The sequence below is a fragment of the Hypomesus transpacificus genome, unplaced genomic scaffold, assembly GCF_021917145.1.
Source record: "Hypomesus transpacificus isolate Combined female unplaced genomic scaffold, fHypTra1 scaffold_166, whole genome shotgun sequence".
Taxonomy (NCBI): domain Eukaryota; kingdom Metazoa; phylum Chordata; class Actinopteri; order Osmeriformes; family Osmeridae; genus Hypomesus; species Hypomesus transpacificus.
In genome coordinates this window covers 154644-296227 of record NW_025813727.1, presented here as the reverse complement: position 1 = coordinate 296227, position 141584 = coordinate 154644, and the positions used below count along the sequence as shown (strand labels likewise).

Here is a 141584-nt window from a genome sequence, read left to right as displayed (position 1 = left end):
GAGAAGCTCGCGTTGGAAGGCGTGTTTCCGGGCCTGGCAGTGAAAGGGAATAGTTCAACAGTAAACCCACTCGGCTCAGAGACTGCCTGGGAGAGTAAAGGTCAGGTGAAGCCGTAGCATCCTCACGCTGACGGTAATCCAGCTAAGGATGCAAGCTGGTGGAGGAGTGGTGCCTCAAGCCTGGGATGAGGAGTGTTCTGGTGGGCGGGTAAACGCAGGCGAGCAGAGTTAAGGTCTGCTCTCCACCCTGGGTGAGGATTCGGCAGCTCTGCCCAACATGACGAGCATTCAGATGACGCCTGGACGCCGGGGCGATTAGGACTTAAGAAATGTTTTCCGTTTGGAGCTGAGCGTCAATAAAGAGGTTTGTCAGGCAACTCCCCAGCACTTCCTTTTAAACAGTAGAAAATACAAATTCAATGAAAGGAATATCGCCTAATTTAACAAATTGTATGATAATCATCATTCATAATGCATCTCCGTCTCCTTCGAGGATGATGTTATGACTATCTACTGTCCATGATGCTATGCTGTTCCTTGCCTTTCAGCCTCACAAAAATAGCTATTTTCATAGAAACAACAAACTGTGTTCCGGCCTGTATTACCTGGTGTGAACTTCTGGAAGGAGCAGGAGTCACAAAGCACCTTACGATGCCATACCACCATAGTCCTTCTTGATTTCCCTCAGCCCCTAGGACTGCCTACTCCATGTCACAGGTCCAGACTTTGGCCTTTCCATGTTCAGCCCTCTGTGGGGGAGAAGCTGGAGTCCATGACTGCCTGTCAGTGGCCCTTCCATGGCCCCTAGCGACTACAGAGCAGTCCGGTTGTGTCTAATGAGGTCCCTGGACGTGGCTGTGGTCACACTGAGGACTGAGAGACTCCAGGACAACAGAGGACGTAACGGTTAACCCCACCCACCTTTCCCCATCCCCCCTCCCCCACTGTAGGAAATAGTGATGGTCTTACTGTATGGACTGTAATATTGTGTGCTGAGTCTTGTTTAATGTACTGTAACCGTCAAGAAAGTAGATGATAAACTATAGATAGTTTAGTTTTGGACTATGAAAGAAAGAGATTAGTCTTATTTCTTTGCAACCAGTGTTTTAGAAGATCAAGCATTTTCTTATTGGGATTTGCAGGATGGCAATATATTTCAAATATGAGAATAACTCTAATGATTCATTCCTTGGAAAAGGATACCCCGATTAAGTATTATTTGATGTTTAATGTATCCCATTTACTCAAACCACCTGGTCTTGTGGAGTCCCGTAGCTTCTTGTCCAGGCGAGCAGCTGGAGCCCAGACGCCCACAGCTCTGGCTGTCACCTCAGACGGGCGTCTGTCGACTCGTCCGTAAAACAATGAAGCCACCCCCATGTCATTAATTCCTGTGAAAATCAGCGGTTGGCAACAAAGAGGGTGCCCCCACAAGGAATTATAGGCCACGCAGGCTAGCCGCCATGCTGCTAATGTCTGGGAAAATTGCTGGCCAGTGCTAACTCACCCAGGAGAGTGGCTTTAATTAAGGCCTGGGGTGACCGCTCCTGGCAATCAGCACAGCCTGGTTCAGCCAGCCTCTAACCTCTCTGGGCCTCTCTCCACCTCCACAGCACAGCCTGGTTCAGCCAGCCTCTAACCTCTCTGGGCCTCACTCCACCTCCACAGCACAGCCTGGTTCAGCCAGCCTCTAACCTCTCTGGGCCTCACTCCACCTCCACAGCACAGCCTGGTTCAGCCAGCCTCTAACCTCTCTGGGCCTCTCTCCACCTCCACAGCACAGCCTGGTTCAGCCAGCCTCTAACCTCCCTGGGCCTCACTCCACCTCCCCCACGCCCCTCCATCCTCATGGGTTTGCTCAGTGTCTTTCTTTCTCTCATTCTGTCTGTCTTTTGTTCTTTCTTTCTAATTGTTTGCCTGCCTGCCTACCTGTCTTTCTGCCTGCCTGCCTGTCAGTCATTCTGTGTCTGTCTGTCTGTCTCTATATATATACTGCCCTCCCTCGCAGCTTGCTCCCTCCACCTCCCATCCTTCCTGCATCTCTCAGGGAGCGCGTCTACAGTGCTGGATTGATCTCTTTTTCGGTTACATATTCTGTCCACATCTCTGCTCTCCTGCCTCTCTTCCATTCGTCTCTCTGGCACAGGCACGGCCACCGTGGGCTATTACTGGCTCATTAAAATAAGAGCAGGGAGAGAAGAGGCTGATAAATCAATCACACCTCCCTCCATGCCAGAGGGAGATGGATCGACACGGATCCTGTCCCAGGGTGAGGAGCTTACCCAGCATGCACTTCTTCAGCATAGTGGCACAGGAAGTGAACTTGGGAACAGGGTGGGTATCAGTTATGCGTGGAGCCCCGAAAATAAATGTTAATGTTAGATGAATGGAAAACACAAGAAATTAAGTGTGTTGAAGTAATCATAAATAATGTAAAATTAAAAAAGCATGTATAAATCATAACATAACTGTATAATAATACAATATTTACAGTGTGGAGTGTATAAAATAAATGTACAAATGATGTTTTAAAATAAATGCTCTGTTGGGGTGAGGCTTTCATTCAGAGGGGTTAGCGTTGAGGTTGAGTTTTAGCAGGAAACTTGTGAGACTGAAATTGGAATTGAAGGACTTCTTAAGACAACAGAAGGGTTAATACCTGCAGCTTCCCTCTTGTGCAGCATTTAACACTTTTTACAAGTTTCAAAAAGACACAAGACTTTTGCACATTTGAGAGGCTCACTTTCTGACTGACTGGTCAGCCTCCAGCTTGTGTCTTTGTAGAACTTTCGACACACATGGCCCCAGTTTACTACTATCTCTTCATTACAGAGTGACTGTAACTGACTTCTGCTGGCTCCTCCATCCATCTCAAGCCAGCCATCATCAGTTTGCTAATAGCAGAGCCTGTGACATAAAACACACCCCTCACAGCAAGGTGACAAGCAGGCCTGTCAACCTGCAAATTAGAAAAATAAATAGGTGAAATATGATAACGACACGTGACAGAGAGCAGAGTGGTACAAGCTTGCTTGATTGTCGCGGCTGAAGAAACGTAGCATCTTAACTAAGGGAGCTTTCGTTTCGTGACTGTCAAACTAAATCAAAATATCCTAAAATGTCCAAATCTGAAATGACTAGGAACCTAGTGGGGTGATGGCCCAACCTCAACCCTCACCTCGTCAGAACAGAAATGTCACCCTCCTCACCTTGTCAGAACAGAAGTGTCACCGGTGTTAGATGAGTCACTGCTCTGTGCTTAACACCACAGTGGAAGCTCTTTGGTGAATGTTGACTTGTGATACTTCACTAACATAATTGGCCCCCTGTGGAGGCCTCAGAACCACCACAGAAACACAAGACTGGAGGTGGAACACAAGACTGGAGGTGGAACACAAGACTGGAGGTGGAACACAAGACTGGAGGTGGAACACAAGACTGGAGGTGAAACAATGGTGGCAGACTGGGTGGAAAACATCAGTTCTGGGCTTGGGTCACTGGCAAACTTTGAAATATTACAGGACAACTATAACAAAACTCAGATTACTCTGGAATGCCGATATTGTTTTGACATTCTAAGATATTCTCATAATTCCCCAAAGGAGAAGTTGATGAGGGGAAATTATCAGGGGAAGTGATCAGTGGAAGTAAACAGTATGTTTGTGACTCTTCTTGTTGATGGTTCTGTATGTTGGTTCTTACAAGAGACACAGAAACACCAGTCACATGTTATGAACCGTATCTTTTCCCACTGATGCTTATCCTTCTTAGCTTCTTACAAACCCCCTGTTGAGTGGTAGGTCACTTTCTACATATAACTTCTAAGTGAATAATAAAGCATAGTTATTATGAGGTGTGGATATTGAATCTAGCTCTATTCTACCAGATCAGGTATTACTGTAATCTCAGTAACAGAATAGTGGAGCAGAAAGTGAAGCATCTATTTGAAATTGTAATGAGCTGTTTGTGCAATTATCTACGATCTTGTAATTAAATATCAGTTGCTGCCTTTGTTTATTAAGTTTATTTATTTTATTATTATCAAGGAATGTGGGGTCTTGCAGCAATGTACAGGTGCTACAGCTACAGTTGAACATGTTCTTATCAAGGGCTGCCTGTGTTGGAGGAGTTCAGGTGTCATTAGGCCTCTGTGAACACTGAGCACAGGGGCTGATAGGAGATAGCCAACCAGCCACGGAGGACTCTATCAGACTGCAAGGCTGCTTCACTTACATATCAACACACCAAATGTCAGATCGATCAACTCACTCCTCCCACAATGCTTTGCAACCCTGAGCCCCTTTGATGGTTGCTGTTGACGATACATAATGTGAGTGGCATTTTTGATGATGAAATGTTGTTGATCAAAATGTACAAAAAAAAGCTGTTTCTGTGGAAAATCTGTTGGGAGTACAATTGTACAAAACACAACTGAGATTTGAGGTATGCTCATTTTCTTGAGCTGTCTCTTTCCTTAAACCCCAATTTGTCTTCTTTTTGTTCTGGTATGTTTGTAAAACAATATGCTGATGAAAAAAATCACCAAGTGTTCACAGATTTTTTTTCAGACCCAAAGGAAATAACTTGTTATCCCCTTGTTGTTCACCTGACTTGACATTTCTGCTGGATCAAACGTCTCGTTCTGCAACCCAACCTAAAAGTAAAAGAGCTTACCCATCACTGCATGCATGGTGCTGTGAAGACCAAACCAAGCAGTTCTTCTTATTATTAATTGTGTAGCATCAAGCATTACCTACTTCTGACCATTTTGGGTTTGGAAAACAACATTTATTTTTCTGCCACACCAGAAGATGGTTATCAATACATGGCACCGAAACAGCGAGCTCAGGAGTTTGTGGAGTCTCTTATGCCCAGTGTTTCATTTCCCACTTTCTTGTATTTTGTAGCTGAAAAACAAGATGTGCCCCACTGCGTTTTGTGAAAAGTTCTTTTTTTGATGGGTTTGTTGCCCTCTAGAATACAATCATTCATCATTTATTAATAATATTTGTATCATACCCTATTTATTTATTGTTCTTTTACCACAATGTCATGAGCTGGTAGTCCGATTCTCATGAACTTCAGCTTTGTTGCGTTCAGACAAAGACCAAAGATCCATGCCAAGATATTGTGACACAAAAAGGCAGCCTGGACACCTTTACAGACGTTATTTCAGGAAAAAGAATCCTATCCTATCCAGAGCCAAGACAAATCCTGCTGCAGAAATGGAGCTGCCAGCATGAGCAACATGCAGACGCTTATCATGACTGCAATTCTCTCTGCATGTCGGGGGTGAGGCCATGTATAAAAGACTGAAGCCTACTCTGCGCTGTGACACACAAAGCACAACAGATTGTGTCCTTCTTGTCCTGTGGTCCTTATTATATTGCTGAGGAAAAGAGTGGACCAGAAGAAGAGGGGGGGCGCAGACACACAACCACTTTTACCTCGAGCACTCGCTTGTTACAGCCAGAGTTCCTTCTAATGGTCTCGCCAAAAAACTTTTGTTGTAATTGGCAGGTAGCTTGCCGAGATTGACAAATGAGTGTCAGCCATCAACGATTCCCAGAGCTACGGGTGCCAGAGATGGAGAGAGGGATTCAAAATAATTAAAATAAATAAGGTGCCGAGCAGAGTGGTGACCATGCTCTCTCCGGAACGGCTCAGGAGATGAGGCATGCTGGCAGCCAGCAGAGAGAGAGAGACAGGGAGATATGGAGAAAGAGGCGAGAGAGAGAGACAGGGAGATATGGAGAGGGAGCGAGAGAGACACAGGAAGATACAAGGAGATATGGAGAGAGAGAGAGACAGGGAGATATGGAGGGAGAGAGAGATAGAGAGAGAGGGAGGAAGAAGACAAAAAGAGAAAACAGAGAGATGCTTAGGGTGTCAGTCTTCACCTCCTCTAGGACCTGTTAGTAGACAGCAATTATTTGTGATAAAATAACTGTCACTTGGCCCTTTCCTTGAGAGGTATTCCTACCAGATTGCAACATTCATGTCATTTTTCAATTGTTTGCGCATTATAGTGTTTTTTTTATATGTGCATGTGAAAGGAATATAGCAGTTTGACACCAAGTCAACAACCCAGGAATCTAGATATTGTGCTAGTATGATTGGGAGAGTGTTTGTGTGTCTGTCTGCACTCTCACATGCAGCTAGCATCCAGGTGCATCTTCTAACTATGACTGAGACCGGGTAATAAGAGAATAAGAGTGAGTTTTGCAGGAAGTGGGAGGTGCTGCTGACAGAAGGCCTGTCTGCCATGTGCTAATCACAGACACAAAGCATCTTCTCCCAGTGACAGAAACACGAGCCCCACACCTTCAGGCGCGCTTCCAGAGAACTCAGACAAGATGTTAGACACCTGACAGAGCTCCTGCTGCTGGCCCTTCCTGCTCTCTAATTCTGTCCCTGTTGGCCTCCTGGTTTAACACCTTGGCTTCTCCTTCTCAGCCGGAGGAGAGGAGTGTGACTGGGCCATGCAGTTTCACTTCTCGACCTATCTGGAGTTGTTGCTGGTCTTATAGACAGATATATTGATGAACAGAAAAGATTTTTGTGCAGTGCATAGGGTTGTATTTAAGGCAAGCATGCAGGCAGGAATTGTATAAATGATGTCTCTCCTTTGTCCGTCCCTCTTCTTTTTCTTTCTAGCTCATTCCTTTTTTTGTTTTTCCATCCCTCTATTTTAATCACAAGCTTTAGTAGCGAATTGACTCATTCCTTCCCTGTCATCTCGACCACAGTGCTGTGGCCCATTGTGGTTTTTTCAAGTACATCCCAGTCTAATCTGGATGTCATTCCTATTAATATTCAAAAGAGGCTGTGTGCCTTGTCAAGGGCCCCAGCCAGCAGTTTGTCCCCTAAGACCATTTCTGTTTCTTCTCCCGTGTCCCGGTAATTAAGTCTCTGATTGTTTCAGACCGTGGCTCAGTTTTCAGTCAAGGCTGAGAACGTGTGTGGGTTTCCTCATGGCAGACGGCCGCGCACACCAGGGCTTCCTCGCCTCACATGGGATTCAGTTATATCAAAGTAACGGACACACGTTGAAATATTGATCGTTATCACATATTTTTGGGGTTGGGTTCAGGTGGGAGGAAGTGGATTTAGAAAAGGTTAAATGTAGAAAATCTGTAAAAAGTTTACCTCAAAATGCGCTTAAATGGCCTTCGATTCATGTTGGTTGGGTTCCCAATCCCGGCTGTGTCATCTGTCTGAAAATGCCAGGTTTTATATCGCACAGACAGATGGATGTTTTTTTGGAACCTAATACAATTGTGAAGGTTTTTCCATCCGATTGTGGCTTTTGTGAGGGCGGCTACATGGAGGAGATGATAAGGTCAGTCAATGAGGAGCTCCTTTAAAGTTGAAGCTCACAGGACGTCACCATCGCTGCTGCTTCTCAAGAGGATTTTTCTAAACAGAAGGAAGATAGGAAATGTCACGTGAGATTTTGAGAGGGCACTCTGATAGTTTGGTCTGTACTGTATCCATTGACATTTATTTGTGTTTTATAGAAATGGATTGCCCTGTTCTTTGTTCAACACTTTCTTTAAGGAAAAACAAAGAAACTTTACTTTAAGGTTGTGTTTTTTGTCAAGGTTGGATCTGACACTTGGTTATTCATCTGTTTGGGGCAGGATTGTTTTTTTCGTGTTCTTTTGTCAGTGACACCATTATACACAACAGCACCTTCGGTCTAAAATTGATGTATAACATACTTAAAGCAGAGTGTATATTACTGGAAATCTCCCTAGCCACACATCCACTCTCCAACACACACCATTTGTCCTTACCCTAGGACACACCCGCCTCCTGGCTCACGTCACGTTTGTGACATGGGCAAATTCATCATGCTTTAATAAGCTCATGTCACCCGGCCTTCTACCTCCCCCTCTTCAAACCCACCCAGCCGATCATCCAGGACCGTCAATACCTTGTAGCTGAGGACAGCCTCTCCAACACAAGGCTGTGCCTCTCCAACACCAGGCTCTGCCTCTCCAACACCAGGCTCAGCCTCTCCAACACCAGGCTGTGCCTCTCCAACACCAGGCTCAGCCTCTCCAACACCAGGCTCTGCCTCTCCAACACCAGGCTCACCCTCTCCAACACCAGGCTCAGCCTCTCCAACACCAGGCTCTGCCTCTCCAACACCAGGCTCTGCCTCTCCAACACCAGGCTCACCCTCTCCAACACCAGGCTCAGCCTCTCCAACACCAGGCTCACCCTCTCCAACACCAGGCTCACCCTCTCCAACACCAGGCTCACCCTCTCCAACACCAGGCTTAGCCTCTCCAACACCAGGCTCAGCCTCTCCAATACCAGGCTCACCCTCTCCAACACCAGGCTCTGCTCTCCAACACCAGGCTCTGCCTCTCCAACACCAGGCTCTGCCTCTCCAACACCAGGCTCTGCCTCTCCAACACCAGGCTCAGCCTCTCCAACACCAGGCTCAGCCTCTCCAACACCAGGCTCTGCCAGGTATTACCAGCCAATTACCTCCATGTACCAGATTAATATGGAACCCCACCACCACCACCACATCCCTATTATTTTACCATACTCTGCAATGTTTGTCTTTCTATTGCAAATGAAAATGTTGCGGAAGCACTTTTAAGATCATGAAAAGAGTAGGTAGGGGGAGAAGAAAACCTGCACCTAATTGCTACATTCCTAAATCCCGTTAAGGCCCCAATCCTCTTTTGAGGATTGTCTTGCTTTTTTTTTCTTTCTTCGTCTTCTTTCTTTTTGTAACATTTTCACCAATGAAAAGAAAATATGGTTGGAGTTGTAAACACGCTCTTCTTTGTAATTAATAGCATCCCCTGTCACTTTTTGGATAATACAAAGCCAATCTCATCTCATGCTTCCCTCTCTCTCCCCTGTGAGGTGAGGTTGTCAGAGTAGAACAGTAGCTTAAGAGATTAGGTGAAGCAGTGAGAGTAGACAAAGCAGCATTCTCATCTGTCTGTTTATCCCTTCACTGAGTTGGAGGTCTTTGACAAGCCCAATGTTCAATCTCCAGTACACACGCACACACTTGTACAGTACACACACAGATGTGCACAAACATCTGTTGTATACACACACATGCACCAGTTATACAGATCAAACCATAAGCAGTTGTTTTCAATCTCTTGCCCTGAGAGAGGCACTCTGAGAGAGTTAGATTTTAATCCATACTCTGTGATGCAGAGCTTCAGTGAACATGTCCTTAGAGGAACTAGCAGATTGGATTAGAGATGCCCAGTTCCTCTGGTGTTGGTTGCATCAGGTGAGGGAGTAACTATTTTGTCCTCATGGGATTACAGTATGACAGAGAGAGCTTCCTGAAATATAACCCAGATTTCTAGATTTTCAAATCTTGAAAATATGTATTTTTCATGAACATTCAATAGTTTCACTTGTGGTTGAAACTTATTCAAAACAATATTTGACAGACTAGGCTGTTGGAATATTTTTTATCAGAAATAAGATAACCACTTTGATCATGGCGTTTGATCTTTCTAGGTATTGAAGAGAAGCAACATGATACAGCATATTCAGTTGGAAAGAAAGTAAAAATCACAAAGGTTCAGACAAGGTCTTTAAACTCAGTACTCTGTGTGTGATGTAGCAGTTTGGCTCTGATGATGTTAGTGCACATATACACATTCAAAGACACGGCACAGCAAATCGGAAGGCAACAAGAAGAACATTATGGATGAGACAGGGGGAGTTAGCGATGTCGACATGACTGAGGATTGAGACATTCCTGGCGAATGCGCTGCATGTCTATATTCTTATTATGTATTAATATTATGGGACGTCCAGTTACCAGCGTGAGACTAAAACAGGTAATGTCTACTTTTGACTACTGACTACTTTTTTGTCAGAGCCCACACTTCTTTACTTTAACTTGTGAAAAAGTGTAGTCAGTACTTCAACTTTAAACATGAGTATCTGTATGTATGTGGATGTGTGGACTTCTCTGCTATCCAGATTATGCAGGACGGCAGCTCTCACTAGAAACTGTAAAGAGCGACTGACATGAATTTAGAATGAGGAAACCGCAAAGTTTACTGAGGTCTCGCTGTCTGTTTGACTGACTGCACCTTTGATGATCCATTCTGTCAGCGGTTGAACTCTCACAGCTACTGTGAAGTGTCTCAGACTGTTTAGCTGGGTTAGCCATAACCCTAACCCAGTCCCTGAAAACAGGATAACATCCAAGTCAAATAATTATCTTTGTATGCACTTAAGGGCTGATAATGCCATGTATTGCTACTGTATTCAGATAGCAGTCCAAACATATGGCGGTACATCTTTAAATGCATCTCTTCTATTGTCAAGAAAACTCAGACTTTTTGAGACATGAGTATCTGTCATTTTGACTTCCTTCAGGTTATTTCTATGGAGTCACTTCTTTCTAGTTTTTCTTAAAAATGCCCCACAATCTCATTTCTCCAACATGACGGTCGCAGCGTGAAGCGTGCTCTGCCGTCACCTGGGAGACCAATCAGGACTCGCCTCAGACGGTCTCGGGAACAATGAGGAAGAAGGAAGCTGTGATGCTCCCCGCTCTCTCACAAGGGCTTTGCTCAACCCCCCTTCAGAAATGACATGAGCATTGTTCCTGCATTTTTATCTTTCCTCTCCTCCTGGGGACATGTTGGCGGGTCTTAACCTTGGAGTGCAGACAGACAAGTCACACACAGATAATATAAATAAAAAGAACAGAACTGAATGCTGGTGGGCGCACCAGACCGGCGGTATAGTGGGGATGCAGAAGCTCATGCCGTCCGGGTATAAAAGCTATCTGCTCGCACCAGGTTCAAACGGTCACATAGTTCTCTGTTTTGTCGTTTTCTTCTTTATTTCCTTTTTTTATCGCATCCCCTTTGGGAGGGACACACAGAGTGCTGAGCTGCTATTATCCAGCTGCCACACCTAACATCTAACCAAACCAAAATTTACTTTTGACGTTTGACTCATCCAGAAGCTGTGTTCAGAATCTTTTGTCCTACTGTGTCACATCTGCAGTTTCTGGAGTGGAGGGAGTACATGTAGGTGGAGGGAGGGAGTACATGTAGAGGGAAGGCGCACATGTAGGGGGGATGGAGAAAGGGAGGGGGAGGGAGGAGGGGGGAGACAGAGACACAGATGGACACAGGCCATAAGGGAAGGGGGTAGATAGTGGGGTTGAACAGCATTGGTGTTCTTCTCAGTTTCTCCAGTCTCTCATCCCCTGGCTCTTATTTGGAGGGATACAGATGCTGCCAGTTAATGAGGGTGTTTCTCATGCTGGCTCTCCGCTCAGCCTCTGGGTGATGCTGTTTCTAATGACCTGACTGCGACAACACTCTCCGCATCCCTCAAACCTGCCAAAAAGCCAAGAGTGGGGTTTCTGTGATCCAGTGAGCTTTGTTCTGTCAGGAAGTTTGAACTTGCTTTATTTTTATCATTCGAACCAGAGCAAAGTACACAGTAAATACTTGGGCACAGAGGTACACATACACATACAACCACCATGGGGAGGAAATGGTCTATGGTTGTCATAGAAACAGTTGAGTCCCACAACATCCATTCCAGACCTTTCAGAGAAAGAGGCGTTTGTCTCCTTTTCAATATCCGTGTGTGGGTGTGAGTGTGTTTGTGTCTCACCAGACTCAAACACAGATACAAAAAAGAGATTGCATGTACCCAAAGGTACACACACACATATTCCCACATCACAGTCTTGGAACACACCCACACACACACCACCGATAACCGACCAGAGCCCACTGCTGGAGTGCATAGTCATGCAAAAACACGCTCTTCTGATTTAAAGTCATAATAAACATGGGGATGAAAGACACTGGACACTGGTACATTAATGTCATGTGCTTTTAACAGGATATTGTCTCTGGAGACACACTTACAAACACTTCAGAAGCTATTTCTGACCAGTCTGGGTATGCATGTTGATACCAGTGTGTGTGGGAGTGTGTGTGTGTGCCAGTGTGGATGTGAGTGAAGATGGGTGGATGGATTACAAGGGTGTGTTGTGCGTAGCTGTGAGGGTCTACCTTTCTATTCTGTTGGCCCCCGTTGGCAAAAATCCGGAATAATGTGGACACTTGACGTGAAGACAAGTAGCCTGGGAAAGATCGGGCTCAGAATTCTGATTAAATCTCAACATCCTTCTCACCATCCCTTCTCTATCTTTCTTTTTTTCCCTCTCCCCCTCTTTCCCTCTCTTTCCCTCTGTCTCTCTCTCTCTCTCTGTTCTACCATCTCTCACTTCCTGACTTGTAAGGTTGAAGTCTACACGTTCCAGACAAGGTGTCAATCTCAGTTTCAGTTCAGCAGTCATGTTTCTATCCTCCCTCTTTACCGTCAGTCAAAAGTCAGACTCGGATTTTCTCCCGTTTTCTCAGTTTTGTTTCTTTTCTAAGGGGTTCCCGCCAGGTGAGATTAAGTGCTTCGAGACACAATTGGAGATCACAGAGCTGTCAGAGGCAAAGACAGGATGCTCTTTTAGTGCGATACTCTCAAGCCCACATCATCTCATTGAGTCCAGGGCACAAACCCAACCTTCAGACCCAAGGTTAAACATCACTTTGCATCACAGTGATCCCCAAAGCCTGTCCACATTTGTCGCCTGCAGATGTTGATTCATGCAGGGTCAAACAGATACAACAGCACAGCTGGTGTTAAAGTCTGATAACCACCTTGAAGTACACTTCACCTTCAGTTTGAAAACCTGCTGAAATGTGACTTCAATAAAAAGGTTTTCTGCGCTGGCAACGGTCTCATCAAAGCCTCTCATCTTTATTCAAGGCCAAAAATTACTTGATTCTTGTATAACCTTTTATATTCCCACTACACCCACTCTGCCTGGCTGGTAGTGAATCTTCCATCGCTAACAGTAGAGAAGCGGTGGGGTATTGGTGCTGTCCGTGGTGCTGAGCTACTAACTGGCTATGGCTTGTTCTCTCCTCATTTCCTATGACAGGCTCTGTGCTGTGGGAAGCCACAACACAATGCTGTCACAGTCCTCTGGAGCCATGTTCCTTCAGCTGTGCAGGTGATACAGTGGGAGGAACCCTCAGCTGTGCAGGTGATACAGTGGGAGGAACCCTCAGCTGTGCAGGTGATACAGTGGGAGGAACCTTCAGCTGTGCAGGTGATACAGTGGGAGGAACCCTCAGCTGTGCAGGTGATACAGTGGGAGGAACCCTCAGCTGTGCAGGTGATACAGTGGGAGGAACCTTCAGCTGTGCAGGTGATACAGTGGGAGGAACCCTCAGCTGTGCAGGTGATACAGTGGGAGGAACCTTCAGCTGTGCAGGTGATACAGTGGGAGGAACCTTCAGCTGTGCAGGTGGTACAGTGGGAGGAACCTTCAGCAGTGCAGGTGGTACAGTGGGAGGAACCCTCAGCTGTGCAGGTGATACAGTGGGAGGAACCCTCAGCTGTGCAGGTGATACAGTGGGAGGAACCAAGCGACATCTAGCGTGTTGTTTGGAGAGAGCATGCTGCGTCTTGAAAGAACATCTAAACCTCCTCAGCAGAGGTGCTTCTGAGACAGAGAACAGAGAAATGTTGTCACACAACAGGAAACTGTACCATGCTAACCTTTAGTAAAATGTCTCTTAAGTGGCTAAGATGATCTCAGAACTGCACACACAGAAAGCTCCTTAATTGCATTAGACTTTTTGGAGACTTTATAAACCTTGATGTTAGTGAGTGGAAGGATACAGTGCTTCAGGAACTGTCTATAACATGACTGAAATAAAGTGAGAACATGAGCAACATTTTCATAAAGCTCATTACTGTAAGTATTATACTGTACTGTCTGCAGGCTGCTTGTCGAGACAGCTGTTTGGATATAAAGTTCTACTACTACAGTGTTTCCAATGACTGTCAGTTTGTGGTTCATTCAATTCCATGAATCCCCAAGATTATTATTTTCAAATGGCTGATTATTGTAGCAGTATGGCATATTAGATGCATACATCTCAATCAAACATATTTGAGTCCAAACAAGTTTTTGAATTTATTAAAAAAAAAGAGCAAACAAGTGGTCCATTTGTGTGTTGTTCTGGCAAGCTCCAGAGCAGGTGATCCTCACATGATATTCTAAGTTCCCTGAAGACACAACCAAGACAGAGCCTCAGTCCTGGCCCAGACATAACCAAGACAGAGCCTCAGTCCTGGCCAAGACACAACCAAGACAGAGCCTCAGTCCTGGCCCAGACACAACCAAGACAGAGCCTCAGTCCTGGCCCAGACACAACCAAGACAGAGCATCAGTCCTGGCCCAGACACAACCAAGACAGAGCCTCAGTCCTGGCCCAGACACAACCAAGACAGAGCATCAGTCCTGGCCCAGACACAACCAAGACAGAGCATCAGTCCTGGCCCAGACACAACCAAGACAGAGCATCAGTCCTGGCCGAGACACAACCAAGACAGAGCCTCAGTCCTGGCCCAGACACAACCAAGACAGAGCCTCAGTCCTGGCCCAGACACAACCAAGACAGAGCCTCAGTCCTGGCCCAGACACAACCAAGAATAGGAATTGTAAAGAAATGTTTGGCACTTGATTGCATAAAGAGGAAAGTGACCAATCATAGTAAGTATACGATTGAAAAGAATGTGCTACGTTCTATGTGCAGTGCCATCTGAATTCTAGCATGGTTCAGTATGGAGCACTAGTGATCTGGCAGTGTTCAAACCAAGAGGCAGTTATCCAAATAATCAGCCGGAGTTGAGTGGTTGAACTTGAACAAAATGACTTGAAGATTACTAGAATACAGTATAAATCAGGACACTTTCAGCTTGAAAGTAAACTGTATAAATTCAGGAGGATATGCAGGAACCTTTAATGCACTGGATGTATTGTATGATAATCCGCTAATAGAATTATTGTTGGAAGTTATCCAAATCTAAACGACCACCTTGTGGTCGTTGTCGACAGTGTAGACTTTGGCATCTGATTCCCTCTGATGGACATCAGAGTTCCTGCTTTCTAGTACAATATAATACAATACAGCATACTACAGGACAATATCGTATATTATAGTACAGTATGGTACAGTCCATTATAGGACAGTACTGTATAGTATTGTATAGTACTGAACAGTATGGAACAGTATAGTACAGTACAGTATGGAACAGTGTAGTGCAGTATAGTACAGTATAGAACAGTGTAGTACAGTATGGAACAGAACAGAATAGTGTAGTACAGTACAGAACAGAACAGTGTAGTACAGTGCAGTACTGCTGCAGGCCAGCAGGCTGTGCAGGCCTTTGCTAAGTGAGCGTAGATGGATAGTGATTGCTGTGCCTTGATCCAGAACATCCCCCAGGGCAGCCTGACCTGCCAGACAGAAATTAAATAACCTCAGTAGGTGATGGATGAGGAGCAAGCACTGACCCACCAGGACTACAGTACACCTCCCTCTCTCCCTCTCTCTGTCCCTCTCCCCTCTCTCTCTCTCTCCCTCCTCTCTCTCTCTCTCTCTCTCTCTCTCTCTCTCTCTCTCTCTCTCTCTCTCTCTCTCTCTCTCTCTCTCTCTCTCTCTCTCTCTCTCTCTCACACACACTCTCTCTATACCTCCACCATCCCCCCTCTCTGTCCCTCTCTCTGTCTCTCTCTTTCTCTTTCTCTCTCCACCATCCCTCATTACCTCCACCATCCCCCTCTCTCTTACTCTCTCTATACCTTCCTCTATCTACCCGCTCCTCCTCTCACTCTCTCTGTCTCTATACCTCCATTATCCCCCTCTCTCTTACTCCCACTATACATCCCTCTATTTAACCTCTCTCTCTCTTCCTCTATATCTCCTTCTATCTACCCCCACCTTCCCTTTGCTCAACATTAAAAAAAAGCAGAGACCAATTGTCAAGCCAGAATCACCAGATGAGCTGGATGTTCAACATGGCGCAGAGCGGATCTGTTTTGTGAGCTTCGGTGCACCACTGAGCTCTTTTCATAGAAACAAACAGGACACCATCTTTAACCAGCTCTGATGCTTGTCTACTTAATAATAGGTCCATGGGCCAGGGTCAGTCAATTTCACTGGAAGTTTGGTCCATTGAATCTTTCTGCTTGGATGGACCAGGGAGATCAATCCTGTTCCATCCGTCACAAGCCATTAATTAGGCAATCAACTGGAACAGAAGCTTTGCCAAGCCATCTTATTGGTGGACTCGTGTGTTCGAGTCATGTTTCTAGACAGCTCACTTCCTGTTTTCCCCCCTTCGTTATTGTTTTTCGTATTGATCAAACTGTTGAGAGGGAACCCCTACTGCTGAGCTATGACTGCCTCGGTGACTAGCTTCCAGCTAACAGACTTCCTGGTTGTTCAGCCCTGTAAACACTGTTGTTTTGAAGTCCATTATTTCACTCAAACCTTTCACCCAAGTGTGGGGGGAGCCTCAAAGGGTGGTCTCACACCACAACGGTTAGCTGAACTGGAAGTCTTCATGTCAACAATGTTGCAAATTAGATTATCATTATCATTGTAACACATTATCATCATCCGTGCTAAAACGTCACAATAACTGTTTAAAACAAGGCTTTGCAATCAATTAATTGCCTCAATTCCACAATGACAAGTCCAACATGGTTTGTGGATTTGGAAAAGGCGTTCGACCGTGTCCCTCGGGGGCTCATGTGGGGGGTGCTCCGAGAGTACGGGGTACCGGATTTCCTGATCGGGGCTGTCCGGTCCCTGTACGACCGGTGCCAGAGTTTGGTCCGCATTGCCGGTAGTAAGTCGAACTTGTTTCCGGTGAGGGTTGGACTCCGCCAGGGCTGCCCTATGTCACCGATTCTGTTCATTACCTATATGGACAGAATTTCTAGGCGCAGCCAGGGTGTTGAGGGGGTCCGGTTTGGTGACCTCAGGATCGGGTCGCTGCTTTTTGCGGATGATGTGGTCCTGTTGGCTTCATCGGGCCGTGACCTTCAGCTCTCACTGGAGCGGTTCGCAACCGAATGTGAAGCGGCTGGGATGCGAATCAGCACCTCCAAATCTGAGGCCATGGTAATCGACCGGAAAAGGGTGGAGTGCCATCTCCGGGTCGGGGAGGAGATCCTGAACCAAGCGGAGGAGTTCAAGTATCTCGGGGTCTTGTTCACGAGTGAGGGAAGAATGGAGCGCGAGGTCGACAGGCGGATCGGTGCGGCGTCCGCAGTGATGCGGGCTCTGCATCGGTCCGTCGTGGTGAAGAAGGAGCTGAGTCGAAAGGCGAAGCTCTCTATTTACCAGTCGATCTACGTTCCTACCCTCACCTATGGTCACGAACTATGGGTAGTGACCGAAAGAACGAGATCGCGAATACAAGCGGCCGAAATGAGCTTTCTCCGTAGGGTGTCCGGGCTCTCCCTTAGAGATAGGGTGAGAAGCTCGGTCATCCGGGAGGGGCTCAGAGTAGAACCGCTGCTCCTCCGCGTCGAGAGGAGCCAGCTGAGGTGGCTTGGGCATCTGATTAGGATGCCTCCTGGACGCCTCCCTGGTGAGGTGTTCCGGGCACGTCCCACTGGGAAGAGGCCCCGGGGAAGACCCAGGACACGCTGGAGGGACTATGTCTCTCGGCTGGCCTGGGAACGCCTTGGGGTCCCCCAGGAAGAGCTGGCGGAAGTGGCCGGGGGGAGGGAAGTCTGGGCCTCCCTGCTTAGGTCGCTGCCCCCGCGACCCGATCCCCGGACAAGCGGCAGATGACGACGACGACAAGTCCAACATGGACTCCATCTCCCACCCTCCTGCCCTGACTAGAGTCAGTTCCAAGATAATGCACCGTGCCCTGACTAGAGTCAGTACCAAGATGCTCGGTGGTTTTGAGATGGGCTGTGGCACACCTGTCTGGTGGGGCTTCCTGTTTTCTTGTGTCTGTGTTGTTTCTCCAGACCTTCCCCATGCAGCGAGGACTCTGGAGCTCCCAGCAACATCTCTCACATGTGAAGAAACAAACTTCTTCTGCTGCTCTGTCACAGGGACAGGAACTGGCAAAGGTTTCCAGCACCACTGTTTGATTCTATCCCCAGTAAAGTGAGTAGTTTTATGGAACCCAGAATCCTCACTCTAACCCCCACTGTAATAACACCAGCCGTCTGCATGCAAGGCTGCCCTCGACATCTTTGACAAGACAAGAATGGAGTTTTATCCTCTGAATTCACAAAACGAACCACGACCTTCATCTCTGATTTAATCTCCTCTAACACATCAAGAGGAAATCAAAGGATTCCGTACATACACATATAATTTGCTTCACATTTCATTCTACCAAATGCACCCATACAGACCAGCCAGCCTCAAGTACATGTGACATACAGACATCCCCTATCTGGTCTGTAGCGTTGGACTGAGACTTACTGAACAACCAAACCAATGTTTCAGTTAAACCACGTAATCACAGTTAAACCTACACCTTTACTGATCTGCCAGTGGACTGCAATCCAGTAGGCACTGACTAACTACATGTTCATCTATTCTCCAAAGATAAAGCCACTGTGATAATGGTGTATACTTTTAGCAGACGCTTTTAAGCAAAGAGACACATGGCGGATTTTAACCTGCAACTCAAATGCTATATCGCTTTCCCTCACAAAAACTAACTGATAGCGAGTCATATTACTTATACAAAAATGGTTCAAGGTACTAGTATTAACGTTGTTTAAGGTTTATTGTACATTTAAAATATTCATTTGGAAATCTTTTTGCCTTCAGGTAGGTAGGTAGGTACTTTATTTATCCCTGTGGGGGAAATTGCAACATTACAGCAGGCAAGATACAAATCAAACCGGTTAAAAAATACCCTGGGCTGTACACCAGGTAACACATAGGTAATACACTTCATGTGGTTTACTGGACAGCTTATTCCTGGTGTTTACAGCTGTCTAAGTGTTGTTCCAAATCAGAAATGCCAAAGACAGTTAATCTGTTTGGAGTCAAGTTAAAGGACAAGTAAAAACACAGAGTCACTTTTCTCCTCAAGTCGACAGGCAGCAATTCCACCTAAACAACTCGGTAAACATCTTCAGTGTCAAGTTGTTTAAGCTGCATGAACAGTCCAGAATATCAAAAACTCAGGGTGAACCCTGAGTGGACAAGGCAAACACAGAATATGGACTGTACCACAACAAATGTTTCTGGATGATTATGGGCTCTGGGTCAAGGCGAGGGAAGGGGAGAGTTTGACAGCGCTGCTACATGAGAAGGGGCTTGTTTTCAAGCCGCCTGTGGAGAACACGCATGAGCAGAGAATGACACGTGTGTGAACACCACAGGGAGGCGCGCTCTTTTATGGTGCCTTTCATCAATTAATAAACAGAGGCCCTTTAATGAAGACATCCTCATCTGATTAGAGCACCCAACGTCCGCTTGAGATGTCTGTTTGTACACATGAAGTTCTTTGCGTTTGTGTGCATCTGTTCTTGTGTGTGCTGTGGGCGTGTGTGTGTGTTTGACAGAACGGATGAGAGGTTGAAAAAGCAGAGGAGAAAAGAGAAAACAGGGAGAGATCCCTCAACGTCCAACCACCCCCCACAAGCCCAACCCCAACCACCCCAACCTAACCCAACCTCCTCCCTCCATGTCCCAGCCTTCTCCAGGGCTGAGGCTGCAGAGCCTCGTGTGTCCAGGGTGCTGACTGCTTCCCGCGCAGCAGCTTCCACAGCGCCCCCTCCAGGCCCCTGAGGAGGACAGGGTGAGGCAGCCACACGGCCAGCCTTCCATCATCAAGACCTTTCAAACACTGTCCACTCTCCCCGTCTCTCTCCTGCTCCCACAGTTTCGCCTGCCCGCATGACTGCTTTACGCTGCTCTGGAAGACCATTTATAAAAAACACCTCACTGTGGTTGCAGTGGTCGATGAACTCCGGTTAGCGGGTTTGTCCATGGGGATCCAGGATTAGACCATCAATCCGTCTCTCTCCTGATGTTTCTCCTTGGCGAGACCTAGACGATCCAGTCAAATGTGATTGATTGAGCATGTCTTGTATTAAAGAAACGTTACCGGGTGTGATCGATTGTGAGGAGCCTCTCAATGATCAGGTATCAGGAGGGCCATCGTCTAAAGAGTCATGACACATCACGCTCAGTGTTCGCCGTACCTTTAACAAAGACAGCTTCCCCCTCTCCTAATCTCCCCTCGTCTCACCTGAGGGGAGAGGGTCTTTCAACCTGCCTGTCAGCCTGCCTCCATGCATGCTCCGAGCCGTTTGTGTTGAACTCTCTGTGCCTGTACTTATTGAATGTGATGTGCTGGAACAATGTGATGATTACTGGGGAGATAGGATGAGGAGCACAGAGGATGGTATGGCTGGTTCACTCTCCCCAGGTCAATATCGACACGGTCGATAATGAAAACAAGCACTGAAAGGACCTGCTGTTCTCACCATGCCTCCCAGGCCCTGCAAGCTCATTGTGTTATTGTGTGTGTGTGTGTGTGTGTGACAGAGAGAGACAGGGGTTGAGAGAGAAAAGGGCTTTTGTGAATCACACCTCAGAAATGTCTCGCATTTTAATTGAACCTCTGTTTCATTCGAACACTCAGACACACCTCCTACATCTCATGTGTTACTCCTCTCTCCCCAGCGCTCCCTCTCTAACATGCCGCTGGCAGCCTCTCTCGAGGCAGCAGACTGCCTCATCAGGCACAGCACATCTTGTGTGTTTGATGGTTGTTTATGGCTATGATTAGAGTCAGTGTCTGAAAGGAGGAGAAATTGGCCTCGCCCGCACTCAGAGAGGGGAGGGGAGAGAGAGAGATAGAAAAAAAAGAGGAAGAGAGAGAGACATAGAGGGAGGGGGAAAGACAGAGGAAGAGAGAGAGGAAGAGAGGGATCATCACCGAGGTAGAGAGATATATAGAAATAAAGAGGACTAAATAGAAGAAAGCGGAGAGAGAGGGATAGAGATAAAGGGAGAGGAAGTGGGAAAAGGCCCCTCTGGGTCAGGAAAGGAGAAAGAAAAAGAGAAGCAGGGATGCGCTTCATTGAGAGGTTAGAGAAAGGGGGATGAAAAAAGGAAAAGATAAAAAGCAGAATAGCGGGGGTGAGCTTCTGTATCGTGACACAACAAGACAGGGGAAAGAAGAGAGAGGGAGAGAGGGAGAGAGAGAGACTACCAGAAGAATAAAGATTCTCAGAGGCTGCCTGTAGACATTGCCACCATAACATCCCTATTGTAAATGAAAGTCAGTACCAAGAGACTGTTGTGCCTTCACATTGTTTAAGGCGCCAATTAGCTAGCAAAGCTATTCCTCTAATTAGCTCCACTGTGTGGTTGTAAGGGCTGAACACAATTGGGGAAGCTGATTTGGGTAGTGTGCTAAACTGTCTGTTCTTGATGTCTGCTTAAAGAAATGGGTCAATTCCTTGGTGTGGTTCAGGGTTTTTTTGTCCTGCCTGTGTGTGTTTTGACCCTTTAGTTAACTTGGTAAAGACACAAGGGATACGAGGATGTTAGCAGCGAGGATGTTAGCGGTTAGGATGTTAGCGGCGGGAATGTTAGCAGCGGGGATGTTAGCGGCGGGGATGTTAGATAGTTCCCTCTATTTCTTCTAATTATAAACTTTCCGTCCTTTTTCTTTTCCGTCTTCCACTCTCCTGCTCCTCCTTCCCTCGCATTCATCTCTTCCTTCCCTCCTTCCTTCCTTCCTTCCCACCCCCCTCTCCTCCTCTCTTTCAAAAAGGGAGAGAGGAAGGTGGAGGTAGGATGACCAGGTGATTACAGTGATAGCAGAAACCATCATCACTGTACAGTATGCCACTTCCTGTCCACAGAGACATAGCTCCCATCCTCCCATTTTCATCTCCTCCCTTCACCATCTACCAAATGCACTCTTTCAATAGATTGCACCAAAAAAACTAAACCATTTTGTTCAGCATAATGGCTCAAAAAATGTTTAAAGACATATTTAATATTCTCTTCTGTGTATCTGATATTTTCTTTCACATTAAATCAGCTATTTGGCCTGTTGAAATTAATTCTGCTTACATTATGCAGAAAACATGTTATACTTTGACCAAGGAAACGATACCTTGGAGGCGTTGGAGAACAGAGAGAGGCGCTGTCTATTAAAAGAGGCACATTGCCCCCTGTTGGTGAGTAGTGGACACTGGACAAGCGATTACATTCGGTCACATTGTTGTTCAAAAGCTGCCATGTTTACTCTAGTGGCTTTTGTTCAAAGGGAAAGACTTCAATGGAAAGACTGCTATAGTCTATTGTCAATGTACTGTGTACTGTATGATTGTCAAAACACAACCAACTCTATGACGTGACCAGATGTCTTTTATGTTTGGTTAAAAAGACTATGTACTTATTCATAGAAAAAAACCTGTAAGCATCCTTTGTTTGCTGTTGCCTTGAGATGTTTGTTCCAGACAGGATTTCAATTGAAACAAACAATCACAAATATTACCTGACTTTCCACAGTTATTTTATGTCAGAATTGTTTTTATGCCAAAATGATATAATCCTTCTAAAGAAAAGGTAATGGACAGATGCTATATCAAGTGTGGTTTTCAGTCGATACATTTGATAAATAAATATTGAATAAAGCACCCAAGGCATGACACATACCTGAAGGATAATTGCACTAATCATACACTTTCCCTATTTCTTTGAAGTCTCATGTTTGGGGATATTGGGTGTTTCGGGAAGTCAAACTTTAGTGTTTAGCTCTTCCAGTGTGAGCCCCTGATGTAGGACCAGCACATTTCAATCAGGAGAGACCTGGGATGAGTAAAGGGATGTTTATTTACAGAATGATAAATGTACTACAGTGTTGAGCTTAGACCCCATGGGGAATTAATGATCAAAGGGCGCCTGCCCAACATCCGAAGAACAATCCCAGACCCTGGCGGCGCTGGAGGCATGCCGACGACCAACGAGTCGAAGAATAGAGACAAGGAACCGGGTGGCGACGGGGAGGTGGAGGGTCGTGCACTTGATAGAATGGACAAACTGCACAGGGAGAGAATCATATTGAAAGGCACGGGATCATGTGACAGCGTTAATTGATAGACGGGAGCGCTAATCGAACTGAACCCAGATGAAAGCCCAACGTAGGAACAGAGGAAGTAGAGCGCTCTTAGCGGGAGGAGTGAGTAGTGGACATTATCCAGTATGCCCGAGTGCAGGGATTGGTCTGCCTGACTGAACTTGCGCTGTGCTTCATGTGTTCTCACACCAGGGCTGATTGGCCAGATGAGCAGAGCATGTTGAGCCATATCGACACCTGTGTTCATTACTTTGAAAGTGGCTGGGTTTTTTTTTCTCCTGCTGTAGCCTTCCCACAGTGTCTCACAACGTGGCACTAAACAGACACCATGTTGCCTACAGATCATTTGCAGCATCTCCGGAGGGCCTCAGGGCTGTGTACTGGGACCAGCAGATATGTTTCACAACATCAGGCTGTGTACTGGGACCAGCAGATCTGTTTCACAACATCAGGCTGTGTACTGGGACCAGCAGATCTGTTTCACAACATCAGTTGGTTAGAGTGTTATTTACACAGTAATTTCCACTTGTATCTTAATCTGCCTATGAGAGCATTGTTACTAGGAGCCCTGCATTGTTACTAGGACCCCTGCAAGGGGAAGGAAGACTGAAACCAGGGAAAGAGGGTGAGAAAAAGTTGCGCAAAGTAATCAAAATCTCAGCGACGACAATCTCCAAGCTGTGCCGGGCACGAAAACTTGGTTTTTGTGCTATCTGGCAAAGACGCCATTCAGAATCTCCTCAAAGCCAGACTGGGGGCCGGGCCAGCCATTCTATTAAAGCTGAAATGGGATAGCAACACAATTATCTCAAGTCCAATTCTCAGAGCCCCATTGTGTCTGTAAACTGAGACCTGAGCAAGGATTAATGTGTGTGTCTGGGGTTGGGGGGGAGGGGTAAAAGGATGAGGGGGGTGCAAGGAGGAGGGGGGTTAAGTGAAGGAATGGATGGAAGGAGGAATGGAGAATGTGGAGGGAGGGGGCGGAGGGATGGATGGAGGGCTGAAGCTCTCTCATGAATGCACTAAGCCTTTTCAGTCAGAGAGGGAGAGAGCAAGCAAGACAAAAAAGAGAGAGAGAGAAAAAGAGAGTGGCAGCAGAAAGAGAGAAGGTGAGAGATACAGAGAAAATAAGTGAGGATTCAAAGGGCTGTCCTTGGGGGTCTGGGGAGCAGGCAGGGCTGGGCGGGGTGTCTGGAGAGCGACTTCCACAACAGGAGGAGAACAAAACCAGCAGACAGAGGAAGAAATACCAAAACAAAAAGCTAATTTACTGTTGCACATAATGGCAACACCCACTCGCAGGAGAGAGGCGTCGGAGTGGCACGAGCCATCGCCGCTGCGACAGGCGGAATGACAAAAGCCCCCCGATCTTCCCATGACGACTCCTCTCCCCGGCCTGGCATTATTTACTCTACAATGATGAAATTATGTGCAATGTCCTCTGTTGCTACAGCGATGCTGTGCAAATGCTCTCAAACTCTCACATCAAAGTCAGGACTTTTTATTAGACACCAGTCTTACGGGGGGAGCTAAAACCCTCTCCCTCGCTGCACAGAGAACTCAAACGTGTGAATCTGATGTGCTACCACATAGAGAAACACTACCCTTCACAGCACAAGCACGTAGAGTTTAACTCAGAAAACACCAACACACACACACACAGAGGAAACGACTGTCTGAATGCCTAAGGACACAATAAAGAACAGAAACGTGCCTGGCGGTAGATACCTGACGCAACTGTCGTCCACCACAAGCAGGCCCATATGAAACCCAGGCTGGGAGATGTGACCAGATCAGTACTGAACTGAACCTCCATCCAGGCTGGGAGATGTGACCAGATCAGTACTGAACTGAACCTCCATCCAGGCTGGGAGATGTGACCAGATCAGTACTGAACTGAACCTCCATCCAGGCTGGGAGATGTGACCAGATCAGTACTGAACTGAACCTCCATCCAGGCTGGGAGATGTGACCAGATCAGTACTGAACTGAACCTCCATCCAGGCTGGGAGATGTGACCAGATCAGTACTGAACTGAACCTCCATCCAGGCTGGGAGATGTGACCAGATCAGTACTGAACTGAACCTCCATCCAGGCTGGGAGATGTGACCAGATCAGTACTGAACTGAACCTCCATCCAGGCTGGGAGATGTGACCAGATCAGTACTGAACTGAACCTCCATCCAGGCTGGGAGATGTGACCAGATCAGTACTGAACTGAACCTCCATCCAGGCTGGGAGATGTGACCAGATCAGTACTCAACCTCCATGATGAGCTCAACAGCAGCACATGAGGACGGACCAGTGGAGGAGGAGGACAAGATAAGGATCCAAGATAGACGTGAAGTTCCAGGAAGTAAGTCCTAATCTAAGCAATTTGATCAGACCTTTGTCTGTAACAGCTTGACTGTTCAAACCTGGGTTGAACTCTGTTCAAGTTTCCAACCCCACAATGGACCTCATTTTGTACCCTTCTGAAAATGAAAGATTTCAAATGATGTTTTATATTTTTTGGGAGAAGATATGAAAATGTTCCTTCAGACATACACATGCTGAATGTGTTTTTCATGTTACGAGGTCAACAACTTCAAACTGTTTCACATAAGAGAACTCAACTAAATGTCACCTTCATTATTCATGCTTTTGTGTAAACCCAATTAATCCTCTGTGGTTATAAATTTGACTAGGTCTTTTGAGAGTCTTTCATTTGAACAGATATGTTGATATTTGAATATAAAAAAGAATCTCAAACTGGACAAATACTGTTCAAACTGGTTCTGATTTTCGAATCACACTCCACCTCTGTCGACTCCACTCAGTTTGGGGAAACCGTGACAAAGGAAGCCCTCCTTTATCCAGCGGAAACAACAAGGTTTTGTGCTGCTAATTATTTCCTGGAAGATGAATATGAGGGGGGAGGGTATGGGAAGTTAAGCCCCACAGGTTATCAACCTTCTTCCAAACACAAACGAACATCAGAATCTTTTCTGAAGGGTTTCAGAAGCTTGTTGAGAGGAAATCTAAAGGTGTACTGAGGGTACAAAGAAGACCAGGCTTCTCCAGATAGCACCTCTTATCCCACACCCTTTAAGCTGACAATATGAATCTCAGAGCAGACTAATTACAATGAGAGCAATGAAAAGGGGAGAGAAGGAAATGCCCTTTTTCTTCATCCCTCCATCACCTGACTAGGCTTGAGGGGTCGGGAGATGCTCTATTTCACTCTCTTTCTCTGGCGCTCTCTGTTTCTAACTCCCTTCTTTCTCTGTCTTTTCTCCTACCGTGTGGTCTCAGCTCCCAGACAGAGCTTGATGTGATTGACAAGGTGAGTGATTAGGGGATAGTCGCTGTCCCTCCTCTGCAAAAATGAAAAAGCCATTTGTGTCTCTCCTGGAGCCACAGTCTTAAATGATGGAAGAGTGCTAGTCTGCCTGGGTTTTCCTCCAACATCAGAACGCTTCCAAAACCAAGGTTGGTATTATTCACACATTTTTGGACCATTTTACTGATGATTGGCATTGTGAAGTTTTAGATTAGCTTCAAAAGCTTTGCCAGATTTATGAAAAGTTTACTGTTTCCCCATTGATTCTGGTTTGTTATACTTTTCAACGTACCAAAAACAATACCATGTAACAGGGCGAAGACTGAAGTACATTTGATCTCCTTCATAATGTTGAGATGTCATGGTAAAAAGTACTCTCAGAGTTTTTTATGATTCCAACTGTAGCACACATACCAACACACACACACCTTACCACACACAGACATATCTCACTACAAACACACACACCAACACACACATACCTCACCACACACACCAACACACCCACAGTTACCTCACCACACACACTAACACACAGACATATCTCACAACAAACAAACACACACACACAAAGTAATTTAACCAAGAAACACCCTAACACAAAAATTGCCTTTTTTACGAATTTCTGGAGGTGTGGGATCAGGTGTGGCCTCCCCAGCCCAGTGAGACCGGGGGAACGGCGTTAGCGCCGCAGCAGCGACATTCATTTCATTAATTAATCCTCACGCTAATTAGCATGAGATATGGATATGAGGAACAGGAGGGAGCACAGAAAACAGCAGTAGTACCCTGGGTTTTTGCGACTTTGCCTGAGTCGCCGGGAGATGAAAATGACAAGTTGTTCCCAGAGGGGCAAAGTATGAACACATAACAGACGCGACGATCAACTGCCAGACCTATGGGAACTCATCTTTGATTTACACTTGTTAACGCTGCTTCCCATTTACCCTGCACACACATACTCTCACTCACATACATTCCTGAACACACACATACTCTCACTCACACACAACCTCACATTCCATCTGTTTAACCCCTGCTGAGAGTCCAAACATGAAAGACATGATTAGCGATCGTTATCGCTGACTCTCTCAGGATGTTTCACATGATTGACAAAATTGATCGAATGCATTTCACCATTTAGTACAAGTCATTACAATTGATTGATGAAGATCAGAAGATGTCATCCGCTGTAGGAGTGATCATTCACACTATGACGCACTGCTTGTAGACGTGTTTACGTGTGTAGCTCTAGCATCACTGCAGGATGACGTCATCTTAGAGCCTTTCTGAGACAACAGCTCCAGGATGAGAGCGTTCCTCTTCACTCATTCAGGACACGTAAATGAATCCCCTGCCTTTCCTCCACAGCTGTAGCTGTGTAACTTGTAGCTGTCACAACTTCGTACACACGTCAGAGTCGGCAGTTGTGGGCCATCTCAGTGTTCACAGCGCTGTGTCTCATGCCTTATCACTGGTATGCTCAGCTGTTTCGTTTCTGCTTGGAAGATTTTGTAAGGTGATGCAGGTAGCCGAGGAGGTAGTGGGAGGGGGAGTGACCTGCTTGCTGCTTCCTGTTTCAGAGCGGTGGTGGTTTCCTCTAATTGGCCAGGGCCAACATGCCCTACTTAACCCAGGCAAGTGTTGGATTCGTGGCTCTCTAATTGGCAGAGACGCGTCGATGAGGCATCCCTTTGGCAGCACCTGGCCAATTAATAATGCTGTCCATGGCAAGAAAAAAAACCTGCTTCTTCAGAAAGTAGAGGCAAAGAAAAAAAACGGCCAGTTTTGTCTTCGACAATTCAAAGGTTTCAAACTTCCTCAGGACTAATTTCTTCTTTCCGGTTTGCTTTGTTTTCTTCACCCATAAAATATTTTTAGAAGAAAAGAAGGAGGAGGGGGAAAAAAACAGATTTTTTTTCATTTAAAGTTGGATGAAAACCCTCCAAAAAAAAAAATAAAAATAACGGAAAAACGGCTCTTTGTTTCTAGTTGTGAGGAGCAACAAAGAGCTGCTCCAGGATGAAGCTCCAGGTAGCTGCTGGGAGACGAGCACCTCAAACACAAACCCTTCTGAGCGTCTCACGGCAGGAGAGGCAGACTGACTTATATCCTGCAAAACAAACAGATAAATAAATAACCGGATTAGACAGAGCGGCAGCCGGCACAGAATAAAGCCAGCTTCACTACCCAACTTCTTGATGTAGCTTGAAATGTAAAAGGCCCCCAGTGACTGCTTGTTAAGGAGATGGGAATATAATGATTTCATCACTGTGTGCCATGCTGCCTTGGAGAAGGTCCCTTCTCTCTCAGGCTGAAATAGGTTTCTAAAGTCTGACACCCAAAGTAAAGAGAAACTGAAGCCACCAACAGCCACCCAACTATCCAACCTCACTTAATGGCTGAATCTAAACGATCCATGATAGTGGGGGTTTTCACTTGGTGATTTCTATGCTTTCTAGAAAGTCACACAATATTGGGTTTTAAAGTCTATTAGGGACATATTAGAGACTTCTCAAGAGTATAATAATACTGGTCATGACCGAAAATCGGTGCAGAATAAATGCATAACTGGTTGTCTTTGCATGTTCTGGCTCTTTGAAATGTGTAAAAAGATGTTTTGACTGCCTTACTGAAATAACTACTGACGTACAAAGTACAGTTGGAAATCACGGATCAGAGGTGAGTAGTTCCAACAGTTTTACCAGGATTCTACAAGTCGTGATTCCTGTTCTCCCACATCCTGTCTCTCACATCATGTCAGCTGCCTCAGCCAGGATAAACAACACCCTGAGACAGAACCCCCCCTGTTCCTCCACCTGGCTCTGCCACTCCACAACGCCGGCGTTTGAACGCTCTGGGACGCGACTTCCAAGCATCAACTTTCTCCGGAGCACGCCCCTCCCCCACCCCTTCTCCTCGCATCACTAGGTGCAAGCGTGCCCTTTCGTTCTCCCAGAGTCATGCATCAAACAAGGACCAATCAGAGAAGCCCTCCCGGGGAGCAGCTGTCAATCACGTCACACAGGATGTGGAAAATTGACTCTTCGCTTTTCACCACCCCCGTGGTTCAACCCATTGACTACAACCCTCACCGTCGCTACCAAGCTCCCCGCCGATCAAAGACCGGCGGCTCCACAGGTGTTTCAGAGCACCGTTTCTCTCTGGGAGCTGGGAGGCGACAGTGGGAGCGAAGCAGCACAACTTTCTACACAGCCTGCTGACTTCGCACTTCACTGCGAGCCGGAGAAGACGGAAATAATGATGATAAAGTAGGCCGCGCCATCCCTGCCTCCCGCCCACGGCCCCTCCTCCTAAATCCCAGCTTGCGGCTGGGTCCTCGTCATGAGAGTAAATGGATGTGGTGCGAGGCCTCTGGCCTGCCAGCTATAAATAAACGCACGGGACGGCGCAAGAACAAGAGCCCATGCAACACCTGCTTCAAGAGGGAGGAGCTCCGAGAGGGGGCAGAGCTCCGAGAAGGCGGAGCTCTGAGAGGGCGGAGCTCCGAGAGGGCGGAGCCAAGCCCTGGGATTTCATCACTGGTACCCGTCCACTCCTTAACCATGACATGGGACCTGGAGGTGCACGGCTTTGGGTTCACCAACAAACTTTGATCTCAGACAGACAGCACGGCCCCGCCTGTGTCCCGACCTTCACACCACTGGTGGATCTCACACCGTATCACGTTTCCCCAACAACAACAGAAGCACACACTGCGAATCAGAGGTCTCCCTGGTTGGACTCTTGTCCAATAACGTGTTCAACATGCTGGCATAATCCATCATGCAAATTAGGCTTTGTGGACATCATTTGCTGAGCAGGCAGAATGGAAAACATGGCGGCCATGATGGAAGTGGTACAGCAACACAATCCTCGGCTGAGCTCCTTCTCAAAGCCACTGTCTCCCTGACAGTTATTAATGATTTGAAGTGGTCTGTGATGTATATTAATGAGAACACCATAATCAGGCCGGAGGAGCTGTCAGCACGACTAATGTCCTATTAATATTGTACAAATGTTCCACAGAGCCATGTCATAATCTAACCACCCAGACTCACCCCAGCCTTCCTCCTGTTCTCTGTGTTTGATGGAGGACGTATGGGAGAGGAGAAGAGAAGAGAAGAGAGGAGGGGAAGGAGAGGAGAGGAGAAGAGAAGAGGGGAAAGGACGGGAGGAGAGGAGAGGAGGAGAGTAGAAGAGAAGAAAGTAGAGGAGGAGAGAAGAGGTGTAGAAAGGAGAGTGAAACAAGGTCTCATTGAGTAGGACGGGAGCCAGTCTGTACTGTACAATGGGACAAAGCATAGAAAGCACCTAGAAAGGATTAGAATCAGACGCTACTTCCAATGAATTGATAAGAGTGGTTGAGTTCACTCTGAAGAACGAGCAAGTTGTAGTCGCTAACAAGGTAAGTGAATAATTCAAGGGTATTGAGGGTGATCTGTAACCTGCTGGAGGTGAACTCACAGATGAAAGGCTTACTGTGTTAGCTGGGTGTAAATATTCCCTCATTGGGGCTTTGATCACACACACAGACATGATGTGACCTTTCCCAGTGTTGATGAATGCCAACGAGCCAGTCTGCTTCCTGTAGCTCCATCCCTGGAGAATGTATTTTTGAAATCAGGCTCGCTGCAGACTCACATTATTGGATAGTTCATTGCAAATTTTAAAGACGAGCATTTTTCAATTTTGCTTTAATTGATTTGAGTACGAGCTCTGAATGACTGTTCATTTCAACTGAAGCCTTCAAAACACACAGCATTTCAACTGAAGTCTGTTACAAAGTCTGAATGGGACAAAAGATTTTCAAAGCACGGGAGCGCCCAATGTTCCCAGGGGATTTATTCTTGCTTTACCTGCCATACCCCGCACACAGCCTCCGACAGAAACACACTGACCTTCAACTGCTGCACAGATCCACATCTGCCAGCCCCTCAGGTCGTACCAAGTAGAGTGTCCAGGGCAGGGTGAGGTAGATGCATGAGACCCAGAGTGGACCAGCAGGATCATCCTGCCTCAGCAGCGCCCCCAGGAGGACGGTCGAGGAGGGAGAAGATCGAGCCCCCGACCGGTCCCTAGTGAAACCCCCCTGCCAGACAGCAGTGATGGGAGGGCTCCGGGCTGGAATGGAGGGCTGAAGGACAACATCATTAAGCTCAATATCAGCACCGGCAAACAACCCAGCCTGTCCACCGTCATCAGGGTGATTCATTGGCACTTGCCACTGAGAAGACGTTTTAATTGTGTCCAAAGCACACACAAACACGCACGCGTTCACACACACCTTCCTAGATTCTCTGGTGGTGGGGGGGGGGGGGGGGGCAGGGGTGGATTGGCCAATTTGTGAAACTGCTTTTCAATTTCATCCTCCTCCTCAGCAGACAGACACACACACACACACACTCTTCACTTCACACTGGCACAGCTCTCTCCTCGACAGTTGGAGCGTGTGGTGCATAGTCAGCCCTCTCTTCAGAAGTGAAGCAGATTGCAGTTGACTAACAGGTGAAGGACATATTCTCTACTCCTCCATGTGCTGCTGTGTATTAGCAGGATGTACAACAGTGTTGGTTTGGCATTCAGAATCACATTCGCAACCGTTTTCATTGGAAAAGAACTGAGTCTTCAAAAAATAGGAATTCCAGTCTTGCTGCTCTCGTTTCTCCTCACATGAAGGATGATTTTCCTGCAGCCTGTTCTCAACACACATACCCCACACAACCCACACACAACATACACAACCCACACACAACATACACAACCCACACTCAACCAATACACACTCAGTACACACAGACCACAACACACATACAACACACAGCACACACTCAACACATGCAAGTACAAACTGCCAGTACTCACCCACCATCCTTCAAACATAAAGAATAAATACGTCCCGTTTGCTCGATGTTGGTCCCATTTCATGCTGCCGTGTCTCTTAACGCACCTTTCATTTCACGCTCTGCCGCCACCTGTTTCAGACCAGGGGAGAAGACAGAACTGGGCTGGAGGGTTTTCCCCCATTTATTGTGTCTTTGAGTGTATAGATTGTGAAATTGTGAAAACATCAACATATGAATTTGAGTGTATCTACAGTGTACGGTGAGTATGTGTATGGTGAGTATGTGTATGGTGAGTGTGTAAGGCGAGTGTGTGCGTGTGTGTGTGTGTGTATGGTGCGTGTGTGTGTATGGTGTGTGTGTGTGTCTATGTACAGAACCCGGTCCAGGCGAATGTCTTCTTTCAGAAAGCCACAGGCTCATGTAGCAGTGGGAGATCATGATGGGTGTTCTTGGGACAGACTTGTCAGAGCTGACTGGCTCGCAGCAGTGCCCAGTGTTGAAGCAGCCTCCTTATTAAACGAGTACTGTACATAGACACACATGGGAGTCAGATGGCTAAACGGTGAGGGAGTCGGGCTAGTAATCAGAAGGTTGCGGGATCAATTCCCCGCCGTGCCACATGATGTTGTGTCCTTGGGCAAGGCACTTCACCCTACTTGCTTCGGGGGGAATGTCCCTGTACTTACTGTAAGTCGCTCTGGATAAGAGCGTCTGCTAAATGACTAAATGTAAAATGTAAATGTAAAATGTAAATGTAAACAACATTAGCAGCGTGGGGATTTCTACTCTCCAAAACGACGAGCCTTACTTCCTATTACACTTACAAATATAAAACTCATGAATAATTTAAACCTAACACCCACACCCAAAATGGTGCAATTTACTTTTTTATGTATATTTTGCAGTACTTCAATAATTAATGTCCATATACTGTATATGAGAGGTGCTGGAAGCGACTGGCTTTCACTTCATTAAGGAAACTGCCAGGCTTAGTGATGCTCTTCATCACTGAGAGCATTAGCAGGGATTAGCAAGTTTCAATGTTTTCGTACCGTCATAATGTATTTCTTTAGAAGAAGAAGAAGGCATGAAGGCAGGGATGATGAGGGACGTGAGGGTTGTCTTGCGGCGGGTGATTTAGAGCATTTGAAGCCTCTTCCTCTGACATCTATGGCAGCAGGACTGGGGGAAGGGAATGACCACAGACCAGGCCCCGTATTGAATTAGGCCGTCATGTCCACTCAGGGCTCTGTAATTGAATCTATTGAGGATGCTCTTTGAAAAGTGATCTGATTCATGCTACATGTGATTTATGGGTGTTGCTGGTTAAACGGCCCAGTTAGAAATATGACTTTTCATAATAAATAACCCGGTTTTACTCGGATCGATTCTGTCCAGGAAGATAAAGAGCGACTCTTCTGATGTTTGTCCTCGTTCTCTGAAAGCGCTGGAACTGTGACCTCAGAAAGTGCTTCAGATTCTCACTTTCATGTCCTCTCGATCTCTCTATCACTCCTTCTCTCTCTCTGTCTCTCCTTGTCTCTCTCTTTTTCTATCTCTGTATAGAATTGAGGGTAGAATATAATAAAGTAGAGCGTCTTAAATCTGAGGGGGGGGGGGGGGGATTGTTAAAGTAGCAAAAGCAACCGCAAAATACACAAAATAATGATTAAAACATAAAATCATTGTTAAAATAGATCAGAACATGGTAATAATCATGGCTGATTCATCATTATGTGCCATTTCTGGCTTATGCAAATGTTTCATTAAAAAAATCCATGCTTGATTTTTTAAAGGCTGTCCAGTTCCATAATTATTTTGTTCTAATTCCTTGATTGTTGACTAACAAGGTTGGATCAGACGAAAAGATTATCACCGTTCCATCAACCCGTCACCTCCTCCAGATATTTAAACGTGACTAAAAGATCTGTTTTCCCATGTGGGTGCGCTATCTGCCTCATGAATAATCCTATTTGATGAATAAATGGTTTTCCTAAGGACCCATAATGCCGTGCCAAAATATGATTTGGAGAGGAAGAGCCGTCTTTTCTCCTGAAGGCTGATTGTGTTCACGCTGCAACATCAAAACCTTATTACTGTGTTTTATACTCCAGACCTCGGATATGAAAGCACTGCTACAGCTGATTTAATTTATGTCAGTTATGTGATATTATCACTTCAGGATACTGGGTTGAATAGGAAATATAACTGATGTCCTTTCTCCATTGAACAAACTAGGATTGTGTCCTGAAGTATCTGGAGACAGTGAGATCAGGCCTTTGCTGGATAAAATTGGTTTTGGAGCACGACTGGTCCTTCTAAAGATAACAACACATTGTGACTCTAGGACATTGTACTCCAATGATTATATTTTCCTTGTTGTATCAGAAACTGTACAATGATCAAAGCATGAATGGGGGCCAAAGTCTAAAGGAATTGGTATTGTGGGAAGGTTTGTAAAAAAGCTAACTGCCATAACGACAGTTTGCCAAAAGATTTTATAACTTTTTCATGTGAGTTTTCATCTGACACAAACTTTGCTCCAGAGATTCACTGCAGAAAATAAAAATATTTTCCTTGAGAATAGAAGAGAAGCTGGAGGATTTTAACTTAAGAGTCTGGAGATTTCTTTTTTCCCTTTCTGTTTTGTATTGCACTCTGTTCAATGACCCGTGAGGTAAATTCACTTTTGGATTATTTCTATCCAATACAGTCCCTGTCTCGACCTCACACAGCGCTCTCAAAACAAGCCCTAATATATCAATTGCACTGATCGAGCACTGCTGAGGTGTGAACCAACAAATTGATTTCTCGGCCCCCCTCCCAATATCTCTCCCTGCGCCCCATTCAGCCGTAACCATGTGTATTGACTGTATGTTTTCACGCAACATCTGATTCACTTCGGATTGCTCCGGCACATAACCGCATTTACAGTGTGTGTTGCGTTCTCCATAACGTTTGCGAAGTCCATATCAATAGTCATCTTGTGATGGGCATGCTCGGGTTAGGGTTGAAGCTGCACTCTGACACAACAGTAGAAAATCTCTCCACAGGAAAAAAGGTACAAACAAAAAATTACAACACAAATCAAAATGTCTTCTACCTCTTCATTTAACACAATGTGAGTCTGGTCTCCAGCACCTCCACCATCACCTGGTTTGACATCTGTCCCTTCTGAAGGAGTTGTCACCACCCACGCTCCACCACACAGACCGGTCCAGCCCTTCATCTAATCGAGGAGGAAGGGGGGGATGCGTAAAGATTCCCATTAGGCAGCTCAATGAGGCTTAGCGTAACAATTCTCTTACAAGCTTCCTGTATCATAACTTACAGGAAACAGCACACTGGCCGGCTCGCTCCAAAGACTCTGATTAAAGCAATTTATCATGGCGAGCCTTTATTAAAAGGCCTCCTCTGACACTGTTCTACGGCGAGGGTCTGAACGCTGGGCTGTCGCCAGGCAGCCGGCTGAGAAATCACCAGAGAGAGAGCGTAACCGTGGCGGCGGCGGCGTGGACGGTGGCAGGGACATCTGTACGGGCCGAGACGGGTCACTGGACAACAAATGCCCCGGTTGAGACAGTTCAGACCTGGTTGCAAACACTTCAACCAAATGAGAGTTTTTTGGAAGAAGTTGGTACTTTTGAGAAATGCAATCACCACACAACAAGAAATCTGGGAGGCACAGCTATCTGCTTGGGTGCCATGAGAGCAAAGCAAATTCTCTTGCCATACACACTTTCTCGTTTGGAAAAAAGATGCACTTCGAAAAACTCAAAGACAAAGGTTAAAAGGAGGGTTGAATCCTTCCAAAACCAGAGACGGCAAGCTGCTCACACCTCACATGACAACACACTCCATTGTTGAGCCAAACGCACCAACAAGCCTTGGATATACAGGACCAGTCCAAAGTTTGGGCAACTTTAGACTGGGGCCAGTTGCATAAAAATAGACCTAGTCTTAGACTTAAATGCAACTTTAAGTCCGACTTGCCATAGACACTTCAATTTACCTGTTGCATAAAGCTTTAAGATCAGTGACTAACGTAAGACTGACTTAGATAGCCTGTTGCGCGCTGCGTTATGGGTAAAAAAAGACACTTCGCGAAAAAAGAAAAGATGGCGGACAAAACAGCGACACTTAACGGCGAAAGATTGATACATTTTAACCTTATGAAAACCTATATCTGTTGGAGGAATACAGTATTGAAAAAGTTGTCTTATTAACAAATAGTGTATGCGTTTTTAAGTTTCTTAATTTAACCCCAACGCTACTTCCATTTATCAACAACAACGCAGATGGCTGGTGCTAGCGTCAATAAAGTGAGTTATGTTGTCATCTACTCACTCGTTTAATTAAAACATTTTATTCTGCGGAAAAGCAGAACCCCGTAAACATTTTCTGCAGTTACAAATAACACTTAATTCCTTTCGTAATACATTATGCTAAGATAATGACGTAGCCTACTAAAACAGATCGTTGGCATAGCAACTCAGCCCTTACGGCAAGGTTTAGCCAGGGGGAGAGGTGGCTAACTTTTTTACCTCAAATTAAGTCAGTCTTACTATTTTTGCAACAGACAGGCTTAATTAGACTAGTCTTACCTGACAATTTAAGACAGTCTAAGGCTAAGACTAGTCTTAAACTAAGTTTATGCAACTGGCCCCTGGTCCTGTAAGTTGTTAATTTCTATAAATTAAATCACAGATGCAACTGCCTCCTTCACCACAACCAAAATAGCAGCGCATCGCAGCCCCGGCGCAGCCCCGGCGCAGCAGCAGCGGCGCGGATGACAGCTAAGCTCAGCAGAGAGATGCTTCTGTAGTACAGCCTGTGGGTAGAGCTCTGACTAGGAGGAAGGCCTTAGTTAATTTATAGAAGGAATCTTTGGAGGCACCCAACCCTCTCTCCCCCTCCCACCCTCCTTGACAGAGTGAGGAGCCTTGAGGCATGTGCCAGGTGAGGCAGGGTCAGTCCTTGTTTTAATTAGCCATATCCCAGTTGTCTGTCTGCAGCTTGAGAGCAGCCTAGGGGGGGGAGTCAGGTAAATAATGACACGGTTAATGATCTGAGCCAAGAAAGTGTCTGTCATCTGGAAACAGGCTATACGTGTGTGTGTGTGATAAGTGTGTGGGTGCATACATGTGTGTATATGAATGTGTGTGTGAGTATATGTGGATATTTATGTGTACGTGTGTGCATTTCCGCATATATGTTTGTGTGTGGGTGTTTGTGTGTGGGGGAAATGAGAGACACAGATGGTGAGACTGAGAAAGGAAAAGTACAGTAGAAAGTACAGTAGAAAGGGCCACAAGCGAGCAAGTTATGCGACCAGCAGCATACAACACAGCTCACAGAATCTGTAGATTGCACAGCAATAAAGAGCTATTTTCTCCCAGCCCAAGACCCCAGCGACAGACACACTCACTTCATGCATTTATGCATAGACATCATCCAGATCCATCGCAACATCACAATGACGGCTGTAATGCAGGGAGCAAAGGTAGGAAATATTTACTGTGGCGAATTGCACAGTTGGTTCATTATCCCCTAATTGCATGGTTTGAACAAATAACCGGAAATACACCAGCGGCCATCACACACAGTCACAGACGTAATGTTCAATCACACACACACATCCCCCCCCACACACACACACACCTGTGGGCTGCAGAGCTGGGGGTCTGGCAGGAAGCAGACAACCTAGTCAGGAACCAGGGTGCTTCTCAAGACACATGCTCTCACCCTGGAGACGGGACACATTGATTTTAAGTCTGTTAAATGAAGTCTGTTGAGGACTGGAGGGCTCACATCTCTCGGGTTCGTTTTATTCTTCCATGTGCAAAATGATAGCTCATGAGCCGAAGGCTACTTTGTCCAATTTCAAACACACAAGTTGTGCATTTAGCTGAGCACTCACAGACAGACACGCACACACTCCAACACCAACACACATTCCCACGCATACTCCCACACACACATGCACTGTACACTTGTTTGTCACACTGTCATGTTCTCTATTTTCCAAACTGTACTGTACATACACCCCCACACACACAACTTACAGCACACCAGAACTAGTAGGTGCACAAACACTTATCTGGTTTATAAAGTGAAATAAGCGGACAATCAATCAGATGACATTGAAGGCAGCCCCCGACACGAGAGCCAGGCCCTCATCTCTGCTTCAGCCCCCTGTGGAGAAGGAACCTGCTCCAAACCAGCTGATTGGCAAAGACAGCACAATCCCAACATATGCTGGGAAAATGGGGTAATCAATAGCTAACTAGGAGCTCTGGACCAGCCCAAACGATCCACATCTGATGAGAAGGCCCAGGGGTCAGACAAGACCTGTGATTGGCTGAAGGCAGATGCTTGAGAGAGAGCAGTCAGCCATCCCTTACTGTGTGTCCTGTCTCAGTACTCTGACACTGGAGGACTTGAACAAGGTTCATTTCACTGTGGAACGTTCCTCTGACGTCCTCAGCGTTGGTTGGAGAGTGACCTCTAGATTCAGAATATCTGGCCGGCTGGTGTCTCCATACAGGCCTGGCTGAAAGTCATTTTTGACGCTGTGTTTTAGTGATAGTAACAGTCGAACATCAGAGGAATGTGCTGTGTTTTAGTGATAGTAACAGTCGAACATCAGAGGAATGTGCTGTGTTTTAGTGATAATAACAGTCGAACATCAGAGGAATGTGCTGTGTTTTAGTGATAGTAACAGTCGAACATCAGAGGAATGTGCTGTGTTTTAGTGATAGTAACAGTCGAACATCAGAGGAATGTGCTGTGTTTTAGTGATAATAACAGTCGAACATCAGAGGAATGTGCTGTGTTTTAGTGATAGTAACAGTCGAACATCAGAGGAATGTGCTGTGTTTTAGTGATAATAACAGTCTAACATCAGAGGAATGTCAGCTTCTTTTGGAAGGTCTCCCTAGTCTTGTTTATACAAATCCTTCAAGACACCTGTTTTCATACATGATTGCAAAGTACTTAATAATTACCCTACAGCAAAAAGGTCACATCAGTTTGGTATGCTAGAGATGATTTTAAAACCTAATTTTCTGGTTCACTACCCTGTCTCTCCTTAGTGGGGTTCTGCTTCAGTCAAACAAATGTAAGAATTTTTATCACAACCAACCAAGATGATCAAATTTCCTAAAAGTTTCATGACAGGATGCATCAAAAAACTGTCAGGTGAAAACCTCTCTTCCGTTTGTTCTCAGGAGAAGAGTTGGAAAAGAGGAAGCAGCATGACAGAATAGTCATGTTTGTTCTAATAACATATATTACCCCTAAATGCACACAAAATTTACTCAAAAAGCAAAGTGCAAATTTAGACCCTCCTTTCAGCACGAAGCGGATCTCCACAGAGTGTCTGAGATTGAAGTCTTTTATCGCTGGGATATCTCTCACATCTGCTTGGACATCATGCCGCAGTTGCTAATTGCGCTAGCGGTCTCCATGGTGAGGTCTTGTGACACTGCCGTGGCGACAGCGGTAGAGGCGGCGGGAGGGACACCTCACCTACTGGCAGAGCGTTAACGGGAACAACTATTTATAAATGCCTGCTTCTCCTGTACATCTGCTAGCTGGCAATTACAGCAGGAACCATGAGGGAGGAGGACTCTAGACGACTATAAACTTAGAGACCAGGGAATGGAACATGGGAGCACTTCTAGTGTGTTTATGTGTTTGTTCGTGTGTGTATGTTCTTGTGTGTTCCTGTGTGTATTTCTGTGTGTGTTCCTGTCAGAGGGATACTGTGTGTGTTTTTGTGTTCCTGTGTGTGTGAGAGAGAGAGTGTTGAGTGTGTGGGCAGTGGGGTTTTGCTTAGCCTCACAAGGCCTCACAGCCCAGATGGCGTTTCTAAGCTGAGAGACCAAGCATCAATGCCAACTGTCAATCACTCCAGCCTGAGGGAGTCTGGCTGACCAGGCTGGCGTTCCACCAGAGACGGAGCGTGGAGCTGGCTGCATTCGCCCAAGTCTTGGTTTGTGGCTTCTACAGTTTGGGGAAATTAAACACCTGTATCAAGACCTCCCAGGTGGTCGCTGCAAAGATGTGAGTCAGTGGTGAGCTTAGCATGGAGCAGATGGTGTGTGGCGTGGAATGCATGGTATAGAGAAGAATGTGTGGGTGTGTCTGCGTGTGTGTGGATGTGTGTGATTGTGTGTGTGAGAGCAAGAACTCTCACGAATTTCAAGGCAATACGGGAAATGAAAACTATTGACTTCTTTCCTCTTTCAGAGGCAGCAGTGTGTCCACTGTGAAAAGAAAAGCAACCTTTGTCTCCTCTTCCTTTGAAAATTGAAAACCGTTCACCTCTTATTATAATACTAACACTGCCATGTTGTGAATCATTACATCTGAATGAATTGAACAAGTTAGAAGTATTTCTCAGTTTTGTCCTGGAACACTTTGCTTTTGTGTTAATATCCACGGGCCACACAAAGTATAAAAATTGCATGAATGAAGTCTTTGTTAGCTTGACAGACTCGCTGATGGTTTTCAGTGGTCGCTAATGCATTAGAGGGTACGGCATCAATATGAAGAGGGCACTGGAGGATCGGACGTGTGGGATCTTAACTTTCCGTTGCTGGCCTGGCAGCGTGATCTTCAGTTTGGGGTATGTTAAACGTGTGCTGGTGAATATGTACTTGAACTTCTGTCATGGACTGCAGCCACCACACAGAATCAGCATCAAAAGGGTATTTTTTCTCAGACAGTTTTCCACTGACACCTCCAGAGTAAGCTTTGGTGTATTTCAGCAAGTGCTGTACACTTTTATGAGCTCAAGGACAAGGTTACACAGGTAACATTTATTTGTATGTTTAGTACATGACTTTCAACTCCCAGCCACACTTTGTTGTAAGGTAGAACACATAGAATTTGAATTTGCACACTTTGAACTCTGAATTTGCTGTGTATAACAGCTTTGACATTAGCAGAAATACCTCTCCATTATACAGTCTCTACTCCAGACATTTTGTAAAGTGTCCCTCTCTCCTCCATGGTGCCCAGCTGCCTTTCACACAGTCTGGCGCCCCACCAAGAGGAAGCAGTTGGGGCGCCAAAAAAACGTCCTTGCTGGTACCTCCAACCCAAGGCCCAGGGTTAGCATGCTAACTTGTCTTCTTAGCCCACTGTGACCCGTCTAAAAGTCATTATCAAGTCCACGCGAGCGGCCACGGTCTATGAAATCACGCCAGTCATCCGAGCTGAGACATTAGCGACATGAAAACCTCATTTTAACGTAGTGTGGAAGATGATTAAAGAGATTACCTTCCTGGCACTGGGTGCTAATATCACTGGCGGCGTGATTGGATGATTGACAGGTGGCATTTAGCCTGGGGGGAGCTGAGGAGTGAGGGGGGGGGGGGCAGGAGAGACGGCACCTCTCAATAATCAGAGCCCTCGTTCAGAGTGAAAGCCCCATCCTTTGTTCTAATTAACCTGTAAAATGAGTTCAGCAAACGCCACGCGGCCCCTACCCATCCAGCCAGGCTACGGCACCAGAATCCTAATCGCCTGTGAATGGCGGGCTGGGGAGATGAATGCCAAGAGGTTGAAGGTCTGCTGGGTGATTTTAAATAGCTTTACTATCCGGCCGTAGCCTCTCTGCCGACAGAGGCTCTGCATGCCGTTAGCATGCCGTTAGCGTTAGCATGCTGTTAGCAGTAGCATGATGTTAGCATTAGCATGATTTTAGTGTTAGCATGCTGTAGACGTTAGCATGCTGTTAACATTTGCATGTGGCGCTGGCGAGGCTGAGGTGAATCACCCTCCGACAGTAGCCCTGCACACACAGAGATTACGCTGTAGTGACGGCGAGGAGACAACTGTGGTCTAATTCAGTCGAGGCATCCCAGCTCTATTATAATATGATCATATATTATATTGCATGAGCCCTGTGCAGACAGCAAATTATCTTTAACGTTGTACTTGTAACTTTTCTGTGTGGAATAATTTTCAGGGTCTGGGATGGGTTAGGTTGTGTAACAGCAACACACACACAAACACGCCTGGCAATCTGAGTAGTTTATATACTTTGATCAACCTTCCCTTCCCCCACATACGCACACGCGTACACACATGCTCACACACGCACACTCACACCTACACACGCACACACATACTCACACACACGTACAGGCACACACAAGCGCATACACACACGAGCACGCACACACACACACCTGGCAGGAACTTTGATTTGCATAGAGCTGAGTATGACAGCATAGCCTTCAGCCATTACAGAGACCTTCCTTCTCCTCTCCTTCATCTTCAACTTTCTATTTTCCAAGCGGTAGCCGGGCTGAATGCCCTCTGCGTTTGAAAGCCTGTTTGTGCTCTTTGTCTGTGAACCTGCAGCTCAGTTCAGGAGCGAGAACAAGAGAAGACACACACAGCTCACAGCAGAGCCTGAGGCGCCACAGTCGAGATGTTTGGGGGATTTTATTTTCCACTTCTCTCTGTTGTTGTTTCCCGTTGTTGCTCGTATTGTTACACAAATAGAAGTGGGCCATGCAAGGTCTGAGGGGAGAACTCCTCAGGAAGAACACCAACATATCAAGCCGTAAGGACGAGTTGTTAGGTGTTTTGTTCTCTTCTGTTCCAACACAAGCACTCTCCATACTCTCACCAACTCACACGCTCAAGTTCAGTCGCACACACTTTTAAAGTCACACACACACAGACACTCACTCAAAGTCACACACGCACACATTCAAAGTCACACACTCACACAAACGTATTATCATATTTCTTCATGAGTAAAATGTCTCTGTCGAGTGTTGTTGACAAATAGTTGTGTACATAACAACGGCATGCCGGCCATTTCAGGAGCAGAGCTCTGTGCAGGCTGCGGTATTTACAGACACGGCCGCCGGTGAGCGGAGCGCTCTGGCAATCTAACGCCGGCCGAGTCTCGTCAGATTGAAAAGATGTATGGATTTAACCTGGCTCACCTCACTTTAACATTTCCACTTACATGCGTATTACCCAGGGCTATTATTGCAGTGCTGAACCTCCACAGAATGAGTCACTGAATTCTGTTCAATAGCCAGGGGCTCTCAGTGTTGAGTGATATTACACAGGCCAGACCTCAGTTGAATGTAATCAATGTACTTAAACCACTGCAGGGGGCTCAGACTGTTACTCTGACACTTGGATAGAGAAACAATGTGTTCTTGTGTACAGATATCAAATGTTGTTTGTGGGCAGTGGCTATATCAAATACTGTTGACAACTGTGTTGTCTATGCACATGAAAGAGAGAGGTGGGGAGGGGCCAGCAGACTGGGCCAGCTGCAGCAGGCGCTGATGTGAACCTTGCACTGTCTTTTGTAATGTATTGGCACAAATATATGTGCTTTCGACTTCTTACTTTTTCAAGCGAGGCTTGTTACTTGATCAATATTATTTAATGATGTCATATTATGTCATTGCGTGCCTTTAATCATTTCCTGGCTATCTTGCACAACAAATGTAAGATAGTTTACAAAGCTACCATGGAGAAAGGCAGAAGGCAACAATAAAAAACAGGTGTTGTGTGAAAGAAGAAGAAATTGTCGACTCATTCTCATATTCACTTACTTACAACTTTACTAAATGTATGTTTTGTACATATACTTTGTGAGTACACTTAAGTAACTATAACACTTTTGATGAGGGTATATTATTAATACTTCTGTAAAATGTATAATTATTCATACTTGATACATATATAATATGTGCTCATGAAAAATATTTGCATTTAGATTGGAAAGATGCAGATCCCTGTCATACAATCTGGAAAGAAAACGGTTTTAGAAAATCTCCATGCGTGAATGCACATAAATAGAACTATACACAACAGCTGAAAACATGAGCAGTCCCCTCTGTCTGGACAGCACCATGTAAGCGTCCAGTCTGGTGAGCAGTGAGCTGACCTGGAGGAGTCCTCCATGAGCAGGGATTCAGGGATGATTGTGGAGAAGAGACATGTCGCTCGCCCAGGCTTTTTACATTAGTGATATTAAAGTGGCTTCTAATGCTGCCCGAGAGCGGACGAATGAGGGGGAAGAGAGTGGAGAGGAGGAGAGGAGAGGGGAGGAGAGGGGAGGGGGGGAGGAGAGTGGAGTGGAGGAGAGGGGAGGGGGGAGGAGAGTGGAGTGGAGGAGAGAGGAGGGGAGGAGAGGGGAGGGGGGGAGGAGAGTGGAGGAGAGAGGAGGAGAGGGGAGAGGGGACGGGGGGAGGAGAGTGGAGTGGAGGAGAGAGGAGGGGAGGAGAGGGGAGAGGGGATGGGGGAGGAGAGTGGAGTGGAGGAGAGAGGAGGGGAGGAGAGGGGAGAGGGGGATGGGGGAGGAGAGTGGAGTGGAGGAGAGAGGAGGGGAGGAGAGGGGAGGGGGGAGGAGAGTGGAGTGGAGGAGAGGAGATGGGAGGAGAGGGGAGGGGGGGAGGAGAGTGGAGTGGAGGACAGGGGGGGGGAGGAGAGGGAAGAGGGGAGGGGGGGAGGAGAGTGGAGTGGAGGAGAGGGGGGGGGGGAGTGGAGGAGAAGGGAGGAGAGGGGAAGGAATGGAAGTAGAGGGGATGGGATGAGAGGAAAGGATTGTCTAAGCCCATAGTCATCATGTGACTTCTTCACCGCCAGCCTTTCACATGCCCCTCCCCACGCTTCCTCCCCCCTAACGCTCTGTTGCTAACCCCTCCTCATCCTTCCACTCTGGAGGACCTACAGGACAGAGAATAACTCCCCAACCCACACACACACACCTGCCCCCTGTTGCGGAGTGTGTTGTTGGTGTGTTCTGGCTCAGTGTTCATCATTCATCCTCAACACTCCTCTCTCTCCGTCAATCATCTTCTTATCCTCCATCCTTATGTTCCTCTCTCCTCTCTCTCTTTTCTCTGTCTCTCTCTGTCTCTCTCTTTCTCTCTCTCTCTCTCTCTCTCTCTCTCTCTCTCTCTCTCTCTCTCTCTCGCTCTCTCTCTCTCTCTCTCTCCTCTCTCTCTCCTTTCTCTTTCCTCTCTCTTTCCTCTCTGTCTTTCCTCTCCCGCTCCTCTCTTCCTCCCTCTCTCCCTTCCCCGCTTGCTCCCTCTCTGCTGACATCCCTCCATCTCTCTCCCTGATGGAGAGCTGAGTGTTCAGAGAGAGAGAGTCCATCTGACGAGCTGAAGCTTAATGTGTAATGATGACTTCTAGGAGGTCAGGATGGGACAGCCAATGCAGGTACACACACACCCACACACACACACACTCACACACACACCCACACATTCTCTCACTCACACACAACACAACACACTCAAACACACACACATCATTGAATGCACTCATCAACATACATTCACTTTCCACACAGTCATGAAATGGTGTTCCGAGAACTCAAGTACCACATATCTGTATTATAATCACTTTACGATACGATCTGAAGCGCTTGAGACATTGATTTATCCCTTTCTACCTAACCCTAACCCTACTGCACTTCTGTGGGACCCTTCTCTTCCGCTGGCATCATAGAAACCATCCAGGATGCACCCTTCCTTCACTCCTCCCATCACACAATCCTCCCTCCCTCACCCCTAACTCCCTCACCCATCCCTCCTTCCCTCACCTCCCTCACCCCTCCCTCACCCCTCCTTCCCTCACCCCTACCTCCCTCACCCCTACCTCCCTCCTTCCTCACCCCTCCCTCCCTCCTTCACCCCTCCCTCCCTCACCCCTCCCTCCACCATGTGCTGTGAGAGAGGGTTCACCCCCGGTCTCCCCTAAGAGTTCTCTTCCTCTACACCCCACCCCTGTCCTGATCCCCATCTGCCTCTCTCTTTCTCTCACATGTCTCCCCCTCACTCCCTTTCCCTCTCTTACCCTCTATCTTTCCCTCTTTCTCTCTCTCCCTTCTCTCTCTGCTCTTTCTCTACTCTCCCTTTCACTCTCTCTCTCTCTCTTTCCTCTTTCTCTCTCTGAGCCTTATAGAGGCGGTAGAGGCGGGGGCAGAGGTGGAGGCGAGGCAATACCTGATTAGGCGGGCACATTCAATGGCGGGGTCCCGATGGCAAATCCATCTTGTAATAAAACGGGGAGATGGATTATTGCTTTCCCAGCCTGGGTCCAGGTGCCAGATCGCCTCTTTCTCTCTCTCTCTTTCACTCTCTCTTTCGCTCTCTCTCTCTCGCTCTCTCCCTCTCTCTCTTCCACCCTGTCTCTTCCTCTCTCTATTCCACCCTGTTACTTCCTCTCTCTCTTCCTCTCTCTCTTTTCCCCACTCTCTTTCCTCCTCTCTCTCTTCCACTCTCTCTCTCCTCCTCTCTCTCTTCCTCTATCTCTGTTCCTCTCTCTCTCTTCCTCTCTCTCTCCTGCTTTTTCTTGCTCTTCCGGCTCCTTATTGTGGTGCATAAATCCATTAGAGAGGACCAGCCCTCACTTTGCTACTTATCTCCCATCTGTCTCAGCACACTGCAACATCACTCACCGCTCTCCCCACCAGGTGAGGAAGCCAGACAGGAGAGCAGCTTTTTACAGATAACATCTATTGACAACTGTCTATTGGGGAGTTTTAGTTGCGTGTGTTTTGAGTAACCTTGCCATCTCCTTATTCTACTATCTTGTGCATCGCTCTCTCTCTCCCCCCCTCACAGCTCCTTCCTGCCCTCTCTCTCCCCACCTCACAGCTCCTTCCTGCCCTCTCTCTCCTCCCACCTCACAGCTCCTTTCTGCCCTCTCTCTCCTCCCACCTCAAAGCTCATTCCTGCCCTCTCTCTCTCCCTCACGCTGGAGGGACAGTACAGAGTCCTGCTCAGTGACTTGGACTCACTGTCACACATGCGGATAAAAACATGCACACTGGGTGTAACTTTCCCACCTGTTTTTGTGTGTTGGGCCACAAGTGAGCGACCTGCATTGTGCAGCTGTTAGGGTTATTCCGAGAGGCTCCCAAAAGAGGGGAGGAGAGGGACACTGCAGACACCCTTGTAGCCCCCTCTCATCCTCCTCCCTCTCCCCCTCCCTCCCTCCCTCTCCTCCCCCTCTCCTCCTCTCCTCCCCCTCCCTCTCCCCCTCCCTCCCTCCCCCTCTCCTCCCCCCCTCCCTCTCCTCCCCCTCCCTCCCTCTCCTCCCCCTCCCTCCCTCCCCCCCTCCCTCTCCTCCCCCTCTCCTACTCTCCTACCCCTCTCCTCCCCCTCCCTCTCCTCCCCCCCCTCCCTCCCTCAGGACGCGAGGCCTTGAGAGGATTCCAGCTGAGATCTGCCCAGTACTACAGTCTGGCTGAGGGAGGTTTTCAAAGAAAGACTTCTACTTTTAGTACCGTTAAGAAAATACACGTTTGCTTTTTAACATTTGCTCGGCATCGGACCTTGGATCACTTTGGTTTAAAGGTAGGGTCTCAGTCACAGTTTGAAAGTCAAGGTGGAGGTGAGACTCGCACACATACACACACACATACACACTAACACACACATGCACGCTGAGAACGAAATATGGATTAGCCCCCTACACACACACACACACATAGTAGGACAAAACACACACACCTAGCTAAGTGTGGTAATGGAACTACGTGGAGTCTAGGCACGCCCTGAGAGCCAGCTTTCCTCGCTACGCTAATGAGAGACTCTGAAGGAGAGGGAGGCTGCCTGGAGACCTGGAGATAGTCAGAAGAGGAGAAAAGAGGAGAGGAGGAGAGAAAAGAAGAGGAGAAGAGAGGAGAGAGGGAGAAGAGGTCAGAGGGAGAAGAGAGAAGAGAAGAGGAGAGGAGAGAAGAGGAGAGAGGAGAGGAGAAAGCAGCAGTGCTACAGGAGGCAGAGAGGGAATGGTTTAGGGAATAACACTTCTCAGAACCAATTAATCATCCATGAAAAAGTATGATATTGTTTTATACTCTGTTAAGGGAAGAGAATTAAATAGAGGAGAAAACTGCCAGCCTCAGTTACTTTTAAGTCCACTATCAGTGGTTCTGTTTTCGAGGATTTGGAACTGTTCTGTTTAAAAAGCAGCTTTATAAACGACCGCCAGCCCACACACGGACCACTGCATCTTAGCCAACACACAAAGTCCCCAGTCTTTTCTCTCGCTTCCCTCCCTCTCTTTATCTCTCTCACTTTCTCTCTCCCTCTCTATCTATCTCTCCCTTTCTCTCTCTGTCTTCTCTCTCTCTCTCTCTCTCTCTCTCTCTCTCTCTCTCTCTCTCTCTCTCTCTCTCTCTCTTCCTCCCAGAATGCTCTCTGCTGTAGAGGCTTCCTGAGGAGATAAACAGCATCATCTACGGCCTGAAAACACACAACACACACTCAGTCTCAAACACTCCCACAAACTTCCTCTCAATCACACCATACACTCACACACCTGGCAATGAAGAACCGGACGGCACAGAGGAAGGTAATAAATGTTTGGGGTCGGAGCAAATTGCACGGTTGATGGTTCCGACAAAACATTTTACACTGTCACTAAGGTTTATCGTCTTGGAGTTTAAATCAAGTCTCTGAAGACTCGAACCTACATTTGATGTTCATTTCTTTTCGGCCAACCTTCTCTAAAATTGGTTTTGGAGGAATGATCATTTATTTGTTTGTTTGATGGAGCTAAATCAGTAAGCTGCTCCTTTAACAGGCTCGTTTGCACTCGATAAACATAATAGCAAGGCCATCCTGGCCTCCCGCCCCTCGAACGGTCCTGGTCCCTCCAGGCTCCCTCTCCCCATCCCTCCGTCCCTCTCTGCTCACTCTTCCCTGGGCTCGCTTGACCCTCCTTTCTCTATGCACCTTCTCATCTCTCACTCGCTGTCTGTCTCTCTCTGCCTGTCTCTCTCTCTCTGCCTGTCTGTCTCTCTCTGCCTGTCTGTCTCTCTCTCTGCCTGTCTGTCTCTCTCTCTGCCTGTGTGTCTCTGTCTCTGCCTCTCTCTCTCTGCTTGTCTCTCTCTGCCTCTTTCTCTCTCTACCTGTCTGTCTCTCTCTCTGCCTGTCTGTCTCTCTCTCTGCCTCTCTCTCTCTGCCTGTCTCCCTCTCTGCCTCTCTCTCTCTGCCTGTCTCTCTCTCTGCTTGTCTCTCTCTGCCTGTCTCTCTCTCTGCTTGTCTCTCTCTGCCTCTCTCTCTCTCTCTGCCTGTCTGTCTGTCTCTCTCTGCCTGTCTGTCTCTCTCTGTTTCTCTCTCTCTGCCTGTCTCTCTCTAACTGTTTCTCTCTCTTTACCTGTCTCTCTCTCTCTCTGCCTCTCTTTCTCGGCTGACTGATTATAAACACGATTTCATAAGAAATGACGTGCAACCTGCACTTGTCACATCCTTACGCACACAAAAGATGAGGTGTACATGTTGCTGTGTTTCTTCTGTTCACTCTGATACGCTGTACTCTGCTGCCCTCCGGTGTTAGGCTGTCATACTACACACACCACTCAGCAGCACAACGGAAAACACAACAGCAGAGGCCAACAGCAATGAAACATTGTTTATTAAGCTGACACTGGGTCAAAGGTCATCAGAAGTACTTGGTGGGGTCAGACTTGTTGCACATCTGGACGTGGATGTGTGAGGTGATGCCCGGGTAGACGGACTGCATGGGCAGCATGACGCCCAGCCTCTGGCCCTTCCTCACCTCTCCAGACACTCTGTCTGGGTTCACGTAGAACAGCTTGAAGCACAGGCCTGTGGAACAAAATACCTTTCAAATATCTTCCTGTCTATGTTTTGGAGTACAGATTTAATCTTTTATGTCATGTTGATTTGCCAGGTTCTCGTTCAGACAAGCTGCATCGTGACAAACTGACCTTCCCCACTGAGGTTGATGCCGTTGTTGATGGCTGTCTTCTTGGAGTCGGTGTAAACGATGACTTTGCCGTTCAGCTTGACGTCGAAGGGTGCGTAGACAACAGCCCCGTCCGCACACGCCACGTCCAGTCCGTTATGGACTCTGTCTCCTCTGCACAGGATACGTCATGTTATCACACACTGTTGGAGAACACTGCCACAGCTTGTGGGGCTGGGTGAGGGTTAGGGTGAGGGTGAGGGTTACTTGTGGGGCTGCAGTTGCCTGTGTTTGGTCACGTTGGATTTGTAGCTGTGTTAGTTGAATCCGTTTTCAATCCATCAAAAGCACACACAATAAACACATACTTGCACACACACACTCTCAACGACACACACACATACACACACCCTCAACGACACACACACATACACACACTCTCAACAACACACACACACAGTCTGTCATCCTACCGCCGGGCCCCGTAGTGTCCTTGTCCCCATGTATCAGAGGTCCTCTTCCTGTTCTTGGCGTTTCCACTGCAGAGCTGGCCAAACATTACGGCCTCTCCTCCCCACTGCAGCTCTGAGAGACAGGAAGCAGGCTGTCACGTTTACATGGTACTGAAAGGGTTACATGTTGCTTTCACTGTCAATGTTTTTAAAACAACTTTCCAAAAAATTAATTAAAATAGGGTCTAAAAAATTGCTTTGAAAGGTTGAGACAATTTATTTAAAAAAGTTTTGATTTTTTTTCGAAAGGTTGGAAAATATATAAAAAAGAAACATTCAAAAAAAGAATTTGCATTATTGTTACAGCCACAAGTAACAGACTGTCATGACTGCTCTACCAGTCCCCCTCCCCTATGGGTGTCTGTCTTTCACGTTCCACTGGAGGATTACAGATCGTTGTCTCGTCTTCAGTCATTACCCCCACCTGTTTTGTGTCACCCAGCTGATTACCCTGTCTATATAATGCTGATTACCCTGTCTATATAATGCTGATTACCCCGTCTATATAATGCTGATTACCCTGTCCATATAATGCCCTTTCTGACCCTGTCTATATAATGCTGATTACCCTGTCTATATAATGCTGATTACCCTGTCTATATAATGCCCTTTCTGACCCTGTCTATATAATGCTGATTACCCTGTCTACATAATGCTGATTACCCTGTCTATATAATGCTGATTACCCTGTCTACATAATGCTGATTACCCTGTCTATATAATGCCCTTTCTGACCCTGTCTATATAATGCTGATTACCCTGTCTATATAATGCTGATTACCCTGTCTATATAATGCTGATTACCCTGTCTATATAATGCTGATTAGCCTGTCTATATAATGCTGATTACCCTGTCTATATAATGCCCTTTCTGACCCATGTCTATATAATGCTGATTACCCTGTCTATATAATGCTGATTACCCTGTCTATATAATGCTGATTACTCTGTCTATATAATGCTGATTACACTGTCTATATAATGCTGATTACCCTGTCTATATTATGCCTTTTCTGACCCTTTCTCTATAATGCTGATTACCCTGTCTAGATAATGCTGATTACCCTGTCTATATAATGCTGATTACCCTCTCTATATAATGCTGATTACCCTCTCTATATAATGCCCTTTCTGACCCTGTCTATATAATGCTGATTACCCTGTCTATATAATGCCCTTTCTGACCCTGTCTATATAATGCTGATTACCCTGTCTATATAATGCTGATTACCCTGTCTATATAATGCTGATTACCCTGTCTATATAATGCTGATTACCCTGTCTATATAATGCTGATTACCCTGTCTATATAATGCTGATTACCCTGTCCATATAATGCCCTTTATGACCCTGTCTATATAATGCTGATTACCCTGTCTATATAATGCTGATTACCCTGTCTACATAATGCTGATTACCCTGTCTATATAATGCCCTTTCTGACCCTGTCTATATAATGCTGATTACCCTGTCTATATAATGCTGATTACCCTGTCTATATAATGCTGATTAGCCTGTCTATATAATGCTGATTACCCTGTCTATATAATGCTGATTACCCTGTCTACATAATGCTGATTACCCTGTCTATATAATGCCCTTTCTGACCCTGTCTATATAATGCTGATTACCCTGTCTATATAATGCTGATTACCCTGTCTATATAATGCTGATTAGCCTGTCTATATAATGCTGATTACCCTGTCTGTATAATGCCCTTTCTGACCCTGTCTATATAATGCTGATTACCCTGTCTATATAATGCTGATTACCCTGTCTATATAATGCTGATTACCCTGTCTATATAATGCCCTTTCTGACCCTGTCTATATAATGCTGATTACCCTGTCTATATAATGCTGATTACCCTGTCTATATAATGCTGATTACCCTCTCTATATAATGCTGATTACCCTGTCTAAATAATGCCCTTTCTGACCCTGTCTATATAATGCTGATTACCCTGTCTATATAATGCCCTTTCTGACCCTGTCTATATAATGCTGATTACCCTGTCTATATAATGCTGATTACCCTGTCTATATAATGCTGATTACCCTGTCTATATAATGCTGATTACCCTGTCTATATAATGCTGATTACCCTGTCTATATAATGCTGATTACCCTGTCTATATAATGCCCTTTCTGTGTGCAGGTCCCTGTCAGATTGTCTCGTGTTGCCTCCCGTCTAGTCCTGGGTTTTGGAAGCTAACGCGTCTGGCCACCCCTGCTCTTCAGACTACGGTCTACGTATCCTCTCTTCCTGAATGTTGTGCTAACAGGGCCGGTCCTAGCTGTAGTCTGGGCTGTGTTGCTAACAGGGCCAGTCCTAGGCATAAGCCACATAGGCAGCCGCCTAGGGCCGCATCAAGAGGGGGGCGGCAAATTCCAAGTTCATCCATTAATGAACCGTCCCGCACCACCAGCAGAGGGCGCAAAGTCACATATCCCTTTTGCGGTTGGGGGGCACCCCCCCGGGGGGGGGGGGGGGGGGGGGGGGGGCGCTGTTCATACAACTCGCCTAGGGCGCTGAATGTGCTAGGACCGGCACTGCCCGTCTGTTACGGCGTTTTGGTTTTCTCGGTTTAGGAACCAAGGTGTTTTCTGTTTCGGTTTGTCCAGATTGTTTTCAATAAAAGCCTAAATTCGCCTTCAACTGCCTCTGACACCGTGGACGCAACCTGATACAGTCAGAAGACCCAATGTTTTTTGAAAACCAACTAACACAAGTGTTCGCAAGTTTGCTCAATCTTAGCTTTACAAAAAAATTATAATCTGCAAACACAAACTCTGCAGTATACTACAGGAGCAAGTACACACACGTCTCACCTGCAAGGGTTATGCTGAAGAGGAAGATGGCTGTTTTCATGGTGAAGCAGAGGCAGCGCTACAGATGATCAACAGCGTAGATGTCTGTGCCTCAAGCTGGAAGTTGAGCGAGTTATACTCTCAGCCCTGTCAACAAACATGTACACACAGCTTGTGTTTTTTCCCCTCTTACCACAGAGTGAAAAGCCCAAGGTTTCGAAAGTAGAGTTACACATGGGTTACTGCCAAGAGACCAAACACTGACCTGAACCCAACCAGTTAGCATGGGCTTTTTTTGCTCAGACCGGCCCACCACAATAGGTCGGAGTCTGAGCCACTGCATCTGACATTAGAAACAGAGGGGGAGGTGTGGAGCCTGTTCAGAGATGTGATTGGGCCAGCCCAGTGTCAGTATGTAAAATGAACCAATGGGCCGCTGTCCCTGCTTTATGGGCCGGTTGTTGGTCAATTTTACGTTTATTAAAAAGTATATATCATATCGGCCCCAAGTGCGTCGGCCCGGTATGCCAGAGTTTCAGAAAGCATTTGTGGAACACATTTCCTAGATAAAAAACAAAGTCCTTGTTTTTGTTGTTCAAAGGCCAGAACTCGGTTAAACTCTTTATAATAATAGAATACTCAAAGATGTTTAAATATTGCATCTGAAACTCTTTAATGAAGGTGCTATAATACAACAGAAAGTATTATAAAAAAATGAATGGAGGTACAAAGGCAGGCATAACAAAGCAAAATATTTTCATCGGTCACCAACATTATACAACTGATCCCACATATACTTTATTTATCTCTTAAAACCCTCTAACTACTCTAATTAACAACTTCCAGGTCAGTATATTCCTCTTCTACCTCTCCTCCTTGCCCTCCCTCCTCTCTTTCACCATCCTCGTCTTCCTCCTCCATGTCTCCCTCTGTTACGGTCTGGAAGAAACAGATGATCCATCAGACAATGAAGCTTCATTTACTGGTTAACTCATTTCCGCAGCTGACGTATATGGTTGTACTTACTGTAGAATACTACACAGTGTTCCACAGTGTGTATGTGCTGTGTATAGTAAACTATATGCTGCACACTATAGTACACAGGAAGTATTAGCTGAATGGTCCACAGAGAATATTTTATACAACTAACACCACAGCACACAGATAGCATCGCGTCATCGCGTCACCACGTCATCACGTCAAGGGTTGTCAGCTTACTGGGCATGAGGTTTTTTGGGGGGAGGGTGGAAGGGGCTTCTTGAACACGGATTCTTCTTCCTGGTTAATGGGCATCAGAGGCTCCTCCCCCCTCCTCTGTGTGTAAACCCACCATGTTGTGGCTGTGACCACGACCAGCAGGGAGACCAGCAGGGACAGCAGGCCCACAGCGGACAGCTCTGGAGCAGAGGCAGGATAGGTTACACACAGCATCAAATCATAATGTATTTGCATTGCCCTTTTTACAAGCAATGTCACAGAGGGCTTTACATATGCCCATAGAACTGCCCCTCAACCAACCTAAACCCTCAAGGAAGACAAGGAAACACTCCCAGAAAAACTCACTACAGGATAAAAATTTGGGAGGAGTTTTTTTAGTTAGTAAAATTTTAGTCTTTGGGAGGAGTAATTCAGTGAGGGATTCCCTCCTCCAGAGACGGTTAGACGCAGCTTCATTATGTCATGTCCTCACCCACGGCTGGGACATCTTTCCTTGAACATTAATGCTGATTTAGGTGCAGTTCTGTGAGTGTCTGTGACATAGCTTGTAAAAAGGGCTATACAAATACATTTGATTTGATGTATTTGCCTTGAAAAGGCAAATCATTGTTTGGGCTGTCAGTCACGTTATAGCCGTAACTTTTAGTGATCATGATTGCATGAAACATTCTGTCAGTGTGAACTGAGTGACTAGGAAGGTTGGCTAGTTAATTTTAAGTTAATGTTAAGTTAAGTAAAGCTAATTTTCAACACAACAAGTTTAAAGTTTTTTTATACGGCACAAGGGCGATCTTCCTGTTGTAAAGCTGTACTCAACAAATATTTGGGAAACTCATTAATCAATGCAACTAGAGAAAGATAAAGTAAACAGCTGTTTGATTTCTCTCACCTTCGCTCTGAGTCACTGTGTTGAGATCCATAACGCTGTCAGAGAGAGTAGCAGACTGTGTAGTTACCTGAAACAGTTCAATAAGTAAACAGATAAGCAATGGACCACGGGTTTCTTACAACACACCAGTTGATATGTATCTGGCAGTGGTTCGACGGACAAGTTGGCAATTGTCAAATACTCCACAAGATGTCAGTGTGTGACTGTTTTACTTCTGAGACCTCTGCATGTTGAACAAAAACAAAAACATGACCTGGATTTGCGTACATACTTGTTTTTATGTCAGTTGTGTGTCCACCTGTGCTGAATTGTTATGTACATTCCCTGTATTTTACCCTGTGTTCAACCCTGTGTATTTTTTACCTGTTTTATTTGACTTGCATTTCATCTTGCCTGCTTTAACGCTTACATAAATAAAGTACCTACCTACCTACCTACCTACCTACCTACCTACCTACCTACTTACATACCCATTAAATCACAGATGGCTATGCTGCAACAGACATAACCTACAAGCTGTCTTGGGACAAATGATAAAGACCACAGTTTGAATCTCCTGTTCCTGTTTCGATGCTGGTGAGTGGATGTGAGATGGACGGAGCTGAAAGAAAGTGCTTCTGTTTACCAGAAATCCCTTCCTTCATTAGAGTATGGGGTTTTTAATGGTGTGTTGTTGTCATTATTATTAAAAAAACTTAAGTTTGAATTAGCTGTGCACTGTCGCTGTGGTTGGAAAATGTTTGTTTCAGTTCTATTAAAGTTGTAATGCACTTCTAGGCCATATGACTCACTGTCAAGAGCCTTTTAAAAACAGTGAGTGGGTGTCTGACTGGACTAACGCTCCGTGTAGGCTGAGACCTCGCTGAGAACCCGGCCCAGGCCCCTTCCTGTACGTCATCCCCTCTCTCAAAACATTTCCTGTCCTCTCAGAAATCATTATCGCTATCAGAAATCAATGTCAAAGGCAAAAATACCCCACAAAATGTTTCTGTATATTAAAATGCTGAAAGGAGAATGTGATTGAGATGTTGTGGGATGATGCTGAGCTGGTCTTGTGAGGAGACATGTTCCTGTCTGTGATAGTCACTGCCATCACAGTCCACTCGCTCTGCAAACACACTTGAAAGACTCCTGTCTCACTTTAAGACTTGTTAGCTTAACTGTACAAGCATAAAATTACATTTAAAATGTATACTAAAATACAATGGATTTTATGATTTGCCATACATTAAAAAAAGAACTGCTCATTTCACGGTTGTTCAGAGGAATCAATGGAAATAATAATTCATTTTCTCAAAACTGCTCAAATGTTTTCTACTTCTACCACACATTACTTTGTATGTTTCTGACATGCCCAAATGCCAAAGGTGAAAAAGAAAACATGTAATTTCAAGCGGTAAAATGTTAGAAAATAACACAACAACTAACCCCCAAAAAGTAATAATTGTAACTATTCACCAACAAAAAAGATGTACCATACCCAGTTAGATGTTTCGAATCCAAACTGAAGTGACAGCAGATATTCCCATGTAGATCCACCCAGCACACGTCAGCCAGGGTATCATTCACCCGGCTGGCAGACCCTGTGGTGCCATGATAGCCCTTATCAACACTCACATTTGTCCTGAAGAAGACGTTTCAGTTGCAGCTTCGGCTCTCTCTGTATAAAGAATGAGCGTGTGGAGTCGAGGAAATACATTTATTAAAAAATTATTGGCCAAGTGTTTTGACCTGTTGTAAATGTACAGTTGAAAGATTAAGTTCTGAGCCACCATTGCATCCAACAACTTTTTCCAGTCTAAAATGTCTTTGTTTGGTTAGTTATAGAAGTTTTTATCCTATTCTGTTTATGTGAGTATGTATGTAAATATTTAGCGGCTACACTCAACCAGAGCTATTGGAACTGTTGGAATGTTCCATCTGTTAGTTCTGTTCTGTCTCTTCCTCTGGTATACCAGTTCCACTGCTGGGGATACTACTTTAAACAATCGTAGTCATGATAAGCAAGCACATGTCTTCACTTGGCAGGTACTGGGTGATGTCAGACTTTCTTTATTTGCACATTGAAAGAGCACATTCAAACCAATAACACGGTTTACATGGTTTTATACACAAACACTTAAAGAGAAATCAAGAATGAGCAAACCAAATTTGCCCTGAAACAACTTCCATTTGTTTACTCACAAGTGCATATGGTGAAACATTTTATTTGTGCAGTTCACACGCTACATTCTATTCTAGATGGCAGATGGCAATTTTTAACCCATGTCCATGCTTTTATTAGGCAAACATGCCCAGTTGTGGAGTAATGATGAATGGAGGAGTTCAAAACACACAATTACAGTACAACAACACAACAAAAAAACACCACTTCAAACAGGTCTTTTAATGTTCTGTGATCACCTGACCTCACCCTGGGACAGACCAGTGGTTACCTGGAACCGACTCACAGTTTCATATGAGCCGTTTCTGTCAGTATAGGAACAGTGTCATGATTCAGAAAAGACCACAATAAGACGATACGTTGTGGATAGAAGTTAATAACGTTTTTGATTTGAATAGTGTATTATAACACATCTTTGAGTATTTTCATTTCTAACTAAACCTGCATCTTTAATGAAAATCCACAAACCTTGGCAGAGGTTGTCCTTCCTCCTTACATTAAAAGCGTGTCAACAGGAACGCTGTCCATTCCATATACTGACTGCAAACAATACACCATCATACATCACAGCGACATAAACAGTAGACAGATCATGTGTATCAGAATCTCAAATAAACATGAACAAAAATAGAGATGACAAAGATGCACAAGATTCTGAATCAAGAGCTTGGTCCATGTCTGAGGATGCAGATCATCTCTCACGCCTTCCCGGCCTCCGACGACAGCGTCCCTTCTCCACTTGATTTCGACAGCAGCGTGACCTTTGACCTTGACTTTGCAGAGGACGACGAATAGGTCACGTGGTTCCCCGAGGAGGAGGAGTCTCTGTCCGCGTCCCAACAACAGCCGACCTTCCTGACCTTCTCCCGGAAGTCCTCCGACACGTAGTAGAAGATGAAGGGGTCGATGCAGCTGTTGAAGGTGCTGACCGCCAGGCTGACCATGTACGGTACGTACAGATCCTCCTCGTCTTCAATCAGGTAGGAGTCAGAGTAGTGCAGCAGGAGGAGGATGTTGCTGGGCAGCAGACACACCACGAACACCACCAGCACCAGCACGGTCACTCTCACGGCGTGGGTGTAGCGCTGGCCTCCAGCCAGCAGGGTGCGTATCACTGCCCCGTAGCAGAACAGGATGAGCAGGAGAGGGAGCAGGAAACAAACAGAGAAGAGGGTGGCGAAGTAAGGTAAGAAATAATTATCCTGCTCGTATTCAGGCAAGGCGTCGTGGCAGGTAGTGATGTCAGGGTCGTCCAGTTTGTAGGACTGCTTCGACATCAGCAGCGGTAGCATCGCGGCTAACGCGACGACCCACACCGCAACACTCATGCAGGCAGACGTACGACGGCTTCGTAGCGTCTTGGCTCCAAACGGGTGCACCAGCGCCACGTAGCGGTCAAAGGCCACCAGCGCCAGGCACAGCACTGAGCCGTACATGTTCCCGTAGAAGAGAGCCGTGACCACGCGACAGAAAGGCTCGCCGAAGGCCCAGTCGTTGCCCTGGAAGTGGTAGACTACGCGGAAGGGAAGCACCAGCAGCAGCAGGAGGTCGGAGAGCGTCAGGTTGATGAGGAGTGTGGTGGACGGCAGCTTCTTGGTGTGGAACAGGAGGACCCACAGAGCCAGCAGGTTAGCAGGCAGCCCGATGGTGAAGGCTATCAGGTACAGGATTGGGACGTACAGCACCAGAGTGGGAGCCTTAATCTCCTCCTTCTGCTTGTCCTTCAAGGTGGTGAAGTTACACTGGATCACCAGCCTGAACGATCTTGGACCTGCAGACGTAGGAATGATGTTACACTCGTCGTGGAAGGTATAATACTAAGATCTAGGATGTTCAAACCTGTTCCTGGAGAACTACTGACCTAAAAGGTTTCATTACGACCCAAACAAACGTGTTCATTTAGAAGTGTTTTTCCCAAGCAACAAACAGCACATTTGGAATTTGAACCTGCAACATCTTGATCTACAGTCAATCGCTCTGTCACTGAGCTACAACCACCCCTGAATCTATGGTATCTGTTTTGATGATCAAGTCATTAATCTGGTGAATAAAAAGTTAATACTGGAACAAGGACCCATAGGATCATAGCTCTCAACGTGTTTGGGACAGTTTTGTCTTAATGAGAAAGACACAGAGACAGAGCCGCCGGCACATGTGTGGTGAGCATGCATTTGCCCCACTACTTCTCAAAGTGGTAGGCCCCGCCCCCACGTTGATAAAATAATTCTCAAAATGTCAGCCCGTTTTGTTGACTATAACGCACAACTTCAAACGCCTACTGTAACGCGTGAATGCACCTGTCAGTCACAGTGATCTCCTAGCTACAGCCAACCCTGGCCCAGGGGCGGAGCATCGACCACCCCTCTCAACAACTCATTGCTGCTAACGCCATCGAGCAAAACAAGTCAGTTGCAGATGGTTACCAAAAACGTCGATTGTATTGGAAAGAAACAAGTTAGCTATGTCTGACTATGACTTCCTCAACGTGTCCCTATCACAATAAAATGATCATGCAGAGTAGTATGCTACCAGGCTACATGTTAAAAGCTAGCTAGGTAAGTGGTATTATTTTAAGCTCACTGATTACATGTGTTTGCCACAGGAAATAAATGAAGCGATGACCCAAACGACGACACATGACCCAAAGAGAAAAAAATCAAATCATAAATTTAACATGTAGCCTACTGTACAATCATGTACTGTAAATATAATTTTTACATGCCTTGTGTGTAAGTGTCTACTAAGTTACTCAAATGTATGTGAATGTTTACAATTATCCATTGTCAATTAACAAAGAATACAAATAGAACACAGAAGTTGACTTGTTCATTAAAATATAAACTGGTCCCGAAGAAAGGTCCCCGATATGTCCCAAATGTTGCCCCACCACTTTTGGACATGTGGTGCCACCTCTGCACAGAGAGTAGAAAACATCAAACATCATGTAGTATCAAGACCCCTTAACACAAACACTGGGTCACTGAACTCTCAAGTTCCAGTTTTAAAGCAGTTCTAAAGGTCCTCCTCCCGTCATCACTATTTAACTGATCCGTCAGAGAAAGGTTCAGGAACGACCTTTTAAATGTCCAAATGGAATTTAACAGCGGAAGGGAAAGGAGTTTACTGTGAGAAGAGGGTGGGTTTTTTCAACATTGGTCTGTGATAATCAGATTAGGAGCTGTACGAAACAGAATGACAAAGAGGCATAACTCAATCATGTTTTACAAATCACAATGAGCTGTGGATAGAAACTTAAGTTTTCAGGTTTTCATGTCCTTATTCTTCGATTCCTTAAATATTGTAAATAATGATTTGACATGTCGAGGGCAGATAAAGGAACAAGGAGACTCACAGGAACTAAGCTCTGTGTCTCGTCAGGGCTTCAACATCAGATATGCACATTCTTTCAATCGACCATGGTATGTGGTTTGTAGTTTTGCTTGCCAGTGTTTTGCAGTGGCTCAACCACAGTCAAGCTCCTTCAAAGCATAGGGCTGAGAGCCATTCTCACTCAGGACAGGAAATAGCTTGCACATACCATAGCAGTCATTTTATATTTGTCAAAGCATAGAGAGTGAAACCACATATAGACTGTCAGGCACACGATTAACTTACACAGAAACACATCTAGAAACTCACAGGCAAAACAAAAAAAGGAGTCTAACCCCCAACCCTAACCCTAGCCCTAACCCTAACCCTAACCTTTGTGCAATCGAAGATATAATGAGTATTAATTCAATTGAATCATAATAATGTAGAACAAACATTAAAAAAGTTAAAAAACATAACACACAACCCAACTATTCACCGGGTAGAAAAACAGAAGACTGGTAAACAGTGCATAACTAAATAGCCTGAGCAGAGAAACTCGGAGAGGAGAAGGAACTCACGGATTACTGGACAGTCGTCTGGCTGGGTGAAGGAGCTCAGGGGGAGGAGGGAAGAGAGGAAAGCCAGCAGTAAGAACATCCTGGGTGCGTCAGGTAGATGCATGGTGCTGAAGGAGCTGCTGCCTTCTCATCTGGAAGAACTCTCAACTGAGATCCTGGAGAGACTCCTCAAGCTGCACGGGTTTCCTCTACTCTCTCTCTCTCTCTCTCTCTGTCTCTCTCTCTCTGTCTCTCTCTCTCTCTCTCTCTCTCTCTCTCTGTGTCTCTCTCTCTGTCTCCCCGCTTAATGTAAATCACTCTACTGCCCGGTGCTGGAGTGGCTCTTCTGGTAATGTGATAACCAGAAGCCATAGAAAGCACCAGTACGAATCCACCCAGTTCCAGTCTGCTCCAGAGGAATCCTGAGGGAGCTATGTTGCCGTGTTGAGTGTTCAGTGCTCTTCTGATGTCCTAGACATGCTCAGCAGCTTGGTAGGATCAGCGTGAGGGAGGCCGCCTCCTCCATGGCTCGCTGGTAATGGTTTCCAGATGTGTGTGAGTGTGTGTGTGTGTGAGTGTGTGTATGTGTGTGTGACGCTGTTGCTCTATGATTCATATGCTTATCCTCATACTCTGAGGTATAGGAAGTACCACCAGTGTGACCTCTGGGGTCACAGCACACACAATGATCCCATCCATGCCCAGACACACCCCTCGCACCCTCTAACCCCTCCTAATGGAGGAAAGTTTGTTTCTCGCCTTCTCTCTCTCTCTCTCTCTGACACATTCCTGTTAATTATTTGTTCCATTTAAATACTCAGATAACAGAAGCACTGTCACACATCTGAGAAGCTCAAAGGGAAGTCAGACTGTGTGCTTGATCTGCCACCTCTGTGGTCTGGAAGGACTCCTGTTTCTCTGCTAACAACACAAACCAACCACAAGCCACTCTCCAGCCCTAGGGTCCCCTGAAAACTGTGTCTGACAGTACTGTGAGTTCTTAAAATGCTGACACCATACAGGAAAAGATAAGATTCTAGCTGACGAGGGGTCACGGATGCAGAGGAAGTGGGTGTTTATGTTGCCACAGTCACTCAATTCATTATTTTTCAGTAGGCGATATTCAGATGATGGGTCCATGAGCAGTAATATGAACAGATTCAATTTTTACCTATTTTTGTTTGCAATGTTCCGTTTTTTTGGTGTATGATGTGATTTGTTAAAAATAAAGCGTGAGATATGATGTCACATGTTCTGCTAAGTATTCAAAATGTTTAAAGATGTTGCTATAGTGCTTTTGTGCCTATGTTATTCTGTGACAAAGACTTTAAATTCTGAAATCTCTTTTTCAGCACATATGTGCTGTTGCTCTTTTACACACACTAGAGGTCAGTCTTGACACATTGAAGGGTATAAATTCGCTCGGAAAATATTGCCGAATTAGGAACTTTAGTTGCATGTCCTCATACATAAACTGGTGTCTGAGAATCAAAAAGAATAGTATTTACAACGTACGGTAGTTCTGACACATTTTGCTAAGAGCGATACGGGAAGCAGTATAGGTTCCACACTGCAATCATCAAATCAAATGTTTTTTGTTCAGATCTTGTCTAATGTCATCATGTCCCTTCTCATGTCACAGAGGGTTTGCTGGAGGCCCACAGATCAGCGCCTAGCCCTCAACTCACTGTCGTTGCTGGTCTCTTTTCAGATCTTACGCCAGAGTAAGATTCCACTGCAGCCAGTCTGCTGTGCTTCGGGATTTAGCGACAAACAGCAGCCCCAACCAACATAAATCAGTTAAGCAGTGGCCACGGCCCAGGGCCTGGCCGGCGGACCTGCCAACGGTCAAATAAGCACAATAATATGGGATATGAGGTGATATAACGTCTTGTGTCTAGTCTATTCTTTGGCCAAACTACCCTTGAGAAGACCATTCCATCCCCGACCGGGGGGGTTAGGGATGGAATGGTCTTAGCGTTAAATGGGGGGGGGGGGGGGGGGGGGGGGGGGGGGGGGGGGCATTTAAAAAATAAATGATGGCATCACTGCTTTCTGTAAGGGTGTGTAAATATGATAGAGACAACTTCATACGAATAATGCACAGTGTGGATAAAGATCACTTGACATGAGCACGTATTTTGACGGTGAGTGTTTAGCGGGTCATGAAACGCAGGATGCTGTGTTTAGTAACGCTGGCCTCACATTCGTTGTGAGCGCGCTTTGCTCATTCTCGCATCGCGCTTGCGCCGTGTGTTGACTGTTGTCGGAGAGACGCGACTGATTCATATGAGCCCTGCTCTGTCAAACAGGAAGCGACACGGAACAGGTAGCCTACCGATAGGCATATCGATACAGTTTAATTTCGACGATATGGAAAAGGTAGGTTGCGGGTTAGGCTTTGGGAGAAGCAAGGCGAAAAACAATCCGTTAATGTGTTTTGCACAGTTGCTGAAGAGCTGGCTGTTGTTGGTAGGCTAGCGTAGTTTACACTGTTAAAATCACAAAGAGGCAATGACAGCTCTTCATAATGCACATCTGTGCCAGATCTAGACACGTTATCATTTAGGCAGTACGTTAAGGTCGGCTGCATTGAACAGCGTATAAGCGTTGACAAATGGCAGCTCCTGCAGGCTAATTTTAAATTAGGCTATGCATACTACACTTAATATATTTGGATAGCATGTTTCAGACGCTTGCAACACCAGTCTCCTAAATGCGCATCAGTCTAGTTGGCAGTAGGCCTATCCTGATTTTTGATATTATTTTCAAGAAAAAGGAAAAAAAGAAAACACGAATGCGCAGAGCTAGGCAAAACGAATAGTCTTCACCCTGACAGCTTTCATGAATATCTTATGTTGGATGGTGTTTATGCCTGCTCTAATATGTGGGATTTTATTCATTTAAAGGCATTGTAGACGACACGGGGGAGACTACAATGTGACGAGGACAGCATGATTTTATGACGGGACGCCGCACGGAGGGCTTGTTATTCTGCGCCGAGAGCCGCTGGTTTTGGGGGGAATCGTTGTGTGATCTAGTTCCCTAAGAAGCTGCTTGGATGTGAAGTGGAAATTGCATTAAAGACATTCCAAAGATGCCCAAGAGGTGGACCGCAGTCACGCGATGCAGCTGCCTCCCCGCCGTCTTGTGGCTTCTCGTGCTACCCAGGTGTATATTGTCGATCCGCGCCGACAACACCTTCAGCAAGGACGACGTTGTTAGCGCCACTGTGAATGCCACTGTTCTTGACTCCAAAGGCAATCCCAAGCTCATTCTAACCAAGGACGATGGCAAGTACGGGCAGAATTCACCGAAAGTGGATGCAAAGGGAATCGTGATTGCTCCTGCACCTTATAATGGAGGTAGGTTGGTTATGACACGCTATGCCCTTGTGTATCAACTTGTTGCAGTAGAATGGTTGTTGCAGAGAAGCACAGGAAACATGTAGGCTACAGCAATATCACAAATGAGTGAGGGACATAAATAGAGCAAGGAATCGCTTTTTATTCCAGCAATGTCTACATTCAGCCAACAAGGCACATAACTGTGTGTGTGGGACATAGAGGGAAGGGTGGTGGTGGTGGAACATGTGTCACTGCCATTTTCTTTGCCATAAGCCATAACTGCAGTCCCTATCATAGTTTCATAGAATACCCAGTTCTCCTACAAACGCCTGATCCTGAATCTCCAGACTGCTTGTCCCAGCCCCCAGTCCCCTCCGCTGGCTGTCACCAGCCCAGTGAACGACAGCTGCTCCCCTTGTGCCTCTGTAAGCCATCTCTTGCTTTCCACAGCATCACAGGAAAATCCCTGTCCGATTATATCCTCTAAACTTCCATTTGTATTATTTAATCACACGTCCCTTATTCAAACTAAATCTGAACCTAGTTCTTCCTTCCTGTTGGTTTGTGGACCTTAGCCCTTCGTCTGTTCCTCTGATCCCCTGTGTGGGAGCCTCAGCTGGGTGTGGACAGCTACAGCTCACCTCCCGCATGGCCTGTGTCTGCTCTCAGACCAGGTCAACCTGAAACACGTTCACTAAACATCGTTCCCCTCAGCTCATGTCAGCGTTCAGAGGAGACAGAACCCAGAGGGAGAGCTGTGTCTGGCTCATGTCAGTGTTCAGAGGAGACAGAACCCAGAGGGAGAGCTGTGTCTGGAGGTAAACCAGACCACCCAGTAGGGGGTGGTTGCTGATTTTACATTTCTTGATATTTGCAAAGTGTCCTTCCCTCTCGGCATGTTCAGATGGTGTGGATGCACACACGCCCTGGAGGATATCTATGTGAATGCATGTGTATAAAAGGATATAATAATCTTAAATCCGTGCTGGGGTAGACTTGGTATTTCACCTGGATGGAAAACCATGTCCCTCGTCCAGTCGTTTTACCGTGATCGAAGTGAAATCTATAAGGTACGGGTGTACTTGACATAGTTCTGAATGAAGCTGATTCCTTCCTGCCCTTGTCCCTATGACAATGCATGTGGAATGCACAGTAGGCAAGTCCAATGGGTTTAGTCAATAACACCGTCGAGGGCCGTATCGCCTTCCCTTTAGCAGAGGCCTGAACCCTGCTCTCTCTGAACCTCCGGTCAGTAGCACTCTTCAGGTTACAGGATGCAGCATGAAAAGCATGAAACTGAGAATCTTGAGTGAAAACGAGGTCAAACATGTTCACCCTGTCCTCTTATGACTGTCGCCTGAAGAAAGAGAAGAGGAAGCATCACTTCCCATATCTGTATGATGGAAAGACATGAGCCTGGCTTCTTTGTTCAGGCACAGTCTTTCTCTCAAGGACACCTTTCATAAAGGACCTAGTCTCAGTGTTAGGCTGCAAAGCACAAGTGTGTGTTGTTATTTCAAATCAATGTTTTTCGGAGAATCTCTGAAAATGACAGGTAGGCTACCGTAAAAATAGTTGCTATGGAAACCCACGGACGAGAAAAGCACAGAACACTCCCCATCCGTGGGAAACAGCTGTGGTATTGCCTACCTTGGCTTTTGGCGTGGCTTGTGTTGACCACCATTGGCCTACTTTCCTGTGTGTGTCTTGTGTCTGTGTGATGGTCCAGCCTGAAGCGAGTACAGTCACAGAGTCCGACTCTCAGGCCGTCACGTACAGCCCAGCCAGGCTAACTAGAGCAGCAGTACTCATGTTGAAAGCCTTCACATGGTGCCGTATCACATGGTGCCGTATCACATGGTGCCGTATCACATGGTGCCGTATCACATGGTGCCGTATCACATGGTGCCGTATCACATGGTGCCGTATCACATGGTGCAGTATCACATGGTGCCGTATCACATGGTGCAGTATCACATGGTGCCGTATCACATGGTGCAGTATCTGGCCTCCATACACAGGGAATGAGCACGCTGACCTGACATGAGTCCGTTCTCAGTGTACGGGCCTGATGTGTGCTTTAGATATCGGAAAACAAAACTATTAATGTCCTTTGAATTAAGCAAATCAAGCGATTCCTAAATGGGTTCTCTGTTGCTGTCGAGCCAATGCATTTCATGCATTTTCAAAATGCAAGTTGTGTGTGAGTAATGAAAAGCCTTCTCTTGCTTGGCTGAAGGTTACTCAAGGTCTAACAGAACACTGGAAGGGGTGGTGAAAGGATGTTTCATCACCCTGTGCAGCCAGATACCGGTTAGCCCTCAGCCCAAAACTCAGGAGAAATGTTCATGTATTGTTTCCAAGCAGGCAGTATTCCTAAGCAAATATTCATAGGATTACTATGCGTAGACCGCTCAGATTTGCCAACACTTGTGTGACAATGTCAAACAAACATAGCGTGGCACTTCACAGGCACATTCCTACGTTCGTCACAACCACACCACCAAGAGTTGTAGCTCTTGCTAACGAGGGGAAACAAACTGTTGGTTCTGCAGTCCGGGTGTCAAAGACTCATCTGATTCTCCTGGCGGTCCAAGGCCCTCCTCCTCAATCTTTCTGAAATTAACTGGGATGAATTCATTTTCCTGAGGTGTGGTCTCAGGTTGGGTTTTAAACTGTAGCCTGTGTTGCTAATGATATGAGTGGAGAGTCAGTTCCTCCCACACTCTTCAAAATTGAAACATTAGCCACTTGATTTGGCACTTCCTGTTTGCAGTTTTGCAGTGAGCACTTCCTGTTTGGAGTGTTGCAGCGGGTACTTCCTGCTCGTGACTGTTCCATCTCCGTGTGTGGGGGGCCCAGGGCAGAGGAGGCCGTAGAGTGTGGGGCCCAGGGCAGAGGAGGCCGTAGAGTGTGGGGCCCAGGGCAGAGAAGGGTGTAGGGTGTGGGGCCCAGGGCAGAGAAGGGTGTAGGGTGTGGGGCCCAGGGCAGAGGAGGCCATAGGGTGTGGGGCCCAGGGCAGAGGAGGGTGTAGGGTGTGCCCTGGGCCAGTTGGAGAGATGAGCGGTAGCCATGGAAGAACCTCTCCACTTCTCCTGCTCTCTTCTTGCACTCTCTCCTCTCCTCCCCTCTCCCTCCCCTCCCCCATCCTCTCTATTTCATCCTCCCATCCTCTCGTCCTATCTTACTCAATCTCCTGTGGTTAGCAGATGTCCGCTTCACACGTCCTGAGTCTGCAGCCAATGGGGAACACGCAAAACGCATGCTGCCTGCCAATCAGGGCCCCTGCGCGCCAGCCCCCGTTGCCCCGTTCATAAATACCCTGTAAAACAACCTGTGAGACAGTCAGTGACCAACCAAGCCTGCAAGATAGAGGCCTGTCACATGACCCGGTCTTCAGGTCAGGTCAGGTGAAACCTTGTTGTGTTGCGTATGAGCTGTGATTAGCTCTGCTCTAGTGGGTCCACATGGTGTTAAACGACCCTGGTAGTGCTGGGTAGGAACATAGGCTAATTAGCCTCCTCCTGCCCATCCTCCAGGCCTTCCTCCTGGCTGACCATCCCCGGGGGGACAGAGGGTGTGGTAGATGGGGCGTGGATGATGGTAGATGGTGTTTTCTGTATACGCAGTCTATGACTCTGTAACTAGCATGGTGGTGTAATTGGTGGTGGTGGTGGCATGGTGACATCACTCCAGAACAGGCCTTTTATGGTGGGGCTGCAGGCCGGCTCTCAGCTGACAGAGCAGGCTGAGTCACAGGGCATGTGATGCAGACATCAGCCCAGCCTCCATGATACACAGCCAGACTGAGCAGGAAGGGAGGAGGATTCTGGGAAATAGTAGGCAGGGTCTTGTATGGAACCACACAGAGATTAGTCAGTGACTTGCCACTCGTCGACTCTTGGAAAATGTCCAATACCTTGAAATTAAAAGTTTGTGAGACACTGGAGGTTTAGATGTTTGTTATATTTTTAGAAATTCCTGCAACAACACGCACATTTGAACATACAGTCACTCCTGAGGGGGGCTGAGATGTGTTTGGGTTATATGTTGGTGAAGGTGACTGTGGATGACAGGGACCCTGCCAATGGTCCACACTGGTTCCCCCTGCTCCCTGCTCCCCCTGCCCCCCTGCTGCCTGCTCCCCCTGCCCCCCTGCTCCCTGCTCCCCCTGCCCCCCTGCCCCCCTGCTCCCTGCTCCCCCTGCCCCCCTGCTGCCTGCTCCCCCTGCCCCCCTGCTCCCTGCTCCCCCTGCTGCCTGCTCCCCCTGCCCCCCTGCTGCCTGCTCCCCCTGCCCCCCTGCTCCCTGCTCCCCCTGCCCCCCTGCCCCCCTGCCCCCCTGCTCCCCCTGCCCCCCTGCTCCCCCTGCCCCCCTGCCCCCCTGCTGCCTGCTCCCCAGGTTCTGAGGGTAGTGTTGTGATGGGGTGTGCATGCAGCACACAGATGTCCTCACACCTGTCTCCAACGACAATCCCTATCAGTGAAATCTTCCCAACATCAGTGCGATCACAACAGTTGCGGTCGTTGCCTGAACCCCTCAGAGAGCAGGGGGAACACACTGAGTTCCAACCCCAACATGACTGACTCTGAGCTGCCAAAGTCAGTCTGAACCCTGAGTCCAATCACCCCTGAGTAAAGCTTGTGCACAAGGATATAAAAAACCCTCATCAATGGAACACAGATAACACTTCATCATGGGAACAGGAGGAATAGAAGAATCTACCTATTTCTCCCCAAAGAAATGTTAATGACTGCTTTGTGCTGAACATAATGTTTTACATACCAGTATTTAAGACATGTAAGCTATACCATAGCAATACCAATACCATAGCAGTACCAATACAGTGTTTTACCAGCAGCAAAATAAAGTGAGTTGGTGTGGCAAAGTTTCTATCCTGAGTTTTTTTACAATGTGCTTCACACAAGATTGAGAGATCGACAACAAACAATGTCCCTTTCTCGTTGCAGCAGTGGGTTTCCTGTGCTTTTGAGCACTTCCTGCTTAATCATGGTTTCAACACGACAGGCACTGTTAACTAACAGAGAAACCAGGTCATACTTGCTTTTTGTTCAACAAGACAATCCTTCAAAACATAGAGCCTGTCTTGAAATAACACTTGCTTACTCCCCCCCCCGCAATAGGCTTGATGTCGAGCTGTTTCCTTGGAAGAGCTTTCATGATTGGGCTGGTCTCTCTGTGCAGTGTGATTGGGCCTGACAGGTCATTTAGTTTTGTTCCCTTCACATCTACAGACAAAAAATAATTGGCTAAATAGGCAAATCTCGGGTTTTGCATTGTGGAATGTTTTTTGTTTTTTTGGAGATGGTAAACCGTGAACGTTTTTGATCGATCGGTATCGATCACATACAGTAGTGCTGTGTTTCTCAACTGGTGGGTCTAGTAGAGCTGGTGTGGAGAGGGTCCAGTAGAGCTTAAATTTTGGGGCGTGACAAAGGGACAGACCAGAGCCAAAAAAGGTGGCCACCGAACTGATGTCAGTTCGACAGTACCTACTGTCAGTACCTACTGTCAGTACCTACTGTCAGTACCTACTGTTTAACAGCAAGTATGAGATTTGAATAGGAAAGACGTGTCAATGGACTTTAAGGTTCACTGTATGTCCATTTTACCCACGAACTGTCGTTATTCAACTATGACAAGGTAAAATCGGTTTAGCAATTAATGACCCCTTTAAAGGACTCAAGTATTACGCATTCACCATGAGACACGGAGTTGATATCCGTCTCGAGCTATACAGAGTTCCGTGCCACCTACCAGCCAATCAAACACCAAAATCAGGAAAGAAAACCAAAACTCACACATCACGTTTCACCAAAGACGTCTTCAATCTCCATCAAGTGGTGATTAAATCTCAGTCTCACCTTGGTTACCTTTACCTATTTAATGACTATTGATAGCAGCACAGGCTTCTGGGATATAATTTACCCTGGGGCACTCTGGGTAATCAGACACGCTTTCTGCTTCTCCAGCATCCAGCTTGTACTGCTGGGGCTGGAGTATTGTGTGTGGGTGTGTGTGTGTGTGTGTGTGGGTGTGTTAGGGATGAGGATAGAGATGACTTGTTCTTTTCTGGGTCACATCACAAGCCAAGGCTTTGATTTGATCCCATCCTCTATATGAGATTTGATATTTGGCTCTGTTTCTTGCTCTCTGAGATTTGATATTGCCTGTTTCTCTTTTCTCTCCCTCACACACCCCATCGACAGGAGTCAGAGCTCTAAGCAAGGCTTCAAAACAAGCACAAATTCTATTCGAATAATTTCAAGCACAAAGAAATTGGTTTGATGATGGTTTAATTGTCGGTTTCTTGAAAGAGCGCGATACTACGACACTAGAATCCTGAATAGTGCTGAGTCTCACTCTCCAGTCATCGCAGCAGAATGTAATCCTCCTCCTCCATCCTCAGAATTCGCCTGCAAGGCGGCTTATTAAGATTACACTCCCATTTGTGCGTGTTTGCTCGTCGCTCCCCAGACAGGGTTGGGCTCCCCATCACCAGGAACACGAGGGAAGAGACGGCTGGGGAAGAGAACTTCCTGTAAGAGACGGCTGGGGAAGAGAACTTCCTGTAAGAGATGACTGGGCCTTTTCTTTTCTTCTGTATTTTCAATCTTCAATTTCTTGGACAGAATAAACGCAATTATGATAGAGAGTTTTATCTTTGGTGTATATGTGGGAAAAGGGCTTTTTGGGGCGCTAATTTGATTTAGGAGTGAAATGTTGGTGGGGGGAAGGATTTTAATCTGGCTGGGTGTAGTTGGTCAGGATCACTAACCAGTTACTACAGAGGATAGGGTCTGAGCTCCTTTGAGGGGATTAGTGTTTGTGGCTGTATGCTCACACAGTGCGTCCCAACACTCCACACACAGGCTCACATGTTCTCTTCTGAGGTTTTGTTAGTTGATTGCATAATTAGTTCAGCATTTACCCTTTCACATCGTAATGCCTGTCCCAAGCCTGGGGGGTTGGGCTGTGGATGGACGTGAGAAAATAGTCCTGGGTATTGAGACCCCTCACTCTCCCACACACACACTCACTCCCACACACACACACTCACACACACTCACTCACACACACACAGTCTTCCTGCTTGCGTCCTTGTTCATTAGCGAAAGCGAACGGACAGATGGCAGTTATGACTATCTCAGCATTGACTTAAGAACTTCTGCTAATGGACACATCAGATCCTCAGTAAAAACATTAGTGTTCAGTCAGGTACCACACAGAACAGAGACTCTCGAGAGCTAATGGTCTCGGTTGTTCCTGTTTGGAGCCCCTCTCAACAGTCAGGCAACTTTCTGTCCATCTGAATTGTGTAGGAAATGTTCTAACAGTATAGAACCTTTAATGGCGATTTTTACTGTAACTGAAAATTGTCAGGAGTATTTATTTACCTTGTGTATACAATGGCTGTCTCTCTCTATCTCTCTACAATGGCTGTCTCTCTCTCTCTCTTTCTCACACACACACACACACACACACTTGTTCTGAGCCCTCAGGACAGGGATGATTCTGTACAGTTAAATATTCCTGTGCTCTGGTGTTGTGCTGCTGCATTAGTCACACAAACTGTGATTTCATCTCACACACACACAACCACACACACACACCCACACACACACACATTATCATCAGCCAGTCTGTTGCCTGAAAAAAGGAAGCTCAAAAGAGCAGGACTCTCTCCCCACCTCCCTCCCTCTCCTTCCCTCCCTCTCCCCTCCTCCCTCCCTCATTCCTGATCTGAATCACTGTGACCTTGCCTGTTGTGTTGTGGTTGTGTGAGTTGCTGTGTTGTCAGCCAGGGATGGTGTCTCCATGGTGGGACGAGCAGCCTGCTGCTGGCTGGCCTCACCCACAGGGACCAGGCTCATGTTTGTGTGCCTGAGTCTCTCACTCTCCCCCTGGAACCTTCCAGCCCCTTCGCTTCTGTAGAGCACCACCACCACTCACAGGGTTTAGCTTCTCTAGAGCACCACCACCACTCACAGGGTTTAGCTTCTCTAGAGCACCACCACCACTCACAGGGTTTAGCTTCTGTAGAGCACCACCACCACTCACAGGGTTCAGCTTCTGTAGAGCACCACCACACACAGGATTCAGCTTCTCTAGAGCACCACCACTCACAGGGTTTAGCTTCTGTAGAGCACCACCACCACACACAGGGTTCAGCTTCTCTAGAGCACCACCACACACAGGGTTCAGCTTCTCTAGAGCACCACCACCACACACAGGGTTCAGCTTCTGTAGAGCACCACCACCACACACAGGGTTCAGCTTCTCTAGAGCACCACCACTCACAGGGTTCAGCTTCTGTAGAGCACCACCACTCACAGGGTTCAGCTTCTGTTGAGCACCACCACACACAGGGTTCAGCTTCTCTAGAGCACCACCACTCACAGGGTTCAGCTTCTGTAGAGCACCACCACCACACACAGGGTTCAGCTTCGGTAGAGCACCACCACTCACAGGGTTCAGCTTCTCTAGAGCACCACCACCACACACAGGGTTCAGCTTCACAACACAGGACAGCTTTTCTTTTCTTTTTCAGTGATTTGTATTTACTTATCAGTTTTGATGCTTCTGCTTTGTCTTTTGATTTGATGTGGATTGGTTAATGGAAGAGTTATGCTGTAATAACTCCTGGGTTGAACACATAAACTGAACTTTTAACCTCCCATTTTGTGTTTGTTCATGTCCGTGCACAACTGTGGCGGCTGTTTGTGGACAGCATTGTGTTGTCTGATTGATGAAAAGATAAATCTTTGAACTGGTTCCTTCAGTGAGCTGCCGTCACAACAAGCCAGCAGTACATCAGCACTGTCTCTCCACACACCTTCAGTGGTGCAGATGCCATGTTGTGTAACGGGCAATGAGCCTGGTTTGTAAATGTGAAAAATAATTTCAAGTTTTTTCAGCAAATGTTTTTTAAACTTTTCAAAAATGTATTTGGGGAAAATTTATCTTTTATTTTTAAAATCTTTTATTTTCCCCAAATAAAATTAGAACCTTTCGAAAAAAAAAATACGAAAAAAAAAACCCATCTAAAATATTTTTAGAAAATGAAATAAGGAGCGCAATGACAATAGATAATATTGATCATGCCACCAAATACAGATTAAAACTAAAGTAACGAGCCTGGCTTTAAAATGTAATACAATTACATTAGCATTAGCTAGCTAAATTAGCTAGCTGCTGTTTTGGAAAAATAACTTGCGCTGCGGGAAGTGTGGCGTATCAAGGCCTGGATTTAGACAGACAGGTGAGCTGCTGCAACAGCTCAGTCCCACACAGGTGCACAACCAGGTCACAGCTGGGGCTCGGTGGTTAGAGCGTTAGACTACAGATCAAGAGAGTGCAGGTTCAAATCCCCAATACCTCACTTTGAATATAACAACACAGTGGATATTTTGCCTGGTTGCCGTGGTGCCTAACCCCAGTCCCCCCCTACCCCCCAGTGGTGGACCGCCAGGGCTGCGACCCCCGAACCCGCTTCCTGGTGCCCCCCCGGACCCTCCACTGGGTGGCGCTGCTGCAACGGGGGAACTGCACCTTCAAGGAGAAGATCCTGAAGGCCTCTGCCTTCAACGCCTCAGCCGTGCTCATCTACAACAACAACTCTAAAGAGGACACTGTCAAGATGGGTCATGAAGGTCAGCTGTCTGTGTCTGTGTCTGTGTCTGTCTCTGTCTCTGTCTCTGTCTCTGTCTCTGTCTCTGTCTCTGTCTCTGTCTCTGTCTCTCTCTCTCTCTCTCTCTCTCTCTCTCTCTCTCTCTCTCTCTCTCTGTCTGTCTGTCTGTCTGTCTGTCTGTCTGTCTGTCTGTCTGTCTGTCTGTCTGTCTGTCTGTCTGTCTGTCTGTCTGTCTGTCTGTCTCTTTGTCTCTGCCTGTCTCTTTGTCTCTCTGTCTGTCTCTGTGTGGTGGTTGGGGTCTGTTCGTACCCGATGTGCCCCTCGGTTATGTATTTGATGGTGATGCAAGTGGTCCAAGGTCTAGTTAGTTAGGGTTGAGTGGATGTTGTTTGTGAAGTAGTGGTCGCGTGTGTGAAGTAGTGTAGAGCGTGTGTGAGACCTGCAGGGTAGAGAGAGAGAGAGAGAGAGAGAGAGGGAGGGGGAAGGGGAGGGGGAGAGAGAACATTGTGGTCTGTCTGAAGGACATGGGGACAAACTGGATCTCAGCCACAACCAAACACCAACACAGCATACTGTAGTGAACAACACACATACTTTCCTCTCTCTATTTCCCTCTCTGCTCAGTTCAGTTGTTTCCACCCTCTCTCATCCTCTGCCCCTCTCCTGTCCTCCTCCTCTCCTCTCCCCCTGTCCTCTTCTCACAGTCTGTTTTAGCCACAGTGTGTTTAGTTGCTTGAGAACTCTCCCTTAGCTTGACCTGTTTGCTTTTGTAGAACAGGTTGTTGATTCAGAAGCGTCAACGTCATCTCACAGCCCTGCCCAGCCCTGCCCAGCCCTGCCCAGCCCTGCCCAGCCCAGCCCAGCCCAGCCCAGCCCTGTCCTGCCCCCTGCCCTGTCCTGCCCAGCCCTCTGTCCTGCCCTCTGCCCAGCCCTGCCCAGCCCTGCCCCCTGCCCAGCCCTGTCCTGCCCCCTGCCCTGCCTTGCCCTGCCCCCTGCCCTGCCCCCTGCCCCCTGCCCCCTGCCCCTTGCCCCTTGCCCCTTGCCCCCTGCCCCCTGCCCCCTGCCCCCTGCCCCCTGCCCCCTGCCCCCTGCCCCCTGCCCCCAGCCCTGTCCTGTCCTGCCCAGCCCTGTCCTGCCCAGCCCTGCCCTGCCCTCTGCCCTGCCCTGCCCTGCCCTGCCCTGCCCTGCTCTGCTCTGCTCTGCCCTGCCCAGCCCTGTCCTGCCCAGCCCTGCCCTGCCCTCTGCCCTGCTCTGCCCAGCCCAGCCCTGTCCTCGGACTCTCATTGAAAGGCTGGGTGCATCCGCCAGCTAGCATGGTGTGGCTATTGACTGCAATAGAGGTCAGTCAGAGAATTGCTTGCAAGCCGCAGTAAAAGTATGAACGCCTTCAAACACTGTGCTGCCGTTCCCCATTCGTTTCATAAGATAGAGCCAAATACTTGTCATAGTTTGACATTAGTTGAATGGTTACAGCCTTTAATGGTGCTAGACACACTAAACGCTAGCTAACCTTAAGCTGCTACCCCAGATGTCAGAGTCAGCAACCACAGGATGAGAACGGGCACGAACAGGCTGGGGAGGGAAGGACGGAGGGAGGGAGGGAGGGAGTGGGGGAAGGAGGGAGGGAGGGGGGGGGGGAGGGAGGGAGGGAGGAAGGGAGGGGGGAGGGAGGGAAGGAGGGAGGGAGGGGGGGGGGGAGGGGGGGGAGGGAGGGAGGCTCAGACAGCATGAGGGTTAATAATAATGTCAGCAGACAGTAGCTAGCCTTTATCTGAAGCCACAGAAGCTTACAGGTCTTGTTGTAGGGGGGAGGAGGGGGGGGGGGGGGGGGGGGGGGGAGGGAGGAGAGGCGAGGGAGGGAGGGTGGAGTGGGGGAAAAAGTGGGAGAGGGAGGAGGGAGCGAGAAAATGAGTCACTGGGTGTGACAGAGCCATCAGGGGGGATCGATGATTTTTATAAATATAGAAAGCAGCCTATGACTAATTGATAAGGTGGTTCTCTTCCATGAACGCTGGCTTGTAGATGCTGGCTTGTCAATGGCTCCCCCAAGCGCAGGCCTTTCTGCATCAATCACGTTTCAATCATGTTTGCCTGAAAAGCATGTCGTTTATCATGCGCTGCGTTGGACCGAATATCTTGTTTTTGACGTTTGACTTTGAGGGGAGGATGTGGTGGGTGTTTGTGAGAGGCCCTCTCATGCGCTGTAGACAGATACAGATGTAGACAAAGGTGAGGGATAAGATCAGCTGCACAGAGGAAGGCATACTAAGACAGGGGAGACAAGAGAGATCGGTAATTAAATGTTTCTATCATGCAGCTGTCTTCCTTCCTCTGCAGTCTTCCTGTGTGAAATGTGTTTATCAAGTTTGTGATAACGAACTGTGGATAAGTCGTCATGAGGCAATCACACGTCTATCAGCCTCATACCTCCTTTGTGTGATTGCGTGCTTGCATTTGTGCGACGTAAGTGCATGCGTGCGTGGGTATGGTCAGCAGCACGTCAGCATCCACAGGGACTGTGCAGTCCTGCTTCAGTCCTGCTTCAGTCCTGCTTCAGTCCTGCTTCAGTCCTGCTTCTCTGACAGGATGTTTGTCTGGGCAGGCTGGTGATGTCACTGACAGGTGAAGGTCGCCCCCACCTGCAGGTACACTAAACGACTGCATGAGTCATCAGGGATGTGACTGTTTGTTTACGTCCCTGCCTGCAGTCCCTGCAGTCACAGCACCTTCCCTCCACCCAGCCTCTCCCCCCCTCTCTTCCCTCCCTGTGTGTGTGTGTGTGTGTGCGTGTGCGTGGTGCGTGCGTGTGGAGGCCTTCATCAGTGTGTTACTGGGGTGTTGTGGGTGGCTTTGACAGCTGCAGGAGATGAGAGGCCTGGGTTATGTGTCTGGATGTGAGGCTGCCGTTATGTGATGGTTATAATATGACTACAGGAGAGGGAGGCCTGCACAGTGAGAGGAGAGGGGGAGAGGTGGAGGAGAGGGAGGGGGGGGAGGAAAGGAGAGGAGAGGGGGGAGGAGGAGAGGTGGAGGAGAGGGAGGGAGAGGGAGAGGGGGGTGGAGAGGAGAGGGGGGAGGTGGAGAGGTGGAGGAGGAGAGGGAAGAGGGGGAGGAGGAGAGGGAGAGGGGGAGGAGGAGAGGGAAGAGGGGGAGGAGGAGAGGGAGAGGGGGAGGAGGAGAGGGAAGAGGGGGAGGAGGAGAGGGAGAGGGGGAGGTGGAGAGGTGGAGGAGGAGAGGGAAGAGGGGGAGGAGGAGAGGGAGAGGGAGAGGGGGAGGAGGAGAGGGAAGAGGGGGAGGAGGAGAGGGAGAGAGGGGGAGGAGGAGAGGTGGAGGAGGAGGAGGGAAGTGAGGGGGATGGTAAACAGAGCTGACTGGTGATCATGCTGCTGTAGAGACTAGACAGAGTTTGGCTGATTTACAATAACATGAATTCTTTTTTCTCCCTGCTTCAACATTTCCTGTCCAAAACAGACCCCTTGTTAAGCTAATTGAACAGGTGCCTGTGTGTGTTCAGTATGGCTGAGACTGACTGAAAATGATATGTACGTGGTGTGTGATCATGGGCACTTTGTAAGCATGTGTGTGGTCTGGTTTAACCATCCTTGTATGTCCCTCTGGGCCTGTTCTCCCTGGCTCTCATGCTGGGCCTGGTCTCCCTGGCTCTCATGCTGGGCCTGGTCTCCCTGGCTCTCATGCTGGGCCTGGTCTCCCTGGCTCTCATGCTGGGCCTGGTCTCCCTGGCTCTCATGCTGGGCCTGGTCTCCCTGGCTCTCATGCTGGTTTGGCTGGTCCCCAGTCTGTCTACCTCCAGCTCCAAGCTGGTCGAACACGGATAGATAGTTCCCCTCTCTCTCTTGTCCCTGATTGTCCTTGTGGTCCTGGTGTCTCCAGGGGCGGGGGAGACGGTGGCGGTGATGATCACCGAGTCGTACGGCCGGGAGATCCTGGGTCTGCTGGAGAAGAACCTGACGGTGCTGGTGAGCGTGATGGTGGGCCAGCGCGGCCAGGCCAAGAACATCAATCGGGGTTCTCTGGTGTTCGTCTCCATCTCCTTCATCGTGCTGATGATCATCTCCTCCGCCTGGCTCATCTTCTACTTCATCCAGAAGATCCGCTACACCAGCGCGCGCGACCGCAGCCAGGTGAGATCTTGCTAGTGGGGCTGTCAGGCCAAATAGTGTCCTAGGGCCAAATAGTGTCCTACCTGACGTCACAATGCCGTTCCGAAGCAAGGACGCGTCCGTCGCTATGCCGACCTTAAATTCCTGAGATTTCTACGCGTGCTAGCAGGAAACTGTCATGGTTGCTATACTGGTTACTAGGTAGGAAGTTTTGTATTTAAGCTTATTTAAACCAGTTTATTCTACTATACTATTTAAAGTTTTGACTCGTTTGATAGCTGGTGCTAGCTGGCTAGTTGTTTTTGTCAAAATAATTCACTTAGTTAGCATAAATTTTAACAGACCGGGAAGGCAACACGTATAGTATTCTACCTGCGCGTGTTGCTGTCTTGGGAATGTCGAACGAGTCAAAACTTTAAATAGTAGAGTAGAATAAACTGGTTTAAATAAGCCTAAATACAAAACTTCCTACCTAGTAACCAGTATAGCAACCATGACAGTTTCCTGCTAGCACGCGTAGATATCTCAGGAATTTAAGGTCGGCATAGCGACGGACACGTCCTTGCTTCGGAACGGCATTGTGACGTCAGGTGGGACACTATTTGGCCCTAGGACACTATTTGGCCTGACAACGCCAGTAAGAATCGGTTAAATTCACTCTTCAGGCGGAAAATACTATCCACCCACGCCAGCGAAAAGCTAGCTCCATTTGGAGTCTGAATAGACTAGCTGTTTAGACTAGTTGGCTAAACAATAGGTAGTTGTCGTTGGCGTAGCTGGTAAGGAGTCGTGCTTGTAAGTCAGAGGTCCCGAGTTCAAGAACCAGAGAGGGAACGTAAGGACTGACATGCAGCGCGACTAAGACATGTTCCACTTCTGCCTCCCCAATGACCTGTTCACTGTAGGAGGGTTGACGTTTCCAGCTGAGCTGAGCTAACCCTAATCCTGACCCCTAACCCTGACCTTGATGAGATCAGAGGTGACCTAGAGGGATGCTAATGTTTCAAACTCAGTTACAGAAGACGAGCTGTCGCCCGTTGGAACCTCTGTAACTCCAGTGTAAGATACCGGAGAAGAGAGTGTTATTTCTGAAACTCCTCAACAAGATTTGTAACGTGACTAAGGCCAGTATGTGGTGTCCCTCTGGGCCTGGGCTCCCTGGCTCTCACGCCCGTCTGGTTGGTCAGGGCAACGAGCGGAAACAGACATCAAATGCTGATGTGGTCATCACTCATGAAACATTTAATAAGGAGCTGGATGATACAACCTCCCTTCCTCACTGTCTGGCCTCCCCTTCAACAAGCCCCAGGGTGTCCACATACACACACTGTACAAACACACACACACACATACACTAGGTGTAGGATGTGCGTGTGTGTACCCTCTCGGTCTAAACCGTGCCAGGTTAGTGGATCATGCAGGTGCCCCAGTTCTGCTACACGATCCCCTCCTTCTCACCTTCTGACCTCAAAGGTTTAGTCAAATGGTGTAAATAACCGTGAATAAGTATGTTATCGTCACAACCAATTACACAGCAGAGGTCAGACTATGATGTCTGTCAGACTGTGATGTCACTGTCAGACTGGCACAACGTCACTACGTTATATCCGTAGCTCAAATAACAAATAAAATCAGTGTGTGAATATGAAACACAGTACATGTGAAGATTAAAGCTGCCGGCTTTGAAGGGATTCGAACCCACGACCTCCCTCTCTCTCTGTGCTGGTGGGCTTGTCTTGCCCCTCACGCCCAGAGAGACCAGAGGAGAGTGTTTGAGACCGCCCCCGGCCCTCAGGGAACATCCAGTCAGGGATCTGCTCATGTGTGAAGTGAGTCTGTCTGCTCTGAGAAAGCTGCCTTCCTACTGAAGGCTGAGAACTAGACCTAAATGATGACCTCTAATCACTCTGCTGGGAACAAAGGGGATCTCTACTGGTCTTGCTGTCTCCCTCTCTCTTACACTCTCTCTCTCTCTCTCTCTCTCTCTCTCTCTCTCTCTCTCTCTCACACACACACTCTCTCAGTGCACATTGCTGGTGCTAAATCCCCTCCTGTTTAATCAGGGGGAGACAGTGAAGGAGGCTGTGTGGTTGTGTTGTAAAGGAGGTGTATCATCCTGCTGTCTGGCCCCCATCCTGGAGTAGCTCAGCGCTCCACCTGATGCCCTGAAACATCCCCGGCCTCCAGACTCTGTTGCTGTTCACATTCATTTGTAAAAACAACACATCCTTTTGTTGAACTTCTTTTTAAAAAGAGGTTTTATTCCATCCTAATGATTGAACTCGCTCTGACCATTGCAGCGTCTAGTACTGAACTGCAGATAGCATTTCACTGGACCAGCAGTGTGGGAGTTCTTCTGTGTTTCTCCTATCACACACCGCTTGATGCAAGGAATACTGTAGCATAATAATCTACTCTTTTTTTGTGCAAAAATGTGATGGAAAAAAGTTGCTTCTGCTGAATAAGGATTTTATTTCTCTTGTTAATTCAGCCCTCAGGCAACGTTTGTTCTCCATATTCACCCTCTGTTTATGACTCCTTTATCTCCTCTCTCTGTCTCTCTCCCTCCCTTCCTCCTGTCTCCCCCTCTCTCTCTCTCCCTCACTTACTCTCCCCCCTCTCCCTCTCTCTCTCTTCCTCTCTCCCTCCCCTTCTCTCTCCCTCGCCCCTCTCTGTCCCTCCCCTCTCTCTCTCCTTAGCGGCGGCTGGGAGATGCGGCTAAGAAGGCCATTGGGAAGCTTACTACGAGGACTGTGAAGAAAGGTGACAAGGTGAATAACTCCAGCAGCTCTCCTCATCCCCTTCTCCTCTCCTCATCCCCTTCTCCTCTCCTCATCCCCTCCTCCTCTCCTCATCCCCTTCTCCTCTCCTCATCCCCTTCTCCTCTCCTCCTCCTTCCCTTCTCCCCTCACATAGTGCTGGAGGCTCTCTGCTCCAAACAGGGTGATCTGTTGACGTCAAGACCGATAAACTCTCCACCATGTTCTTTTGTAGTTTGTAGCTGTGGCTGGGTGGAGAGCTAGCTGTGGCTGGTGGAGAGCTAGCTGTGGCTGGTGCAGAGCTAGCTGTGGCTGGTGGAGAGCTAGCTGTGGCTGGTGCAGAGCTAGCTGTGGCTGGTGCAGAGCTAGCTGTGGCTGCTGGAGAGCTAGCTGTGGCTGCTGGAGAGCTAGCTGGAGTCTGTGATCAAGGCCTCGGGGAAGAGACACCATCACTCCTCTGGCCTCTCCATCACCGCTCCGGCCTCTCCATCTTATTAATGTGTCCCGACCGCCAGCGTACGGCCGCTGGTCTGGAGCTGTGGATGAGGTCGTCATGGTGATGGACGTGACTGCGGAGGATGGGGGTGGGCGGTGGTTTGAGGGACGGTGTAAATGCTAAATGCTGCCCTCTGTCACTGAGACAGCAGGCGTTTAGGGATGATGGTTATAGGAGGACTGGCCTTGTTGGATCTGGTCGTACTGCAGGAGTTAGAGATGTTTGAGGTTGTTCTCAGTTGAGCGTTGAGGGAAAAAAGGTCTCAAATACATTATTACACTATATATTTATCCTTGAGTAAATTAGTCAATTCTTTGTCGGCTTATTTGTAAGATGCAGATCCAGGCTGATGTTCTCCAGGAGGGGGTGAGTGTACCTGACCCACCCCCTCACCCCAGTGCCCCTGAGGTCAGGGAGGTCTCAGCATGAATCAAACATCGGCCTTGGAGTGGGCCTCAGAAATTGAAACCTTCCATCTGGAGGAAGTCTGCAGGGAGTGATTGACCGCATGCAGCCGGATGCAGGGCTCGATGTCAGGGGGGAGGGCGGAGGGGGAGGGGGAGGGGGAGGTGAGGAGGGGGAGGGGAAGGTGAGGAGGGGGAGGTGGAGGGGAGGAGGGGGAGGTGAGGAGGCGGAGGGGGAGGGGGAGGGGAGGAGGGGGAGGTGAGGAGGGGGAGGGGGAGGGGAGGAGGGGGAGGGGAGGAGGGGGAGGGGGAGGGGAGGAGGGGGAGGGGCGGAAGTGACCCTGAGGCTGTGTTCATAAATACGCCCTGCTACAAACACACAGGGCGACAGGAGTCACAAATAACAGAGTTATCAGTCTGGTCCCCGTCGGACTAGGAGTCGTGTTAACCTTGACGGCGTTTGATAGCTCTGGACGAAAGAGCTCTTACAGCCAACAGGTTTAAGAGCAAACACCAGCAGTCCTGATAGCCCTGTCTCCACTACTTAATGGAGGAAGGCCCTGCCACTTGTCTGAACGCCAGCAGCACAGCTTGAATAAGAAAGTGCTTTCTAAAGATGATTGGGTTTTACTTGATGCTAGCCAGCCAAACTGTGAGCTGTTGTAGCCAATCCGTCTGCCCCCTTGGTTATCAAACCAGCATTTATGTTATCATTTGGGAGTGTTTACATTACAGTACATTTAGTCATTTAGCAGACGCTCTTATCCAGAGCACTTACAGTAAGTACAGGGACATTCCCCCCGAGGCAAGTAGGGTGAAGTGCCTTGCCCAAGGACACAACATCATTTGGCACGGCCGGGAATCGAACTGGCAACCTTCTGATTACTAGCCCAGTTTCCTAACCGCTCAGCCACCTGACCCTTTACTTTGTGGATGATGTCTGTCTTTTTCATACATGCGGGATTCAAACGTCCTCTAGCAGACTTGCTGTAATATCTAGCCCATATTCCCTGACTAGTCTACTAGCCCTGCCCGCTGCCTCTAATGTCGATCCTAATGCGAAGGGCTGTTTCCACCACAGCGAAGGTCATTTAGAGTAATTAATGAATCATTGTGATCAAGCTAGAGGGGTATTTCCTTCATGGACACTTCGGCCTACTTTTGTGCAGGAACAACAACTGCATAGCCGTCCAACTCAATCAGAGCCTCGAGCGATAGAGCAGCACACCAACCCAGCAGGAAGGTCAGAGCCACGAGCGATAGAGCAGCACACCAGCCGAGCAGGAAGGTCAGAGCCTCGAGCGATAGAGCAGAACACCAACCCAGCAGGAAGGTCAGAGCCACGAGCGATAGAGCAGCACACCAACCCAGCAGGAAGGTCAGAGCCACGCCCCCTTTCCTTCTCAGACGCACGGACGCTGGCTAGCTCTCTGCCAACTCCAACACCGTCAGTGCCAGATACCGCCTGTCATTCCCCTCAAAGTCGATCCATAACGTGCTCGGTGACCAGTGTAAACAGACTAGTTGTGCACCCAGATACAGGGGTGTCACACAGGACTGAAAACACATGAGCTCTGTGGTGTCGTCGTCAGTCTCAACCTGACGACCCAACAGTTTACAGCTCCAGTCCTGCCCCTCAGTGACACAGGCTGGCTTTCTTTCAGACTAGTACACACTGGCTAGTGCAGAGGACGGCATTCATATTTAATCAGTGGGGCCGTTTACAGCTGCCCAGCGCTAACAGGAAGCTAGGGGCGTCTAGGAAGGGGGGCGGGCTCCCCAGGGTCCCAGAGAGAGGTTCTGCCAGGCATAAAGGTCCATCTATAGGACAGATTAGAACTATCAGACGCTGTCTGTTGACTGAGCCTGTTATTGATCTAGTAGCATTTGTGCTGTCGGTGCTCTCTAGCAGGCAGCCCGGCCCCCCAGTCTCTACAACCTTCCCTGTGGTCTAGATGAAGACGTTGAGGAAAGAGACTGGGAATGTTACTGACTTCATCTGAAGGTTTCTCTACGTAAGAGGGGTGTTGGTTACCTGGCAGTTTCCCTAGAGGCACACACAGGGAGAGAGAAATCCCTGTTAGGAACGTGTTTCACTGCAGACGCCAAACTAGACGTGACTGGAAAAGCGTGTTGTCTAAAACTGAGAAGGGGTTGTGTGTGTGTGTGTGTGTTAGTGTGTCCTCTCCCCGCCCGCTCCTGGCGTATCGATCATCCTGCTCCCGGCCAGGCGCTGTGGGGGCGGAGCTAGCAGGCGCCATGGGGGTGGAGCTAACTAGCAGCAGCATGTCCTTGTTGCTCTGGCAGCTTCTTCTCTGTCAGCAGAGACAGATCACCCCAGCCATAAATAACACAGCATTGATTCCTCATCTCCCTCTCTCCCTCCCTCTTTCCCTCCCTCTCTCTCTGTCCCTCCCTCTCCCTCCTATCTCTCTCCCTGCCTCCTCCCTCCCTCCTCCTCCTCTCTCTCTCGTGTGCTGAGTCTTGACACCAAGGTGATACATGCTGGCACCTGCACTGGTTGTCTCTTTGGTGTGTGTGTGTGTGTGATGGGTGTGTGTATCTGGGATGCAGGCAGGGAGTTCTGACATGCAGACAGGAAGTCAAGCTGTGCCTGTGTAGCTGTAGCTGCATATGCTCCACCAGGTGGAACTGCACCCGATCAGGAGGGTGTGATGTGTACCGCTGGAGGCCTGCTCTGAGGACATCATGCTGTGTCTAGTAGGACGACGTCAGGGGGCACAGACGCTCTCCTGAGGCTGTCAGAGGGTTAGGGTTAGGGTTAGAGAGGCTCTGACAACCAACCACCTCTTGTATCTAATGGGATTTGTTTATTCGCTTTCTTTTATGGCCTCCTGTCTTATTTTGTCATCCTGACACAGTGATGTCTGCTCCCTTTTTGTGTGTGTGTGTGTGTGTGTAGGAGACAGACCCAGACTTCAACCACTGTGCTGTCTGCATCGAGGGATACCAGCTAAATGACGTGGTTCGCATCCTGCCCTGCAAGTAAGTGTCTGTGTCCATGTGTGTGTGTACTGTGTGTACTGTGTGTGTGTGTGTGTGTGTGTGTGTACTGTGTGTGTGTGAGTATGTCCTTCCATAACCTCTACAGCCTTTTACAGTTCCTGCTGGATGAAACCACACTTTCAATATTTTAAAGTGTTTAAGTTTCAGCCTTTATACACAAGAGCATCACGTTATCCTGCACTCGGCTACATCACAAAGGCACAGACCTCTCTGCTTCATGTTTTCTGTCCCTCCGTCCATCCCCCTCCCTCCCCTTTGTCTCTCTTTAATGAAATGTTATACTTTCTTCCCATCCTCTGCCTCCCTCCCCCATCGCCCCACCCCACCCTCCCCCCTCCCCTCGTCGGAGGACATCTCCACACTCATCCATCATAGAGATTCCCCCCCCCCTCTATCCCTCCTTCTCACGATTCAAGCTGGGAGAGCAGATCTGTCTCCCAGCCTTCCCAGCCCTGCCCAGCGGGGGGCTGACAGACAGACCTGCCTGCCTGCAGCCACCACACCCTGCCTCTCTGGGCTGCCTAGCTGGAGGACAGCACCACAACAACACTCAGCCAAGCCACAGAGTGGCTTTAAACAGACCTGTTTAACACTGAGAGAGAGGGAGAGGCAGTTTGTGAGAGTTCTCACCGATCTTCCGGACAGAGAGCCAGTCAGGACACGCTGGTCGCTCTGACGCTCTGATGTGAGGGATTAGAGGGAAGACTCTTGTTGTCAAGGGTTACTGAGTCATAAGCTGTGCAGAGGAAGTGGAAAATTTCGGTCAACCATGTTTGACATTCCCTCTCACATGCCAGGAGAAAGGGAAGGAGGGAGGGAGAGGGAGGTAGGTGATGAACGAGGAGGAGGAGGGAGAGAGTGATGGAGAGGGAGAGGGAGAGGGAGGAGGGGAGAGGGAGAGGGAGGAGGGGAGAGGAAGAGGGAGGAGGGGAGAGGGAGAGCCAGGAGGGGAGAGGGAGAGTGATGGAGAGGAGGAGGGGAGGTTTGATAGAGTAACCGAGAGCACCAGACTGTGCAGGGAAAGAAAGCGTGAAGAAAAGAGAAATGGAAGCAAAGGAAGAGGAGAATGATGGAGGGATGTCAGAGGAGAGGAAGGTTCTATAGTAATGAGCAGGATGTCGTTCTGTGTGGAGGGTCTGGCGAGTTCTCCAGGCTGTTCCTCCTAGCGTGCTGGGAGCCGTGACCCCTGTGAGGTCGCTCAGGCTAAATATAGACCCAGCGCTGCCAACGACCTACAGGAGAATCCAGAACCATCAGCTCACTTCCTCCGTCACACACGCGCGCGCACACACACACACACACGCACACACACACAAACTTATTGGACACACTCTCTTCCTTTTCACACACAACTTACTGAAGCACAAACACTCTCCATCCCTCCACACACGCACACACACACACACACACACACTTCCCCGTCCTTGTGGAACAGCGTCACACACCATCTGCTGTGTCCTGGGTCTTGCAGATGAAAGTCGCGGGTCTGAGGTCAGGCCTCTGCTGTGGTCATCACATCAGTCACTCCCTAGTCTACCTCTCCAAGGACACCTTCATAGAGGTTAAGATACTGGGGGAACGACAGGAGAGTGAAGATAGGGAGGGAGGGCTCCAGGAAAACCTAGGATGATCCTGGTGGAGTTCAGAGTTACATACCCTGAGAAGCCCAAAAGCAATTCTCTCTGCCCAGTCTGACTCCCAACGACACGATCAGGGAGGAGGAAGTTTATAGAGCATCGATTTGCGTCACGTGTTGTTAAAGGACATACAGGTGTGTTTGACGTGCTACCCAGGCCCTCCCTGAAGCACTCTTCAACCACAGTCAATAGACACTACAGATGCTATCGGCTCGGCACTTCATCTGTTACAAACCGTTCAATTTGTGTCTCTTTGCACTCTACAATGTGTTGGTCTGTAAAACGTAACACAGACACACACACACACATAGACACACACACACACAGCACCCAACATATAAGCTACAAGCTCTTGCTACAATATCACAAGGGCTTACTGAAATAATCTATCCTTACTCACTCCCACACACACCACACACCACACACCACACACACACACACCCACACACGGGTGTCGTAATACCAACATCTTACCCCCCTCCCTCCCACACCTCATCTACTCTTGACTGTTTCTCGCTTCAGTCTCTGTATTGTAAACAGACTCATCATTAATTCATCAAGCTCTTGTCTCTGGTCCAGCCTTGAAAGCAGATAACAGCAGTTCACGTCCTCGTGCCCTCACTCCAGTGGACCCACACTCCTCTCCTCACTCCAGTGGACCCACACTCCTCTCCTCACTCAAGTGGACCCTCACTCCAGTGGACCCACACTCCCCTCCTCACTCCAGTGGACCCACACTCCCCTCCTCACTCCAGTGGACCCACACTCCTCTCCTCACTCCAGTAGACCCACACTCCCCTCCTCACTCAAGTGGACCCTCACTCCAGTGGACCCACACTCCCCTCCTCACTCCAGTGGACCCACACTCCCCTCCTCACTCCAGTGGACCCACACTCCTCTCCTCACTCCAGTGGACCCACACTCCCCTCCTCACTCCAGTGGACCCACACTCCTCTCCTCACTCCAGTGGACCCACACTCCTCTCCTCACTCCAGTGGACCCACACTCCCCTCCTCACTCAAGTGGACCCTCACTCCAGTGGACCCACACTCCCCTCCTCACTCCAGTGGACCCACACTCCCCTCCTCACTCCAGTGGACCCACACTCCCCTCCTCACTCCAGTGGACCCACACTCCCCTCCTCTCTCCAGTGGACCCACACTCCCCTCCTTACTCCAGTGGACCCACACTCCCCTCCTCACTCCAGTGGACCCACACTCCCCTCCTCACTCCAGTGGACCCACACTCCTCTCCTCACTCCAGTAGACCCACACTCCCCTCCTCACCCAGCAGACCAGAGGGAAAGTTAGGATGGGCACTTAACACAACCAACTATCTTTTATCTTGTCCTCTGGTATCTTCAGCTACGTATCTCCATGATGAGTATACTGAACAGTTCTTTAAAGTAAAGACCTTCGTATGGTTTTACGGGAGTCCATCCCTTTGATGGAGAGATTTTCATCTGGAGAGGCTGAAACTGTGGTGAGGGATGCAGGGTCTTTAAGGGCTTTCAAGTACCTGGTGAATCTCAATTCCTAACCAACCAGCAGAAGGAGTTTCTCTCAGATCCACAATGGCGTCCTTGTGTCGAACTCTGAGCCACAATGGCCTCCTTGTCCCTCCCAGCTCGACTGGTTTCCTGTCTTGCTAGCTCCCCGCTGGCGTTGATGACACGCGAGCACTCTGCAGCCATCGACAGAGCAGCCATTGTGCTCAGGATGCTAGCGTAGGTGGAGGACCCGGCCTGGATGTTGAAGAGCCCTCAAGGACTTTTTAGGGCTCGTTTGTGGAGGTGGCTTCCTGATTTATAACCATGTCTGTCTGTCTTTCCTTCTCTCCCTCCCCCTCTCTCTCTCCCTCTCTGTCTCCCTCCTTCCTCGCTCGCTCGCTCCCTCCCTCCCTCCCTCCCTCTCTCTATCTTTCTGTGTCCCTCCTTTCCCTCTCTCTCTCTCTCTCTCTCTCTCTCTCTCTCTCTCTCTCCCTCTTTCTCCCCCTCTCTCTCTCTGTCTCTCTCTCTCTGTCTCTGTCTCTCTCTCTCTCTGTACAGACATGTCTTCCACAAGGTGTGTGTGGACCCCTGGCTGAACGAGCACTGTACCTGCCCCATGTGTAAACTCAACATCCTCAAAGCCCTGGGCATCATGGTTAGTGTCTCTCTGCTGCTACTGCAGGAGTCCTGGATTGCTACTGTGTGGGTGTGTGCATATGCGTGTGTATATGACATGTTTTCAGATTTCAGTCGGATTGTTATTAACATTGCAAACATTGCTTCCCTTAATCTGTCTTTTTAAACACCGATTACAGTAACTGTACCGTATAAAACAATCTCGATTTTACATGTATTAATTAACGACTAGCAGTACACCTTGAGGCGTGAAGGTCCTGTGTTCGTCTGGTTAGACTGCAGGAGACATCGGTTTTCAGTGTTGTCCTTCACATGTAAGGTGCTGTTTGTCATAGTGACAAAGCTCCATATTAATACTGGGGATTGCATAACCCAGACAGGCTGTGTGTGCGTGTGTGCGCCAGTTTTTGCATTACCTCATCCATAACCCTAGTCTGCCCCCTGCTGGACATGTCAAGTGCGACAGAGATATTGCAGGGATCTGCAGCAAGAACAGCTACAGCAGTTGGCATGCTTGTCCTTAACATCTGTGTGTGTGTGTGTCCCTCCAGCCCAACCTGCCGTGCGTGGACAACGTAGCGTTCGACATGGAGCGTCTGAGTCGCAGCCAGACGTCCAGCAGCCAGCGCACGGCTCTGGTGGACCTGTCCAGCGACACTTCTATCAGCCTGGAGCCCCTCAGCCACCAGGGGGCGCTTCAGGGCCCCGCAGATCGAGAGCTCACCCCCCACACCGGGGAGATCAACATCGCCGTCACCAGTAAGGAGCTCACACACTCCGTCTGCCTGTCTGTCTGTCTGTCTGTCTACCTGTCTGTCTGTCTGCCTGTCTGTTTGTTTGTCTGCCTGTCTGTCTTTGTGTCTGTCTGTCTGTCTGTGTGTCTGCCTGTGTGCATCAGTCTGTTTGTCTGTCTGTCTGCCTGTCTGTGTGTCTGCCTGTCTGTCTTGTGTGTTTGTTTGTCTGTCTGTGTGTCAGTCTGTCTGTGTCTTCCTGTCTGTCTACCTAACTATCTAAATACATACAAAACATATCTCTCTCTAATATATCTATCTAAAGTATCTATATATATATTTCTGTTTATCTATCTATCTTTGCATCAATTTTTTATAAATTTATCGTAACTTTTTTTTTTCTCGTTTTGGTGTTCTCTTTCATATCATACTATTGTTTTCTCTCTAATCTTTTCATCCAACTCGTTTTGGGCCATCTCTTATTGTTGATCTGGTTTCTGCTTTCACCCTCCTTGCTCTTGTCCTGGACAGTTTGCCAGGTGCTTTTGTTGGATTTTTTCCTCTACAAAAGGGACTTTTGAAAATCAAAACTTGATGACTGATTGTCATGAAAATATGTATCAAAAATTACTTGAAACGTATAAAAAAAAAAAACATTGGTTAAAACATGTTCTGTGAGAATCATGCGCACTAGTATTAAACTCAAGCACTTGGCTAAAGAGACCATGCTATATAAACTCCCACACATATCTTACATTTCTCCAGTCACGCTCTATCAACCTCTGTGTAGTGACAACATGACCAGTCAGTAGCTCTGCCAGTAGCTCTGTCAGTAGCTCTGTCAGTAGCTCTGTCAGTAGCTCTGTCAGTGTAGCTCTGTCAGTAGCTCTGTCAGTAGTTCTGTCAGTAGCTCTGCCAGTAGCTCTGTCAGTAGCTCTGTCAGTGTAGCTCTGTCAGTAGCTCTGTCAGTAGCTCTGTCAGTAGCTCTGCCAGTAGCTCTGTCAGTAGCTCTGTCAGTGTAGCTCTGTCAGTAGCTCTGTCAGTAGCTAGCCTCCACTGAGCAGACTGTGACCAAGCAGCATCTTTCTCTGGTGCTTGCTCAGCTCTGCCTAGCGTACTCATCCCATCCAGCATGGAAACATACTCGCACCAAAACCACACACACTCACACACACGCACACACTCCCTGAAGAGTGCTCCTTCATAGGTCAATCTCCTGCTGTTGAAATCCCTGACATCGCTGCTGTGTCTCTAATGCTGGAATCGGAACTCTCAGAGTGGGTGGTGAAACCATGACGACGTGCCTCTCCGGATAATCACCATGACGAAGCAAAAGTCACAACCAACTGTTAGCGGCGCGTGAGACCCGCTGTTAGCGAAGCGTGAGGCCCACTGTTAGCGGAGCGTGAGGCCCACTGTTAGCGGAGCGTGAGGCTCACTGTTAGCGGAGCGTGAGGCCCACTGTTAGCGGAGCGTGAGGCTCACTGTTAGCGGAGCGTGAGGCCCACTGTTAACGGAGCGTGAGGTCCACTGTTAGCGGAGCGTGAGGTCCACTTTTCGTGTGACCTCAAACCAGACGGGGGTCAGGTAGTCAGAAAAGCCGGATCAATCCAGTGTCCGAGAGCTGGAACCACACACTTGCGTCTACTCTTCCTGTGTGTCGAACCTTCTCACAGACCAACACTCGCTTGCAGACCCCTCTGCTTCCATAACCTTTGTAGTGGACTGTGTGTGTGTGTGTTACTTCCACCGTCAAGCTTGTCTAGGAGACGTCCTCGGCCTGTCTACTCTGATCAAGTCATTTCTGGATCTTCTCATTTCCTGGATGTCAGCGACGCTCTCTCCTCCTCTGCCCATCAGCCTCTCCTCCTCTCTGACTCGACAATTCTCAGCTCCTCTGCAGCTCTCTTCCAGCTTTGATTCTCCTCCTTCTCCTCCTCTCCTCCTCCGACTCCTCCACCTCCTTACTTCTCTTGGCGGGGTCTTCCTTGGGTTAGGAGTCTTCCTTTGGGACGGCATGCAGTGACCCTCCCCCCCTCCTCTCCTTTATTTAACAGAAGAGTGGTTTCTTATCGGCAGTTTCGCTCTTCTCAGCGCTCTCACTCTGTGCTACATGATCATCAAAGCTACCGCCAGCTACCGCAGCTTACAGTGAGTACAAACAGAACTTCAAAGCTTGATTTCACACATACACAGGGAAATTACTGTCCTAACCACAGATGGAGATTTTAAGGATAAAAGTTGTATTTTTTTTAAGTCAAAATCCAATCAATGTGATGATGCTCATTGATTTGGATGATTATATTGCGTTGTTATTTTGTAATTCCGTCCTTGTTCAGGTTTAAATTAACAGGCCAATGAAAAGTTACATATATTTGTAGTATTTTCCTTAGTGGGACAAAAATGGCCTAACTTTGTTATTCTGGGTTAAGGACCTTTGCTCCATTACACAGTATTGACCCGCTGTCAGGTGACTATAGTTTCCAAGCTCAGCAAACATTCCAGACTGATGCAAAACAACTCCAGTGGCAGAGTTCCTCCTCACAACTCTGAATGACCACCATGGTGTTTTAGTTTCTTACTTCTTGGTATAACATTTAAGAAAGAGAAACAGGTCTCTTCCTCCTAAACATCTTTCTCTCTCTCCTTCAGGATGGACTTTGAAGAGTGAAGGTGATCTCCGTATCTGTCACTTGTACTGCTGGGGTTCCTAACCCCACGCCGCCATCTTGTGCCATGCTTGCCTGAGATCTGCCTGAATTCTTCTATTACTGTGACAAATGTTCAATTTGTTCTTTTTATTATTAGACTTAAAGAGTGAAACATGAAATAAATTTTTTTTTTAACACTTGTCTCCTTTATTTCTGACTACTAAACACTAATACCAACTATTTTAACTAATACTTAGTTACTAATTAATAGTAACTAACTATCAGAGCTGATGATTTCTCGTGTAGACAGATCTGTGAAACTGAGACAGCAGCTGTGTGGACAGACAAGTCACATTGTGCTGTTCACATTTCTAATGACCGTCACACACTCCTGAAATACAGGTGTCAACATATGCATCATTACATCACACAGACATACACACAGACATACACACTCTACACACAGACATACACACTCTACACACAGTAAAGTGAATGCGTAGGTAGACAGTGATCTCTTGATATCTATCAAAAAAAATTCTACAACCACAAAATATACATTTTAACATACACCTCTTTGTGACCATCACAAATGGACTTTTTCACCAGTCGGTTGGTCTTGCTCCTGCGCTAGCACGATGTGTCTGACTCACGCGTCTCCCTGTGTTGCAGGTGGTCACTTCTTCAACAGGAGCTCCATGTCACCGCGGAGCCTTGTCTGTGAGGCGGAGCTGCCTGACATCCAGGCCTCGCTTGACCTCTACGACGACAACAAGTCATGAGGGTCAGCGCCATGGTTACCACTCCCTAACCAAGGGGATGGATTATTTCTTGGATTGCACACTGGTGACCCTGTGTGTGTGTGTGTGTGTGTGTGTGCGTGTGTATATGTGTGTGTGTGTCAGAGGAGTGTGGGTGATGGCACATGCAGTATATGACAAACCTTTGGAACATCTACGATGACATCAAATACTTTCTTCCCATGCAGAATATACTCCTACTTGTCCAAAAGAAGAGAAGAATATCTGGCTCTATTCTTCCTTGTTATATTAAGTCTTTCCTGAGAGTTATTTTGTCAGCCTTTTTTCTTGTTAGAAAATCTTTAGAGAAGGAAGTGAAAACGAATCCTTCAGTCTTATTTTGCAGTATGCTGGTGTAGTGTCTGTTTTAAACATGATCTAGAAATAACCACAGGTTTTTAATGTACACTTATTGTACCTTCAGCATCCTACATGTATATATGAATAGATAATCGTCGTTTAATTTGAGCTTCATTCGCCTCCGCTGTTGTCAGAATATGGCTCTTTGTCTGTGAAGGCAGGACCTGCCACTCGGACTGCTCCAGTACTTCCTGGTGGACCAGTCCGGTATGGTATTAATGCTGCCTGAAGAATGGAGAGGAGGGCAGTGACGCAGGACTTGTTCACGTTTGCCCTCTCTCTCTCTCTCTCTCTCTCTCTCTCTCTCTCTCTCTCTCTGTGTGTCTCTCTCTCTCTCCCTCCTCCTGGTCCCTTCTTCCAGTGACACTGAACGAGAGACTGGAGAACCAGTGGAGCAACGTACAATGTCTGGAACTTTGTGAAACAGTGTTCCTCTCCTGTAGCGAAACCATGTTTCTCTGTAGTACAAAAAGGCATTTTAATGTGTATTCAAAACAAATATAATTGACCCTCAGCGTGTAATAATCAGACCCTGATGAGGGGAATCTAGTATATGTATATATATATACGGTATATACAATCTATACATGATATATCTCTAAAGTGGCCTATTAAAGCACTGTTCTTGTTTCTTTACTAAATCTTGTATGAATCGGGTGGAAGGGAGTAGTTCTTTTGTGCGTGTTGTTCCTTTGTGTTCTTGTCTTTGTATCTGATATTTGGGACTATGATGATGAGGACCAGGTGTCATGTGGCCGGGGGCTGAGTCCAACACTGTTTTTGGGTCACTGTGTTTCATACAGTACTGCCTCAGAATTAAAAGTAATTATTGCCTATTTTGTTGTGATTGGAGTGCCACAGTTATCCCCAGATTCATGTTTTTAGTTAGGTTGTCTGTTTCCAGAACAAGGATACATTTTGTCCAATCAAAGGACGATGTGGAACGTAGCAAAGGTTAATGTAGTGTCCAGGCTTTCAGTCCTTTCACCAAATATATCTAAAATACTAGTCTCTACAAACTGACGATACCATCAGGTGAGTTTATTACTCGGTGCATCTCATTACCAATACTACAATACTATTTAGTACATACAATCAAGTATACTGGTATGAGTATTGAGACACACCCATTTTTCTGAAAATCTGCTACAATTAAATGTGTGACGGCAGAGGTCGCCGTTGGTCTGTGGGCCATGAACTTGTAGAGTGAGTAAACAACCTGACGATTACTAAAAAACATTGTATCGCCATCGCTCACTGTCCAAGGAATTAAACGATAGTTATCGCTTGTGGATGAAGAAGCAACGGTAGCGGATAGCTACCAAACACCCCGGCCATATTATGCGTCTGTAAAATGCAAATAAAATCAAATGTATCCATAAAGCACATTTAATAACAAGGCAATGGGGGATCTTGTTACGAGCCTCTGTTTGATAGCTCGAAGTGGTTATGATAACACAGTCATTTTGATTGTAGGCTACTGGTCTGCAGCGATCGGGGACGCACCGCGCGGTGGGCGGGATTTCATCCAGCAGGAAGGAGTGCTTCACAAACACACAGCTGCTGAAACCACGGACGGACCGATGGCCCGCGGACATGAACTGTAACCCGTGGCAGTGCCCTGGTCTGCAGAACGGGCGTCTGGAAACTACCTTCTAGCTTTTGATACTCAAAACAAGCATCTTGTTCGTCGATTTGTTAGTCGGTGTCTGGGAGAAGGTTTTTCAACGCCTCCAAAAATGTGGATATCTCCGGAGGAGGTGTTGCTTGCCAACGCTCTCTGGGTGAGCGAAAGAGCAAACCCGTTTTTTATTCTCCAGCGGCGAAAGGGCCATGGAAAAGGCGGTGGCATCACTGGTGAGTAATAGTACATTATATCGTGTCCATGATTGCATCAAATATACTGTTGCGTTTGTGAACTGGACACCTTAAAAGGGCAAGCTAGCGAGCTAGTTACCTTCTGGCTGCGGACATCCTACTGCTGGCTGCCTGCGTTGCCTTCTATGTTGTGTTGACGTGTAGCTAGCTTACCTTAGGCAGTTGACTAGTTAAAAATACTGCTGCAGGTGTTTGTGAATATTAGCTAGCTAGTTACTAAGTTTGTGCACATACATATAGCCTACTTGTTGTTTATGTTGGCCTGCCTATGTTTGTTACACGTTTGCCAATATTACCAATGTAGCATTAAAGAAAACCCCATTGGACGATTTCTAGTCACGAGATCAATCAGATGATGTTTGTTTGCATAGACTACCCTTTTCCTGAAATCATTTTGCAACAAGCATATTGACGGTGAACTGCGGTGTGACATGCTACCCCTCAGTGTACTTATTTAATCCTTTTGGCAAATGCCAACAGTCTATAGAGTAAATGCCGTTGGGACAAATGTCTTTCTTAAAATAGATCCCAGAACAATTAGGCTAACTCATGTCTACTGTCTATGTGTAGGCCTAACTAGATTTCCCCCCCCCCCCCCCCCCCCCCCAGGTCATTTATTCTCGGTGACACAAGTGTCCTGTTCATCCCCCCGACAGTTTGACGTTTTCAATTGAACCCAATCACTATCAATTGAACCCATTAACTAGTCGTTAATTTATTAACCCAAACCACATCCTGGATTTTCTCTTTGATAACCCATACAAAGCTTTGCCAAATAACCTATTTATCCTAATTGAATCACAGGGGATTTTGATGTGTGAATGCGGATCCAACTTCTCCCCCCCCCCCCTAGTAGAGTTGTTACAGGTTCTTCCGAGCCAGCACGAATGTCACCATTCAGGCTTACCTACACATTACCAGGTCATGTGAAGACGGTCAAATGTGCGGAAGGTGCAGCGTGCCTGACAGAGTAGTGTGATGATTGAGAATTACGTTTTATAGGCCTATAGCCTATATACCTGTAGAATACAGTTGATTTCCTATGTGCTAATCTGAGATGGGAAGTAACAAAGGACAAATACTTTGTTGCTGTACTTAGATTTTTTCTGGGATCAGTAATTGACTTCACTATTTATTTTTCAACAACATTTTACTTCACTCCTTACATTTTCTTTCTACTTCTTAGATTTGTGAGGATTTTTTTTTTTTAGATGTTTCCCTGCTCCAACACACTTGATTCAAATGAATGGTCATAAAGAGGCTTCTGCAGAGCTAGATAACGACCCATTTATTTGAATGGTGTTCTCTGAGGACTAGGGTGGGGAAACACTGTAAAAAGCTACCACGGACCCAGAAGGCCAGAACAACACATGTTTTTTGGAAAGGTTGAAAACACTTTTTCAAAGTTTCAAAGTGCAAGTTTGGTCGTTGATGAGGACTGTACTGTATTTTGCTCTGCTTTATTCTGGTTTAGGCTTCTCGGTTGTCCCCTCCTCCTCTCTCCTGTCCTCTCATTTCATTGTGTAAAAACAAAAAAAGTTTAGAAAGATTGAAAAAAAGGTTGAAACATTTTTTTTTAAATAAAATATGTTTGCAAAAGTTTAGAATGGTTGAAAAAATCTGACTTAGGACCAGCCTGTTAGATCAGACCTGAGACCAGTTCTAAAAGGTTCCAAAACATTTAACAAAATAATTTTGAAAGGTTGAAAAGATCTAACTTGATATCACTGTTAGATATGACCTGAGACCAGCCTGTTAGATCTGATTTGGGACCAGCCTTTCAGATCTGACCTGAGACCAGCCTTTTAGATCTGACCTGAGACCAGCCTTTTAGATATGACTTGATACCAGCCTTTTAGATTTGACTTGAGATCAGCCTTTTAGATCTGACTTGAGACCAGCCTTTTAGATCTGACCTGAGACCAGCCTTTTAGATCTGACCTGAGACCAGCCTTTTAGATCTGACTTGAGACCAGCCTTTTAGATTTGACTTGAGATCAGCCTTTTAGATCTGACCTGAGACCAGCCTTTTAGATCTGACCTGAGACCAGCCTTTTAGATCTGACTTGAGACCAGCCTTTTAGATCTGACCTGAGAGCAGCCTTTTAGATCTGACCTGAGAGCAGCCTTTTAGATCTGACCTGAGACCAGCCTTTTAGATCTGACTTGTTGTGACCAGCCTTAAAAAACAAAAATAAACAAATTATTTCACTTAATTGTTGTATGTTATCTTTGTTGTTCTTTATTTACTATAAACACCATCCTTTGACCTTCATGCTTCAGAGAGACTCTGCTCGTCCAACTGTGTGTCTTAACTGGTCATTTTTATGTTGAGGTGTATGTTAAACCATTTTTCCTATCTGCAGATTACGAATACTTGTGCGGAAACCCAGAACTCAACTGAACTCAGTCACTCCGTTGAATGAACAGACAGACTAAACACTTCATCAGCGCATTAATCATCACGTGTTCACTCTTCATCACACCTCACTGAGTCCTTTCCTTCTCTGATTTGTGTGCAGGCTTGTTGGTGGGCACCCTGGACGTGGTCCTGGACTCTAGCGCCAGGGTGGCTCCCTACAGGATCCTCCACCAGACTGGAGAGTCTCAGCTGTTCTGGAGCATTGCTTGCGGTGGGTGCTGCGACTCACTTCAGGACAGGGACAGGCCTATGATGCTGGGTCCGTTAGGTCTCTGTGCTGGCTAGGGAGGGATGCCGACAGCTCTGTTTCATATGCGCTGTGTCTGGGAAATACAGACCGTTCCTTGACTCTGACAGCTGAAACGCTGTTAGAACTCTGCTCTTCAGATCACATCTGGGCTTTCTGCAGTGTGTCCCACAGATTAGAAATCAATGTATTTAATTAATAATTCGCTACACAGAACTTAAAAAAAAATTAAATATATGTATTATGCTGGATGCTGTTCTTCTCTCCTGCTCTTTTTTCAAAGTGCGTATGCTGACGTTGTGACTGTGTATGTTAGAGAGACTTGTGAGTGACAGAGAGATGGAGGGAGAGCAGGGAAAGGTTACTGTGAGGGTAAAGGACTGTGTGTGTTACTGTGAGGGTACAGGACTGTGTGTGTTACTGTGAGGGTACAGGACTGTGTGTGTTACTGTGAGGGTAAAGGACTCCTTGTGTTTCTAGGCTCCTCTAGAAAGGAGATAACTGAACACTGGGAGTGGCTGGAGGCTAACCTGCTCCAGACTCTCTCCATCTTCGACAACGATGAGGACATCACTACGTTTGTCAAGGGGAAGATCCAGGTAAGAAAGACTTCAGAACATAATTTCCACTCCAGCTGGGATGTTTCTTCAGTGGTTGTTTTGACATGTGAAGGTGCATCATTGTCACATGAAGCTTAAATTCCTGAAATCTGGAAGGTTTGAATGTAAAGCAGTGAGACCTCCCCAAGGTTTCAGTAAGGCTGTGGATCTCAGACTGGTGGCGTCTCTGCATCTAAACACTAGTGTGAGAGGAACTGCAGACATAATGCACTAAAAATCTCCAAACCCACAACTCCCCCCTCCCCCCCCCCCCCCCCCCCCCCACACACACACAGGGCATCATCGCTGAGGAAAACAAGAGCAAGCTGGCCCAGGAGGATGAGGACTCTGGGAAGTTCCGCGAGGCTGAGGTGAAGATGCGGAGGCTGTTTGGGATGCCGGACGAGGAGAAGCTGGTGAACTACTACTCCTGCAGCTACTGGAAGGGCCGCGTGCCGCGCCAGGGCTGGGCCTACCTCAGCGTCAACCATCTCTGCTTCTACTCCTTCCTGCTGGGGAAAGAAGGTGGGGGGGGGGGTCTGTGAGAGAGAGAGAGAGTGTGTGTGGGAGAGAGAGAGAATGTGTGTGTGAGAGAGTGTGTGTGGTCTTTTCTACCTACCCTTATGGGGACCAAATGTTTAGTGAAACACAAAGAACTAACCAAAAGGCCCGACAGCTTCAAATGCTTTTTTTCCGTTGTTGTTAAGGTTTCTTCCCCTATATGAGCTACTATACTTGTACACAATATCATATGTGTCTGACTGAACGAGAGGAAGTGAGATGATCAGGCGAGAGGAGCAGTGAGTGTGTGTGAGGGATTAAGACTGTGTTAAATAGGGAACGTGGTGAACAGAGCTGTGTGTTAACCAACCCCCAACAGAATACTTCTGCTAATTAAGTTTAGCCAGACAGAACCCATGGTTATCTTAAATGGCATGCTTGGAATGATTCTCTTTCTGTTCCTCCTCCTCCCTTCTGCCCCTGCTGTTTGCTGTCCTACCCTCTCCACCTCCTCCCTCCCTTCTGCCCCTGCTGTTTGCTGTCCTACCCTCTCCACCTCCTCCCTCCTCTTCCCTTCTGCCCCTGCTGTTTGCTGTCCTACCCTCTCCACCTCCTCCCTCCCTCCTCTCCCTCTGTCCCTCCCTAACTGCCCCATTTTCTTCTCCCCCTCTGTTCCTCCCTTCTCCTATTTCCCCCCCTCCAGTCACCCTGGTGGTCCAGTGGACCGATGTGACCCAGCTGGAGAAGAACGCCACCCTGCTGTTCCCGGAGAGCGTGCGTGTGAGCACTCGCACCACAGAGCATTACTTCTCCATGTTCCTCAACATCAACGACACCTTCAAACTCATGGAGCAGCTGGCCAACATCGCCATGCGGCAGCTCCTCGACAACGAGGGCTTTGCCGCTGATCACTCACTGCCCAAACCCTGCAAGACACTGAAGAACGTGTCAGCGCTCAAGAGGTTTGCAGCCCCAGGGAGGGTCTTTATTATGGGATGGTTAGGGTTAGGGGGGAGGGAGGGTTATGGGATGGTTAGGGTTAGGGGGGAGGGAGGATTACTATGGGATGGTTAGGGGGGAGGGAGGGTTACTATGGGATGGTTAGGGTTAGGGGGGAGGGAGGGTTACTATGGGATGGTTGGGGTTAGGGGGGAGGGAGGGTTACTATGGGATGGTTAGGGTTAGGGGGGAGGGAGGGTTACTATGGGATGGTTGGGGTTAGGGGGGAGGGAGGGTTACTATGGGATGGTTGGGGTTAGGGGGGAGGGAGGGTTACTATGGGATGGTTGGGGTTAGGGGGGAGGGAGGGTTACTATGGGATGGTTGGGGTTAGGGGGGAGGGAGGGTTACTATGGGATGGTTGGGGTTAGGGGGGAGGGAGGGTTACTATGGGATGGTTGGGGTTAGGGGGGAGGGAGGGTTACTATGGGATGGTTGGGGTTAGGGGGGAGGGAGGGTTACTATGGGATGGTTGGGGTTAGGGGGGAGGGAGGGTTACTATGGGATGGTTGGGGTTGGGTGTTGAAGGTGTGTGTTCCTCTGGGGGAGGGGGCCAGGTGTTGACGTTGTGTGCCCCCCCAGGGACCTGGACGCCAGGGCTAAGAACGAGAGGTACCGGGCTCTGTTCCGGCTCACCCCAGAGGAGCGTCTGGACGGGCACACAGACTGCACCCTGTGGACTCCCTTCGCTAAGATGCACATCGTGGGCCAGCTGTTTGTCTCCAACAACTACATCTGTTTCACTAGCCGAGAGGAAGACCTCTGTCAGCTCATCATACCGCTACGAGAGGTACACACACTTATACACATATATACACTCACATACAGTGCCCTCCAAAAGTATTGGAACAGTGAGGCGAATTCCTTTATTTTTGCTGTAGACTGAAAACATTTGGGCTTGACATCAAATAATGAACGTGAGACCAGAGATCAACGTTTCAGCTTTTATTTCCAAGTATTTACATCAGGATCTGATGCACAACTAAGAAAATATCACATTTTGTTTGAATCCACCCATTTGTCATGTGAGCAAAAGTATTGGAACAGATATACTTAAAACATATTTAAGTGAATAAGACTTAATATTTAGTTGCAAATCCTTTGCTTTCAATAACTGCAGCAAGTCTGTGACCCATTGACGTCACCAAACTTTTGCATTCTTCCTTTTTGATGCTTTCCCAGGCTTTCACTGCAGCCTCTTTCAGTTGTTGTTTGTTTTGTGGGGTTCCTCCCTTCAGTCTCCTCTTAAGCAGGTAAAATGCATGCTCTATAGGGTTTAAGTCTGGAGATTGACTTGGCCAGTCTAATACCTTCCATTTCTTGCCCCTGATGAACTCCTTTGTTGTTTTGGCAGTGTGTTTTGGGTCGTTATCTTGCTGCATGATGAAGGCTCTGCCAATCAGTTTGGTTGCATCTTTCCTTAAATTGGCAGACAAAATGTTTCTGTAGACTTCCGAGTTCATTTTGCTGCTGCCATCATGTGTTACATCCTCAATGAAGATTAATGAGCCCGTCCTAGAAGAAGCCATGCAAGCCCAAGCCATGACATTACCTCCACCGTGTTTCACAGATGAGCTTGTGTGTTGGGGATCATGAGCAGTTCCTTTCTTTCTCCAAACTTTAGCCTTTCCATCACTTTGGTAAAAGTTAATCTTTGTCTCATCAGTCCATAAAACTTTGTCCCAGAATTTTTGAGGTTCATCTCTGTACTTTTTGGCAAATTCCAGCCTGGCCTTCCTATTCTTCTTGCTAATGAGTGGTTTGCATCTTCTGGTGTAGCCCTTGTACTTTTGTTCATGAAGTCTTCTGCGAACAGTAGATAGTGATACCTTCACTCCTGCCATCTGGAGGTTGTTGCTGATCTCACTAACAGTTGTTTTAGGGTCTTTCTTTACAGCTCTCACAATGTTTCTGTCATCAACTGCTGATGTTTTCCTTGGTCTACCTGTTCGACGTCTGTTACTTAGTACACCAGTAGTTTTCTTCTTCTTCAGGACATTCCAAATGGTTGTACTGGCTATGGCCAATGTTTCTGCAATGGCTCTGATTGATTTTCCATCTTCTCTAAGACTCACAATTGCTTGTTTTTCACCCAAAGACAGCGCTCCGGTTTTCATGTTGTTTTCACCTCTGAATACAGTCTGCATAGACAAAACCTATCTTACCCAATCTGAACCTGAGTGTAGAGATTCAGTGGTATTTATTGATTGAATAATGTATGTAATAGGACACACCTGGGCAACAAAACACACCTGTCAGTCACATGTTCCAATACTTTTGCTCACGTGACAAATGGGTGGGTTCGAACAAAAAGGTGATATTTTCTAATTTGTGCATCAGATCCTGATGTAAATACCTGGAAATAAAAGCTGAAACGTTGATCTCTGGTTTCACGTTCATCGTTTGATGTCAAGCCCAAATGTTTTCAGTCTACAGCAAAAATAAAGGAATTGGCCTCACTGTTCCAATACTTTTGGAGGGCACTGTATACACATACACACACTCATACCCACTTCCACTCGCCCTTCTCTCCCCCCCTCTCTCTCCCCCCAGGTGTCCATAGTGGAGAAGGCTGATAGCAGCAGTGTGCTGCCATGTCCTGTCTCCATCAGCACTAAGAGCAAGATGACCTTCCTGTTTGCTAACCTCAGAGACCGGGACTTCCTGGTCCAGCGCATCTCTGACTTCCTGCAGCGCACCCCCGACAACCTTTGGAGCGATGCCAGGGATCTGACTGGTCACTCGGTGAGTCAATCAGACAGTCAGCCAATTAGGGTCACATTCTTTTCCCTGTAATCTCTCAGGTGATCAGACACCATCTCCTCTGTGTTCAAGCTGCTCTTCCTCCCTGACCTCCAGGCGTCCTCCAGCCCCGGCACCTCGCTCCCCTCCAGCCCCCCCTCGTCTGGGGCGGGGGGGCCCCAGGGGCGCCACTACTCCGCCAGCCTGCCCACGGCCTCCCAGGGCCTCCTGCGAATCTACCAGAAAGACGCTCCTGAAGACCTGGGGCCCAAAGCTGTGAGTCAGCAGGTCATCGGTGAGGAGGGGGGGGGGGGGAGCTTCTGGATTGTCTTTTTGTTAACAACCTTTCTTTTCTTCCTCCATCCCTCCCTTCCTCCTCACTCCTCCCTCCCAGACCAAGGAGAAGATGAAGGAGGAGTCATGGAACATCCACTTCTTTGAATTTGGCCGTGGCGTGTGTATGTACCGTACGTCCAAGACCAGAGAGCTGGTGCTCAACGGCATCCCAGAAACCCTGCGAGGAGAGCTCTGGATGCTCTTCTCAGGTACCCTCCTCCATCCCTCCCTCCTCCATCCCTCCATCTGCAGCCCTCCATCCCTCCATCTGCAGCCCTCCCTCCTCCGTCCCTCCATCATTCACTCCAGCCATACTACTGGGTAGTCTCTCCTAGTGTAGTCCAGTCAGTGCTGGGCAGAGCAGGCCTCACCACAGTGCTGGGCAGAGCAGGCCTCACCACAGTGCTGGGCAGAGCAGGCTTCACCACAGTGCTGGGCAGAGCAGGCCTCACCACAGTGCTGGGTAGAGCAGGCCTCACCACAGTGCTGGGCAGAGCAGGCTTCACCACAGTGCTGGGCAGAGCAGGCCTCACCACAGTGCTGGGCAGAGCAGGCCTCACCACAGTGCTGGGTAGAGCAGGCCTCACCACAGTGCTGGGTAGAGCAGGCCTCACCACAGTGCTGGGCAGGGCAGGCCTCACCACAGTGCTGGGCAGAGCAGGCTTCACCACAGTGCTGGGCAGAGCAGGCCTCACCACAGTGCTGGGCAGAGCAGGCTTCACCACAGTGCTGGGCAGAGCAGGCTTCACCACAGTGCTGGGCAGAGCAGGCCTCACCACAGTGCTGGGCAGAGCAGGCCTCACCACAGTGCTGGGCAGAGCAGGCCTCACCACAGTGCTGGGCAGAGCAGGCTTCACCACAGTGCTGGGCAGAGCAGGCCTCACCACAGTGCTGGGCAGAGCAGGCCTCACCACAGTGCTGGGCAGAGCAGGCCTCACCACAGTGCTGGGCAGAGCAGGCCTCACCACAGTGCTCGGCAGAGCAGGCCTCACCACAGTGCTGGGCAGAGCAGGCCTCACCACAGTGCTCGGCAGAGCAGGCCTCACCACAGTGCTGGGCAGAGCAGGCCTCACCACAGTGCTCGGCAGAGCAGGCCTCACCACAGTGCTGGGCAGAGCAGGCCTCACCACAGTGCTGGGCAGAGCAGGCCTCTGATGCTGGTCTACTTCCAGCGCTGCAGTCACCACCTCAGCAACATGCCTCCTCTTCAGAAGCTGCTCTTGCTGTCCAATATGAAAGGTAGTAATAATAACATGTGCCTCTCTCTTTCTCTCTCCATCTCTCCCCCTGTATCTCTCTCTCCCCCCCCCCCCAGGAGCCCAGAATGAGATGGCGACCCACCCAGGTTACTATGGTGAGCTGGTGGAGCAGGCGATGGGTCTGTGCACCCTGGCCACAGAGGAGATAGAGAGGGACCTGCACCGCTCCATGCCTGAGCACCACGCCTTCCAGAACGAGACGGGCATCGCTGCGCTGCGTCGCGTCCTCACCGCCTACGCCTGCCGCAACCCCGGCATCGGCTACTGCCAGGTACTGTGGTGTGTGGCCCCTGTGCAGAGCAGGTACTGTGGTGTGTGGCCCCTGTGCAGAGCAGGTACTGTGGTGTGTGGCCCCTGTGCAGAGCAGGTACTGTGGTGTGTGGCCCCTGTGCAGAGCAGGTACTGTGGTGTGGCTCCTGTGCAGAGCAGGTACTGTGGTGTGTGGCTCCTGTGCAGAGCAGGTACTGTGGTGTGGCTCCTGTGCAGAGCAGGTACTGTGGTGTGTGGCCCCTGTGCAGAGCAGGTACTGTGGTGTGTGGCTCCTGAGCAGAGCAGGTACTGTGGTGTGTGGCTCCTGTGCAGAGCAGGTACTGTGGTGTGTGGCTCCTGTGCAGAGCAGGTGTCCTGAGGGAGGAAGAAGCTGAAGGGAGCTGCTGGGATCATCACAGCAGGAAGGATGAGGATGTGTTTGTCTGGCAGATGCTTGTATCCTGACCTGGGGCCTCTGGTTCTGCAGTCAGCTGCTCTAACTGCTGAGCTGGATCTGTCTGGAGGGTGGAGGGTGTTTGTGGTTTTACACAAATGAAACAAGCTCTCCTCTCTCTCTCCCCCCCCCCCCCCCTCTCTCTCTCCCCCCCTCTCTCTTCCCTCCAGGCCATGAACATCGTGACCTCGGTTCTGCTGCTCTACTGTACGGAGGAGGAGGCCTTCTGGCTGCTGGTGGCTCTGTGTGAGAGGATGCTGCCTGACTACTACAACACCAGGGTCGTAGGTCAGCCACCCACCTGTCTGCCTGTCTGCCTGCCTGTCTGCCTGCCTGTCTGCCAGCCTGTCTGCCTGTCTTTATAGCTCACCCTCTTCTCTGTGCTGTGCAGGAGCGCTGGTGGACCAGGGTGTGTTTGAGGAGCTGACTAAAGAGTGCCTCCCCCTGCTGTACGAGCACATGCAGGACCTGGGGGTGATCTCTACCATCTCCCTGTCCTGGTTCCTCACCCTCTTCCTGTCCGTCATGCCCTTCGACAGCGCCGCCGTGGTGGTGGACTGCTTCTTCTATGAGGGCATCAAGGTGATCTTTCAGGTGGCCCTGGCTGTGCTGCACGCCAACATGGACCATCTGCTGAGCTGCTCTGACGAGGGCGAAGCCATGACCATACTGGGCAGGTGAGGAGGGAGGGAGGGAGGGTGCAGTAGGGGTGTGTAGGATGATGGTGGATGGTGACAGCCCCCCCTCCCCTCAGGTACCTGGATAACGTGGTGAACAAACAGACTGTGTCTCCCCCCATCCCTCACCTCCACGCCCTACTGACCAGCGGGGACCAGCCCCCCCCGGAGATCGACGTGTTTGAGCTCGTCAAGGCCTCTTACGAGGTCAGTTTACCCCCTCCTCCCCTGGCCTGGTCTACCCACAGTCCTGCAACAAGACCTGGTTCAGTTCCTACGTGGAACGAGGTGATGAATGTTCTCAAGGTGACCCCGCCCCTTTCCTGACCCCGCCCCTCTCCTGTGTCTCTGAGCAGAAGTTTGGGAGCCTGCGTGCTGATGTAATCGAGCAGATGAGGTTCAAGCAGAGGCTGAAGGTCATCCACTCTCTGGAGGACACAGCCAAGAGGAGCGTGGTGAGGACAGGGACCCCTAGGGGGGAGGGAGGGGGGGAGGGTGGAGATGACCCTGCCTTGACCTCTGTTGACCTCCGTTCCATGTGTGTCTCCACAGGTGAGGGCCATTATGACAGAGTCAGCCTTCAGCATCGAGGAGCTGGAGGATCTCTACGTACTCTTCAAGGTGAGGGATGTTCTCTAAGTGACTGGCTGGCTGGTTGACTGACTGGCTGGTTGACTGACTGGCTGGTTGACTGACTGGCTGGTTGACTGGCTGGTTGACTGACTGACTGACTGACTGGCTGGTGTCCATGCAGGCCAAGCACATCACCAGCTGCTACTGGGGCGGCAGCAGCGAGGCGACAGATCGCCACGACCCCAGCCTGCCCTACCTGGAGCAGTACCGTATCGACCTGGGCCAGTTCTCCCAGCTGTTTGGCTCGCTGGCCACATGGCCGTGTGGTGTCCACACCCCCACCCTTGCTGCACGCCTCTTCCGCCTGCTCGACCACAACAAGGACGGCCTCATCAACTTCAAGGAGTTTGTCACCGGCCTCAGTGAGTGGGGGACCTTGGACGACAGCTGAATGGATTCATGAGTATTAGTTTTCTCTCTAGGTGGAGGTTCATTCAGGAATTAAGAATGTTTGTCCTGTGTTGTCCTCCTCAGGTGGCATGTACCATGGAGACATGACAGAGAAGCTGAAGCTACTGTACAAGCTGCACCTGCCCCCAGGTATGCAGGGGGGGGGGGGGGACTCAAGGGAGAAATGGCACAACCCTGATTTGTGTGTAGTGTGTAGTATACAGTGTTGTTGATCATGTCTTGTTTACTTTGCAGCGTTGTGTCCAGAGGAGGCGGAGTCTGCCTTGGAAGCCACACAGTTCTTCACTGATGACACACAGGGTACACACACACACACCCCACAGGGTACACACACACACACACACACCCCCACACAGGGTACACACCCCACAGGGTACACACACACACACCCCACAGGGTACTCACAAATGCTACACACGCTACACACACACCCAAGCTAGCAGCATTCTATACTCGGCGATTGGTGTTTCCTAGGATCCTGTCCCTGCTTGTCTGTATGTTCTTACTCAAACTGTATGTTCTTACTACTGAACATGTCTCCTCATATCCCCCACCCTTTCCTTGCCCTCTCCTCCCCTCACCCTCCATCACCCTCTCCTCACCCTCCATCACCCACTCCTCACCCTCCATCACCCTCTCCTCACCCTCCATCACCCTCTCCTCACCCTCCATCACCCTCCCCTCACCCTCCATCACCCTCTCCTCACCCTCCATCACCCTCCCCTCACCCTCCATCACCCTCTCCTCACCCTCCATCACCCTCCCCTCACCCTCCATCACCCTCCCCTCACCCTCCATCACCCTCTCCTCACCCTCCATCACCCTCCCCTCACCCTCCATCACCCTCCCCTCACCCTCCATCACCCTCTCCTCACCATCACCCTCTCCTCACCCTCCATCACCCTCCCCTCACCCTCCATCACCCTCCCCTCACCCTCCATCACCCTCTCCTCACCCTCCATCACCCTCCCCTCACCCTCCATCACCCTCTCCTCACCCTCCATCACCCTCTCCTCACCCTCCATCACCCTCCCCTCACCCTCCATCACCCTCTCCTCACCCTCCATCACCCTCCCCTCACCCTCCATCACCCTCCCCTCACCCTCCATCACCCTCTCCTCACCATCACCCTCTCCTCACCCTCCATCACCCTCCCCTCACCCTCCATCACCCTCTCCTCACCATCACCCTCCATCACCCTCCATCACCCTCTCCTCACCCTCCATCACCCTCTCCTCACCCTCCATCACCCTCCCCTCACCCTCCATCACCCTCTCCTCACCCTCCATCACCCTCCCCTCACCCTCCATCACCCGCCCCTCACCCTCCATCACCCTCTCCTCACCCTCCATCACCCTCCCCTCACCCTCCCCTCACCCTCCATCACCCTCTCCTCACCCTCCATCACCCTCTCCTCACCATCACCCTCCATCACCCTCCATCACCCTCTCCTCACCCTCCATCACCCTCTCCTCACCCTCCATCACCCTCCCCTCACCCTCCATCACCCTCTCCTCACCCTCCATCACCCTCTCCTCACCCTCCATCACCCTCTCCTCACCCTCCATCACCCTCTCCTCACCCTCCATCACCCTCTCCTCACCCTCCATCACCCTCCCCTCACCCTCCATCACCCTCTCCTCACCCTCCATCACCCTCTCCTCACCCTCCATCACCCTCTCCTCACCCTCCATCACCCTCTCCTCACCCTCCATCACCCTCTCCTCACCCTCCATCACCCTCTCCTCACCTTTTACCCTCCCCTCCTCTTCACTTACTTTTTACCATTTTGATGTCTCTTATTCTCTCTTTTTCTCTTTCAATTCTCTCTTGCTCCGTTTGGTTTCTCACTTCTCCAGAACCTACCTTCCTGTCTGATGTGGACTTCCTGCCGCAGGAAGTGACCCCAGGTTTGTCTCTGTGACTCAGTGGGTCATGAAGCTTTTGATAAGCAGAGTAGTGACCTCATTCTGTCAACAAGCACTCTGTTTAAGGCCTCGCTACAAGCCCCATAAACTCCCAGCACAAGCGACACATTGTGGTTAAGAAACACTAGTCCTCTCTGACAAGACACAAGAGTGGAGGCACTTGAATTCTCTTCGCCGACCCCTCCCATCCTCTCTCTCCTATCTCCTCTCTCCCCTCTCCTTCCTGCTTCCTCGTGGTCGCACTGGGACCTGGAGGAAATGCCTCACTGTCCTTATCTGAGCACTGAATCGTGACCTCTGCCCTTGTGCTTGCTGTCCACCTGTCTCTCCCTAGAATCTATGTTCAGGTGTTGGGTTAGTTCACTCACTTAATCCTTTGTGATGTTGTCTGACCTTCTAGCATGACCTGTCCACTTACACCCCTCCTGTCCCCCCACCTACTCCACGGTCACAGCTTCTGTGGTGCACAGGGGTTTAGTTCAGTTGTTTCTGCCTGGTGTGTTGAGACTGTGTCTGCTGTGCTTGGTGGTGCTGATGATTTGCCTGCTTGTGTTCAGGGGACGAAGTGAAGGAAGGGGGAGATGCGAAGGGGGAGGCAGACGAGAAGAAGGGTGAGTCTGTTCATCACACACACACACTCACTCTAGATCTTAATTATGTATGATGTAGTTCTTCATCTCTCACTGTCAGCCTCTCACAGCACAGGTGCACTTGTTTATATCGCCCTCTGCTGGGTAGAGGGCGATATAAATAAATGACGGTTGTAGTTCCGTGCTGTTGTTTGAAACCTGAGCTGTGTGTTTTCAGAGGACAAGGTGAAGGACTACAAGTATTACCTGAGGATGTGGGCCAAGGAGAAGGAGCCCAAGAAGGAGACCATTAAAGACCTACCCAGGATGAACCAGGTACATCATCTTCTTTAAGAAACTAACCACTGTAAAACTGTCACAACCCTGCCCTTCGAGGTCCTGGATGGTCTGTGATGTGTAGCTCCTTGGATGAAAGCATCAGCTGAGTGTTTTTAAAGAGGAGCTGCCAGATCAACTGGGCCCTGGACTGTTCCCTGCTGACTCTCCTCCATCCCCCCTCTCCTCCTCCTTAATCCTCCTCCTTCCTTCTGTCCCCTCCTCCTCCTCTGACCCCTCTCCTTCTTCTTCCCACATCCATCTCCTCCCTCCCTCCTCCTTCCCCTCCTGCAGGAGCAGTTCATAGAGCTGTGTAAGACTCTCTACAACATGTTCAGTGAGGATCCTCTGGAGCAGGAGCTTTACCACGCCATCGCCACCGTCGCCAGCCTGCTGCTGCGCATCGGAGAGGTGGGCAAGAAGTTCACCAACAATGGTGCCAAGAAGCTCGACGCCACCAGCGCCCTGGCGGTCGTCCCTCCAGGCCCCCTGGCCACCGACCCGCTCCTGCCCGCCCAGGAGGACTCCAACGGGGAGGGTGGATCAGGACAGTCCCAGGTCTGCAGGGCCCTGGCGGAGGCCCAGCTGGAGACTCCTCCGCAGCAGACATCAGACGAGGACGTGAAGGATGACACCTCGGTGTCGTCCTACTCCATGGTGAGTGGTGGCTCGCTGCAGTGCGAGGACATCGCCGACGACACCGTCCTGATTGGCTGCGGGGACCAGCGACGGGGAAGCTCTCTGGATGGCGATTGGTCCATCACCTTCGAGCAGGTGCTGGCCTCCATGCTAACCGAGCCTCCGCTCGTGAACTACTTTGAGAAGAAAGGTGACATCAGAGCCAACATGGTGTCCTGTAGGGCTCAGAGGGGCGTGGAGAGGCAGATGAGCTCCTCCAGCGACCATGAGCTGGCTCATCACTCCGTCTGAGAAACACAGAAGGTTCTGGAAACATTGTCGCCCTCCATCCCCCCGGACCCCCTGACTGTCATCAGGCACTCTGTCACTTGTTGCTTCTGGGGCTTTCATCCCTCACGTCATAACGAGCTCTGGGCCTGGATCTCCCCTTGCTGTCCTTTTTATTTTCCAAAACCAGATGTATCTATCTATAGGACCTATATTACTACTTTACTACCAGATGTATCTATCTATAGGACCTATATTACTACTTTGAACCCACATAGGAACAAGTGTCAGATTACTTTTCAGAAAAGCCACTCTTAATTATTATAATAATACTACACAGGCTTTGTTTTGGTTAGGACTTCAACTACGAGGTTTGTGCAGGATATCAGGATGAAAGGGATGGTCACCCCAAAATACAAAAATATATATATACTTTTATGTATAAATGTAATTTTGATTTTGGGGTAAACTGTCCCTTTTAAAATGTCTATTTTCAGGGTGCCCTTTCAGATTACTTCTCAACCTTCATTTGAACCCAAATCTCAACTGTGGAAGATGGCCTTTATTGTGAGTCAAACCTTTAAGGGGAAAATTCACAACAGTCTCAACTAAAGAAATAAACGGAAGAATTGCCTTAAAATAGAAGCATTATGTTACCTTGGATGTTAGATGTAGATTGAAAATGTCAGTTTGGTTTTCTGAGGGACAAAGCCAAGGGTTATCTGGCCAGTACTTTTAATATCACATTTAAGCAGTTGGTTATCAAAACTACCTCTTAGTGTGCATGTAGGCCTGCTGTTGTTGTAGTACAGTAACACTGGTGTGGTTTAGGAGACTGTCTCATCACCCTACCCTTACGCTCACTAAAACGCCCACCCTTTATTGAACACCACAATTCTCTCTTCGCCCAGATCTAAGTGGATTATTTCAAGTTTATTAAATAATATTTCAAAGTTAAAGAGAGAGAGGTGTTTTTTACGCTCTGTGAACTTGGCTTGATGTTTAACAACTTATAGGCCATCAGGGTATCCATCAGTGTTTTAAATGTCTCATTTGACCCATCATCCTTCATACAGATATTATGTTTAAGTCAGTTAGGACGCCCTTGCTGGCGTTTGTGTACATATTATATTTTCTAAAACATTTAGGTGTTTAACACCGATATGTGGAGTCATTTAAAAGCTTTTTGTATTCTGCGTACATATCATGAGCTTTACAGTGCCGCTTGATATCATAGTCCTGATGCTGTTGGTGAAGAACTAAATATGGTAGCCTGAAACTGAATGATTGCGGGTCTTGAGTAAACAGTGTTACTGTCTTGTACATTTATAACCTTGTTTTATCAAAAAAGTACTTTAGATCACCACATGCGACCATACACATCAGCTTTGAGCATGATATTTTGAAACTGTGATATTCTGCACAGGCACTAGAAAATAACGCCTAGCCTTGCCCCCTCCTTAGTTGTATTATTTCTAGCCTAGGCATCCCCAACTGCCAGTGGAACATTGGCGGGTTAGGGCTATAAATTAAGAACGGCGGGTAAGAATTGAATGAGCTGGACTTGTTTACAGACCGGGCCATGCACAGTTAACCATCTCGGCAGGTCCGAGATCGGTGGAAAATGTGCTGGCTCTCCCCAGTATTGATCTCAGATACTCATTTCCAAGACAACTGCTGTCAGAATTGCGTTAATTAGCCAGGGCTTCAACTGTAATACAATAGGATGGTTTACACAGCCACGCATTATATGGAAACGTCAATGTTTGCCCAAGAAATAAGCTGGAACCATAGAAATATAGGCTACCATACCAAGTATATAAGCACTTTTTAAGAATAGTTTTATACCCAAGTAAAATTTGGCATGGTGTTATTTTTTGTTACAACACCAAAGTCCCAGGTCATTAACCGTTTATTAATTGTTTGCTTATCAAAACAGGCACGGAACTATCACATTTCCCGCTTTGCAACTGGCTATATTTCTGATAGGCCTATTTAATGACGACCCTAATGAACCTGACTAATGTATGTGTTTACTTATTTAGCTCTACTTGCTAAATGTGAACAGGATATTGGACTGATTATGCACATAAGGGTTCTTGTTAAGATCCTGGATATGTGGCAGTCTTTAAATCCTAATTGCAAACGTCTTTGCTTACTGTATCAACCTAACACTTTATTTATTCACCCGTTTGCTTTTTTAATTGTCGTTGATCTGTACTGTACTATACTGTGTAATAAATATACAAATATTGAATGAATCTATCTGGTTGGTGTTGTCTGTTTATGCACTCATAGCAGACCAGTGAACTTCTCGCTGTAGCTCAGCCACAGAGTTATTTGGGCTCAGCTGTGCTGTGTATCTCCTATGCACAGGGGGCGCTCAACCACACATGAACGTCAACTTTGACTTATACACCACGTGACGATTTCAAAACCACCGGGAAAAATCACAACGGAGTTCATCGTAGCGTGAAGTTGTTGCTGTTTTGTAAAATGGTGCAGGAATTCCATGTACTGAAGTGCTATTCTTGTGAGGCATTCCAAGTGCAACAGGTAAGACTGTGGTATGTTAGCAAGCTAACTGAGCTATAATGAAACTGCTATAATAATGAGTCTACTCAGTCTAATCCAGATTAGTGTGCAAGCTAACAGCGATGGCTAAGTAGCTAACACGTATGACTGTTTGCAGGTCAAAAAGAGCAAACAATGGAATTGTAAGATGTGTGGAGAGAAGCAGTCTATTATCAAGGTAATATCATTACAAACAGATAAAGAGCCATAACCACATTTTCTTTTTTAACTAACATAAACACACGGTTCTCAAATGTCACGCATTCGCAAGCATTTCGATTATTTCTCACGCTGAGAAGTAAGGTAAGCAATAACTTGTCCCACTATAAATATTTACAGTTGATGGTAGTCTCGAGTTATACATAGTTAAAAGTAAACCAATCAGAAACATCACCTGTACCCTACCACCAACACAGAACAAACGTTGATGTACTTGGTAATCTCACGCCAAACCTTTGAAAAGTCGTCTAAATCACATGTATATTTGGACTGAACTGTAGGTGTTCGGCCGTGGCTCAGGTGTTGACTGTCGACGTCATGTGCAGAAACTAAACACCAGGCGCGGGGAGATTCTGGAGGATCAAAACCAGAATGCTTGGTTACGATGGTAAGACCTTTAATTTCAATGATGTTGAGCTTTTTATGACTTGGCACCAAAGCAAATCTGACAATTATTTCGCGGTAGGCTACATCTGATTATGACTTAGCTGTTGGCTGTAATAACTTGTTGTGTGTGTGTGTGTGTGTGTGTGTGTGTGTGTGTGTGTGAGCGTGAGCTAGGGAGAACACAGGAGAGGAAGTTGAAGGGAATGAGCTGGGAGACAAGGCCCAGGAACATGACAACCACACCGTGAGTTCTGTGGCCATAAACATGAATCACTTTGCTTAATATAAGTAGTTTGATATTCAGATATCCCACAATATACTACAGTACCATGATCAGGTACTACTGACAGGTTTGTTTTTAATTGTGGGTGGGACAGCTTTTTTCACGACTGAAGATGTCTGTTATACCACTAAGTTTTCTTTATAAAAAAGTGGGGGTCAGATTTGCCTTTCTCACAAAGAGGACAATGTTGGAAATAGCTTTGCCCTTGACCAAGAGTTAGGGTTTGGATGACATCAGATGTAATGAGATTTCCTTGTTCTTCAGGTGGTGGACATTCAGAGGAGTCGCTGGAGTAAATACCTGCTGAACCCTTCAGGTGTTCCCAGTCCTGAGGAGGAGGGAGAGGAGGAGAATGTTTCCATGGACAGGAACCACAGTCCTGCCAGCAGAAACATCCGGTACGTCAAGTCCATCTAGTGATGGGTTCCTGCGAGGGTTCCACTGGGGATTATCTGTTTCAGTCATGGATCCACTGCATGTGTCGTAGCAGTCCACAACTGGCTTTGAAGAACTTTATCAGGTCTTGGTGATAATGAGCGATAGATTTTTTTAAATTACTTTGTTTTCAAAATATTTTTTCACAAACGTTCCACACGCAGTGAGAACAAAAGAGATGGAATAACTTTTTAGATGTAAACTTTAAAGAAAAATGTTTTGGAACCTTTGGAAATGTTATTTTGGAACATATCTCGCTGTGATATATAGTTTTTATTGTTGCTTGTTTTTCTACAGGTACACTTGTACTTATAGCGCTTCATGTTGTTTAATTGTAACTTTTTTAACTACATGCTCTTATGGTTCTTCCCTTTGGCACTTATTTTGGTTGTTCACAATATGTGCTTTATGTTTTGGCTACTCGCAATGTTTTTGGGGCTAACTTGTTGTTATTATTAGTGACCTATGCACTTTGTAAAGCTCTCCCTTGGAAGTTGGTGTGGATAAAAGTGTCTGCTAAATGAATAAATTTAAATATATTTTAACCTTTCAAAACTTTAATCAAAAATATTTTTTCAACCTACCAAAACGTAAAAGGGGAGGAGAGAAGCCTAAAACAGAGTAAAGCAGAGCTGAGTACAGTAGTAAAGTCCTCAAGTAGGCCTACTCATTGATTATGCAAACTTTTGTTTAGAAACCTTTTTTGGGGGGGGGGAACATTCAACCTTTAGAAACTTTGTTTTAGAAACTTCTGTCCAAAATATAAATATGATTTTTGTAAAGAAACTTTTTCAGACTCAAAATTATTATTTCTACCTTCCAACTGTCATGAACGTGTCTCTATGGGTTTTATTGAATTGTTTACCTTTTCTTCTGTTTTACCTCCATGGTGGGACAGGAAGAGGAAGAGAGGTCGAGGAGGAAGTACTTATCAAACTAGAGAAGAACACAGAGAAACTTCCCATGGCGATTGGAGGACTGCTGGGAAAAAGGTAATCCCTGCTCACATCTTCTAAGACACATCCACCAACACGCACACCCACCAAGCATCATTCACACAGCTACACAAACACACTGCACTCACTATCTGTCAGAACACGCACACCCACCAAGCATCATTCACACAGCTACACAAACACACTGCACTCACTATCTGTCAGAACACGCACACCCACCAAGCATCATTCACACAGCTACACAAACACACTGCACTCACTATTTGTCAGAACACGCACACCCACCAAGCATCATTCACATAGCTACACAAACACACTGCACTCACTATCTGTCAGAACACGCACACCCACCAAGCATCATTCACACAGCTACACAAACACACTGCACTCACTATCGGTCAGAACACACACACCCACCAAGCATCATTCACACAGCTACACAAACACACTGCACTCACTATCTGTCAGATGTGGATATGGGCCCGCTCTTCCTTTCAGTTAGATCATTTAGAAGTTTCTATCCCTTCTTTTGCTCCTCTGTTCATAGACTGTAGCACACCCCAGAACATTCCCCAGCTCATCTGCTACAGCCGAGGGGTCTGCTTCCTGCAGGTCTGCCCCAGCCCGTACTAACCCTAACCCTGGGCGGGCCACCAGCCAACCGCCACCTTCAACCCCAACCACCAGCCAACTCCCTTTGAAACCTGCTGTCCCCAACACACTCAATACCAGTTCTTGCCGGCCTGTATCTTCTGCTGACGCTGCAGTGTCCAAGACGTCTAGGTGGGCCCAGTTCCTGACCAGTCCCTCACCAGAGGAGCAGGAGGAAGAATTCCTCAGCCAGCATGTGGACAGAGATGGAGATCCAGTCCAGGACTATACCAAGGCTCCTGCTACACTGCCAGGCTGTGCTAGCTCCTCCCTGGGTCATAACTCCTCCTCCCTGGGTCATAACTCCTCCCAGCTTGCTAGCTCCTCCCTGGGTCATAGCTCCTCCTCCCTGGGCCATAGCTCCTCCTCCCAGAATGCTAGCTCCTCCTCCCTGGGTCTCCTCCCAGAGGATGGGTTCTTGGGGAGGAAGTTAGGGAGCAGTTTCAGCAGACTGCGGTCCACTTTCAGCCTCTGTGGGTTTGGGGATGTCACTCACGGCAACCGAGGCCCTGCCCCCGTAGCGTTACATCAGAGGGAGGAGACTGTCTGTCATCAGCCGCCGCCCACCAAGAGGCCATGCCCCTCCCTCCCTGCCGCGTCTCTTTTCAACACGGACGAGGACTTCGATGATGCGTTTGAACTGTGACTCACTCACCAGTCTTGGTCTGAACTGTGACTCACTCACCAGTCTTGGTCTGAACTGTGACTAACTCACCAGTCTTGGTCTGAACTGTGACTCACTCACCAGTCTTGGTCTGAACTGTGACTCACTCACCAGTCTTGGTCTGAACTGTGACTCACTCACCAGTCTTGGTCTGAACTGTGACTCACTCACCAGTCTTGGTTGTTCATGTGGGTGATGTTTGAGACTTAACTGATTTCCATGAAAACAGACATGACACAACAGAAGTTTCTTTTGCTGAAGTGTTTTATTGTGTCGAAACAGCAGAAATAACTTCAGTGTTAGACAGTCATAGTTATCATCCCTTCACCCGGTTCCTCTGAATGGACAGAACATCACATCTGGCAAGAAATACTCTGGATAAATGTTGTAAGGTTACAATAATAACTAATATTAACTTGCATTGAGGACGCTTTAACAGATTCACCATTAGTAATGAGTAGCATATAGTTTGTTTTCTCTTTCAAATCCAATTCATAATAATCTAAATATGTTGTTAAATAAAACCTCTTCTACCATTACATATCAGAAAGTAGATGCAGAAACATGGTAATAATGGTTAATAGTAATAATGGTTGTCAGTATGAATAGCAGATCAAATACTGTGCTAAGCAATGTTAATACAACCATATAGCAAACAACTGATTCAAAGTTATGTCAATATAACAAACTACGATTATTAGAGTAATAGACATGGCCAGTGTGGAGGCTGGGAGGGGCTTGGGGAGGCAGGGTGATGATGGGAGGGGCTTGGGAAGGCAGGGTGATGATGGGAGGGGCTTGGGAAGGCAGGGTGATGATGGGAGGGGCTTGGGAAGGCAGGGTGATGATGGGAGGGGCTTGGGAAGGCAGGGTGATGATGGGAGGGGCTTGGGAAGGCAGGGTGATGATGGGAGGGGCTTGGGGAGGCAGGGTGATGATGGGAGGGGCTTGGGGAGGCAGGGTGATGATGGGAGGGGCTTGGGAAGGCAGGGTGATGATGGGAGGGGCTTGGGGAGGCAGGGTGATGATGGGAGGGGCTTGGGGAGGCAGGGTGATGATGGGAGGGGCTTGGGGAGGCAGGGTGATGATGCTGGAGCCTGCTGGTGCCCTACTTGGGCTGGGCGGGGGGGGGTTTGGAGTAGTGGATGGTGTCCAGGGCGGAGCCGATGTCAAAGTTCTTGGTGTGGAGCAGCCGGGTGAGCCAGCCTCCCTCGTCTGTGAAGCCCATGGACAGCATCTGGGACAGGGACTCCACCAGGCGGGGGTCTGCATCTACACACACACACACCAGGAGGTCAGAACTACTGACTGTGGCCTCACACTAAACTGTTACATTTGTATTCATCTAACATGCGCCTTCATCCGAAGCAGAACATTATCAAGGACACGTTAACGGATTAAAAATAAACAATGTATTTAAGTAGTTAGTGCCAAGGAACTGTCTGTATTTTACAGTGCAGACAGCAGTGAAACAGTAACCAAATCTCTAGACTTCAGCTTTACAGGTTTCAGTTCACAAGCCGTGCAGTCGGTACCTTGAGGGAGGTGGGGGTAGACCGCGGCCTCGCGCAGGCCTGTGGGGCCCTGGGTCGGGGAGGGGGAGAGGGGCCCCGGGGCCTCCAGGGGGCCCTCCAGGGGGCCCTCCTCTCCCAGCCTGAGGGACTGCAGTTCCCCTGTGGAGGGGTCCACCTCCTTGGAGCTGAGGTGAGTCCACTCCTCGTCCATGGTCGTGTCCCTGCCGCCCTGCGCATGCACAGAGACCCGCGTTACCACGGCGACCTTCCAAAACACGCATGTTGTTGGTGGTGATTGGTCGTTATGACTGGTGTGGTGATGGGTGGTACTGTACCTTAGCCCCGTTGCTTGGACCCGCGTCAGTGCATAGATGGTCCACCTCCATGTCACCATCTGTGCCCCCGGTGCTCCCAGGTCCCCCTGCCCCTGCATCGCTCCTGGCACTAGGGGGCCCTCCGGACGCTGGAGGGGTCACCTTGGTCCTGCGGCCCTCGTGCTCCACGTCGATGTCCACGTCGATGCCTGGAGAAAGAGCAGGGAGGATCATGAACAAGGTAAACATCACAGCATCGTCAGCAGTCCTGGACGGCATGGCGGCCATCTTAGCCAGCAGAGGTGGGCTTACCCAGGGGACTGAGCATGGCAGCCACGCCCTCGCCTATGTTCTTCAGGAAGTCAACGTTGGCCTGGACCAGGGAGGCTGCAGACAGGCCTGGGGGGAGGAAACAAACCCCAACAGGAACGGTGAGATCTAATGTTGAACCATGATGGAGTGATTCATCAGTGTTGGGCCAGAGACATCCATCCAGACCTCGTGCTCAGGCCTCTCTGGTGGGGGAGTGTCGGGGCGAGGCTGGGGTGAGGCTGGGGCTTACCAGAGGGAGCCTGGCCGTCCTCAGCAGCAGTCTGGTCTGTCTGAGAAGGGGCCTGGGTTTCACTCGGTCCAGGCTGGGTTCCAGAGGGTCCAGGCTGGGTTCCAGAGGGTCCAGGCTGGGTTCCAGAGGGTCCAGGCTGGGCCTGGTTCTGCTGGGCAGCGGCCCACATGCCACAGTGCCTCATTTTCCTCATCCACTTCCCCCGAGGGAACCACTGACACCCAAACACAGAGCGCCCATTAGGAGCACTGCCACACACTCTGAACTGAGCTTTCCACAGTTCCAACACACGTTTCTACCCATCACACCCTACGATAGCTTGTTTCTGAGCAATTCTTTTAACCTTTTTTAGCCTCACCTCAAACATGTTGAAGGGGTGCCAGATGGGCAGCAGAGCGTGCTCCTTGTGCAGGCCCTTGGCCTGGCAGGGGGAACACAGGTCGTAGTCGGGGCACACCGTACACTTGAAGCGGGTCCCGGACACCTGGCCCTCACAGCCGTCACACGTCACGTTGGGGTGCACCACGGGGGGCCCGTGAGGGGGCGGGGGGCCATGTGGGTGGCCGTGGGGACCCCCGGGAGGAGGGGGGAAGGGGAAAGGGGGGACACCCCCGGGGAAGGCGTGGAGGGGGAAGTCACGTCGATGCTCCTTCCTCTCTGTGGTAGAGCGGGAAACGCAGGGTCACATGACACGAGCGGAGAGATATTGTGAATGCAAATACATCACGCTGCAATACTGTAGACAGGTCAGAGTTCACGGCTGTTCTTAGTAATGCTCTTCTCTGTTACTGTTATGTGACCTACTAGGCTCCTGTTTTTCCAAGAAATTTATTAGAATCTGATCCCACAGGAAACTGATATGTGTGTATGTGTGTGTGTGTGTACAGGCAGGCGTTAACGCTACCTTTAATGAAGAGGCGAAAGGTGTCGTCCTTGATGCAGGTGAGCCCCATCATGAGCTCGTCATCTGTGGAGAAGGCTATCATGTCCCCGTCCTCATCTGGAGAGGTAAACACACGCCGTCACGTTCTGCTCACCTGCCACTCCGCCACCCCACCGCTTATCTGACAACATCACCGTAACTGTGCAGGGAAGGACTCGGCATAAACAGATGATGGTGACTGCTTTTGTTTTTAATCCACAGATGAGCCCATTATCTCCATGGTCATGGAACAGTGTTGCCCCATAAAGCCTGGTCAGCTTATTCTGAAGTTAGTTGATGATAAATTCATTCTGGAATAGCTCTATGTTCAACTGAGAAAGATTAGGTTAACTGATCCTCATTCTGTCACTGAACTGTGGGTTACTCTTGAGTAACACATGATGTATATTGCTCATGAAATCCCTTTCATCATGTCTGACCAGGTCACAGGTCAGCTTGTGCAAATGTGTACTAAACTGATTAGGCATAGTAAAACATTTTTTCGTAACTCTGTTTATTTAAAACACTACAGTAAGTCTGGAACCTTATGTGACTATATCTCTCTACAATCTCTTTACTTTGAAAGTGTAAACAGGCTTCTTATTTTTCAGGACCACTGTTGCCAACAACTTTCAGGTCAGTCCAGTGAGTTTGTTCTCAACGGTCCTCTCACGAGGTCTGGGAATGTTCTCATTCTCCTGTTTGTTTTTCCATGCCTGTTTGCTTTACTAAATACACAGAGTTTGTTTTAAGTTTCCAAGCGTTCTTATATAGAAGAGGGACAAGACTCATTGATTTATGTCACTGAGCAGGTCGAACGGTCGAATCTTTTCAGGAAAACAACAAACCCAACAGGCTAGTAGGCCGCACCATATAATTTACCGACTGACACAATGACACACGCATAGCTGACAAATGTTATTTGAAGAAACTCATTGGCAAATTACCGATTGGTACACCTCCCTGAAATGTCATGGGTTTTCAGTGGTTAGAGCACTTTACTAAAGATCAAGAAATTGCATGTTCAAATCTCGTATGTAGCGTACTAAACTAAATGAATCACCTAAATTGTCATAATCCAGTAATAAAACTGTTGGACACGATTCTTTGAGTTTAGTGTTGCATTGCAAACTCCTTTACATTTTGTGTTGTGTTTTTTTCTCTCTAAATTTTAACAACTTTTGTTATTGCCCATCATGGACAGCTGTTGCTAACAACGTTAGTATTCTTTAGTTAGGTATTGGTGCACAGTGCGCACTGCGCTCGCCTTTCAACAAAAACACGGCAGCGTCGGAGCGCAATTACAGATAGGCCTCAATTTGCATAGTTTAAATCTCTCCCCTAGTTTCCGGCACAACCTTTTCTATTTCTGTCATTACAAATTCATCGACACTGAAAACAATATAGACCTTACCTTTGTAGAACATTTGGAACGCAATATTGCGCAGGTTGGAAAATACTTCAACCACCTTTCTGTTAAGATACTCAAAACTCGTTGACACATCCTGGTCGACAGCAAAACGCCGGATTTCTTTCGGTGAATCTTCTTTCCCAAGAAGATAGGCTTTGACGGTCATAGACATGGTCGCTTTTTTCCACCTCTTCGGTTTGTTGCGCAGTTAAAATGTTAAAGGTCTGCCTGATCAGCTGTGAACTCCCTTTCGGTGTCTTGTTGTCTGTGAAAGCAGTTCCGTGTATAAGGCTTATATCGTCATGTGCGATAGTTATGGCGCAGCTTGGCCAATCAGAAGACGCACAGGGACTTGGGGAGACTTTAGGGGAAGTCCAAACGAAAACAGGCACTGCTCTGCTCTGCTCCTTGTATTGGACGCAATAGCGATGCAACCAGGCTAATATAAACACACGCGTGGTAAACGCCACGAACGTGCCAGTGGAAGGTCGAGGAATGACAAGGCACTTTCCACGGGGAAGTCCCTATGAGATCACTGTCACAAGAAAATAATTATTTGAGGGACTCTTAAGTGACTCGATTTTAACCCAAGTAGTTTGTCTAATAGATCATGTAGCTTAGTAGCCTATACCACTTTCTAACCAAGTCTACAAATTCATCATCAGTTTTAGGCTATAGCCCAACAGCAACGGGCACACATACACAGACCATTTAGTCAACAGAACAGCGATCAACTTCTTTACATGATACTGACAGTACAGGAGGAACATAGAAAGTAGACTGCGTAGAAAGTTTCCAATGATATTAAATATTCTAAAATAACACTTAACAGGTTACACTCTTTCAGCCATTATGTCACCACATAACACGTCATTCTGCACGTGAGTAGGCCTACCTGCACTTTATTCCGGTGCCCTAAATGCAGGAGGCTAAGGTGTGGTATGGATACGGTTGGGGTTATGCTGTGTGGGTGTCGGTTTGTCATACATCTGCGAGCACACTACAATAGAAGTAGGTCTGTTGCTGAGTCACCATGAGTGAGGATATTTTACTTAAAATTATAAATATAAAAAAAAACATATTTTCCCAACGATAGCAACAACAAACATTTTTATTTTTAGAATTTATTATTAGACATAGCTACATCATATAAAACAACTGTCCAGGTTTTTGTCTGCGCTGTAAAATAAATGTTGTCCTCAACGGGAAAGGCCTATTACAGATGACGTTTAGGACAGAGCAGTAGGCTATAGAAAACAATAAACACGCAGTTGTTGGCAGGGATCGCTCTTCCTGTCTGATGACCGTGCTCTGTCACCTGATTATGACTCACAGGTCCTGTGATCGAGCATTTCGTTTTCCTTATCTTATTTTTTTTTTTTCGTTTGTTAATCTCTGGAGCGCGCGCGAAGCCTCTAGAAACATGAGTTTGCAGAATCTATGTTTTTAATTTGACCACATTGTTTGTTTGAAATGAAAAAACCCTTCGTAGGCCCAGCTGCGTTGTCCATAATATTCATCGGGCAGGAAACTGACTTTAGATACTTTGGGCAAATATTCTCGGATTAAAATACCCTAGTTAGTTTATGTTACTATATGTAAAAATATGTTAAATACAGTAACTAAATATATATAGGCACGTTTCTATTGCAGAACAATAACAATGGGGCTACATTACAAATAGCTTATAGGCTACCTACATGTATATGATATCAATGTATATTCCTTATATAAAAAGCAACTAAAGCATCATTAGAAACGTTGGTCCGTTTTACCACCAGTAGATGGCAGTGATTCTCCAACAACCACTTCGGGATTTTCACCAAGAGACGATCAACGAAGTCTAAATACAATCTGATTGAATGTGAAACATATCGTAGATAGGCTATGTAGACTATCTGTTTAATAGCTCTTTGAGTAAATATGGGGTTCATTACAAGTACAGATTTGAAATACGAACGCCCTGCATCAAAGCCAGCAGGTGTAAATTTACTGCAGAAATCGAAAAAAAAGAAATGTTTTAAACATATGATATTGCTGCAAATGTCTAACTGTAGGCTATTCGCTTATAGGCTACTTTTGCCAAACTGGCTACGCCTTCAACTATGGAAGCGAAATATGAAAATTAACCCGAAGTGCCTGTCTCGTTCTATTAATCAGATGACCCATCGTAACATATCACACTTCTCTCTCTCTCTCTCTCTCTCTCTCTCTCTCTCTCTCTCTCTCTCTCTCTCTCTCTCTCTCTCTCTCTCTCTCTCTCTCTCTCTCTCTCTCTCTCTCTCTCTCTCACTCACCCTCTCTCTCACTCTCACACACCCTCTCTCTCAAACCAACTCGGTAAAGACATGAGAATCCGTTCCCCCGTTTTCGTCAACCCCTCCCCGTGTGTTCAGTGAACGAATGCCTCGCCAAGGCTACACTGCCCGCCAGAGCGCCGCTCAATAACAACACACAGTTCCCAGCTTCTACAGCAAGGCGCAACCAGGCGTCTCTGTATCGGAAGCGCTGCAAACGAGCAACAGAGAGTCCAGCTACCCTGCACGCCTTTCGGACATGAGCCCGGGGATCCGGAGATGAGGCTCCGAAATGGCACCTTCCTAACGGTCTTATTGTTCGGTCTATGCGGACTCATTTCACTCTCCTGGTACACCGCATTCAGCAATTCCAAAGGTAAGGCTGTAAACGGCGCCACGGGGCGGGGGCGTGTAGAGAATTGATGGATTAGCTCTGTTATGGTACAATTGGAGTCTCCGAGACTATATCAGACTGAAGCAATACGGATGGTGGAGGGGCTTTGTGTTTTGAAAACGGCAGGTGGTGGCCTGTTTTGGGTACATGTCTTGTTTTCCATGAACCATTTCGACTGCGAGGAGCATTCACCGGTGGCACCTTTGTCATGAAATTCCTTGCCTTCTTCGCCTACGCTGCCCAGGTGGTGTTTAGCTTTCCCGTGACATGATCCATGATTTTACACTATTTATATGCAAATAATATCAGCTAAAGAAGATTAATCAAATCCTGAATCTTATGTGAGACAGTAGCCCATTGAGCGGCTGTTGTGCCGTACTGGATGCCTGGGTGATGACGCTGTTACACTTGCTTTTCGAGGCTCGCCTTCCGTCAGACGTGCGGGGTTAAGACATATATCTTGAACGGTTAAACTTGGTAAAAGCCCATGTCACCGCATAAACACTTTATTAACTTCGAAGTTGTTCCGCAATCAAAGATATGCCCTTTTCCTTTCAATTGTTGCTTCAGTCATGCAGACACTGTTCTTTCTGCTGTGGGGTACTAGATCCCCCAGGTCTTTGATTCGTGTTCCCAGGGGTTTGGTTTCTGCTAAAGTGCTGCATCCACTAGGTCTAGACAATTAAAATATCCTTAGAAATTCTTCGGATTAATCTAATTACACATTCGAAACACAACATTGTCTCAATAATTTGACCAATTTAACAATGCACGCAAACCTCCATTCATATAAATATATAACCATAGAAATAAACTGCTTCTGATACTGGATTGGGTGGTTGTGGTATTCTGTCAAGACTTTGCACAAGTCCTCATTCTCAAGTCTTACCCATGCTTCAATACTGTATGTTAGACACAGTCACCTCTGTACACTGGAGGCAGTGATGGTTAGACAGCAGACAGCAGTACACTGGAGGCAGTGATGGTGTAGCCAGCAGTGCACTGGAGGCAGTGATGGTGTAGACAGCAGTGCACTGGAGGCAGTGATGGTGTAGCCAGCAGTACACTGGAGGCAGTGATGGTGTAGACAGCAGTGCACTGGAGGCAGTGATGGTGTAGACAGCAGTACACTGGAGGCAGTGATGGTGTAGCCAGCAGTACACTGGAGGCAGTGATGGTGTAGACAGCAGTGCACTGGAGGCAGTGATGGTGTAGACAGCAGCCAGCAGTGCCACTGTTGGACTGAGAACGTGCTTGCACTTGTTCGTGCACCATCAAAAAGCTGAAGTTGTCATTTCCATCTCCTCTGCACTCCTCCTAACTGTTTCCTCTCTTCATTTCCTGTCAAGACATCATCCTCCTCCTACTTCCATGTCCAGTGTCATCGTCATTGTTACCATGGTTTCCTGTGGAAGCGTCCTGTTCCTTGCACTGTGCTTCCTGCCGGCTGTCATGAGCAGCGGAGTGGATGTGAGCCTCAGTTATTGACTCTCTGACTGATGGTAATTAACTGGGGAGGTATGCATGTGTGTGTCTGCCTGCGTGTGTGTCTGTGTGCGTGACTGTGTGTGTGTGTGTGTGTGTGCTTTCTTTGCCTTAACGTGTCCCTCAGAGCCAGCCAGCACTCTGCCAAATTAACTCAGTCTGGCAAACAGCTAAACATGATTGCAGAACCTGTTTGATACATTTATTCCAACAAGGCCGAGAGCTGTTTGAGCTGGTTGGGTGCACCACACCAGATGTAAACCTGATATCTACAGGGGTCACTGGCAAATGATGCATTTGGGAAATTAACGTATCGATATACCGAATTGAAAGCAAGGTTTTGAAAAGGCTATCAAGTGAGAGCTTGTCGGGTTTCAGGTGAACAAACACTGCAGAGTAAACTGAGTAAAGGAAGTGATAAAGGCGGTCAATGACTGACCACCAGCTTTGTTTTCTCTGTTCAACTGTTTTACTGCAGCTATCCTGACTGCATGTAAAGTACATTCAAAGTCAAGTCATTTCTTGGAAGGGTCTGATTTCACTTCTTGCTCCTATCATATGAAGTCTAGTGAGGTAACTTCCCTACTTTCTGTTTTGTCACACTGACATCCATTCATGTGGAAACATCCACGTTTAGCTCAACACTGTGCTGAGATAAAAGAAGTTGTGCCTCAGCCTTCCCCTCAGACTGAGGGCCCCAGCCTTCCCCTCAGACTGAGGGCCCCAGCCTTCCCCTCAGACTGAGGGCCCCAGCCTTCCCCTCAGACTGAGGGCCCCAGCCTTCCCCTCAGTCTGAGGCCCCGAGGTGAAGGTCTCCAGGGCTCTGCAGAGAGATGACACCTTCCTGTCGTTCAGGTCTGTCCAATGACCATCTAGCTACATGTCAGAGTGTACTTGGCTAATCTGTGTAAGGCCCATACCAGACTGATCTACGCTAAATATTTCTAACCTATACAGACTCTATTGCTCTATCATAACACGATTAACCTGACTGTTGGAAATTACAGGGAATCTTTCCCTCCTTTCAGTTGAAAGTCTAATTCCTGTTTTACTTCCTGAAATCGTTTTTCTGTCTGATCCTGGTTGGCTCATGGATGTCCCCTGAAGCAGGGTGAGGCCTGGTTGAAAAGTGTGTTTGTCACTTAAGGGGCTACCCGTGCGCTTAACACACACACAGTGATACATTCACGCAGCACACACACACAGCAGCACACACACACACACAGGGAGATTTACGTCATGATGCTCGTCAGCTCACACACAGCGAGAGAACAACTGCTTGCCCTCACATGCTTGGTCATGTCTCCCTGCACACACACACACACACACACACACGCTCTGTCTGGTCCTGCCTCCCCTTGTTCTTTGTTTAACTGTCTTGGTGTCCTGGGTGAAAAAGCCCGGAGGAAAGGAGATCCTCTAGGACATGTAGAGTGCCTGCCTGCACGTCTCTGTCCCCGCAGAGCAGAGAGGGCTTTTCTCCTGCAGCTGACAAAGATGAAGATCTGCTCTAACCCTTGGTACCCTCTCCTCTTCCCCCCTTCTCTCCTCTTTCTCTCCTCTTTCTCTCCCTCGCTCCAGTGGGATGTGTAGAGCTAGGTATCATGTTGCCCTACTCGCCTTAGAAGATAGGGATATTCCCTCTATGCCTGGACCTGTGGAAAACTATAGGAGATATAAGAGTGGAAACAAGAAACTGTGTGAGTGTGTGTGTGTGTGTGTGTGAATGTGTGTGAGTGTGTGTGTGAATGTGTGTGTGAGTGAAAGGGATTGTGTGGGTGTAATAGGGGGTGGATGTCATCTTTTGGGAAACCGCCTTTGTAACATGAGGATGCTTTTGTCAGTTTGTCAATATTGGGGAAATCAATAGTGCTAGTGGTCTTTGAAAGTGTGTGTGTAGGCTAGTGTTTGTGTACAGATTGTGTGCGTGTTAATTTGAGCATTTAACACGTTACGCATGAATAAGCCTCGCTACAAATAGCGCTTCATAGATGAAGCAACGTGAAAGATTCTCTATGAAACATAAAGGTGGAGTGACAGCTAAAAAGAGCACGTTGGTTTATCTGATGCTTCCGCACGCTCTTCATGTTGAGCGGAGTCCTGTTGCTCCTGACTCTTGATGAGACAGAGAGCAGGCCACAGGAACTCACCTGCTGTGTGCAGGTGTGCAGGTGTGTGAAGCTGTAATCCCAACACACCCCAGGAGAGAAGAGGGAGGAGTGGACCAAGGGCTTATCACCAGAGAACAGGGAGGGGTAAGGGAGAGGACCAAGGGCTTATCACCAGAGAACAGGGAGGGGTAAGGGAGAGGACCAAGGGCTTATCACCAGGCAAACAGGGTCACAACATTTCCTGTAGAGGAAGTCAGGTTTAGTGGTACATTTAGTCATTTAGCAGACGCTCTTGTCCAGAGCGACTTACAGTAAGTACAGGGTGAAGTGCCTTACCCAAGGACACAACGTCATTTTCCACGGCCGGGAATCGAACTGGCAACCTTCAGATTACTAGTCCGATTCCCTAACCGCTTAGCCATCTGAATCCCTGTTTAAGTTTAGTTAGTTGGACTGTGTTATCACAGTATATCACAGTATTGTCAGTATAACACAGTATAACAGTATAGTCAGTATAACAGTACTGTCCTTCTATCATGACTTCAGTGACCCAGCCCCCTTCAGCCCCACATGAGGCCGCAGGGCACAGCAGACAGCATCAGATCAACTCCTGACATTTCTAACAGCAACGTTCCTAAACATGGGGAGTGGGGGGGACTGCAGTTTCTAGCTGTGGTCAGTCTGTACCTGGGAACGGTGAGTGTTGTAGACTGCAGAACTGTAGTGTCTGGATGAAGCTGCTTACTGCTCTGGGTTAGGATGTGATGTGACTGACTCAGACACGCACTGGTTTTCACACACACACACACACACACACACATAAACAAACACACACCATCACCTCAACCCCCCCCCCCCCCCCTGCTGTTCTGCCATGCTCGCGTATTTGCTCTTCCTACTGTCAAGTAGCCAAAAGGGTGTGTGTGTGTGTGTGTGTGTGCATCCCAGCCTTCCTGCATCCGACTTACGGCCATGTGTGCAAACACCACATGCCAGCTCCAGTGGTAACCTTGACGATAACCCTGGCTTTAGGGGGTGGGAAGGCTTCCATAGTCCAGGGCTGGGGGCCATTGTCATAGAAGCAGACTGACAATTATACATTTCCCTTTTAGACCAGCGGGTGGTTTGATAGCAGTCCATTGAAGGAGGTGGCTGTAGTGAGTATGTGTAATGAAAGATTCGAACCCCGATCTCCCACACGCACACAGTCAGCTAATGGCGCCATTATTTCAGTCCGTCAGTGGTGGTCGTTCCGTCCCCGGGAGGTCCGTGTTTCCCGCTGGTCCTTTAACAACCAACCCTCGCTAGACTAGCCAGACTATGCTACGCTACATGAGTGAGCCACTGTCCGAGAGAGGAAGTGCTTAATGTTCTCTTTCTGCGTTTATCTGATGGCGAGGCCCGCTTCAGGCATTTCCTTCTGCTATATTAAATAGTGTCTGGTCTCCTGCCATAGCTCTTCGAGCGCTACACAATGTCCATTACCCTCCGAATGAACGCTTTATTATATGGTTTAACTGTTTAACAACGCGCAGGCGAAGGTCTTAAAACCAGCTGTGAGATGGTTCGCTGGATCCGATTCTTACCCAACAGGAAATAGGGGCTATTTAACCATATCAACAGCTTTGTAGACCCGTTTAATGACATTCTTTATTACCTGCTTTTCATAAAACGAAATTCCAATTTAGGCCTTATATTAGCTGTGAAAATGAATGAACCGCCATGCCGTTGTTCGCTCAAAGAACATGTGGCTCAGGGTCGGCTCTGGTGTGGCTAGCTGCACTGGACGGGAATGTTAGTGGACCAGTGATTTCGTCTGTTTGACTCCTGTCAAACAGAAGAACCAGGCTGTTCTGATGTTCAGCACCGCTTGCTCCTGATTGAAACGTATTGTATTTTCTCATGAATTATGCATGCACCGGCCACTGGAATATGAGCTCCGCTAAGATAGTGTCCTCCCTTTCATTGCCGTTATCAGATTGTTGTTAAACATTGATACAATCACACTGATATTCAGCGGTTCATTACAGTGGCGATTTTAGACCCTTTTTAGGGGTGCTCAAGCACCCCAAAATTTCATCTCAGCACCCCTAAAAATTATAATAAAAAAATATTAAGATATATTGTTTAAAATCATTTAATGCTGGTAGTTCATGAAGAAAGGGACATCCTTAGTGTTTTTCATTCATTCAATATTTTGCATAATAATACATAAATGTATTAATTGTTATCCAGTGATTTATATTAGCAAGGGGGTTTTGCACTTTTGCAAGGCACTCCTAAAGGTCTGATCCTAGAATCGCCCCTGGTTCATTACAGAGGTGGTTAACCATGGTTAAACATTGATTGTGGTAGCCTACTAGCAAGAGTGTCCGTGCCCAGGGGCCCTGTGGAGTGCTAATCTGGCCTCGCCTAGTCTGGACTGTGGACACATTTCAATGGTCATCCCCCGCGCGCCTAGCCTGGTCCTAACCAGACCCTCGTACATTTCATTTGTACAGAGGGTCTGGGATCTCTCCATTGACAAAAGTTAACTTCCTTGAAGGCGGGTCCTCTGTTGAAGTTTAAAACTATTGGATCCGCCCAGAACCACTCTGATTTGCCATAACCAGTCGCAAGCGTTCGCCTTAGCCAACTCCTTCACCACTACTGTAACGGAGCTAGCTGCCGCAGCTGGAAAATCAAACTTTTCCCGAACCCTGTGGGGAGGAGGGCCACAATATCATGGCCACCAACAAAACTCAGCAAGGAATGTTCTTGCTCCGGCTTTAACCTATATTTGGCAGCGTTGCCACAACCGCAGAATAGTTTCGCTCGCATCTTTCTCCGCCGCCATTACTGAACTACTCAAACAAGTGCACGACACTAACGTCATCGTTCTCAACCACTCCCTCTGTTCGCTGATTGGACCTACAAAAAATGTGTTTCTGGAAACCGACTTCAGAGCCGAGCTCCCAGACCAAGTACAGAAGCAAAATCCAAATTGAGTGGAAGTACGTAGGAGGGCAGAGCCAGGCTACCGCGCGCCTGGATTGCTTTTCGAATTGGATGTTTAAACCTTGGCGGAATCAAACCTAAAACTTTAGATTTTGTTCGTTGGCAACTTCTCTCCTTCTGTGTAGGCTATGTGTGCGCGCTAGGTGTGTGAGCGCCCCTTTGGCGGTACCGACTCCTAATAGAAAACCGCTGAGTCTTAGCCCATGGCGGGAAAGGACACAGTTAATTATTCATTGCTCAAGTGCCCTGCGTGGCGTCCTCCAAACAGCCGAGGAACGCCTGAAACCGAGTGGACAACCGAGCCGGCGACCAACTAGGCCTATGTTTTATTTATGGTCTCTCTCCCCCCCCCCCCCCCCCCCCCCCCCCATCCCCGAACACCTGCTGTTTTCCGGGTTCTGATGAATACTAAATGTTTGTTTGTTTGTTGTTGTGTTTGTTTGGAAGGAAACTCTAGAGATGAATCGTTTTGTTTCCAAGAGAGACGCAAGCATAGGACTACAAGGCAGTAGCCTAATTATTCTGAACAAAATATGAGGACATAGGCTGCCGCAGTCGATATAAAGAGGCATAGCGTAAGAATGTCACATGAAAGTTTCCATTCATTTCTTGTTTATTTTTTACGGGCCAGATGATCTTTATTAACCCTCAAACTCTTATTAGCAGTCAGAATCAGTTAATGTCACACTGAAGATAACCAGGCAGGTTAACTTTAAGCGTGACATTTTAACCTCTGTCGTGAAGAAAGCATGCAGCGTAAGCAACAAAAGATAACACCATTCAGGTTTCGGTCGAAAGCAAGACTGGGTTAGCATTTTCCAGCACTTTGAGTAAGAGGAGGGGTGAGTGTGATGGATGGTGCAGGTTGTTTGAGCTGCCGTCGAACTGAGTCTCTGATGGAAAGCTCTGGTGCAAGGTGCGTTACAGCAACTTCTTCAATCTGGGAGAACTGAAAAAAAACAGGTGTGGTAGGCCGACTAAAATCAAACTTTTGCCGGAGACACAAACAAAAATATATGCTTGGGGGAGCCCTTTAAGGCATGAAATACTAGGAACTTGATGGAGCTGTAAAAACAACATGACGGAACTGTAAACTGAAAGGCGTAATCTCCCCATCGCTGTGGTAGGTTTGGTCCTGCTCTATGATTTATTCACGGTCAGAACCAGTGTTATATTTGCAAACTGCGTCTGACGGGAGATCTGGTGAAGAAAATAACAGTGAGAGAACCTACGTGTCCGGCTTCTCTCTAAGAAGGCCGTTTTATAGCACTTGAAGCCTGTAGGCTATGCATTAGTCCTAGATCAAACATTGTAGCGCCCTGCGATTGTCTCGACAATGAAGGGCGCACTATTAATAATAAATGTCGTTATTATCGTTATTAATAAGAGGGAGTCGTTATTTCCCTGGCTCGCTATCAGGCCTGAAATGCAGCTTGTGGCGGTGGCCATGACAGCGGAAAGCTGTTGCGTGTTGGCTGGTCGAGCAGGGCCCGAGCGCAGGCGGTGGCAGCATCGCTCCTAATTTAGACACATCATCTGGCCCGCGCGGTTTGTCGCTCATTATACAAGCTGGCTTTGAGCCAAAGACTACATTATGCAAGCGTGCAGACGCGCGCATGCTTAGCTTACATAGACACGGGCCGCTACAACACTGACAGACACACACACACCATAAAATCGTGAAATATACATTCCTTCAAAACGGATTGGGCTCTTACAGGTAGCCAGGTGGCGTTCATTGCTAAATAAAGAGTCTGCTGTCTAACACTCGATAACCATATGGGAACATCCAGCAAACATCAGCAGCTTCCAGTGCGCATTGTCTTGAGGAATCAGGCCTGAACATGTCGTGTCTGTGCTGGACAGGGTGTGATAGGTCCTGTGTCCAGAGCTGGGGGAGGGCCGAGGGAGATGGAAAGGGAGAGGAAGATGGTTGAGAGTGAGAGGAACTCTGATATTGAGGGAGAGACAGTGGGGGAGGAAGGGAGAGTGGAGAAGAGAAGGAGAGAGAGGGAAATGGAGAGTGTAGAGTGGGAGAAGGAGGGAGGGAGAGACAGGGGAGTGTGTTCCAGTAGCTTCCTGCTGGAGGCATCAGGAGGGCAGCATGTGCCCAGGAGATCATGTGACTGCTGGAGCCCAGGAGATCATGTGACTGCTGGAGCCCAGGAGATCATGTGACTGCTGGAGCCCAGGAGATCATGTGACTGCTGGAGCCCAGGAGATCATGTGACTGCTGGAGCCCAGGAGATCATGTGACTGCTGGAGCCCAGGAGATCATGTGACTGCTGGAGCCCAGGAGATCATGTGACTGCTGGAGCCCAGGAGATCATGTGACTGCTGGAGCCCAGGAGATCATGTGACTGCTGGAGCCCAGGAGATCATGTGACTGCTGGAGCCCAGGAGATCATGTGACTGCTGGAGCCCAGGAGATCATGTGACTGCTGGAGCCCAGGAGATCATGTGACTGCTGGAGCCCAGGAGATCATGTGACTGCTGGAGCCCAGGAGATCATGTGACTGCTGGAGCCCAGGAGATCATGTGACTGCTGGAGCCCAGGAGATCATGTGACTGCTGGAGCCCAGGAGATCATGTGACTGCTGGAGCCCAGGAGATCATGTGACTGCTGGAGCCCAGGAGATCATGTGACTCCTCACTGTGTCTCTCACAACAAAGAACAAACGAATAAATCCCTCCAGAAAAGGAAGGACACGCACACACACACTGTTTCCTGTCCCAAAGCTCTAGCAGGAAGTTGTGTTTTTTTTCCCAGGATGCAACACTCCCGTGTAGGGCTGTCTTGTCCAGTAGCCTGCTGGATGTCTTTGTTGTGTGTGTGTGTCTCTGTAACATTAGGTACAGAGACACATTATTGCTGTTGTGAAGCATGTCTCCTGCCAGTTTGGTCAATGAGATACAAAATATGTCTCAACACTTGTCAAAAAGATGGACCTGCCTACTCAGTGTGATGGTGTTCCGCTAGTGGTGAGTTTCTCAGTGAGGCCTGGAGTGTGACTGCTAGTCTGGGTGTGTGTGTGTGTGTCACTCTGGTGGGTAAGTGTCTGCGAGTGTGTACCTTAGATGGATGTGAAGTCTGTTCTCTGAGACTGGGATAAAGAGACAGTGCTAAGATTACTTGGGTGTTGTTCAGGCCATGCCTGTGATGCACACACACACTGTAACACACTCTGTCATTGATCTCATTCTGTCCACTGGTCCACAATCAGCTTTGGTCTTCTGTTGTTTCAGTCAAAACCATACCAGGATGCAGAGCAGTTTCCTAGTTCATCCCCATCTGAAGAATAATGCAACAGTACAGTAATTGTTGCAAAAACACAAGACATGCCCCTACCTCGTGCCACCCACCCCCTCTCCGCACCTCTGGATCCCCCTCAGCATAGCAGATGCCAGCCAGGATAACCAGGGTGAGCTGGCTGAAAGCGTTTAGTGATGCTGAACATTCCCCTAATGTGCGGTGACAGAGGCAGGAGGAGCAGGGAGACTGTCAGGGTGGACCAGGGAGAGGAGAGAGGAGCAGGGAGACTGTCAGGGTGGACCAGGGAGAGGAGAGAGGAGCAGGGAGACTGTCAGGGTGGACCAGGGAGAGGAGAGAGGAGCCACATTGCTGCTGCTGTCTCCTCACTGGGCTGGCCATCTGCTGCTGCTAGATCTGTCTTCCACTGTGGCACTCTGCGGACACACCAAGGGTGGGCATGAAGCAGAGCGAAGGAGGGAAGGGGGGGAGAGAGAGCGAGGGAAGGAGAGAAAGGGAGGGAGGGAGAGACGGAGGGAGAAGGAGAGAGAGGGAGGGAGGGATAAGGAGAGAGAGAAAAAAGGGAGTGACAAAGAGGGGGGGAGTGAGATAGACAGACGGAGAGAAAATGGGTGTTTGTGTGACTGGTATTTGTAGAGATGTAGAGATGTAGAGTGTGTGTGTGTGTCTAGAGCCTGTCAGCCTCTACTCTAGTCTGTCTCTGTCACCATATAGAAGAGATGAGTGTTTTGTGTAAGACCTCTGAGGCTATATGTGCATTGATCCATAACTATCCTGGGTTTTATGTAATGGAAGGGGTGAACATGGCTTCTCTCTCGTCTCTATCCATTCTGCTGGGATAGTGAGCTGCAATTACCGCTGCTTCTCCACACACAGCCAACCATCTGCTATGAGAGGAATCTCTCATACTAACACTCAGCTTGTGTGTGTCCGTGCGTGCGTGCAAATGAGAGAGACAATAAATGTGTGTATGAGGGAGACATTGTGTGTGTGTGTGAGAGAGAGGAGTGTGTGTGGTCAGTGTGGAGGGCATCACCAGTAAGGAGGATCTGCCATGTTCAGTCATGTGATCTCTACACCATGTAACGGATTCTGGGCTACTTGCCCAACCGTCCACTGTTTACCGTTATACTACCACTGACTCTCTCAGACACACACACAGACACACTGTTTAACAGTTAAACACAGACAGTACCCACACACACAAATGCTGTAGACTGGGAACCAAAGAACATATCCACATACTCACACAAACATAATCAAGAGAGAAAGAGACACACACACAGACACACACACCACCTCAGCTGTGAGGACCCCAGCAGGGTTGGTAATGTTATCTGTGGTGTGTGTTTGCGAGGCTGTGAGGTGTCATCCTAGTAAGAAGATCCGCCTAGCCAATCGTCTGTAGCGAGGGATTCATCGCTCCTGTCCCAGGAATGTAATCAACCTGGACCACCTCGGTTTGCCATCCCCATCAGGGTCGACACACGGTAGTCAGAGCCAAGATGGATGCCATAGTCGTCCTCCTCTTCTCATAAACACATTGTCTCAGGACCTGGCTGCAGAGCCAACATGGAGACCTGCTCATCCTTGGTCTCTCATGAGCCCATTGACATCAAGCCAATTCAGATGAAATGCAACAGGAGCCAACATGGATGCCATTGTTGCCCTCATGCTCCTGTAGCCCCATTAACTCTGAGCTAAGCTGTGGTGCAACAGAGCCAACATGGACGCTTTGTCATCATCCTCCCCCTGTCCCATTGACTCCAAGCCTGCCAGCCCTGAATGCTTGCTGCAGAGCCAAAACGGATGATGTTTTATAAAAGCAGTCGAGACTGACGTAAAGAAAACCCAGTTCCTGATCTTAGAGCGATCAGTGAAGTACAGTTTGAGCCCTGAAGCCAAAATGGCTTTTGCCCCCCTGACAGCTTCAGCGACAAGCGCCAACATGTTTGTTGTCGAAGCAGTTTGAACAACTGGGCTTTCTCTGGGCCCCAGCTTGGAGCAGGTGCTGCTAAACAAGTCTTGAAAACCCTTTTCAAACTGTCAGACCACTATTTATTACACTGCTAGCGGGAGCTACAGTACGATATTTTGTTGCTAGCTCCTTTTATGTGAGCGCTTCATCCTCACATAAAAGCACATGCTCAACACATGTTCTGAAAGCATAGCCACTTTTCAGCTCATATCAGGTCACTGTACTCCCCATGTTAGCTGATGAATGTGCTGCCAGAATGCAAACCAGCCTCATCCTGTGAGGAAGGTTGCGGGGGGGCGGGGGTGCGATGGATGGGGGGGGGGGGTGGATGGGGGTGAGGCTGAGGGAAGATGAGTGGATGTGATGAGGGGTTGGGGGGGGGGAGTGTGTGGAGTGAGCTGGTGTGATGAGGGGTTGGGGGGGGAGTGTGTGGAGTGAGCTGGTTAGTCAGACAGTCTGTACAGCCCACGAGTTACCGGCCTCATTACCACGGAAACCTGACCTTTGATCCTGCTCTTTTACCAGAGGCACAGACCCCGCCTCTCTCCTGCCTCTCTCCTGCCTCTCTCCCGCCTCTCTCCCGCCTCTCTCCCGCCTCTCTCCTGCCTCTCTCATGCTTCTCTCCTGCCTCTCTCCTGCCTCTCTCATGCTTCTCTCCTGCCTCTCTCCTGCCTCTCTCATGCTTCTCTCATGCTTCTCTCATGCTTCTCTCCTGCCTCTCTCCTGCCTCTCTCATGCTTCTCTCCTGCCTCTCTCCTGCCTCTCTCATGCTTCTCTCATGCTTCTCTCATGCTTCTCTCCTGCCTCTCTCCTGCCTCTCTCTTGCTTCTCTCATGTTTCTCTCATGCCTCTCTCCTGCCTCTCTCATGCTTCTCTCATGCTTCTCTCCTGCCTCTCCCCTGCCTCACAGAGCTGAGCGGGGCTGAGAGGACAGAGACAGACTTAGCCTACCTCAGGGAGGGTAAATGAAGTGTGTTTGGTATTGGGAGGATGCTGTGCGTGTGTCAAAGACAGATTTATTTATGAAGCACATTTAAAAACAACAACAGTTTTCCAAAGTGCTGTGTGTGTGTGTGTGCACAGAGAGAGAATGGAGCAGGAGAGAGAGAGAGATAAAGAGCGTGAGAGAGGGAATGTATTTTCTCCTTGATGACCTGCTTGTTGTGATACAGACAATGACAAAGTGGACTGCACTGTAGATCTGAGTGCAACCCCTTTCCCAACCCTGCCTCTCCCACCCCCACCTCCACTCCCAACCCCCCCTGCCCCCCCGCCCCTCTGCATGCATCTCTTTTCAAGGTTGCTGCATCTCAAACCATCTCAATGGTTCCACCTCATATTGTAGATAGGGGTTCCCACCAATCTACCAGTCGACCACTGGTCTTTGTTCTCAGGAGCGTGCGTGTGTGTGTGTGTGTGTCAGAATAGCGTTGATCCGTCTGGACCAGACATCCTGATTTAATGAGTCACAGGAGACAAAACGCCACGTCTTGTGCTATAAATAGTGTTTTTAGACAGCTAGCGTCATGTGTAGTCTGGGTTAAACTGTTAACAAGAGAAGAGGAAGGGTCATCTTCACAGAGTTCTGGTTTAGGGGTGTGTGTGTGTGTTTTGTATTAACACCTTGTCTTTGGGTTGTGGGCATGCTCTAACATGTTAGCTTACCATGAACAAATCTCATTATGGTTTGTGTGTGGTGCCTCTGAAATACAACAAGACCTGTGTATGTGTGTGTGCGTCATGCTTCTGAAATACAACAGGGCCTGTGTGTGTGTGGGTGTGGGTGACTAGCTAGACCCTCAGGGACCTTTAGACATGCTCTCTATATATAGAGCACAGCTCTCCACATGTCCACGCTGGTCTCCTCAGTGTGGATCTTCAGACCATGCTCCTGCAGTCTACTGGCCCCACGACACACACCAGACGACACACACCTGACGACACTCTCTCTCCCTCTCTTTCTTCTCTCTCTCTCTGTCATAGCGAGTCATGGTAAGCCTGTTATTATGTGTTTCTGTCTGTGTGTGGGTATGGTTTAGTTTGCATGCGTCTGTGCTGGTGCGATAGGTTTCAGACTAAAAGAGCCGTGACAGCAGGCTGGTTCAAACAGCATCTCAGGGTCACTGGAGGAGCTTTCACCGCCTCTCAAGGATTCAGAACAATCGATGAATAGTCCTCATTGAAAGCGTCCCCATTTTCATACTAATGTGAAAACGGTCTCTGTGGTCTCTCACTAGAAAAACCAATGCACACACACACGTACACACATTTACATACACATACACACATGTACATACACACACACACGTACACACACGCGCGTCTCTCCTCCAAGGTGGAGTTGAGGTAATTGGTTGGTCTTAAGGTGCCCCTGTAGGTCTGGCCCCTTTCTGAAGAGCCAGCTGTGTGCTGTAAACACCAGCAGCTTCCTGTAAGGAGGAGGGGGAGGGGGAGGAGAGGCGGGGGAGGGTAGGAGTGGTGGGGTAGGGAGGGAGGCAAGGAGGAGTAGAGGGGAGGGGGAGGAAAGGCGGGTGAGGGTAGGAGGGGGAGGACGAAGAAGACGGGTAGACGAAGAGAGAGGTGGGGAGGAGGGGGAGGGCAGGAGAGAGGCAGCAGCCTCCATTACACAATCCCCCTATTCAGAGCGAGTTACCTGAGCCCCTTCACCTTGGCCTCCACTGAGGCACAGAGGCAAGGCGTTAAGAAAGAAGGAGAGAGGGAGAGAAAGAAGGAGAGAGGGAGAGAAAGAAGGAGAGAGGGAGAGAAAGAAGGAGAGTATCGGGTGAAGTTGTCACCAGAAGCTCAACCAAGGTGAGGCTGAATGTGTTTGGCTGGGTGGGCTTTAGACATCCTGGGTTCCAGCCTGGAGAGGGAGGGGGAGCGTCGAAGGGAGGGAAGGAGGGAAAGAGGAGAGGAAGGCTTTCAGGGGGTCGAGGCAGACTGACACGACCAATAAAGAGCTGATTGGCCGACAGAGATAAGAATCTCCTTGAGCTCTCTTGTTGCCGTCTCCACCATTTAGCAGCCTGTCCATCAAACCTCAGTTCCCACGGAAACAATGACTGCCCTGTGCCTGTGGTTTGTCCTTGAAAAGGTTTCAGAGACCGGCGTGAGAAGGAAAGATCCAGAACACAACTGGCCATCGTCAAGTCAAACTGTCACAGGAACATTTGTTTCTGTCCGTACAGCTAGTTTCAGAGACAGTTTCAGAAGGACTCCACTGACCTGTCACCAGGGTGATATGTTTACTGTGTCTCTACCCTTTCCCCAAGTGTAAATAGATCCACACAGGGCCTAACCCCACAGCACACGCACATGCACACACACACACACATGCACACACACACATGCACACTCACACTGTTACTGTAAGAACCTGTCCGATAGGGTGTGTGTTACAAGGGTGTTCCTAAAATATTCGCCAAGTGTTTTACGACCATGTCAAGCTCAGGTGTAAGTAAGCAAGCTGGGGCACGCACACACACACACACACACACACACAGCTGTGTCCAGGCTCTGTGGGGGGGTTTCATCTTATAAACACCTGGACTGAGGCTGTGTATTTAACATGACACAGGAGATACAGCTGTCAGCCAGCTGAAAGACACACTCTAGAAGAGACACCAGCTCAGAGAGTTCCTCTGAAGAGGGAAGCCTCACTGGGGTGAGGTTCCTCCTCAGTGCTGTGTGTGTGGTGTGTGTGTGTGTGTCTTCTGTCTGCTCCTAACTAGTCGGTGGAACATCTGGATGTTTGAAATTGTTAAATTGTTTGAATTAAGTGAGTCGTTAGTGAGATTAATTGCGGGGAGAAGGCCAGATGGAGAGAGGGGCCTGGACAGGACAGAACCAGGCCCACCTACTGTGACATACACACACTCGTACACACACATACAGGTACACACACATATAGGTACACACACACACACACTGATACAGGTACAAACTCTTCCTGTCATGCATTGACCTGAGGCGTTCACAGACCTGCTGCAGTCACTCACACTCCAGGCACACTATTTGGAAGGGCCACATGAGGGGATGTCAGCACAGTACTGGTATTGTTAGTGGAGAGAACCCAGGTCTGTGTGTGTAGTGTGTGTAGTGTGTTTACACTTCAGTGGATGTGTGGGAGAGAATGTGGACAGACTCTCCAGTCAAAGTCCAGGCCAGCTCCCTGGATGGTGCTAGCAGCCCTCAGCCCACAGGACAACTGTTCAGTAAACCAACATGTTGTCATCTGAACTCCTTTCACTTCTCTAGCCCCGCTCTCAACCGATTCTAATTCTGTGGATGTTTTCAACTTTTGTCTTTACAACACATGAAGGAAACCCAACAGTACTTGGTTTGTCACTGTTGTCGGATGTGATGTGATTTGAGCAGAGATGGGGACAGTGAATGTGTTGTCCAGTGATGACGAGTCAGACGAAGGGCTGGCTCTGTTAGAGGAGAGATTACTCTTATCAGCCTCTGCAGAGGTCAGGCTGACACCAATAAATAATCCCTTTATCATTTGAGGGCAGCTAGTTTCCCACAGAGCAGGCTAGATCACCTCACTGGCCTGACTAAGCTGTTTTAATTTCTCCAAACCCAAGATCTGACCATGTCCTCATCCCTGCTTCCTGTCACAGAGGGCCACATCCTGTTTCCCAGCATGCTTTGTTGTCCCTGTGGTGATGTGTAGGTGGAGAGGGCCAGCCTCCAAACAGTTCAAGGTTGCTGGTAAATAACATTCCATCGGGTGGAAAGACATTCGAGTGAATGAATGTTACTGACTGTATCCCTATACGCTCCTAAGCCCTCTGGTCCCTATATCACTATGATAATGCTGCACTGTGTCTACTGAGTGTGTGTGCATTGTATCTGTGTTTGTGTGTTTGTGTGTTTATCTGTGGTTTTGTGTGTATGTGTGTGTGTCTACCATGGAAAATACCACAATAGCTCAGCCATCACGACGGTTCAGTCAGATTGTATGGATGCTCTGTCTTATTAAGCAGGAATGAATACATGAATCCTCTGCTCACCTCCGGCCCTCACCTCCGGCCCTCACCTCCAGCCCTCACCTCCGGCCCTCACCTCCAGCCCTCACCTCCGGCCCTCACCTCCAGCCCTCACCTCCGGCCCTCACCTCCAGCCCTCACCTCCAGCCCTCACCTCCGGCCCTCACCTCCAGCCCTCACCTCCAGCCCTCACCTCCAGCCCTCACCTCCAGCCCTCACCTCCGGCCCACGCCAGAGGGGCACTGCCGACACACTTCAACTCGAGTCAAACCGCTCTGCCATCGTCTGTCGCTCCTGCACCGCCCCACGTCAGCACCCCCCCTCCCCCCATCATGAGGAGAAAGTGTTCTCCCTGGCTCAGAGAGGGGGGGTTATTCTCTGCTCTGGAAACCGCAGAGCGCGGGCTGCATCGACCGCCTGTGTCTGAGGTACCTGGCAGGTCAAGTGGTTGAGAGTTCTGACAGACCACAAGATCTGACCTCCACCCCCATCATCTGGCCCGGCCTGCAACACCTCAACACTCTCAATCTATCTCTCTCTTTATCTCTCAATGTCTCTCTCTGTATATCCCTC

General features: G+C 48.0%; 6 protein-coding genes across 12 annotated transcripts; 3 read left to right on the top strand and 3 right to left on the bottom strand.

Moving 5' to 3' along the window:
- Positions 1-49609: 49609 nt before the first annotated feature.
- Positions 49610-50435, bottom strand: lect2.1 (leukocyte cell derived chemotaxin 2, tandem duplicate 1). The gene is made up of 3 exons (XM_047051671.1): positions 50350-50435; positions 49899-50050; positions 49610-49776 (listed from the first exon to the last, which is right to left on the bottom strand). The coding sequence occupies exons 1-3, from the start codon at positions 50433-50435 to the stop codon at positions 49610-49612; spliced, it is 405 nt and encodes a 134-aa protein (XP_046907627.1).
- A 3411-nt stretch (positions 50436-53846) lies between these two features.
- Positions 53847-62019, bottom strand: si:ch211-132p1.2 (proteinase-activated receptor 4). The gene is made up of 5 exons (XM_047051663.1): positions 61360-62019; positions 56786-59240; positions 55306-55372; positions 54417-54595; positions 53847-54137 (listed from the first exon to the last, which is right to left on the bottom strand). The coding sequence occupies exons 1-2, from the start codon at positions 61460-61462 to the stop codon at positions 58168-58170; spliced, it is 1176 nt and encodes a 391-aa protein (XP_046907619.1). The 5' UTR covers positions 61463-62019; the 3' UTR covers positions 53847-54137; positions 54417-54595; positions 55306-55372; positions 56786-58167.
- A 1560-nt stretch (positions 62020-63579) lies between these two features.
- rnf130 (ring finger protein 130) lies at positions 63580-94282 on the top strand. Of its 5 annotated transcripts, XM_047051659.1 has the most exons (11): positions 63586-63720; positions 64248-64703; positions 74163-74357; positions 78227-78477; positions 81156-81227; positions 85039-85121; positions 88827-88923; positions 89456-89663; positions 91693-91786; positions 92288-92308; positions 92959-93011. In XM_047051659.1, exons 2-10 carry the CDS (start codon positions 64436-64438, stop codon positions 92304-92306), a joined length of 1287 nt encoding a protein of 428 aa, XP_046907615.1. In that variant the 5' UTR covers positions 63586-63720; positions 64248-64435; the 3' UTR covers positions 92307-92308; positions 92959-93011. The 5 variants fall into 5 exon arrangements, with proteins under 5 accessions (XP_046907616.1, XP_046907615.1, XP_046907614.1 ...); XM_047051660.1 differs by lacking the exon at positions 92959-93011 and having other exon boundaries at positions 63580-63667; positions 92288-92483; XM_047051658.1 differs by lacking the exon at positions 92959-93011 and having other exon boundaries at positions 92288-92483.
- A 416-nt stretch (positions 94283-94698) lies between these two features.
- Positions 94699-112853, top strand: LOC124489039 (TBC1 domain family member 9B). 2 transcript variants are annotated; one of them, XM_047051655.1, is made up of 22 exons: positions 94699-95303; positions 97847-97957; positions 98474-98592; positions 98889-99117; positions 99797-100055; positions 100675-100882; positions 102646-102837; positions 102952-103110; positions 103229-103379; positions 104486-104700; positions 105303-105420; positions 105524-105809; positions 105887-106016; positions 106166-106264; positions 106362-106430; positions 106564-106804; positions 106917-106982; positions 107088-107153; positions 108713-108763; positions 109339-109392; positions 109589-109686; positions 109981-112853. In XM_047051655.1, the coding sequence occupies exons 1-22, from the start codon at positions 95186-95188 to the stop codon at positions 110614-110616; spliced, it is 3675 nt and encodes a 1224-aa protein (XP_046907611.1). In that variant the 5' UTR covers positions 94699-95185; the 3' UTR covers positions 110617-112853. The 2 variants fall into 2 exon arrangements, with proteins under 2 accessions (XP_046907611.1, XP_046907612.1); XM_047051656.1 differs by lacking the exon at positions 108713-108763 and having other exon boundaries at positions 94700-95303.
- A 171-nt stretch (positions 112854-113024) lies between these two features.
- LOC124489049 (MRN complex interacting protein) lies at positions 113025-117311 on the top strand. 2 transcript variants are annotated; one of them, XR_006958749.1, is made up of 7 exons: positions 113025-113148; positions 113285-113344; positions 113667-113773; positions 113937-114016; positions 114320-114453; positions 115389-115482; positions 115994-117311. XR_006958749.1 is itself a non-coding variant. In XM_047051673.1 (7 exons), the coding sequence occupies exons 1-7, from the start codon at positions 113089-113091 to the stop codon at positions 116741-116743; spliced, it is 1275 nt and encodes a 424-aa protein (XP_046907629.1). In that variant the 5' UTR covers positions 113025-113088; the 3' UTR covers positions 116744-117311. The 2 variants fall into 2 exon arrangements, 1 of the variants encoding a protein (XP_046907629.1); XM_047051673.1 differs by having other exon boundaries at positions 113947-114016.
- sqstm1 (sequestosome 1) lies at positions 117008-121810 on the bottom strand. Its single transcript, XM_047051672.1, has 8 exons — positions 121488-121810; positions 120056-120151; positions 119510-119808; positions 119152-119365; positions 118902-118988; positions 118611-118798; positions 118297-118504; positions 117008-118033 (listed from the first exon to the last, which is right to left on the bottom strand). The coding sequence occupies exons 1-8, from the start codon at positions 121654-121656 to the stop codon at positions 117870-117872; spliced, it is 1425 nt and encodes a 474-aa protein (XP_046907628.1). The 5' UTR covers positions 121657-121810; the 3' UTR covers positions 117008-117869.
- Between the last annotated feature and the right edge of the window lie 19774 nt (positions 121811-141584).

What these genes read in the sequence shown, in the direction of transcription:
- lect2.1 (XM_047051671.1), bottom strand. Translation starts at nt 50,435, where the DNA reads ATGTTTGGCCAGCTCTGCAGTGGAAACGCCAAGAACAGGAAGAGGACC. An exon ending in GGACACTACGGGGCCCGGCG is followed by an intron (nt 50,051 to 50,349) that starts GTAGGATGACAG and finishes TATCCTGTGCAG; the next exon opens with AGGAGACAGAGTCCATAACG. An exon ending in CATCAACCTCAGTGGGGAAG is followed by an intron (nt 49,777 to 49,898) that starts GTCAGTTTGTCA and finishes TTTGTTCCACAG; the next exon opens with GCCTGTGCTTCAAGCTGTTC.
- si:ch211-132p1.2 (XM_047051663.1), bottom strand. Translation starts at nt 61,462, where the DNA reads ATGCATCTACCTGACGCACCCAGGATGTTCTTACTGCTGGCTTTCCTC. An exon ending in AGACGACTGTCCAGTAATCC is followed by an intron (nt 59,241 to 61,359) that starts GTGAGTTCCTTC and finishes CTACGTCTGCAG; the next exon opens with GTCCAAGATCGTTCAGGCTG.
- rnf130 (XM_047051659.1), top strand. Translation starts at nt 64,436, where the DNA reads ATGCCCAAGAGGTGGACCGCAGTCACGCGATGCAGCTGCCTCCCCGCC. An exon ending in TCCTGCACCTTATAATGGAG is followed by an intron (nt 64,704 to 74,162) that starts GTAGGTTGGTTA and finishes CCTACCCCCCAG; the next exon opens with TGGTGGACCGCCAGGGCTGC. An exon ending in CTGTGAAGAAAGGTGACAAG is followed by an intron (nt 81,228 to 85,038) that starts GTGAATAACTCC and finishes GTGTGTGTGTAG; the next exon opens with GAGACAGACCCAGACTTCAA.
- LOC124489039 (XM_047051655.1), top strand. Translation starts at nt 95,186, where the DNA reads ATGTGGATATCTCCGGAGGAGGTGTTGCTTGCCAACGCTCTCTGGGTG. An exon ending in TCATCATACCGCTACGAGAG is followed by an intron (nt 100,883 to 102,645) that starts GTACACACACTT and finishes CTCTCCCCCCAG; the next exon opens with GTGTCCATAGTGGAGAAGGC. An exon ending in GGGATCTGACTGGTCACTCG is followed by an intron (nt 102,838 to 102,951) that starts GTGAGTCAATCA and finishes CCTGACCTCCAG; the next exon opens with GCGTCCTCCAGCCCCGGCAC.
- LOC124489049 (XM_047051673.1), top strand. Translation starts at nt 113,089, where the DNA reads ATGGTGCAGGAATTCCATGTACTGAAGTGCTATTCTTGTGAGGCATTC. An exon ending in AGGCATTCCAAGTGCAACAG is followed by an intron (nt 113,149 to 113,284) that starts GTAAGACTGTGG and finishes GACTGTTTGCAG; the next exon opens with GTCAAAAAGAGCAAACAATG. An exon ending in GGAGGACTGCTGGGAAAAAG is followed by an intron (nt 115,483 to 115,993) that starts GTAATCCCTGCT and finishes CTCTGTTCATAG; the next exon opens with ACTGTAGCACACCCCAGAAC.
- sqstm1 (XM_047051672.1), bottom strand. Translation starts at nt 121,656, where the DNA reads ATGTCTATGACCGTCAAAGCCTATCTTCTTGGGAAAGAAGATTCACCG. An exon ending in TGCCATGCTCAGTCCCCTGG is followed by an intron (nt 118,799 to 118,901) that starts GTAAGCCCACCT and finishes CTCTTTCTCCAG; the next exon opens with GCATCGACGTGGACATCGAC. An exon ending in CTACCCCCACCTCCCTCAAG is followed by an intron (nt 118,034 to 118,296) that starts GTACCGACTGCA and finishes GTGTGTGTGTAG; the next exon opens with ATGCAGACCCCCGCCTGGTG.